This window comes from Tasmannia lanceolata, unplaced genomic scaffold (assembly GCF_043159265.1).
Source record: "Tasmannia lanceolata isolate RefF3 unplaced genomic scaffold, GAP_Taslan_0.1 ptg000004l, whole genome shotgun sequence".
In the NCBI taxonomy this organism is placed as follows: Eukaryota; Viridiplantae; Streptophyta; class Magnoliopsida; order Canellales; family Winteraceae; genus Tasmannia; species Tasmannia lanceolata.
In genome coordinates, this window is record NW_027518681.1 from 9866606 (window position 1) to 9988501 (window position 121896).

The 121896-nt window shown below is 37.8% G+C and overlaps 5 protein-coding genes and 2 pseudogenes across 10 annotated transcripts; 5 read left to right on the top strand and 2 right to left on the bottom strand.

The window, feature by feature from the left end:
* Positions 1-32250: 32250 nt before the first annotated feature.
* On the top strand, positions 32251-37767 carry LOC143876274 (nicotinamidase 1-like). Its single transcript, XM_077378008.1, has 5 exons — positions 32251-32507; positions 32884-33067; positions 34649-34782; positions 34996-35181; positions 37484-37767. The coding sequence occupies exons 1-5, from the start codon at positions 32361-32363 to the stop codon at positions 37574-37576; spliced, it is 744 nt and encodes a 247-aa protein (XP_077234123.1). The 5' UTR covers positions 32251-32360; the 3' UTR covers positions 37577-37767.
* A 1792-nt stretch (positions 37768-39559) lies between these two features.
* On the top strand, positions 39560-46059 carry LOC143876275 (nicotinamidase 1-like). Its single transcript, XM_077378009.1, has 5 exons — positions 39560-39785; positions 40755-40938; positions 41078-41211; positions 41445-41630; positions 45746-46059. The coding sequence occupies exons 1-5, from the start codon at positions 39639-39641 to the stop codon at positions 45824-45826; spliced, it is 732 nt and encodes a 243-aa protein (XP_077234124.1). The 5' UTR covers positions 39560-39638; the 3' UTR covers positions 45827-46059.
* A 2170-nt stretch (positions 46060-48229) lies between these two features.
* Positions 48230-52662, bottom strand: LOC143876276 (uncharacterized). The gene is made up of 3 exons (XM_077378010.1): positions 52383-52662; positions 51115-51665; positions 48230-48745 (listed from the first exon to the last, which is right to left on the bottom strand). The coding sequence occupies exons 2-3, from the start codon at positions 51587-51589 to the stop codon at positions 48711-48713; spliced, it is 510 nt and encodes a 169-aa protein (XP_077234125.1). The 5' UTR covers positions 51590-51665; positions 52383-52662; the 3' UTR covers positions 48230-48710.
* Positions 52663-63425: 10763 nt separating this feature from the next.
* Positions 63426-92446, bottom strand: EX1 (UvrB/UvrC domain protein (DUF3506)). The gene is made up of 12 exons (XM_077378011.1): positions 91964-92446; positions 86984-87100; positions 86840-86905; positions 84489-84595; positions 75557-75638; positions 68949-69662; positions 66748-66871; positions 66373-66542; positions 65925-65999; positions 65730-65822; positions 65454-65602; positions 63426-63835 (listed from the first exon to the last, which is right to left on the bottom strand). Exons 1-11 carry the CDS (start codon positions 92366-92368, stop codon positions 65510-65512), a joined length of 2046 nt encoding a protein of 681 aa, XP_077234126.1. The 5' UTR covers positions 92369-92446; the 3' UTR covers positions 63426-63835; positions 65454-65509.
* Positions 92447-96825: 4379 nt separating this feature from the next.
* On the top strand, positions 96826-110808 carry LOC143876279 (uncharacterized protein At4g38062-like). 4 transcript variants are annotated; one of them, XM_077378014.1, is made up of 4 exons: positions 96826-97413; positions 104525-104576; positions 104660-104822; positions 108787-110808. In XM_077378014.1, the coding sequence occupies exon 4, from the start codon at positions 108820-108822 to the stop codon at positions 110506-110508; it is 1689 nt and encodes a 562-aa protein (XP_077234129.1). In that variant the 5' UTR covers positions 96826-97413; positions 104525-104576; positions 104660-104822; positions 108787-108819; the 3' UTR covers positions 110509-110808. The 4 variants fall into 4 exon arrangements, with proteins under 4 accessions (XP_077234129.1, XP_077234128.1, XP_077234127.1 ...); XM_077378012.1 differs by lacking the exon at positions 96826-97413 and adding an exon at positions 103073-104432; XM_077378013.1 differs by lacking the exons at positions 104525-104576; positions 104660-104822.
* Positions 110808-119576, top strand: LOC143876280 (ARM REPEAT PROTEIN INTERACTING WITH ABF2 pseudogene; annotated as a pseudogene). The gene is made up of 7 exons (XR_013250345.1): positions 110808-111386; positions 114579-116550; positions 116820-117303; positions 117453-117558; positions 118514-118608; positions 118709-118971; positions 119367-119576. The product of XR_013250345.1 is annotated as an ARM REPEAT PROTEIN INTERACTING WITH ABF2 pseudogene (transcript).
* On the top strand, positions 116607-121506 carry LOC143875632 (ARM REPEAT PROTEIN INTERACTING WITH ABF2-like; annotated as a pseudogene). Its single transcript, XR_013250160.1, has 7 exons — positions 116607-116624; positions 116820-116971; positions 117453-117494; positions 118260-118400; positions 118514-118608; positions 119367-119431; positions 119568-121506. The product of XR_013250160.1 is annotated as an ARM REPEAT PROTEIN INTERACTING WITH ABF2-like (transcript).
* Positions 121507-121896: the final 390 nt, after the last annotated feature.

Below are 121896 nucleotides of genomic sequence, written 5' to 3' on the forward strand. Positions count from 1 at the left end.
ATACCTCGGCTTTAATTTTGAAGAAAAAGGAAACCTCAAATTTGGTTTCTCTCCATTTACTTGTTTTCTCTTGCCACTGTGGCATTCACCACCTGTTTTTTATTCTGTTCTTGGGGAATTAACATCAGGATTGTTAATTGTCTTCTCATTCTATAAAAAAAATACTATGTACTTCTCCTTTGCAATCAATATGTGAGATTCCCTCAGCAAATAAATTATTTGTGCTCCAATGCGGTTTTCATTTTATTATTTTCATTCTCGCAGCTTTACGGGCAGATTTCATTATGAAATATCTGCAAATAATTGCCAAGCACAATTCGTGCTTGAAGTCAGCTTCATTGGTGGAGGAGTTTTGTGGGTGTATTCCCTTATTTTCTACCAAATTATTTCACTCTTACTAGCATGAAACCATAATCATTGAGTTATGAACAAACATTTTAAGATTTTGAAGTCGATGGGCTTAAACTATGTTGATAATTCTGCAAACATGAACAGGTTCCTGGTTGAGCTGTTTGTTAGAAAATCAGATAAGCAAGAAATTTACCTATCTGATATGAGAAATTATATGGTGGCCTACCATCAAGTCCCTTGTAGATGGTAAGATGGAAGTACCATCCTTGAAATTTGATCCAACAGCAACCTCTTAAAAAGTGGTCTGCACCATATAAAAACTCAACTTATATATTTGATTTGCAAATAATATTGTAAATTTGACTCCAAATATAGACTTTTTTTTTCAAGAATTCCTTCACCAATAGATTATAAATCTATTGCCCTTCTTAAACTATTTAAACCATTTTACTCTCAATTAACTTGTATGTATTAGATTACCATATTTATCTCTTGAGTGTGTTATTTTACTTCCTTTTTTGGATTTTTCCTAATATGACAAAACCTACAACTCCTATGCCATGTGCCATGTAGGGATTTAACCAATTCCACTCTCGGTTAGGCTGTGGTACTTCGCGGGGATACTCCCTTTTTAATAGATTTTTAAAAATACATTTCACTGCAATGAATATACGAAAGATGCAAAATATTCTACACATGAGTATGACTAGACAAATAATCTGACAATCTAAATGATAAATTTTGGCAGTTTCATTCACCCTCTTTGCTCCTCAACCTCTCCCCTCATGTAGAAAGTACCTCTTTCCCTCTCTGTCTTCCGCAACATGAGCTGGCGGATCTATTCATTTTCTATTCAAAACTCAATTCCAAATCCAAATACAAAATATGAGGTATCCAAACCGGCCAAAGTTGTTTGAAGTATGAAAATGTGACAAATTCCAAGGAAGACACGAATGCCGACTTGAAGAAAAGAACAGCACCTTCACTATATAGATTTGTTCAGTTCAAAGCAGTTTGTTCTTAGTGAATTGACATCAGGATTGTTAATTGTCTTCTCATTCTATAAAAAAAATATTCCGTACTACTCCTTCGCTATCAATATGTGAGATGCCCTCAGCTAATTCATCATTTGTGCTCCAATGTTGTTTTCTTTTTCTTATTTTCATTCTTGCAACTTTTATGAGCAAATATCATAATGAAATGTTTGCAAAAGATTACCAAACCAACTCCTTTGCTATCAGTATGTGAGATGCCCTCAGCTAATTCATTATTTGTGCTCCAATGTGGTTTTCTTTTTCTTATTTTCATTCTTCCGAATTTTATGAGCAGATATCATTATGCAATGTTTACAGAAGATTACCAAACCAATTTTTTTTATTCTTACGGGCTTGAAACTATAACTATGAGTTACGCACAATAATTTTAAGATGGACAGTCGCCTTTAAGATCAATCCAAATGATCAATTTTTATTCACGAAAGTACATTAGAGGCTCCTTGTTAAAATGGATGTAACAAAAGGAAACATGTTGTGTATTTGTTATTGGATTTATGGTGCTTTCCAAGGGGCACTATGTAAAACAATATAGCAAAACTAACTTTAAAATGAAAACTTTTAAGAAGACACACCCATTTTAGGATGTCCCTAACTGTCTTTGTTTTTTGTGCCCTGTTAAAATGGAATAAGAAAAACTTTTTTCATTACGGCTCTGTTCACTTGTTTTCTCGGGAAAGGAAAAGAAAAGGTTTCCCGAGAATCTGATGTGGCGTTAGGAAAAGAAATCCAGGGAAACTGTGTAGGAAAAGGTTTCCCGCGCCTGTTCACGTGCACAGGAACTGTGCAGGAAAAGGTTTCCCGAGAAACTGCTTGCCCACCTTTTTTCACTAGTTTTCCCAAGAAAGCAAATCCGACCAAAATAGTGGGATTTGGTTTTCCACCCTTGTGAGAAAAGAGACATTTCCACATCATTTTTGGCAATTTCCATGTCATTATTTGACATTTTCCACCTAGGCTTGTTACTTTCTCAGGAAAGCAAGTGAACACCAGAATTCTGTCTTGTCAAAGTCTTGTCAAGGAAAAAAGAGGCGGTTTTCTAAGGATTTGCTTTCCCAGGAACACAAGTGAACAGAGCCTACCAGAAAGATACTGTTATCAGGGACACCCTATAGTCATGTGTAATCTAGACTCTTGATCTCATCAGCCATCAAGGGACAACCGGGAGACAACGGAGCCCAGGAATTTGTTCTTGGGGTGCAAAGATTGGTATAGTACTTACATTTATAATCAATAAATTATTAGCAAGTGAAAAAATCAAAAGCTGTCACAAATTTTAGTTCAAATTTCTTTTGATTTAAAGAATTAAAGTTGTACAGAAAAGGCCATATTTTGAAAAAAAAAAATATCATTTTCAGCCAAGTAAAAAAAAAATTATGTTTTGACTTGGGGCGCAACTTGGGTCGAGTCAGGTTGAGCTTTTGCGAAAATAATGAATTGGAATCAACCGAACGGCCGAACCCAACCTAATTTATTGTAAAAGCTCAACCCGAATTCCAAAAAATCGACCTAGTTTTGATTATGGCACCTTGCTGCACTGTCGAAAATCTCCATCAAACCAATGCATCGGGTGAGCCCACTATTTTACCTCGTGTTTAGGGTGGATCAAAAGATCTCCACCAAAACCCTGCATGGGGTGGGGCCCACCATTTTAAACCTTATGTTTTGATGGGATGGGCACCATTTTACACCGCAAAGCTTGTTGGGTCCCAACATTTTACACTTCATGTTTTGATAGGTGGGACCCTCCATCTGTCCCACATTCATGCATAAGGTGGAGCCTATAATTTACCGCTCATATTTTGATTCAGTGGGACCACCATCTCGCAAATGGTGGTGGTTTAATAAATTCCAATCCCAAAAGAGGATCTCTTTCTGCTTTGATAATTCCAATAATTCCCAGGATTTGGTGATGCGTGCATGAAGCCTAGTATTTTTCAAAATGTACAATGGGCCCACTTCATAGGATGATCCAAATCGTTCATTTGGAGGGCTGCAAAGTAAATAGGCTGGACCCTATAATTATCTCCATAGGATGATCCTAAGCCTCTATCTATAGATGTTTCCATAACTGGGAGTCCTCATAGAAACGGAGGGTTAGTATCATCGTTCTATTAAAGATCGAAGGGTTAGGATCATGTCGCAAATGGTAGTGATTCACGGACTGCAGCCTATCTACGTTGTGGCCCAACAAATGAACGGTTTGGATCACACTATGAAGTGGGTCGATGTAGTGAGTGAGAGTAAGAGAGAGCACTTATATAGGTTTTGCTTGTGGGAGAAGGACTTAGGAAAAGGGCTCTAATATGGGAACTTTCATGGAAAAAAATGATAACTATACGGGAAAAAATTGGGCAAATATAAGGACTTTGCGGAGTAAAAAATAACCACTATAACTCATTCTACTTTCGGAAAAAAAAAATACTATTTTCAGGTGGGGCAATTGCCCACTGTCACCATCCCTGCCCCTAGGGTGACCCACATGATCCTTGTCCAAGCCTGAATGAACATCTACCTAGGGGTCTAAATGGATATTCGAAAATTCGATTACCATCCGCATCCGAATCCGTTTAAAGTTAATATTATCCGAGTCCATTTCAAGCAGATATTATTCGAGTCCGTTTATGAGATATCCAGCTCTTAGTGGATGCGAATCTGGTAAATGGTATATCTGATCCGTTTAACATCCGAATCCGAGAAATAAATCATTTTTATTTATTATTAATAATATCATTAATATTTATTTTTAGTAATGACACACTATCTTTTGTTTCTAAAATAAAAGTGAATTTTCTTTTTAGAAAAAACAAAAACAAAAAGTGTTTTTTGTAGGAAATGAAGTAATCTCTCATTTTAAGGGCATTCTTGGAGTTTGACATGGCTTCTTTATGAAGCAACAAATGTGGGTTGTAGGATGAAAGAGACAAATGGATGATGGTGATTGAAAGAAGATGTCATAGCTTCTAGAGAATTCTAAAGCAAAAAGGCTCTCTATGTCATTGATGGTAAATGTACGGCTCAGATCAATTTTCCAACTTAGGGTTACATAAAACCCAAAATGCAATTAAAAGAGGGGACTTCTAAGGTTTGTCAAGACAAGCAAGAAAGAGGAGAAAGGAGGAGGCTGAGACACCATCTCCAGCATTCCTTGGTGCCTCCAACCACCACCAAAATCCACTGCCGCCCCTCTCCACCTTCTCACAGCCACCTCCATCACCGCCAGTCACTTCCATCTCTAACCCAATCTCCATCTCCATCCCCATTTCTCTTCATCTTCCACCATCAGCACTCCCACTTCGCATGTTCAGAACAACCCAAACCCATTCCATCATATACAAAAAAAAAAAAAAAAAAAACACCCAAAGACCACTACCAACACCATCATCTATCCCCACCGCCTCTCTCTCTCTCTCTCTGCCTTTGTTTTAAAAGGAAGAAAAGGATCTCATATATTTTAAGGTTTGAGAGTCAATTTTGTGAAGAGAAGGTAGAGGTCTGGTTTTAGGGTTTGGAAAATTCATTCGAGGAGTAAGAAGGAGAAGAAAGATAAAGTGGTGCAGTAAAATGTTCAAATTTACAGGATAAACGGATACGGATAATATCCGAATTCGAACAATATTCAGCGGATACGAATTCGGTAATAGATATTAAATATATGTCGAATTCGAATACTGTATACAGTAATCGAATTCGAATATAGCCATATTTGCTTCGAATTCGATCCGTTTACACCCCTACATCTACCCGTAAGATGAAGGCATGAAAGCGATCTTCTTGGTGGAACCCTAAACAAGGCTAGATGGCTTTAGATCATCCGAGCAAGTTTGCCAAAAAGCGAAGTGCGACTTGAAAGACATGAGTGGTTGTGGATTCTTGCATCCACCATTTTATATATCAATGAAGATGCCCTTGGCTCGGCAAAGTTTGCTCGATGGCTATGGGTTGATTTTGTGTTCTTTGGTTAGATCAACATGTCCTGTCACATCCACATGTACCACATACTCCCAAAAGGTGATTATTGGATAATGACTAAGAAAAATGATGCCGAAACTCAAATGGGAACCAAGTATGGAAGCAACAATAGATTATGGTGCCCTTGCAAATCCCAGGTACAAGGGCGCTCCCATTGGTCTAACTACACAAAGTGGGTAAAGAAAAAGAAAATTACGTAGTGGCTCAGACAAATATAAAGTTAACGGAGCAATGTATGCACTTTATTGAGATGGACCAATGGGAGGGCCCTTGTAGCTGGTTTTATTCAAGGGCGTCCTTCACTTTATCATACCTCTTCTTCTATTATGCTTTTTCTCTTAAAATGACAAAATCACCCCTTCCTATGCCATGTTAGAATATATTCAATTTTCACAAATCAGTGGTCGCCATCTATAAGTGTCGATTGGGGTTTCTCTTCCTGGCCATTACAACGTCCGGATAATCCGGCGGGTAAAAGGCGTTATGGCGGCTATCGAAAAACTTATCCAATAGCATATTAGAAATCTAGATCTATTTTATGGCAGCAAGTAGGGAAAGCTCGTCTTCTTGATTCAAGTTGAACATGAGGAAAACAGTGAAGAGGAGACCCCAAAACTTAGAGAGTCAAATTGGCAGGAAGTTCCCAAGAAAATCTGGCCAAAGCGCTCACAAAGACCCCATCACACCCCTTCAAAATTAGTTGATTATGTAATTCAGAAGTATTGATCATTTTGTTCTCTTAGGCTTAGTGCTTGATGCTCATATCTGAAAAGCCTTGGTTCCCCTTCTCGCTTGTTCCGAGTTAGGGTTGGTTTTCGTTCTAAATGTATCATCTTTTCTATTTCTAATAAATCGGTAGGGGTTCCATTAAACCTCAGCTTACCCATCAAAAAAAAAAATAGGGAAAGCTCGGCAATTAAAAGACGGTTGGTCGACTATCAGAAAATATGTGTGTTAGAATATATTAGATTCATTAATATCGGACCATTGGATCATTTATATGTTAAAATATATTAGATCCATTAATATCTGACCATTGGATCTTTGTATGCTAGATTAGTTAATTGTTTAGATTAGGCAACTTAGCATATTAGGAAAGTCTCCCACCTCTTCTTATCCATATTACTTACCATACATCTCTCTCAAATGCACTATATAGGAACTCCTTATTGCTTATGAAAATCAAACAAGATTACCCAAAATCTCTACGCATCAATTTTTATTGCAGTCGGTGGAAGGGTGCCTTGTGAAAAACGTTTTGGTTAGCGCTAGGTATCTATTTATAGCCTTCGTTTTCCCTCTTTGCGCTAGCATAAACAATCCATTTCTCACTCTTTTCGATCTGGGAGAAGCAATGAGAGAGCTTAAGAAAAAAGTAAATCACACCAGGAAGCCAAAGAAGGTACAGAGTATTTGCTTGTGTTATTTTACTTCCAACCCACCTTTGTTTTCTCATGAGATCGAACATAGGCTGAATAGCATTCGGGAGAGATTGATGAATCCTCGAGAGGTATCTGTGTTTTCCCCCGTATTTGGTATTTGGGTCTATGGAATGATAACCCTTTGCTCAACTTGTTTACAACCAGAAGTAGATAGAGTAAGTGATAGAATGATCCAGAAATTAGGATTTACAAATTATCAAGTCATTCAAATTGATACTTTGTAAATTCTATAATTGGTTATCATCACTTACCCCCAAACTTGATTTGCCGGTCTTTATTTCGACATTCTCAAGGCAAATCAACATCTAATTGTTAAGAGAGCACCGACTCTCTCTCTCTCTTTCTAGATTTCTCTCTAGATTTCTAGAATCCTCCATCTAGAATTCTCTTCTTCTTTTTAGACAATCCTCTTTCTAGAGATTTCCCTCTTTCTAGAGATCTCCCCACTCTTCCTTTTTCCTTCTTTTAAAACATTGTTCTAGATGTTTCTTTCTAGAAATATCTAATGCTAGAAGAGTGTAGCCACCATTCTAGAGTAATCGGGAAGCATCTCTAGCAAGTATAGAAAGGAGGCATCCCCTTCCATTTGGGCATGTAGAGTTCAAAGCTTCTCCTTAGAGTGTGCAAAAGAGTAATTGAGTGTGTGTGATGAGAGCAAAGTGATTGTGGGTGAGAAACTCTTGAGTGCATTTGAGTGTATACAAGTTGTGTACTTTTGAGCTTTTACATTCAATAAAATTTGTTCTTCCACCACTCAAATTTCAACACTAATAACACCCTACAAGATGAGTTTGAGAAAATTCAGATCCTCAAATGACACTCTAGAAGATGAATTTGAGAGACGCCACACATTACGCATTTTTGTTATTCTCAGAAGAGAATTTACCAATGAGTCCTCAATCTCACAGATTTTTTTTATTCTATTGAGAATCTAAACATTTGAGGTACCTTAACCTTTATTCAACTATTATTACATAATATAGAACCAAGTTATCAGATTTGTATGCCAGCACTTCCCTAAGTTTGTTTATGGCAAAGAAAATGGTTGTGGGATAAGAGAGTAAACAAAAAAAAATGATCTAGGAGAGTTAACAAACTTGGTAGACTTAATTGGAGAATGTGACAAATACAAAGGAAGAGACGAATGCCGACTTGAAGGAAAAACAGCACCGACTAAAGGGTTGATATTGCCCAAGTTAGAGGAGTTGATGAGCAGGTACTATTCACATTTCAAGTTCGAGAATGTGACAGATGCCGACTTGAAGAAAAAACTGCACCGTCACGATGTAAATTTGTTCTGTTCGGCTAAGAAATTTATTTGTGCTCCAATGTGATTTTGTTTTTCTTATTTTCTTACCTTCAACTTTTATGAGCATATATCATTATGAAATGTTTGCAAAAGATTAGCAAAGCAATTTTTTTTATTCGAGCTTGAAACTATAACTTTGAGTTATGAACAAGCATTTCAAGTTGGACAGTCTCCTTTAAGATCAATTTTTATTCACGAAAGTACATTAGAGGCTCCTTGTTGAAATGGATGTAACAAAAGGAAGCATGTTATGTATTTGTTATTGGATTTATGATGCTTTCCAAGAGGCACTATGTAAAAACACAATAACAACAAGGGAGATGATATTTTCACTCCCCCTGCATTACTTGCACGCTCCCCTTATAACTTGATTTGATGAAAAATCGGAGGGTAAAAGGCATCCATCGCATTTTGCAGCTGGTCCGTCGCATGTCAGACCAGCCACAGCGTGAATGGGGACAATTTTGTCTCCATTCACAAGGTGGCTGGTCGGACATTGACAAACCAGCTGCGAAATGATGGACCCTAGCAATTCCCTTTTAATAAATATATTTTTCTTCAGTAAAGATAAGAAGTATTCTTCACATGGATTTTTCTGGGGAATTTCGCAGCTGACTTTTGCATTAGAGAGCAGCCACCCGACATGAATTAAATGAAATAGACAAAATCTGTTACAAAAGTGAGCCTGTGTGGCTGTTCTCTCATGCAAAAGTCAGCTGCAAAATGGCTTTCCGCAAAATTCTCTAGCAACTCCCTTCTTCACATGAGTATGACTAGACTAATAATTGATCAATTTTAGTCCCACAATTGTGTGTATGTCTAATTAAGACCGTTGATCTTTTAGAGACCGTTAGCAAAAACTGAAATCAGTTTTATTAAGAGGACAGAATCCTCTGTCGTTACACATGCCCAAGAAGACAAGTGAACACGAATCTCCACCTAACGCTAATAACACTTGAAATGACCAAATCGTGGGTCATTTTATTAAAAGGACAGGATCCTCAGTCGTGACCATGGTTTTAAATTTAGGCCGAAATCCGAAATTTCGGATTTTGGTGGGGACTGAAACCGAAATTTGCTGAAATTCCGGATTTCGCCCTTTACCAAATTTCGGTCCGAAATTTCTATTTTATGTAATTATTTTTTATAAAAAAAACAAAACAAAAACTGTTACAAAATTTCTGTCCGAAATTTCAAAATTTATTAAATAATGTTTTTTAATTATTACAGAATTTTGGCCCAAAATTTTGGATTTTGCCGAAATTTCAGATTTCGGTGGGGTCCGAAATAGGTACCGAAACCGAAATTTAAAACCTTGGTTGTGACACATGCCCAAGAACACAAGTGAACTCAAATCCCCACTAAATGCTAAAAAAACTTGAAATTACCAAATCGTCAATCATTTTCACTTTCATCTTTATTTTTAAAACGAAATTTCAATTTTGGAAGTGTTCTCCGGCTGTTTATGGGATGACCTAATTTTTCCTAATCCCAAGCCACACAAACCCCATATCCATACGATAAAAGCCTACAAAAACAAATGATGTAGTTTTTATTAGTATAAAATTAAAAGACGCTTCATGGGGCAAGCAGATAAAATCATCCGATCAAGTTGTGATCATCAGATAGATCAACATTATTGATTGCATCCACAAGGCACATGTGGGGCGAAAAAGTGGTCCTTAGCAAATATTCATTTACTAATTTCAGGGCGGGGCAATTGCCCCCTACGCCTTGTCTCCGTCCCTGTCCCTAGGGCAACCCACATAATCCTTGTCCAAGGCTGAATGGACATCTACCCACAAGATAAAGGAATTTCGTAGGTGACTTTTGCATGAGAGAGCAGCCACTTCACATGAATTAAATGAATAAGACAAAATATGTTAAAAACTGAGCTTGTGTGGCTGTTCTCTTGTGCAAAAGTCAGGTGCAAAATGGCTAAAAACAGGATCCTCTGCCGTTACACATGCCCAAGAAGACAAGTGAACTCGATTCCCCACCAAATGCTAAAAACACTTGAAATTACTAAATCGTGGGTCATTTTATTAAAAAGACCGGATCCGCTGTCGTGACACATGCCCAAGAAGATAAGTGAACTCGAATCCCCACCAAATGCTAAAACACTTGAAATGACCAAATCATCGGTCATTTTCACTTCGGAAGTGTTCTCCGGCTGTTTATGAGATGACCTAATTGTTCCTAATCCCACACCACACGAACCGCATATTCATACGATAGAAGCCTACAAAAATCAATAATGTAGCTTTAATTAGTATCACATTAAAAGACGCTTCATGGGTCAACAGGATAAAATCATCCCACCAAGTTGTGATCATCAGATTGATCAACATTATTAATTACATCGACATGGCACGTGTAGGGCGAAAAAGTGGTCCTTAGAAAAGATTCATTTATGAACAAGATAATAAGGTTGTGTTCCGCAACTATCCTTCGCCCGTTATCTCGGGCGTGGAGAATTAGATATCTCAAAAATTACAATTTCATCAAGTTCAGTAAACCAACCCATCAAGCCCGTTTCTTGTGATTCTTAATTTTTTGCCACTTTAGTCTACCGAATAATGAGTTATTCCGAAGCGACTACGATCCGCTTCCAAAGATTCTCATTATTCCGCCCGTTCCGCTGAAAGATCAAAGAATTAGTTACCGAACACACCTTAAATGTGTCTCATTGTTGCACGAGGGATGCTCATCCATAGTGATCAGTTCGGGGAATAAAGATGATATCAAATTGATTAATATGCCCTTTTCTGCAGTTAAATTTTCAAATAAATGTCATTTTAACTAACACTAATACATGTTAGAATATATTAAATTTTCACATATCGGTGGTCGCCTTCTATAAATGTGGACCGGGGTCTCTCTACCTAGCCATTACTACGTCCGGATAATCCGGCGGGTAAAAGGCGTTATGGCGGCTATCGAAAAACTTATCCAATAGCATATTAGAAATCTAGATCTATTTTATGGCAGCAGGTAGGGAAAGCTCGGCAATTAAAAGACGGTCGGTCGACTATCAGAAAATCTGTGTGTTAGAATATATTAGATTCATTAATATCGGACCATTGGATCATTTATATGTTAAAATATATTAGATCCATTAATATCTGACCATTGGATCTTTGTATGCTAGATTAGTTAATTGTTTAGATTAGGCAACTTAGTATATTAGGAAAGTCTCCCACCTCTTCTTATCCTTATTACTTACCATCTGTATCTCTCAAATGCACTATATAAGCATCCCTTACTGCTTATGAAAATCAAACAAGATTACCCAAAATCCTTGTGAATCAATCTTCTATTCTTTTATTACGGTCAGTGGAAAGGTGCCTCGTGAGAAACGGGGCTAACATCATCAAAAAGCATTTTGGTTAGGGTTTGGTATCTATTTATAGGCTTCGCTTTCTCTCTTTGTATTAGCATAAACATGTCCATTTCTCACTCTTTTCGATGCAGGGAGAAGCCATGAGAGAGCTCCATAAAAGAGCAAATCACACCAGGAAGCCAAAGAAGGTACAAAGTATTTGCTTGTGTTATTTTACTTCCAACCCACCTCGGTTTTTTCATGAGATTGAACATAGGCTGAATACCATTCGGGAGAGATTGGTGAAGGTTGATGAATCCTCTAGAGGTATCTGTGTTTTCCCCCGTATTTGGTATGTGGGTCTACGTAATGGTAACCCTTTGCTCAACTTGTTTACAACGAGAAGTAGATAGAGTAAGTGATAGAATGATCCAGGAATTAAGATTTACAAATTATCTAGTCATTCCAATTGATATTTTGTAAATTCTATAATTGGTTATCATCACTTGCCCACAAACTTGATTTACCGGTCTTTATTTTCAACATTCTCAAGGTAAATCGGGTATACCCATCAAAAAAAAAATCGGGTATGTTGCCATATAAAATTGATATGGAGGTCTTTGTTTCAACATCCTCTAATGACACACTTGAAGATGAATTTGAGAGACGCCACACATTTTTATATTTCTCAGAAGAGAAAATGAGTCCACAATTGTTTCTCATGTTTCCAATGGCATGTCATAGATTTGTTTGATTCTATTGAGAATCTAAACATTTGAGGTACCTTAACTTTTCTTCAACTACTATTACATAATGTAGAACCGGGTTATCTGATTAGTATGCCAGGATGGCTCTCGGAGAGTTAAGAAACTTGGTAGACTTAATTGGAGAATGTGACAAATACCAAGGAAGAGACGAATGCCGACTTGAAGAAAAAACAGCACCGAAGAAAGTATTGATGATGCCCAAGTTAGAGGAGTTGATGAGCAGGTACTATTCACAATTCAAGTTGGAGAATGTGACAAATGCAAAGGCACTGATGCTGACTTGAAGAAAAAATAGCCTTCAGAGTTAAATTTGGATTGGAGCGATGAAAGTAATGATAATTCCTGTCATGGGGGAGTTGTTGTGGAGGTGATTGTAGGCCTCGAGCCTCACACCAACCTCAAATTCTAAAGCTATGATCCAAATTGGGTCACTTTACCTTGTATTTAATTTTAAAGAAAAAGGAAACCTCAAATATGTTTTCTCTCCATTTACTTGTTCTCTCTTACCACCTTATTTGTTCCATTCAGATCAGTTTGTTCTTACTGAATTAAGCAAGGAGGATAGAAATCCGCATATTCTTTAACTTAAATTGTTTGCAAACAATAGTATGATTTTCACACCAAATTTAGACCCTTTTTTGAGAATTCGCCAACCATTTGATTACAAATCTATGGTTCCTGTTAAAGTATTTAAACCATTTATTTTCTATTAGCCCATGTTAAATATATTGCAACAAAGTCTGTGTAACTAATTATGGTTAAAGTGAGCCAAGAAATCTTATTATTCCAATTCTTTATATAAATGCCTACCATCCTAGGGCTGGCAATTTCACCCGTAAAAATGGGGATCCCCCGACTTGAACGGGGGGGCGGGGACAACAAGATTCCCCGGACCAGGGACGGGGATGAAGGTGGCCCCGCCCCGCCTCAATATACAAGTACCATTTATTTTTATGCCCAAACATCCATTTCAGTGTTTCTACTTTTTAGGCATTAGAATCCTTTTTAATCATTTGACTCCTATAATCTGTTTTGGACACCCATCGGTTCTCAAAATGACAAAAACCAAAATAAACGGAGCCTTATTAAAGATGTAATAATTTGATTCCAATAATATGTTTGCGGGTATGGGGCGGGGATGGGGATTAGATATTCCCCACGGGGACGGGGACGGGGAATGCAACATCCGGCCCCAACCCGCCCCATTGCCAGCCCTTAACCATCCATACATTCTCAAAATGCCATTCTAATAAAAATGTAAATTTGCCACCAATTTAGTCTATTTCTTTTCAGAAATCCCTTAGCCATTAGATTACAAATGTGTGGATCCTGTTAAAATACTTCAACCATTTATTCTTTAAATGACTCGATTTAACTAAATTATATTTATTCTAGGATGACATATCCTTGGAAATCAATCCTCATATATGATGTGAATGTCTATCACTGGTTCAATGGACTAAGCTAATTTCATCCTTTCACTTTATATTTAGGGTTGAGCCAAAAACAAATTGTATCCCAATGCCGAACAAGGATCTTGTTCTCAAGATTGAAGTGTGTAAAAATCAATGGCTTGAAAAGGTTTGCATATTCTAAACAAATGTTCAATAGGAACATGTGAAACACAAGCAGAATGTTCTTTGTAGAATTTAAACCTTCCTATTTAGGCCCTGTTTGTTTTGGATTTTGAGAATGATTTTGAGTCCAAAACTGATTATTGATAAATGATGGAAGAAAACCTCATTCCCATATTTATTTGGTACTTGGTCTAAGCTCCGTGGTGTAAGTGCTTCTTGTCGCATGAAAAGCCAACAGTGTGTGCTTCTTGTGCTTGGGCTTCGGTGTCTTCTGCTGTATTAGCTATGGTCCAGGACTATGCTTTGTATGTAATAGCTTTTCTATATTAATAGGGAAACTATGCTTTTCCATCAAAAAGCCACATTTGCAAATTAAGGCTGCACCAAGAAACCATTCATTCCTCCCGGGCTGGGCTCTCACTGTAGGGTGTCAAAACATATTTCTTATTGAGATGGTCAAAGACCCTAAGCGACTGTATGTGAAGTGTCAAAACATATTTCTTAGTGGGGATTTCCTAGCGTCAATTGCAGGAGGCATTTTGCGGATGGGCTGTTACATGTGAGAGCAGCCACACCGGATCCCCCTCTGAGTGAGATGGTCTGAGCCCCTTCGCAACTAACTTTTTTGCATTAATATCAGCCTTTACTGTTTCTTTGAAGCTAGCCATAACTTCTTATCTTTGTTAAAAGTACTGAAAGTCGGAGGCACATAGAGCATGAGGGGGGCCATGGCCTCCCCAATGACTTGCAAAATCTCTTTTATGGTTTCTGGCTGTATTTGCATTCTAAGCTAGTTTAGTGGCCATGGCCCCCCCCAATGACCAATGAGGGCAAGTGTAAATTAGTTTGCCCCCCCCAGAGTGTAAATTCCTGGCTCCGTCCCTGCTGGAAGAGATATATTCGGCCTCTTTTCTTGCCTGAGCCAGACCCCTCTAGTGTTTTACGACTACCCTTTTACACTACTAGTGGATGGCCAGCCTAAGGAAAAGAGGCGAATGTATCCTTTCCCTAAGAGAAGAAAATGTGTGAATTTAGGTGGAATCGCACTACCAACTAAGGGCCAAGGACAATCTTTTGGGGAAGTGAATGTGTTAATTTGGGTGGAATCGAATAAAGAGAGAACAATCCACTTTTGAGTTTAAAAAAAGAGATTCTTCTTAGCAAAGCTCATATCCATCATCAGACACCCCAAGCCTAAAGAGGAGGGCACTTAGACAATTCACTTCTAGTCAAAAAAGAAAAAGAGAATTTTTCATGTCCATCATCACTCACCCTAGAGTGAATTTGACCTAAAGCAGAGAGAATATGATTCTGTCCTTTTTCCAGACATGGTTTTATTGTTCTTCAAGTGAGATTAACACACATTTGCAAAGATGGATTCAGTGTTTGATCATTTGAGATCATCCACGTAGTGGGACCTACCTTAATCTAACTTTACCAAAAATCACAATTGATCAAATAAAGTGTATTTTAATTGAATACCCTTTATCTGTGGGACCTACCTTAATCTACCTATACCAAATATCATGATTTTAAAATTGATTAGAGGTAAAGGACATTTTGGTCAAAATTTGTTCAATACACTATTTAGGGACCTTTTGAAAATACTTTCCAAAAAATTATAAATCTTTGTCAATTTCAAAATTTCCAATGACTAATTAAGAAATAGCTTGCAAATTAGAATTTATAGGCAAAACCCCCCATAATAATGTGGGTGTTTAAACAGGTCCCAATACTCTCCCCTAACTAATCTTTGGTTTCATAATTCAAACAAGAGTAAATCACAATACTTATTTTACTTTATAGTCTAATTGAATGCACTATAAAGTTACCTGGTGATAAAATTTTGGAGGATTGCTAAGTTGTTTGGCAAGGTTTGCAGATGCACATCAAACACAAAACACAATGACCAAGTGTGAAAAATTAATTCTATAATGTTCAGATGAATCAGATGATTCTTACTATTTCTTTAGATGTGGCAAAAAACCTTGTGACCCAAATGGTAAATACAAAGTAGGAAGGAAAAGGAAGAAGAAGAAAAGCTACATCAAGAAGCCAAAACCCTTAAAGAGGGAGAAAATCAAAGATCTCCAAAGATGCCCTCTCCACACCCGCCCGGGCTAGCCTATTCGCCCCACTCTTTGTCGATCCTTAATATGCTGAAAACACACTGGGAAATTTGCACTTATTCCTGAATCTCGTCAATCACGGGCGCAAATCTCTAAGGAAAAGGATAGCTCTCATCCATCCACCAAATGACATTAAGAGAGTCTCCCTCAACTATCAACCTTCCCAGGATACTGCTATAAAAAATCATAATGCCATAGCGAGAACTCAAACTGCCCTCAATTCCGCCTCATTAGAATCTGTGATCCCAATAAGGTCAGAGAAAGATGGGCCCATCTGTCCTTAAGCACTCCTTCAACTCCAACAGGCTCTAGGTTACTAAGATTCAAGCTTCAGCAACCCGGAACCAAGAGGGATCCTATGAAGAGTAAGAATATACCGCCTTTCGCCACTACAACAGTTTTTTCTCTAGCACCATCTTAGATCTAAGCTTGAAACAAGCCTCAAGCAAGGAAGAATCTTCACCTAGAAATGATGAGCGAAATAACCTTCATAAAGATGAAGATCAGACTTTGAGCCGAGACTTGTGGGAATTGAACTTCACCATCTAAAACCACCTCAAATTTTGCAATTATTTTACAAGAAACTTCTTTTATTTGCTTCTATTATTTTTATAGATCACTCACACCCTACAAAGAACTCGTAGTTGAATCCAGTAATCTAGTTACCCATCCCATTATCTTGCTAGTTCATATATTTGGTTAAGGTCGAAATCTGACTTGGGTGTCGAAGTGGTTGTCCTGGACCAAGCCCAGACCCCCTTCATATGTGATTGTAGGTATCAAGCGGAGATTCTCTATTGGCCGCACGATCGTAGATCTGGATTTTAGCATCATCAGTTTGTCTCTCGCTAAAAATACTTCATTTCCACCTTGAAAAGACAAACAAAAGGGGTGGAAATGGAATCGTATTTAGCAACAGACAGAAGAGAGGGTGAAAGTGTCATTTCCGTATGAACACGATAGGCGATAGCAATCTCCTTGTGGTACGTTTCTTATAGATAAGAGTGGGACCCAGTTTGTTGACTCCTAGAAACAGTCCATGTTTTTTTTCCTGCCTAAAGACAATACATAGACTGTTGGAAGGTAGTGAACTAGTGATTAGAAAATACATAGACTGCCAAAAAAATGCTGAATGCGGTTTGCAGAAGGGGTGCCACATGGCATACCCTCAGTGTACCACATCCAGCTTTATATAGATAGTATAGATTTTCTATATAAAGACTCTTAATTTACATTCTAACTGTTGGAATAAAACGTTTGTGACGTTTTGAAATAAAACGTTTTGGATTTGTGATATGTTTGTGTTGTTTGAAATCGGTAACCAAATAAAACGGTTATTAAAAACTTGGTTGAATGCGTAAAAAAAAAAGGCCTCAATGCGGTTGCAAATGAATAGATGCGTCAAAAACAAAAAAGGCCGAATGCGGTTTGCAGAGGGGTTGCCACGTGGTAGACCCCCAGTGTACCACATCCAGCTTTATATAGATAGTATAGATTTGTGATATGTTTGTGCCGTTTGAAATCGGTAACCGAATAAAACGGTTATTAGAAACTTGGTTGAATGCGTAAAAAAAAAAAAAGGCTGAATGCAGTTGCAAATGAATAGATGCGTCAAAAACAAAAAAGGCTGAATGTGGTTTGCAGAGGGGGTGTCACGTGGCATACCCTCAGTACCACATCTAGCTTTATATAGACTAGTAAAAAAGGAAGAACTGTACGGACCACGTCATAGGTTGATCCAAACCGTCCATGTGATGGAATCGCACGACAGAAAGAACACCCAACATAAAGATGCCGCCAGCAGGATTGTACTATATATATATACATACTAGTAAAAAACAATGCACGGGCCGACAAAGAACTGTACGGACCACGTCATAGGTTGATCCAAACCGTCCATGTGATGGAACACAACATAAATAGGTTGTGCCCCAAAAATCATTTTCATAGGCCGATCCTAGCCCTCCAATCTATAGATGTTTCCATAATTCCTCTTATCTTAAATCGGATAGTCAAGATCACCCTATAGTTTTTTAATTAAAAAATCATAAAGGAGGGGGGTAAGATTGAAATATAGGGCTTTAATGGGTGCCTTTGTTAAAAGCATAAAGGAGGGGGTAGGATTGAAATTATATGATTCAATGGGTCCCTTTGTTAAAAGCATAAAGGGGGGGGGGGGTAGGATTGAAATTATATGAGTTGAATGGATGCATTTGTTCAAAAAAGTCAAAAAATGTGACGTGTAATTCTCACGTGATTTTCAAAAAAATGGAAAAAAAACTCTCTTCTTTTCATTTGTTCAAAAAAGTCAAAAAATGTGACGTGCAATTCTCACGTGATTATCAAAACAATGGAAAAAAACTCTCTTCTTTTCATCACAGCTTATTGTATTAGATAGTATAGATTTTTCTTCAAACAAGACAAGAAGTATTCTTCACAGGGATTTTCTAGGGAATTCCGGAGTTGACTTTTGAATGAGAGAGAAGCCACCTCACGAGAGTTACATGAATAAGACAAAGTCTGTTGAAAAGTGAGCCTGTGTGGCTGTTCTGGCATGCAAAAGTCAGTTGCAAAATGACTTTCCCCAAAATTGCCTAGCAACTCCCTTCTTCAATTGAGTATGACTAGACTATAATCCGACAATCCAATTGATCCAAGTTTTGTCCATCAATTGGTGTGTATGTCAAATTAAGACTGTTGATCTTTCAGAGGACCGTTAGCAAAACTGAAAGGACAAGTGAACTTGAATCCCCACCAAATGCTAAAAACACTTGAAATGACTAAATCGCGGGTCACTTTCACTTTCATTTTTATTTTTCCAAAGAAATTTCCATTTTGGAAGTGTTCTCCGGCTGTTTATGAGATGACCTAATTGTTCGTAATCCCACGCCACACAAACCTCTTATCCATACGGTAAAAGCCTACAAAAATCAATGATATAGTATTTATTAGTATAACATTAGAGGACGCGTAATGGGTCAAGAGGATAAAATCATCATATCAAAGTTGTGATCATCAGGTCGATCAACATTATTGATTACATCCACAAGGCACATGTGGGGGCGAAAAAGTGGTCCTTAGCAAAGATTCATTCATGAACGAGATAATAAGGTTGCGTTCAGCAACTATTCTCCGCCCGTATTCTTGGGCGTGGAGAATGAGATATCTCAAAAATCACAATTTCATGAAGTTCATTAAACTGAACCATCAAGCCCGTTTCTTATAATTCTTAATTTTTTTGCCACTTTAGTCTACTGAATAATGAGATATTCTGAAGCGACTAAGATCCATTTCGAAGATTCTCATTATCCTGTTTTTTGCCCGTTCCGCGGAAAGATCTTAGAAATAGTTACCGAACACACCTTAAATGTGTCTCATCGTTGCACGGGAGATGCTCATCCATAGTGATCAGTTTGGGGAATAAAGATGATATCATATTGATTAATATGCCCTTTCGTACCGTTAAATTTTCAAATAAATGTCATTTTAACTAACACTAATACATGTTAGAATATATTCAATTTTCACATATCAGCGGTCGCCATCTACAAAAATATCGATTGGGGTTTCTCTTCCTGGCCATTACAACGTCCGGATAATCCGGCAGGTAAAAGGCGTTCTGGCGGCTATCGAAAAACTTATCCAATAGCATATTAGAAATCTAGATTTATTTTATGGCAGCAGGTAGGGAAAGCTCGGCAATTAAAAGACGGTCGGTCGACTATCAGAAAATCTGTGTGTTAGAATATATTAGATTCATTAATATCGGACCATTGGATCATTATATGTTAAAATATATTAGATCCATTAATATCTGACCATTGAATCTTTGTATGCTAGATTAGTTAATTGTTTAGATTAGGCAACTTAATATATTAGGAAAGTTTCCCACCTCTTCTTATCCTTATTACTTACCATATATCTCTCTCAAATGCACTATATAGGCACTCCTTATTGCTTATGAAAATCAAACAAGATTACCCAAAATCTCTACGAATCAATTTTTATTGCGGTAGGTGGAAGGGTGCCTTGTGAAAAACGTTTTGGTTAGCGATAGGTATCTATTTATAGCCTTCGTTTTCCCTCTTTGCGCTAGCATAAACAATCCATTTCTCACTCTTTTCGATCTGGGAGAATCGATGAAGATTGATGAATCCTCGAGAGGTATCTATGTTTTCCCCCGTATTTGATATTTGGGTCTATGGAATGATAACCCTTTGCTCAACTTGGATTTGGATTTGGAGGTGAATTTGGATTTTTAAATCCAAATTCGGCGTTTGGCAAGCCTTTATGAGTGAAATCCACAAGATTTACAAATTCCTCATGTTAGTGTAATTTTTTGGATTTATAAATCATTTCTGCGAGAGGTTATTTATAAATCTAAATGTGACCCGTAAGGGGTTAAAATGACCAAAATATACCAAAGAAGTGTTAAATGACTAAAGTACTCATATGACATTAAAAAATGATCAAAATAAGTCGTATTAGGTAAAATGACTAGAAACCCCGAGTCGTGGTCAGGCAAAATGACCGAAATACCCCTATACCAAGTAAAAATGAAAAAAAATGCCCCGAGTCGTGCAAAATGACTAAAATACTCTTATGACATTAAAATGATCAAAATAACCTCATATAGGGTAAAATGACTAGAATACCCTAAGATTATGAAAAATTACTGAAATACCCCTATATCAAGTAAAAATGATCCATGGCTCATAAAAAATGACTAAAATAACTAAAAATACTCTCATGAGATAAAAATGATAAAAATATGCTATATTAGGTAAAATGACTAGAATACCCCCTGGTCAGGCAAAGTGACTGAAATACCCCTATACTAGGTAAAAATGAATAAATACCCCCATGTCGTGCAAAATGACTAAAATACCCTTATGACATAAAAATGATCAAAATAACCTCATATAGGGTAAAATGATTAGAATACCCCAAGATCATGAAAAATTACTGAAATACCCCTATATCAAGTAAAAATGACCCATGGCTCATGAAAAATGACTAAAAATACCCTCATGAGATAAAAATAATAAAAATACGTCATATTAAATAAAATGACTAGAATACCCCCAGGTCATGCAAAATGACCGAAATACACCTATACAAGGTGAAAATGACCAAATACCCTGAGTCATGAAAAATGACTAAAACACCCTTATGACATAAAAAATGATCAAAACAGCCCCATATAGGGTAAAATGACTAGAATGCCCCTGGATCATGGAAAATGGCTGAAATGCCCCTATATCAAGTATTTTAGGGCATTTTGGTTTTGTTAGATTTCAAATTCAAATCCAAAGAGCATCCAAACAAAAAAATAATAATTTAGATTTGAAATTCAAATCTATACGTGGTCATCCAAACGGCATTATTTATAAATTTGTGAATTTTAAAATTCTGAATTTTGAATCCATGGATTTTGGAAATTCAAATTCACCTCCAAATCCAAATCCAAGGGGTATCCAAACGGGCCCTAATTGGTTATCATCACTTACTCCCAAACTTGATATGCCGGTCTCTATTTCAACATTCTCAAGGCAAATCAACTTCTTCTAATAACACCCTAGAAGATGAGTTTGAGAAAATTCATATCCTCAAATGAAACTCTAGAAGATGAATTTGAGAGACGCCACGCATTACGCATTTTTGTTATTGTCAGAATAGAATTTACCAATGAGTCCTCAATTATTTCTTGGGTCTTCAGTGACACCCCATATCCATACGAAAGTGTTGATAATGCCCAAGTTAGAGGAGTTGAAGAGCAGGCCGACTTGAAGAAAAAATGCACCGTCAAGATGTAAATTTGTTCTGTTCACAGCATTTTGTTATTAGTGAATTGTCTTTTCATTCTATAAAAAAAATATAGTCCGTACTTCTCCTTTGCTGTCAATATGTGAGATGCCCTCGGCTAATACATTATCTGTGCTCCAATGTGATTTTCTTTTTCTTATTTTCTTACCTTCAACTTTTATGAGCATATGTCATTATGAAATGTTTGCAAAAGATTAGCAAAGCAATTTTTTTATTCGAGCTTGAAACTATAACTTTGAGTTATGAACAAGCATTTCAAGTTGGACAGTCTCCTTTAAGATCAATTTTTATTCACGAAAGTACATTAGAGGCTCCTTGTTGAAATGGATGTAACAAAAGGAAGCATGTTATGTATTTGTTATTGGATTTATGATGCTTTCAAAGAGGCACTATGTAAAAACACAACAACAATAGAGGAGATGATATTTTCTCTCCCCTGAATTACTTGCACGCTCCCTTTATAACTTGATTTGACGAAAAATCGGAGGGTAAAAGGCGTCCATCGCAAAAGGCATTTCTCAGCTGGTCCGTCGCATGTTAGACCAGCCACCTCATGAATTGAGACAAAATGTCAGACCAGCCACCTCGTGAATGGGGACAATTTTGTCTCCATTCACAAAGTGGTTGGTCTGACATGGACAAACCAGCTGCGAAATGCCTTTTGTGATGGACCCTAGCAATTCCCTTTTAATAAATATATTTTTCTTCAATAAAGATAAGAAGTATTCTTCACAGGGATTTTTCTGGGGAATTTCGCAGCTGACTTTTGCATTAGAGAGCAGCCACCCGACATGAATTAGATGAAATAGACAGAATCTGTTACAAAAGTGAGCCTGTGTGGCTGAACCTCTCATGCAAAAGTCAGCTGCAAAATCGCTTTCCGCAAAATTCCATAGCAACTCCCTTCTTCACATGAGTATGACTAGACTAATAATTGATCAATTTTAGTCCCACAATTGTGTGTCTGTCTAATTAAGACCGTTGATCTTTTAGAGACCGTTAGCAAAAACTGAAATCAGTTTTATTAAAAGGACAGAATCCTCTGTCGTTACACATGCCCAAGAAGACAAGTGAACACGAATCCCCACCTAACGCTAATAACACTTGAAATGACCAAATCGTGGGTCATTTTATTAAAAGGACAGGATCCTCAGTCGTGACCATGGTTTTAAATTTAGGCCGAAATCCGAAATTTCAGATTTTGGTGGGGACTGAAACCGAAATTTGCCGAAATTCCGGATTTCGCCCTTTACCAAATTTTGGTCCGAAATTTCTATTTTATGTAATTATTTTTTAAAAAAACAAAAAAACAAAAACTGTTACAAAATTTCTGTCCGAAATTTCAAAATTTATTAAATAATGTTTTTTAATTATTACAGAATTTTGGCCCAAAATTTTGGATTTTGCCGAAATTTCAGATTTCGGTGGGGTCCGAAATAGGTACCGAAACCGAAATTTAAAACCTTGGTCGTGACACATGCCCAAGAACACAAGTGAACTCGAATCCCCACTAAATGCTAAAAAAACTTGAAATTACCAAATCGTCAATCATTTTCACTTTCATCTTTATTTTTAAAACGAAATTTCAATTTTGGAAGTGTTCTCCGGCTGTTTATGGGATGACCTAATTTTTCCTAATCCCAAGCCACACAAACCCCATATCCATACGATAAAAGCCTACAAAAACAAATGATGTAGTTCTTATTAGTATAAAATTAAAAGACGCTTCATGGGGCAAGCAGATAAAATCATCCGATCAAGTTGTGATCATCAGATAGATCAACATTATTGATTGCATCCACAAGGCACATGTGGGGCGAAAAAGTGGTCCTTAGCAAATATTCATTTACTAATTTCAGAGTGGGGCAATTGCCCCCTACGCCTTGTCTCCGTCCCTGTCCCTAGGGCAACCCACATAATCCTTGTCCAAGGCTGAATGGACATCTACCCACAAGATAAAGGAATTTCGTAGCTGACTTTTGCATGAGAGAGCAGCCACTTCACATGAATTAAATGAATAAGACAAAATATGTTAAAAAATGAGCTTGTGTGGCTGTTCTCTTGTGCAAAAGTCAGGTGCAAAATGGCTAAAAACAGGATCCTCTGCCGTTACACATGCCCAAGAAGACAAGTGAACTCGATTCCCCAATAAATGCTAAAAACACTTGAAATTACTAAATCGTGGGTCATTTTATTAAAAAGACCGGATCCGCTGTCGTGACATGCCCAAGAAGATAAGTGAACTCGAATCCCCACCAAATGCTAAAACACTTGAAATGACCAAATCATCGGTCATTTTCACTTCAGAAGTGTTCTCCGGCTGTTTATGAGATGACCTAATTGTTCCTAATCCCACACCACACGAACCGCATATTCATACGATAAAAGCCTACAAAAATCAATAATGTAGCTTTAATTAGTATCACATTAAAAGACGCTTCATGGGTCAACAGGATAAAATCATCCCACCAAGTTGTGATCATCAGATTGATTAACATTATTAATTACATCGACATGGCACGTGTAGGGCGAAAAAGTGGTCCTTAGAAAAGAATCATTTATGAACAAGATAATAAGGTTGTGTTCCGCAACTATCCTTCGCCCGTTGTCTCGGGCGTGGAGAATTAGATATCTCAAAAATTACAATTTCATCAAGTTCAGTAAACCAACCCATCAAGCCCGTTTCTTGTGATTCTTAATTTTTTGCCACTTTAGTCTACGGAATAATGAGTTATTCCGAAGCGACTACGATCCGCTTCCAAAGATTCTCATTATTCCGCCCGTTCCGCTGAAAGATCAAAGAATTAGTTACCGAACACACCTTAAATGTGTCTCATTGTTGCACGAGGGATGCTCATCCATAGTGATCAGTTCGGGGAATAAAGATGATATCATATTGATTAATATGCCCTTTTCTGCCGTTAAATTTTCAAATAAATGTCATTTTAACTAACACTAATACATGTTAGAATATATTAAATTTTCACATATCAGTGGTCGCCTTCTATAAATGTGGACCGGGGTCTCTCTACCTAGCCATTACTACGTCCGGATAATCCGGCGGGTAAAAGGCGTTCTGGCGGCTATCGAAAAACTTATCCAATAGCATATTAGAAATCTAGATCTATTTTATGGCAGCAGGTAGGGAAAGCTCGGCAATTAAAAGAGGGTCGGTCGACTATCAGAAAATCTGTGTGTTAGAATATATTAGATTCATTAATATCGGACCATTGGATCATTTATATGTTAAAATATATTAGATCCATTAATATCTGACCATTGGATCTTTGTATGCTAGATTAGTTAATTGTTTAGATTAGGCAACTTAGTATATTAGGAAAGTCTCCCACCTCTTCTTATCCTTATTACTTACCATCTGTATCTCTCAAATGCACTATATAAGCATCCCTTACTGCTTATGAAAATCAAACAAGATTACCCAAAATCCTTGTGAATCAATCTTTTATTCTTTTATTACGGTCAGTGGAAAGGTGCCTCGTGAGAAACGGGGCTTACATCATCAAAAAGCATTTTGGTTAGGGTTTGGTATCTATTTATAGGCTTCGCTTTCTCTCTTTGTATTAGCATAAACACGTCCATTTCTCACTCTTTTCGATGCAGGGAGAAGCCATGAGAGAGCTCCATAAAAGAGCAAATCACACCAGGAAGCCAAAGAAGGTACAAAGTATTTGCTTGTGTTATTTTACTTCCAACCCACCTCTGTTTTTTCATGAGATTGAACATAGGCTGAATACCATTCGGGAGAGATTGGTGGAGATTGATGAATCCTCTAGAGGTATCTGTGTTTTCCCCCGTATTGGTATCTGGGTCTACGGAATGGTAACCCTTTGCTCAACTTGTTTACAACGAGAAGTAGATAGAGTAAGTGATAGAATGATCCAGGAATTAAGATTTACAAATTATCTAGTCATTCCAATTGATATTTTGTAAATTCTATAATTGGTTATCATCACTTGCCCACAAACTTGATTTACCGGTCTTTATTTTCAACATTCTCAAGGTAAATCGGGTATACCCATCAAAAAAAAAATCGGGTATGTTGCCATATAAAATTGATATGGAGGTCTTTGTTTCAACATCCTCTAATGACACACTTGAAGATGAATTTGAGAGACGCCACACATTTTTATATTTCTCAGAAGAGAAAATGAGTCCACAATTGTTTCTCATGTTTCCAATGGCATGTCATAGATTTGTTTGATTCTATTGAGAATCTAAACATTTGAGGTACCTTAACTTTTCTTCAACTACTATTACATAATGTAGAACCGGGTTATCTGATTAGTATGCCAGGATGGCTCTCGGAGAGTTAAGAAACTTGGTAGACTTAATTGGAGAGTGTGACAAATACCAAGGAAGAGACGAATGCCGACTTGAAGAAAAAACAGCACCGAAGAAAGTATTGATGATGCCCAAGTTAGAGGAGTTGATGAGCAGGTACTATTCACATTTCAAGTTGGAGAATGTGACAAATGCAAAGGCACTGATGCTGACTTGAAGAAAAAATAGCCTTCAGAGTTAAATTTGGATTGGAGCGATGAAAGTAATGATAATTCCTGTCATGGGGGAGTTGTTGTGGAGGTGATTGTAGGCCTCGAGCCTCACACCAACCTCAAATTCTAAAGCTATGATCCAAATTGGGTCACTTTACCTTGTATTTAATTTTAAAGAAAAAGGAAACCTCAAATATGTTTTCTCTCCATTTACTTGTTCTCTCTTACCACCTTATTTGTTCCATTCAGATCAGTTTGTTCTTACTGAATTAAGCAAGGAGGATAGAAATCCGCATATTCTTTAACTTATATTGTTTGCAAACAATAGTATGATTTTCACACCAAATTTAGACCCTTTTTTGAGAATTCGCCAACCATTTGATTACAAATCTATGGTTCCTGTTAAAGTATTTAAACCATTTATTTTCTATTAGCCCATGTTAAATATATTGCAACAAAGTCTGTGTAACTAATTATGGTTAAAGTGAGCCAAGAAATCTTATTATTCCAATTCTTTATATAAATGCCTACCATCCTAGGGCTGGCAATTTCACCCGTAAAAATGGGGATCCACCCCGCCCCGTGCGGGGCGGGGATCCACCCCGCCCCGTGCGGGGCGGGGATCCCCCGACTTGAACGGGGGACGGGGACAACAAGATTCCCCGGACCAGGGACGGGGATGAAGGTGGCCCCACCCCGCCTCAATATACAAGTACCATTTATTTTTATGCCCAAACATCCATTTCAGTGTTTCTACTTTTTAGGCATTAGAATCCTTTTTAATCATTTGACTCCTATAATCTGTTTTGGACACCCATCGGTTCTCAAAATGACAAAAACCAAAATAAACGGAGCCTTATTAAAGATGTAATAATTTGATTCCAATAATATGTTTGCTGGTATGGGGCGGGGATGGGGATTAGATATTCCCCACGGGGACGGGGACGGGGAATGCAACATCCGGCCCCAACCCGCCCCATTGCCAGCCCTTAACCATCCATACATTCTCAAAATGCCATTCTAATAAAAATGTAAATTTGCCACCAATTTAGTCTATTTCTTTTCAGAAATCCCTTAGCCATTAGATTACAAATGTGTGGATCCTGTTAAAATACTTCAACCATTTATTCTTTAAATGACTCTATTTAACTAAATTATATTTATTCTAGGATGACATATCCTTGGAAATCAATCCTCATATATGATGTGAATGTCTATCACTGGTTCAATGGACTAAGCTAATTTCATCCTTTCACTTTATATTTAGGGTTGAGCCAAAAACAAATTGTATCCCAATGCCGAACAAGGATCTTGTTCTCAAGATTGAAGTGTGTAAAAATCAATGGCTTGAAAAGGTTTGCATATTCTAAACAAATGTTCAATAGGAACATGTGAAACACAAGCAGAATGTTCTTTGTAGAATTTAAACCTTCCTATTTAGGCCCTGTTTGTTTTGGATTTTGAGAATGATTTTGAGTCCAAAACTGATTATTGATAACTGATGGAAGAAAACCTCATGCACATATTTATTTGGGACTTGGTCTAAGCTCCGTGGTGTAAGTGCTTCTTGTCGCATGAAAAGCCAACAGTGTGTGCTTCTTGTGCTTGGGCTTCGGTGTCTTCTGCTGTATTAGCTATGGCCCAGGACTATGCTTTGTATGTAATAGCTTTTCTATATTAATAGAGAAACTCTGCTTTTCCATCAAAAAGCCACATTTGCAAACTAAGGCTGCACCAAGAAACCATTCATTCCTCCCGGGCTGGGCTCTCACTGTAGGGTGTCAAAACATATTTCTTATTGAGATGGTCAAAGACCCTAAGCGACTGTATGTGAAGTGTCAAAACATATTTCTTAGTGGGGATTTCCTAGCGTCAATTCCAGGAGGCATTTTGCGGATGGGCTGTTAGATGTGAGAGCAGCCACACCGGATCCCCTTCTGAGTGAGATGGTCTAAGCCCCTTCGCAACTAACTTTTTTGCATTAATATCAGCCTTTACTGTTTCTTTGAAGCTAGCCATAACTTCTTATCTTTGTTAAGAGTACTGGAAGAGATATATTCGGCCTCTTTTCTTGCCTGAGCCAGACCCCTCTAGTGTTTTACGAATACCCTTTTACACTACTAGTGGATGGCCAGCCTAAGGAAAAGGGGAAGAAAATGTGTGAATTTGGGTGGAATCGCACTACCAACTAAGGGCCAAGGACAATCTTTTGGGGAAGTGAATGTGTTAATTTGGGTGGAATCGAATAAAGAGAGAACAATCCACTTTTGAGTTTAAAAAAAAGAGATTCTTCTTAGCAAAGCTCATATCCATCATCAGACACCCCAAGCCTAAAGAGGAGGGCACTTAGACAATTCACTTCTAGTCAAAAAAGAAAAAGAGAATTTTTCATGTCCATCATCACTCACCCTAGAGTGAATTTGACCTAAAGCAGAGAGAATATGATTCTGTCCTTTTCCCAGACATGGTTTTATTGTTCTTCAAGTGAGATTAACACACATTTGCAAAGATGGATTCAGTGTTTGATCATTTGAGATCATCCACGTAGTGGGACCTACCTTAATCCACCTTTACCAAAAATCACAATTGATCAAATAAAGTGTATTTTAATTGAATACCCTTTATCTGTGGGACCTACCTTAATCTACCTATACCAAAAATCATGATTTTAAAATTGATTAGAGAGGTAAAGGACATTTTGGTCAAAATTTGTTCAATACACTATTTAGGGACCTTTTGAAAATACTTTCCAAAAAATTATAAATCTTTGTCAATTTCAAAATTTCCAATGACTAATTAAGAAATAGCTTGCAAATTAGAATTTATAGGCAAAACCCCCCATAATAATGTGGGTGTTTAAACAGGTCCCAGTACTCTCCCCTAACTAATCTTTGGTTTCATAATTCAAACAAGAGTAAATCACAATACTTATTTCACTTTATAGTCTAATTGGATGCACTATAAAGCTACCTGGTGATAAAATTTTGGAGGATTGCTAAGTTGTTTGGCAAGATGCACATCAAACACAAAACACAATGACCAAGGGTGAAAAATTAGTTCTATAATGTTCAGATGAATCAGATGATTCTTACTATTTCTTTAGATGTGGCTAAAAACCTTGTGACCCAAATGGTAAATACGAAGGAGGAAGGAAAAAGAAGAAGAAGAAAAGCTACACCAAGAAGCCAAAACCCTTAGGGGCCGTTTGGGTACGTGGATTTTAGAATCCAGGTTTTTAGTTTGAAAACAGTGTAAAAGAGGGTTCATGATCAAGCTGTTGTATGCTGTCCTGACAGCGTTTCTTGGATTTTAAGTGAGAATTCAGGTTCTAAAAATCTCTCCCGCATCTTGAGATTTCTAAAACCTGGAAGTATGGGAGGATCTGCTACTCTCTTGCTGACGAAAAGAAGGGCAAGAAGTCAAAAATGACAGCTGGTCCTCTTCTTCTCTTGTCTCTTAGCTACAATTTTGAAGAAATCCCGGATTCTAAAATCCGCGTATCCAAACGGCCCCTTAAAGAGGGAGAAAATCAAAGATCTCCAAAGATGCCCTCTCCACACCCGCCCAGGCTAGCCTATTCGCACCACTCTTTGTCTATCCTTAATATGCTGAAAACACACTGGGAAATTCGCACTTATTCCTAAATCTCGTCAATCATGGGCGCAAATCTCTAAGGAAAAGGATAGCTCTCATCCATCCACCAAATGACATTAAGAGAGTCTCCCTCAACTATCAACCTTCCCAGGATGCTGCTATAAAAAATCATAATGCCATAGCGAACTCAAACTGCCCTCAATTCCGCCTCATTAGAATCTGTGATCCTAATAAGGTCAGAGAAAGAGGGGCCCATCTGTCCTTGAGCACTCCTTCAACTCCAACAGGCTCTAGGTTACTAAGATTCAAGCTATCAAAGTTGAGCTTCAGCAACCCGGAACCAAGAGGGATCCTATGAAGAGTAAGCCACTACAACAGTTTTTTCTCTAGCACCATCTTAGATCTAAGCTCGAAACAAGCCTCAAGCAAGGAAGAATCTTCACCTAGAAATGATGAGCGAAATAACCTTCATAAAGATGAAGATCAGACTTTGAGCCGAGACTTGTGGGAATTGAACTTCACCATCTAAAACCACCTTAAATTTTGCAATTATTTTACAAGAAACTTCTTTTATTTGCTTCTATTATTTGTATAGGGAAATGATGTCAGCACAATCATGTTTTGATAATTGCACTAATCATCTTGTCTTTTATTCCTTAAAGAGTCCGTCGGTGTTATTGAAGTTCCCAAATTGCTCTTACAAACCCACTAAAAATTAAAAGACGAACTGGGTTTGTGCAATTATCAAAATGTGGTTGTGCTTATATCATTTCCCTTTGTATATGTTGAGTTCCTATGTTTCTCTATTAGCTAGCCTTTCATAATTATTTTCTTTTTTCTATTTCTAACTGACCAAATAGTAAAGAAATATGAAAAATTAATAACAAAAACCTCCAAAAGGCCATCATAACCACCCCCTTACGTTTGTGATAGGGTAAAATACGGTATAACCGTAGGATCATGCCACATGTCCATAATTATCCCTAAAAGATCTCTCATCATTACTTATCATGACCATTCTCTATTATCTATAAAAGGGAATAATCAAGCGGCGTACGTTATTAACTTTCTATGACGGCCAACATTGTACCTAATCCAAGAAACTGAAACTTTTTTCCTCAAATGATGAGGAGAGTCCACGTGGCACACGACAAAAGAGGTTGCATGTACGAGAGACAAGCTTATATACGGAGAAACAACAACAAGAAAGGGACTGGAATCGACAAAGAGATCCCCATCTCCAAAAACTAGGAAAAAACCAGAGGAACATTCCCCACCATTAAAGAATGGCCTTAATTGCCAATTAAAACTAGGATAACTACTAGAAAGGAAGTGTAAGAGGTGTCAGGCGCCATTACTCTCCTTCCCCCGGACCCTACTCCCTCCTTAGATCACTCACACCCTATAAAGAACTCGTAGTTGAATCTAGTAATCTAGTTACCCATCCCATTATCTTGCTAGTTCATTTATTTGGTTAAGGCTGAAATCTGACTTGGGTGTCGAAGTGGTTGTCCTGGACCAAGCCCAGACCCTCTTCATCTGTGATTGTAGGTATCAAGCGGAAATTCACTATCGGCCGCACGATCACAGATCCGGATTTTGGCATCATCAGTTTGTCTCTTGCTAAAAATACTTCATTTCCACCTTGAAAAGACAAACAAGAGGGGTGGAAATGGAATCATATTTAGCAACAGCCAAAAGAGAGGGTGAAAGTGTCATTTCCGTATGAACACGATAGGCGATAGCAATCTCTTTGTGGTACGTTTCTTATAGATAAGAGTGGGCCGCTGGGCCCCAGGTTGTTGACTCCCAGAAGCAGTCCATGTTTTTATCCTGCCTGAAGACCATGGTTTAAAATTTCGACCGTGGGGACCGAAACCGAAACTTTCCGAAATTCAATTTTTCGCCATATTTCGATAATTTCGGTCCGAAATTTCGATTTAAGTACATTATTTATTAAAAAATAAAAGTGTCACAAAATTTCGGCCGAAATTGAAATTCCGAAATTTCAAAATTTGGGTCCAGAATTTGGAACCAAATTACCAAATTTCGGTTTTTGGTGGGTCCGAAACGGTTACCCGAAACCGAAATTTTAAACCATGCTGAAGACAATACATAGACTGTTGGAAAGTAGTGATTAGAAAAGAATCTGAGAAAGAAATTTGTATATGGTGGGCTGTGATTTGATGCATAGCGGCCCATCTCTATCGATATGGACCGTCCATTTAGTGGGCCCTTTGTTGAATGATTAGGATTGCCTGATCATTTCTAAATATCTTCTACAGCTTTCCTGATTTGGTCAAGGTGGGACCCACCAAAATGCAGTACAGGTGTATTGCATCATAATATGATGGGACACGGCACATTAGAGATCTGTTTTATACTTTTATACCTTCAATTCAATACTCACTAGCAAAAAGAAGAAAAGGTGAACAAAAAGGGTGAAAATATAATATCCAACCCAATTGGTTTTTGTTGTTGTTGATTAAATTTGGGTGTGGAAAAATGGTAGCATCTGGGTTAGTTGAACTGGTGAAGGATGAGCTTCCTTTTCAGGAAGATGAAGCTTTTATTCTGTCTGAAGATGTGAGAGCTGGTCTTGTTCTTGTGGACATTATTAATGGTTTCTGCTCTGTTGGAGCTGGCAATCTGGTAATTATAACTGCACTCTACAACCCCTGTTGCATTTTTCTATTTTCAAGATTTGTTGGTTCTGATTTTGATGTTAGATGTTTCTTTCATGATGAAAAATTAAGCTGGCTTTGGTTTTGGAAAAATGATATTGTTAATGGCTTCCAAATAAAGCCTTAGTGCCCCATGTTCAATTAAATTTACATAAACAATACCTTTTCATGGCATCCAAAGAGGCCTTTAGTCTACTTTGCACAAGGATGATAAACATTAAGTTTGGATTTATGAAATTCTTGTCTTAATTTTTTTTGGCAGGGGGATTTATGAGCTTATATTTTAATTTTGTGATAAATAGCTGGATTTATTTATTTTACTACTGGGTTTTGCTTATTTTCAGGCTCCAACAGAACCCAATAAACAGATCTCTGGGATGATAGAGGAGTCTGCAAGATTGGCCAGGGAGTTCTGTAAGAGGAATTGGCCTGTTATTGCTTTCCTTGATTCTCATCATCCTCATAAACCTGAGCCTCCATACCCACCTCACTGTATAAATGGATCTGGTGAAGATAATCTAGTTCCAGGTACTTGGTTTTCTTTTTTCTTTTTCTTTTTCTCTATATTTTTTTCTGTTTCATAGCTATGTTTTTTATGGTTGAGAATTGGCAGCTAATTTGGGAGTCAATGACTGGATATGTATGGGGAATGATACTATGATATGATTGCAATATGAGATTATTTAAGCATGATATGCATTGTTCATCTGGTAGCTCCCCTGTTTGACTTTAACCATATTCCCAAAAAAAAAAAAAAACACGGCCTTCAAATTAATCTCAAACTCATACCCTTTGAAAAAGACATGGACTCAAACATGACTCACCCTTCTCAAGAGCATGCAATTCTGCTTATTGTCACACTTGGCATGGGGTAGATCAGTTGTTTGGGTCATTCAATGTATAAATATCTACCTTGACCAATTTAGCACTGATTTTGAGTCCTAGTTAGTAGAGAACTTTGAGCAAAATTGAGCCTACGAATCAGCTGATCACAGATTTTACTACTTGGTGAAACTCACTGAGACAAACTTTTAATTTCGATTAGTATGAACATTGTGATAATTGCATTGCATATGCCATGAAATACATTGGGTAAATCTACAAATTTATAACTGTACTTTTGATGTAATAAATGTAAAAAACAAAGAGTGATGTATCCTACAGTTCGATCAACTTCAGAGTGGACAGAGCCCTGTAATTCTCAACTCTGATCATCATTTCTCAGAGTCAAAATCGGACTCATTAGGAATTGAGTTAACCAGGCTCTCAAACCATGGAGGGATGATCTTAACAATCAGAATGAAACAACCAATTACTCCAAAAGCTTAAGCTGTTGGAGATGGCGCTATTTAATATTTTATACTTTAACATTCCCCCTCACGTGTGGCCCCTCTCTTTAGGGTTGGCCTACACGTGGCACATGTGGCCCCTCTTTTGGGTTGGCCATTACATGTGGATTTTTAACATATGGAGTTTTGAACTCAGGACCTTTTGCTTTGATGCCATATGAAACAACCAATTACTCCCAAAGCTTAAGCTGTTGGAGATGGCGTTATTTAATCTTTTGGTGTGACTTTTGGCTTAAAAGTAAATCTACTGTGAGGCCTACCAAATGAGCAGTCCAGCTTATGCTAATGTCATCTCATATCCCTATCATGTGGCTTAAAGGTAAATCTACTTTGAAGAACAAAGTTAATCCTTCCTCCCTAACCTGCAATGACATTATCTCGTTCTATATGCTTTTTGTTCGCTTCTAATGAGGCCTATTATATGCTTGACTTTCTGTGATGTTTCGCATACATTTCCTCTTTACTCTCCTTGCCCTTGGTGTTTTTCGCTTCCCATATTTTCTCTTTTCTAGACCCTCGCCTCCCACTTCTGCTTCTGCTTCCCACATCGCTTCTCCACAAGCTTCCCTCTCCGGAAACTATGGTCTTGTCTATGGCTCTTATTCCTCTCATCACCGTGCTGAGTCAAACGCAGCATCTGGGACTTAAAGCCTACCGTTTAAAGCCTACCGTCTAACTGAAACCATGACTGCTGAGCCTACTGTCCAGCTTCTAGGATCTAGTCTCAAACTTCTACATTTTAGCTCTTTGTAATTTGCAGCTCTGCAGTGGCTGGAGCAGGAACCGAATGTAACAATTAATCGCAAAGATTGCTTTGACGGGTTCATCGGTTCAATGCAGAAAGATGGCTCTAATACTTTTATCGATTGGGTGAAAACCAATGAAGTCAAAGCTGTAAGTATTTCTTGCATTCTGATCAAAGTTCCACTCTATGTTCCATTTGGAAAAGATCAAAGATTTCCATTTTGTGAGTTCCTTTTAAGTGTGAATCCAATATTTGGAAGATCTTCAGTTGCATTAAATGATGAAATTTCCTCAGTTTATCAGTCCATGTGGTTGCCGGTGGATATGCCAATTACTGGTTCTGACTTACATTATATTCTGAAGATTTTGGTGGTAGGTGTATGCACAGATATCTGTGTGTTGGACTTCGTGTGTAGCACATTATCTGCGAGAAATGCTGGTTTGCTGCCCCCTTTGGAAGATGTTGTTGTGTATTCGCTAGGTTGCGCTACATTTGATTTCCCAGTTCATGTTACCAGGAATACTAAAGGAGCTTTGGCCCATCCCCAGGTACTCTAAATTAATCTGAGTATGCATGTGTAACTGTTTCTTTCATATTACTCTGTCATGTGTTATGCATCTCCATTTTCAAAGTAACTACAGATAGATACAGCTAATAAGTAACTTCAGATAGATGCAGCTAATAAGTTTTTTTACAATATCATGGTGAATATAATTCATTCAAGAGATATACACCATAAGCTAAGCCCTTGTTCATTTTGGTGGGCAAGCAAGGATGCGAAGTTCAGACTTTGGACTGATTTTTAGTCATGAGGTTAGTCGTCTGTGATAGGTTGGTTTTTTACAATTTCAAAGGAGATTTCTTGACGTGTTTTTAGTTGTGTCTGTATACTTCTTTGGAACAGAGAATTATGCCGTATCCTCTCCGTCTGCTAAATTCCATATTTGTGTTTCCTTTCATGTTGGTTATGGTGGTTTGTTGTCACCAAAAGGAACATACTAATTCTCTTTAAGGTAATGGGTGTATGAAACAAAAACAAAATATCTTAAATGTTTTTTTTTTATAGGTAAGATGGGGTTAGGCAAGACCCATACCAGTGTATTAATATTTAAAAAAAAAGATATTACAATCAAGGGCACAAAGCACCACCCCTATCCCTAGAGACCATAACTAAAAGAAAAGGGGGAACAAAGGATCTCAGGCGATCCAAAGTCTTGAACTAACCTTACAGACAATAACTAGGGGAAATGGAGAAAACAATGGGTTCCTAATGATCCAATATATGTTGTGGATGGAAGCTCAACACTCAATGGGCTAGCTTGATGGATACATATTGGGATCTTTGGAAGCGTCTTCGGTAGGGAGTGCAGGGATACTTCTTCTTTGGAAACTCCTGCCATGGCCACCTTCAGGGTCGTTGTGATCCATCAACAATTCATCTTATGAGGCATCTTGGGCTTTGGTGGGACTGGTCCTGATCTCATTATCCTTGTCATCAGCCTCTATCTCATCCTCTTCAGAGGATTGTGAGTTTTCAATTTCCCCTGGGCAGACTTCTCATCCCTTGGACTTTCTTTTATCTCCATTCTTGTTTTTTAACGTTATCTCTTGTATCTTTTTGTTTTTAACAACAGGGTGTAGAATAAAATGTGTACTAATTCAAAGAAATTAGATAATATGAATGTACATGTATGTTCATATGTCACTGCAAGCACCCTTGAAGCCTTGAAGGTGAGCTATGTTGACTGCAACAGCTCCATAAGTCTTGGCTTCGGGAGACATATTACTCAAACTACCCTCAAGCAGAGTCACATATATTTTGGACATTTTCGAAACTATCACACCATTTTGCTATTTTTTGATAAAATGATGTAATCCCGAATTTTTTCAGACTTCTAAAAATCATCAAGATTTTAAAACTGAATTTTGTTAAATTCATATTTAATTCTTTTTATTTATGGTCCTGATTTTGTTCTTAATTTTTATATTTTAAAAATATTTTTTCTACTGTTTTCCGATATGAAATTAACAAAAAATTTTGAAATATCCCTAGATACACCCTTCCTAAGAAATTCCAGAGACAAATATTTGTGCCTATGCTCACAAGCATATAACATAACCAAAGACATCCAGAAAGGATTGTGGAACTTCAGTAACCATCATATATTTTCTGTCTTGCTGGTTTATGAGTATGCACGATATCTACTTCTGAGACCTTGAATACTGACCTGTCAGCGCACTACAGATGCCACTTCTTAATGGTAGTTGGAGCCTCACAATCGTGCAGGGACTTGGGCAACCCTTTCTCTGGGATTCAACCAAGCCAAACTCAATTTGAACTCTTGATATAGTTTTGCCTACCCATCAGAGTCTGTATACCACATGCCAACTGATGGGGTCCAAGTGCAGTTGGAACCTAGGAGGTGCTGGTGGAAGTCCCTGATTGGTCCAGACAGCATACCTAGCACCAACCTAAGAAGAAAATTTGAAGCTTTATCTATTTTACCCCACCTTTTGTTAGTTTTCGAAAAAGAAGGAAAATCTTAAGAGGAATTTGATGGCATTTCCAATCTTCCTCCATTCTTGACTCTAAATCTGACCCGGGCGGTCCTCAGAGGTATGTGGGGGTGCGATTGAAAGCCTCATCAGCCACATCGGATTATCGGCCATATAAATTCTGCAATTACATATTAATATCCAAAAATATGATTCTGGAGCAAAATCCGATTAACCCATGAGCCTATTTGTTTATCATGATCTGTTTAACCGATGCAATGTATTGTACAAGTGATAGATGACAGGTATATGTAAACATGTGCCTTCTCCTAATTGTTTCTTGTTTCACTTCAGGCATTGATGCATCACATAGGGCTTTATATGGCCAAGGGAAGGGGAGCCAAGATAGTTGGAGAGGTGTTGATTGATCCACTGAAGGAGCTGTGATTTACATGCCAAACATGACTACCAGTGTTTACTGTTTAATCTGTTGATATGGGTTTGTTGTCTTTTAGCTATTCAACTGCATTATTATAAATTAAGGAACATGTAAAACATCTACAAACAATGGGAGCTCTAGAAAAGCACAGTTTGAAAATTATCATAAAAAAATAAAAAGTTAGCAGTGTTCACTGTTTTATTTGTTGTTATGGAATGTTACCCTACCCGGTATTCTTTCCTTTGCACGGAAAAAAGAAGCAATATTATAAGAAAAGAATGGGAGGAATCAGCCCTTTGCTTATGGTGAACCAGAAACCCATAACACCATTGTGGTAATTCATCTTGCCACCCCTTTTTTTGTCTTTAGTGGCTGGGGGGTTCAGTGAGGAAGCTTTTGTGATGACAATGGATTGGTGGGAGAAGTTGATACAGTGGGAAGGGTCTGGATCAATGTAGCTGTGTTTCTTGGGATTCGGAAAAGTAGTAAGTAGATGTAAAGACCTAAATTTAATTGTTGTATATTTTAATTATTTGATGAATCCTTGACTCTCTGGTTGGAGAGTAGGATGAAGAAAAATCGAGAAATACCTTCTCAACAAGGATCGAACAAGAGGAGCATAAAAATGTAATGCAAAGAACACAAACACACAAGAAATAAATAAGTTTTGCGTAGTCCGACAGTGCCTATGTCTACAGGAGAAGAGCTTCACTATTTCTATCTAGGGTTACAAACTCTCTTCTTCATGGCAAAGAAAACACAGGAAAAAAATAAACCTTAATACCAATAACTCCAAATGTGGCTCATATATCAACGCCACTGCATAGAAGATATTAACGAAATACCCTTTAGCGGAAATCCGAAAATTAAATTTTCCTTTTGAGGTGCTGTCCCTGGGAACTTTGGCAGGGACAGCTCGACTTGTGTGTGCAGTGCACATTAGTTCGTTCAGCGTCCTCTATAATGCTAGAGTACAAGACAAATAATTACCTAACCAAGTCATTCCTTATTTCGTTACTATGAATCATCGATCAAATGATTTTTTGATTTGAAAACAAAATTATTATTGAAGCAGAGCAAGAGCCTCTAGCTCAATGGTCAAGGCTTTGTTCTTCAACCCGGAAGTTCAATGCTTCAATCCCAAGCTTACCTGCCAAAAAATAGAACCTTATCTTTCTGGAGGAGCTCAGAGAATATTTTGAGTGTCTTTCTTATTTTATTTTATTATCTTAACATTTATAGGGTCAATTGTGAGAGATGAGCAAAAGAGGGAGAAGCTTGAGGGATGGGACCCACCTTAGGGTGTATTACTTTTTTCACTATTTTTTAGGAATTTCTGAAGCTACCTCCAATCACACTAACTCAAGCCTCTCTGGCTCTCCATCTCCCTCCTAGAGGCCCACAAATATTCCATGGAATAGCTTTTCATGGTTGCCAAATATTGGCTACATGAATGTAAATAAAATGGAAGGGTATTTTTGTATTTTGCCACTATCGAATATGACATGAGACACTTAAGAGGACCCACAACTTGTGTCTATGTCTCATCTTCCGATGGTGCAACTCAGGTCGGGTTCGACCCGGAAAAAAAAAAGTTGTGTCGGGTTTAGGTTGAGTTTTCCCAACCCAGGTTGAGTTCGGGTTGAGGGCTTGGGCAACCCGACCTGAGTGAAACCTGATCTTTTTTAACAAAAAAATTTTGTAAGCTTAAAATGTCGGGTCGCATTGGGTTGAACTCGAGTTCGGGTTGGAAAAAAGGGTTCCTCTCGTCGGGTTGGAATTCGGGTATGGTAGGGAAGAAAAAAGGTTCCTCGGGTCAGGTCCGGTTGGACCCAACGTGTTTGACTTACGTATTCAGAAATAGGGTTTTTCCAGTAACTTACACATAAAAAAAAGTAAAAAATCCACCGTTGAATATTCGGAAAAGTTGGAGCGGGGCCCACGTGTTTGACTTACGTATCCCACTTATTTCCATACAAAGACTTTGAGAATGAATGAAGGGCGCCCATGAATGAATGAAAGAAAAATGCAAAAGAAATAAGACCCATCTGATTTTTAGATGTGTTGATTATGATGGCAGCAGAGCTGATTAAACTGTTGAAGTTAGAATTACCCTTTGTTGAAGAAGAAGCTTTTGTTCTACAAGAAGATGTGAAAGTTGGGCTTGTTCTTGTGGACGTTGTCAATGGCTTCTGTACTCTTGGATATGGAAATCTGGTAATTATAATAACACACCCTACTTATCTGTGTAATAGGATTCTTGTTGGGTGTTTTTATAGATATCATTTTGATTGGCTTTACCTTCATTATGATGAGAATCAAAGAAAATGCTTGTTGTTTATGTCTCATGTTTTGTGAAGTTCAGATAGAAATTTTCCTTGGGGTCTATTTTTGTATAAGATGTGAATTTTATTGTTGGGTTTTTTAGATTTCATTTTGATGGGCTTTATTTTTATCATGATGAGAATCAAATAAAACGATTTTGGGCTTGTTGTTTATGTATCATGTTTTGTGAATCTTAGGGAGTAGTTTTCCTTGGGGTCTAGTTTTGGATAAGATATGAATTTTCTTGTTGGTTTTTTTTAAGGTTTCAATTTGGTTTGGTTCTCTTTCCTTTCATCATGATGAGAATCAAAGAAAATGATTCTGGGCTTGTTGTTTATGTCCCATGTTTTGTGAGTTCAGATTGGGGTCTAGTTTTGGATAAGATATTAACTTTTGATTTCCTGATTTTTTTTTTCAAAGCTTTGTTTTTGGGTGTCCTTTTTATTTGCTGGTAGAAAATGAGGGATTGATTATTTATGTATTTTTTATTTTTATTTTTTTTTCATTTATTTATTTATGAGGTCATGGGTTTGGTAGATTGCAGCCTTCAACACAAGCGAACGCTTTAGTTTTGGATTTTGTTGATGTTGCTTTTGCTTTTTGGTTGATACAATTTGGGTATTGGTTTCCCAGTTTTGTAAACTTACTTGCTCTTAACAGAGCCCAGGTTTTGGCTTTTTGTTTATTTGGATAATCTTGTCTTCTCTTTGGGTGATTGTAATTGTTTCCTTTTATGTTTCAACCAAACAGTCACAGAGGAAACAATGTTTGGTTTTGGTTTGGGTGTTCTGAATTTTTTTCTTATTGGAGGTAGAAATCGGTTCTGTCTCAGTTTTATCTCTGTGTTTCTCCTAATTGCAGGCTCCAACAGAGCCCAATAAACAGATATCTATGATGGTCAAGGAGTCTGTAAGGATTGCCAAGGGATTCTGTGAGAGAAAATTGCCTGTTTTTGCTTTCCTCGATACCCATCATCCCGATAAACCTGAACCCCCATATCCACCACATTGTATAATTGGAACAGGAGAAGAAAATCTAGTTCCAGGTACTTATCATTTTTTGTTGTTCTATTCTACTGTTCCTTACAAACTTGTTTTGAGTGAATCACTCTGAATCTACAAGATGATGAGTGTCCGATTTGTTCTGAGCTTTCCTTATTACCTTTTTATTGTAATCTGCTGCAGCACTCGAATGGCTGGAGAAGGAACCAAATGTAACAATTAGACGCAAAGATTGCATTAATGGGCTTGTGGGTTCAATGGAGGAAGATGGCTCTAACACTTTCATAGATTGGGTGAAAACTAAAGAGATCAAAGTTGTAAGTATTTCACTTTTGACTGCATGCCGAAAAAAACCAAAATGTTTCCAAGTTGTAAATTTTTAAAATGTAAATTCAAAGTTGATACCTTTTTAGGTGATCTTGAATTTGGTTTCATGATTTGGCATTTCTTAGATTAGGCATTTCTGTCTAAATGGTTGTTGCTTCCAGTAAATCAATATTAGTTTTACAGGCCATGGCTCTATTGTTCTAATTAACATCAAATTGTGAAGATTTTGGTGCTAGGTGTATGTACAGATATCTGTGTCTTAGACTTTGTGTCTGCCGCACTATCTGCAAGAAATCGTGGTATCTTGTCCCCTTTGGAAGACGTGGTGGTGTATTCGAATGGATGTGCTACGTATAATCTCCCAGTTCAAGTTGCAAGGAATATCAAAGGAGCTTTAGCCCATCCCCAGGTACTGTAAATTGATCTCAATGTATGCTTTTATAACGATAGACCATAAGATAAATGCTATGTTAGCACACTTTAGAACAAATGCAAGGTAACAGTACAATTTTACATTTTTGTAGAGATGGCTTGGAAGTGTCATATGGGATTTGCTTTGATCTTCAATTACCCTTCAAATGAGAAAATTTTGCTTCTTTGAATATTTGTTGTCATGGAAGTCTTCTCTAAAAGTGACCTTTGGTAGCATGTTGGAACAGTTCCCGTCTCTTCTTTATCCTTTTGTTTTTAATTTACTGATTTTTAATAGTAGAACAAAGTTCTCCTCTTGTTCGAGATTCCAGCAGTTTTGTTTTCTCGAGGTTGTGTGGCAACAACCTACTTCAACTTATATTTATATGTAATTGTTATCTTGTTAGACCATTTGGCTTTGTATTGTAAATTCATTTGCAGCTATTGGTCAAAATTGGATTTAAACTGTTTATTTATTCTTTTGTCTGGTTCTTGGCATGGGAATATACACGGGTTATAAGAAAGGATTTAGTTTATAAACTTTTTAAGCTGAGTATGTGCTTATGATTATTTATGTCCGCTGATTATCTTCATTTTAAAGCCAAGCCTCTCAGTTTGGAACTTTGTGATTCTAATGCACATCTTGCAATTTATATCCTTGTTATTGTCCCTTTCCGTTGCCAAGTATAATATTATCATATAGAAAGGATCTTCATCAGTGGTCTTTGTGGTCCAAGGAAACTTTATCTGACTAATTACGTAGAGTAAACTATCGATTTATGGGAGTTACTAGTAAGTTTTTCAAGTGACCATCTGTATGATCAAACTCGTCATCCATGGAAGATATGCTCACCAGAGTCCCAACAATGTTTTGAGTTGCTTCAGAATAACTATGAAAAGTTACCTCTATTTTTCCATAGAAATGTGTTCGCTCAAGAAAGGTTCCAGAAGATATAGATCGTAAATGAGAGGATTGTTTACGGAGAAAAACAAATAAGGAGTCGCATTCATATACATGAGAATTATATACGAACAAGAAGAATCTTTGATTCTCTTTTTTAAAAAATGGAAATGGATTTCCTTGGAGTAATGAGACTTCGAATTATGAGACTTAGTAAGAAAGAATCTCAATAAATGCAAAGAGGGAGCATCTTGTATCCAGTAGCGAAGGGTTTGAACCAAGATTTCCAGATGGATAGGGTGGGGTATTAGTATATCTGAGACATGATTTAAATGTGAGAATTTGTCCTCAAAAAAGGGAAATATTGAATGAATAGATAGTATGTATATGCTATTTTGCTATTATTTTTTCTTCCAGGGAAGATACTAATCGCGACGAGAATGGAATTTCCACAATAAAGTAATTGTCCCAATGTAATTGGTATGGGTCACATAAATATAAATTACACAGATGAAGCATTTGTAGCCCTTTTTCTGGTCCCAACTTGAATTCATAGTGGCTAGTTAAACTGAAAAAGGGCTTGGACATTTGGGGGTGTGGGTTACAAGTATTAAAGCCGTCCATGCATTTATCAATCCGTACTGACTGCAAACTATAATTATATAATTAGAGTGTTAAATGGTGCTGAAAAAACTGTTACTTTTGATAGATGGAAGAAGTACGCTGGATAGAGTGCAGTGGATAACTGGAAATCTGCATTGTGTGCACAAAGAATGAATGCATTCTTCTAAAGACAATAAAGCTCCCAAAACTATTATTTTATGCCATCTATGCTAAGTTATATTCAGGGGACACATTTATTGGACAGTGCATACAATGAACTTGATGAAATCTCACTAAGTGTTGTCCTTTAGATGAGATTAAAATTGCCGACCCAGTCCTCTGCTAAATCTCTTCTGCACTAGCATTATGGGGATCCACAACGTTGTATGTCTTGTATACAACATATTTAATTCACCTTCACTAGCCCATATTAGAAATGAGATGAATTTTCTAATGGAAAGATTAAAAGTGTCATGTAAACTAGCTTTTCTTTGAATGGTAAAGCATTTTATTACTAGAAAAAAGGAGGGGAAATTACCCTGACAACTGCATTGGTTAGTACAAGGATAAAGGGACAAAACAAAGAGAAGAAAAACATTAGAGAGCTCTCGAGGGGCGAGAAAATCAAACAACTCAAGGCCTTCCCTTGTGACTCCGGCCCTTAGTAACCTATGGGCTTCACCATTCGTTCATCTCCGTACGTCCTATGGAGTCCCCTCTACTGTCAGTCTATCTAGGATAGAACTCTATGATCCTCATGCCCTGGAGAACCGCTCTCACCTCAGCCTCGTTGGAGTCCGCAATTCCAATAGGACCTGAGAAGGACCACCTCGTTGCTCCCTGCTCATCTCTCAATAGCCCTCCTATTCCTGCTGGCCCTGGTGGCCCTGGGTTACCACCAGACCTTGGAAAGCTACAATGCAAACTAGCTTTACAGTGCTTTAAACTTTATGACTCCTTGTTCCCATCTTTCTCTTATTCATCTTGCAGGGTAATATGGTCACTCACATCTTCTCCCTTATTGATAAGATCGTTCAGTCAAATTTCCCTCAATCTCCTGCTATATTCAATATTGAGGCATTTTCTGATTAATGGTGTCATTCTCTGCACACTATTCTAGATGGCACGTTGTGGAATTTATGGATACCTCTTCCTATGGGGCTGTCTACACAGCCTCTGTTGTGTCTCTATCACATAAATAGCCAGTTCTAATGTGTAATCTAACATGAAACATGTGTTCTGTTTGACTGGTTCTGTTACCCGCGTGAATTTGTGAATCTCCAGGCTAGATAATGACATCCATAGTCTCCGTTGCTGGTAAAAGTTTGTATCGGTGGAATCATGGTAATTTACATGGACAATTGAAGTGGTGTCTCTCATTTCTTAGTGTTAAATGTTAAATTCTAAGTAAATCCATACATGTGCCACCCCTTGGTGACAATTTATTGTGGTTAGGGTTGGAGATTATTCATGTCACCGTGTTCAATCTTCTTTAGGAGTGCAGATGTGTGCCAACAAATATATAAAGGTTTTTGGAGTTACAGACTTGCACACTTCTTGAAAATTTTCACACTTGTCAGGGGGCTAAATAGGCTGTAAAATTCGGATTGGTTATTAGGCTGGTTTAAATTGGTGAGATTGTAGCTGTCTTGAGGTGTTTTCAGAAATGTCTAGACATTTTTAGCTCGAGAAGAGGAGAATTCGACCATAATCTTATTTCATATGTTAAAAGTTAAAACATAATCCTAACATTTTGCTTTTGCATGTCGCACAACTAGTCGTACTGGTTCACTTGAGCTAAGTCATGCATAAAATAAAAACTTGAGCGCTTGCCATCTCGTGAATAATGGGTTGGATTTATAACATTTCCCTACTGAAAATAATGATGTTTTCTATTGCACTGGAAGCAACCACTAAGGTGACAGCTCAGCAACCACTTTAAATATATGTTTGTGATGACACCTAACCAGAACTGATCACTGATGTTTCTACTTGGCTTTCAAATGCACAAATATCATAAATAAAGAGTTTTAGCTAGGATTGTGCATGCAGAAGCGTGGTTGGCTGCTTGTTTTGTGACTAAAATTGCCCATGAAGGTATGGATGTCTATCCTTAGATGTTATCACCAACCATTATAGACCTCTGACCTCATTATGGCTTCCAAATCTATGAAGATCTCACAGTTAAGAAACTATCTTTATATTAGCATTTGAGTTAGTCCATGTCCATAAACTAACAAAAAGGGTAGACCTTGGTAACCATTTTGTTTATAGTAGAGAAACATGGAATTAATACATTATAGATTTATATCATAGATTTCTCAGTGTGCATTTTATCTTTCATAAACTTCTTTCCTTCCCTACAGTTTCATTATAATTTTATGCATATAACCTTGCTATGATTTTATATTCAATATATTAGCATATTTGGTAGCTTTAGATTGAAAATGAATCTGAATGGGATTACTCATCTGTTCAGTTTGCTATCTAAACTGTATCAGACGGAGAACCCATTTGTTTTTCACATGACCAACTCCCTTTGGTAATAGTAATTACTATTGTGTGTACATGACACTTTTTTTCATTCTTTCTTGCATGTTTCCCTGTAGGAAGTGATGCATCACGTTGGCCTTTACATGGCCAAGGGAAGGGGAGCCAAGATAGTACGAGAAGTGTTGATAGATACATAGTTGCGGTTGTGACGTACAGGGTCACTGCAACTGCCAGTGCTTGATGTTCTGATTATTGGGTTATCCTCTTCAGTAGGTTGGAATCTATTGAAACAGAAATAACTAAAGGAAATGTGTACATAGTTATAATGAAGGTTCGTTTTCACTTTCGTTACTAGTGTTTTATATTCTGATATTTGGGTTCTGTTTAGTGAATTGGAACTTGGTAAGAGAAGGAAAGAAATTTAAGAAAATGTGTACAAGTTTATTCTAATAGGGGGATGATCTGCTGTGAAACACCCATATTATCAGGAATACTCTGTAACATTGGAAGATGAACAATTGATGGAATGCTGGAATTCCCGTCCACCTCATTAGTACCACCCTCTTGCCTCTTGCCATCCTTCAATTTCAAGAATTTAGCTTGTAGATCTTGGATTGCCATCTGGATTTTCTGTATCTGATGAAACGACATGCTGAATCTCAACCAGAACTCCAAGTTCTTCTCTAGCAATTCGTCCATGTCCATTCTAAGTTTCTCTTCTGTTTTTGAAGGAGCATTTGATTCATCAATAAGTGCTAGCTTTATCTCTTCTTCTGTAGAGGGAATTTCCATGACTGCAACTGTAATTGATTCATCTTTACTTTCATCAATACTCGCATTTAGATGTTCTTAGAATTCATAATGAGGCTTGCCTGCTATGATGTGAATTTTTAGTTTCTGGTAAATGGCTACCAAAATGTTCATCCGGACTCATTTGTAAAGCAACACTTTTCTTCCGTAGAGAACAAATCTCCACATCCTTCAGAGCATTGTCACTCTCTTTAACTCCCTCACCTGAGCCATTGTTTCAAAGAGGCTGTCTGGGTTTCTCATTTCTGCTTCAGAAATCTTCCTCTGTGTCCATATAATTCCGAAGAATTGGCATGTATTCTGCCATTAAAATCTTCTCTCTGCCATTCAACCCAATTAGGAATAACTTATCTCAGTTTGGAGAATATCTTGTGTGATTCGTCGCAGTGAGAGACTAATCAGAATTCATCTCAAAATATGCCTTCACTTTATCACATTTAGACTGCAAGTCTAGGTTATCTAGTTTGAGACTACAAACATCTTCTTCCATCGTTAACTGAAAGGCATGCCCAATCACCAAACTACTACATTCTTTACCAACAGATTAACACGAATGTTGTTAGTTGGACTGGGAGATGTTTCATGAAAAGACTGCAGGGAATGAGAGTTGGAACACATCTTCCATGTGCATCCAAATGATCAATAAATAAATGAGGGAGAGAAGATATAAGCTCATCTATTTTTTGCCACAAGGAAAAGAGGCCATAGGACATGTAACAAAGGAAAAAATGGTTTATATTGACATTCATCAAACATGGTCTAAGAGCTTGATTGTTGAGAATGTGGTGGTAAAGAAATTGGATTTTCTAATCATGGTCATTTCTCTCTTCCTCTCTATTCATCCTTCTGTTTTTTTATGTTTTTTAATCACTTTTTCTTGCGCCCTCTCCATTTTTCCCTAGAAACAATGTGTAGTTATTATTATAGATTAGATTGTTTCGCCACATATCACGACAAATTAGAAACTTAGGCATTTTACAAAAGAAAAATGTGGAGATACTTATTGTAGGAAAATCTCAATTTGTCCATATCCCCCATCTATTTGGGAAATTGGGATAAAAAAACACCCTTAATATTTGATCCAACAGCAGCCCACTTTTTTAGAGGCTGCTGCTGGATCAAATATCAAGGGCTGTACTTTTGTCATACCACCTACATTGGACTTGGCACTCACCCTATAATTTCTCCCGGATTAAGAACCATAGCTAAATTTCTTTGCTAAAGATGGATGCTAAATTTTTGGCTTAAAATGGATGGTTTGAAAGTGGGCAAGTTGTGGAGTGGACCCAAAAAAAACAGAAAATAGTGTCATGGGCTACTTGCCTAAAATGCCGGCCGTGAAATGCCTTCTGCGATGGTCCCTAGCAAATCCCAAAAGTACACTTTAAGACTCCTCATATTGCATAACTGGCTTAATTTTTGGACCGAACAATCAAGATAGCACCCACTATGTCGTATTAGGTATTGAAAATAAGAAACATAGAGCGTAGTATGAAATGTCATCATCACCATAATAACTCTGCTAAATGGGGACCCAAAAGCTTTCATGAAGAACAGAAGAGTTTTTATCACAATAAATAGATGTTGTGGTTGAAGAGACAGATCCAACAGTAGAAAACTTTCTTAAGGAGGAGTCTCCTCCTCACATATTTTTACCAACTAATAGTTCTAAGTTCTAACAGCAGGTGTTCATTACCATTTGAGAATCTCACATAAATGTTTTGTATGAAATAAGAGCTGTGCAAAATTAAGCAAAAATGCCAGAGTACAGAGAGAACACAGACGAGGAATAACAAACAGGTTGGTCCTTCTAAGAAAGATGAAAAGGTATTTACAATAAAATTAACTAAAAGATGGTTTAATTTGTACAATGCTATTTACATAAAGAATATCATTTAAATTATATTACTCACCAATCCAACACCTTACTACTGGAGAGAAAAGCAAGGGAAAAGAAAAAGAATAAACCAAATTGGGCTCTCCAGTCCCTCCACAAACTTCTCAATTTACACCCCCATACACCTCCCCAACTCCTGCTGCTTCCTCTCCTTACTCAAGCACTTCTACTTGAAGCAAATAATTTGCTTCCAAACCTTCTTGTCAAATGTAATCAGCTTCGAGGCCACTACAAGCTGCACCTTCTTTACTATTTAGTCTCCAATTTAACTGAGATTTAACAGCTTTCGATGTCACCACACTTGTTTTTCCATTTTTTTTCCTTTTTTTTCCTCTTTTTTTCTTTCTTTTTTTTCTCTTCCTTTCTTCCTTTCATTAAGAAAGCCACTCTTCCATAAGCTTCTTGCTGTCTGCACAGGAAACAAAATGCAGGTACTATCTCAGCATGGGTAAGAAAACCGAAAGTAGCCACTTTGAGAATTAGTACTAATTTTTTGCTTCTCTTAACCAAAATTATGTTTCTATAACTGAACAGGAAGACATAGGAGATCAGCGAGAAAGAACTTTCTCTACTAAATAGCAAATTTCTATTTATTCGTATCCTTTTTCAGATCAATCTCATGCATTGTATAAATGCCCAAAGTTTTACCAGCAAGAAAAAAAGGTCTTAGCAAGAATGAAGTCAGTCAAAACAATGTATAGGAAAAAAGCTCCAAAAGTATGTTGTTGATCATGAGATGGGAAGGGATAGCTCAAAAACCTGGCCAGTTGAACAAGTTGGTTGGCAGATTAATCAAGAGGAGAGGATAGTCTCACAAAGGATAAGACCAACACCCTGTCCGTACCATTCCTTAAAATAAAAAAAAAAACCCTAACGCCCTTTTCTTTTTGGATTTTGAGAATTGATTTCGAGCCCAAAACTGATTACTGGACTCAATTGATGATTATTGTAGGAGTCTAGCCACTTCCGCACCCTCCAAATATTGCAGGGTGCATTTGCACATGGTAACCACCACATCACGGCAACCATAAATGTGGTACAACAAAACTTACTGAAAGGAAGTGAGGCCTGTGCCAACTGCAAAATGATGAGGATGCGCATTTTGTGACACCAAGGAACTTTATCCAAGAAGTTAAGATTGTTCACAAAAGTAGAATGAAATCAATAAAAAATAATTTCTTAATAATACAAGACCAAAAGTGAAACGTTTAGTTTTTGGAGCAAGGAAAGAACTAGACTAGAGATGGGATCCTTTGGCCAGGAAATTGCCAAAACACCCAAGTAGAGAAAACCTTCTTTCCTACACAAACAGGTAAATCATCTGCAACAAACTACATATATCTTCCGTGATCAGGTAGTACAATAACCTTATAAGAAACTATAATATTTCTCAGCAAAATCTATTTAAATTTTTACCATCACTAAGTTTCTTTCTTTCAGAAGCCACAAACCAGTAGAATGCTATGAGAGTCGAGGAAAGTAAGCATGATCAATCTACCAAAATTTCTCAAAAAAAAAAAATCAATCTACCAAAAAACTAAGCATAATCAGACTGGCACGTTAAATAACATAGTATAACTCTTAATCGAGCAATCAAGAATTGAGAGTAACTTGGAGGACAAACTTGCCCCAACAAGAAGATAAGTACTATGGCTACAGTGGCTAACCAAATAGATCAAATTCCTAGACGCTAGTTTCTTGTACTTTGCACTTCTTGCAAGGAAACCTCTCTTTTTTTCGTTTCTCTTTTTTCCTCTTTTGAATGGTAGAAACCTCTCCTTTTATTGTTCTTTGGTTTTACAGAATGGGGATATATTTATTCACAAAGCTCAATCAATGGTTGACTTCACACAGGACAAGCAAAGAAATTTAAGCTAAAACCTTGATTTAGAAGAAATCATCCCTGAATCCTGCTTATCTAGAATTTTTTGAGAAGTCCCATATCTCCAGGGTTATTTACTAATTTGATGAATAGTTTTAATTGATTTGCTTAACTTACATCAATATTTATTCTACTATATTGATTATCTCTGAACTTTTAGTCCCTGATTGATTTCAATTTTGAGGACTGATTTTGAGTCCAAAACTGATTATTGCACTCAAAATTAAATACAATTTTGAGTCCAATAATCAGTTTTGGACTCAATGAGTTCTCAAAATCCAAAACGAACAGGGCCTTAATGGTTTTTAACTGTCACTTAATTTTATGCCACTTCACCCCTCTTTTTTTAACTCAAAAATTTAGCTTTCTTCTCCCCATAAACTTGTTCGGTGGACCATGCATTTCAGACCATGAACTCAATGGTGTGATCATACCAGCCATCTCATTACTGGCCTGGAATCCACTCTGGTTCACATAATTGCAACCGATATCCATCAAGGGAGGTTTTTTTTTTTTAAAAAAAAAAAACAGTACTGTTTTGTTTATCCTTTAAAATAACGAAAAAACTGAGGAATTGGGATGCCTATAAAAAGAAATTTCAATAGCCAAAATGTTAGCCAGTATCAATTTTAATGTAGAAGCACAGTAGCATATCTTACTTTAAACTTTATGCAATCTGTTTTGTTTATCCTTTAAAATAACGAAAAAACTGAGGAATTGGGATGCCTATAAAAAGAAATTTCAATAGCCAAAATGTTAGCCAGTATCAATTTTAATGTAGAAGCACAGTAGCATATCTTACTTTAAACTTTATGCAATCCATTAACTTTTACAAGTAAAACAAAAGTAACAAAAAAAAATCAAAAAGAAAGATAAATTGCATATACAATACTTACCAGCAGAATAGCCATTCGGTAGATTTGCTGTGACAATGGCACCCAAAAGCTGGTTCTTCGAATTCTCCAAGAGCTCGCTACGACCGCGTCTGTAGCACGGAACCAGCACGGCAAAACTGCTCTCTGTTTCATCATCGCTCAGGAAATCAGGAGCATGAGGTTCCAACCACCCAATCGACCAATCTGAATCATCAGACTCCGACCCTGACAAACAACCACCATCAGAGGGCACCAAAACTGAATCATACTCCCTATCAACTCTCCGTTCTTCACGACTCTGCCATTTCCTCTTAATTTTTCTCGATGTAGAGGGCATCTTTGCTCCCTTAACTGAAGGAAACTTTACAGAATCTGGCTCCCTCAGGCCTAAACCAAAATCAGATGAGGAATTTATAGGGGAACCAGAGGAAACAGTAGATTCATTATCTTTTCCACCCCACAACCACCACGAAAGACGGGTAAAGGCTACAGCCATCTTGCCCAAAATAAAGAATTTCCACGCAATAAAAGGTATAATTCGCAAAGAAATGCAGAATGTAGGAAAAGACCACCTGCAGATGATTCAAACCACAACAATTCCCAAAAACAATAGCAATCAGTTTCAATATAAAGACCCCAAAAAAATAGACTTTGCAGCAATTTCTGTCTACAGAAAAAAAGCATGAAATTAGAAATATCCAACAAGAAAAGCAGAGTACAAGAATATGAAAAATAAAGACTAGTTCAAACTTCAAAAAAAAAAAAAAAAAAAAAAAAAAAAAAAAAAAAAAACCAAATCTTAAATACAATTCAAGCAGCAGAATCGATACTCAGAAGCTTCAATATCCTAAAATTAAGAATATCTATAAATTTCTCGACCGACCCAAAGCAAAATCTCCACCCAAATGAGAACGAAAACTACTTAAAAATAACTCTCTTTTTCTAAAACAGATAAACACGACTTTTACCGAAATTAACAATAACAAAAAGCTTCAAGCACAACGGAAAGAGACACAGAAAAAAAAAACACCTATCCCGAAACCCTAGGATAACTGATCTTCAAATCAAAACTAAGTAAATCAAACAAAAAAATCCATACACAAACCCTATGCGTCACGTTTAGTTTGAAGAAAAAAAAAAAAAGGAAGGAAGAAACATCATTAATTCTAAAAACAACACAAATCACGTAAACATCAAGAAAAGATAAGATAAAAATATAAAAAAAATAAGAAAGAAATGTTGATTTTTTTTTTCTTGTGAATGATTAGAAAGAAAGGAAGATATCCTACCCGTTTTCTAATTCGTAAGAAGAACAAAACCTCCTCAGATCACCAAAAACCCTTGGAATTACAGTCAAACCCTAGTTCTTGCTCCAAGAACGGAAAAAAAAGGCCTCAAAACCCTCGTTTTTCAGCCCAAATTAACCACAAACAAAAAAATTCTACAAACTCAAACAATTTTCTACTCTTCTACGAAAAGATCCTGAAGAAACAGGAAATTTCGTACTTCCAAACCCTAGGTTTTCGAAACCCTAGCTCTAGTCTCTCTCTCTCTCTCTCTGAGAAAAAACCGGTTCTAACGTTCTTAGGCTTCTCTATTTATAGGCTTTGTTGCTTTTAGAATCTGGCTCAGGCAATCGGACGGTTGAGATAGAGTGAAACTTCATTGGCTACTATTGGCCGTACGATTAACCTGGCTCTCCTCCAATCATTGAGGGTTGGGAATCTTTAAAAACGAAACAATAAAAAACTGGGAAAATATCTTGCCACGTCGGAAACGGAGAGAGCAGAGAGCATCAATGGACAGATTTGCTGACGTCAGCTTCTTTCAACAATTGCGTGTGTATGTGGTGCAATGTAGTCCACGTGGACTCCATGTCAACCATTGTTTTTAATCTTTTTTATTAGTTTTGAGACTTGAGGAGCAATCTAGGGCTGCAACTCGAGCCGAGTTTTACCCGACCCGCATCGACCGACCCGACCCGACCCGAAAATAGCCTGGGTTGGCTTCAGGTTTCATAGGTTTCGGGTCGAGCCGGGTTGAGCATTCAAAAGCCCACATGAATCTCGGGTCGAGCCGGGTTTGAAGGGGTCCGACCCGACCCGACCCGAGTTACAAAAGTTATAGTATGTACATTTTTTTTCTATTGTTAGTGAAAAGTTAAAAGTGAAACCCACGCACCCACTGTTACTGTATGTGAGTGTAATTTCTCCTTCTATGAGTTGAGTTGAGTCAAGTGTTTGATTCAGCATTGTTTGATTGTAATTACAACATTGTTTAATTACAACATTGTTTGATTCAAGTGTGATGTGAGTGTAATTACATCATTGTTTGATTCAAGTGTAATGTCAGTGTAATTTCTGCTTCTATGAGTTGAGTTGCCTTGCCAAATAAGAATTTTCCTTAAAAAATTGTGTCAACGTGAAAAAACCCGAACCGACCATTTGGACAGTTCATCTTAAGGGACCCCCTTCAACAGCATAAGATTATAGTCAGAGTAAAATTAAGTCGACTAGAGAGCGAGTCAATGATAGAATGTGGGCTAAATTTTCATTAATTTAATCTAAGTCATAGGCGGTAATTATTGACTTGGTAGAGTCAGAGTCTTGTCTTAAATGAGAACTTGGACAAAGTAAAACCGAGTCAACTCGAGCATGACTCGGTGAGTAAAAAGAAAAAATCAGCTTTAAGGGCACCCTTATTTGTTGATTTATGTAAAGCCAACACGGTTTCCACTTTTTAATTTAGGGCCATCCACTATTTTCGGCGCCAAACTCTGCAGAAATTAACCAATAGGGGCGCCCTTCAAGCTGATTTTTGAAAGGCTCCCTTCATTATATTATTTCTCACATATATATTATTAAAAATCATCCCCTTTGTTTGGTATATGCCACCCTAATTGCATTTTCTATGAAATTTGCGTTTTTAGATTGAACTTTACTAACAATATTTTACCCATTAATAGCATGGCCCACAATTTGGCTTATCTGAGTACCAGTAAACATTTGCCAGATATACAGTAGAGATGGCCTCACCATCAATCTCAAATCTACTTAAGGGCACTAAGTAATAAGTATAGTCAGATTTAGTACACTTTACAATGGCAAAATGGTCCATGTGTATCTTGCCAATTGGACGATAAGGGGTAATTCAGTCATTTCAAACAAACATACATACAAGGTTCAGTGGGTAAGAGAATGACCTTTCTTCCCAACAGCTGGAAAGGACCAACCGACTCTTTATATATGTTTTCTGGTTTTGTCATCACTACCAAATCAGAAGGTACTTTGGTCGCATGAGCAAATTAAAGAAAGGGTATTTTAGTCATTTCACTTGCACAGAAGAGCCCCATGCATCTTCTTAGGGCTGCAACTCGGGTCGGGCGGGTCGGGTTTTGGAGAACCCAACCCTACCCGAGAAATATCTCGGGTCGGGTCGGGTCGGGTTTTTTTTCGGAAAACCCACGATTCCCAAACCCGGCCCTACCCATGATAAATCTCGGGTCGGGTCGGGTTTTTTCACGTTGACGCAAATTTTTAAGGAAAATTCTTGTTTGGCAAGGCAACTCAACTCATAGAAGCAGAAATTACACTCACATTACACTTGAATCAAACAATGATGTAATTACACTCACATCACACTTGAATCAAACAATGCTGTAATCAAACAATGTTGTAATTACAATCAAACAATGCTGAATCAAATACTTGAATCAACTCAACTCATAGAAGCAGAAATTACACTCACATACAGTAACAGTGGGTGCGTGGGTTTTCACTTTAACTTTGGGATAATTACATTTACACCCCCTCTAGTTTCTGACACATCCACTTCCACCCCTATAGTTTAAAACCTGACAAATACACCCCTGTAGTTTCAATTTGTTTAAGGTTTGCCCCCTCAGCTGAAGGTTCGTCCGTAGATTGAAGGGTTAGGATGATCCGATGGAGCTGATTTTTTGGGCACACCATATCTATGTCAGGACTCATCAAATGAACGCTTTGGATCATCCAAATAATGTGGACCCTACCCGAATCCAAACACTACCAAAAAATCACCCAAATAATGTGGGCCCACATTGTTTGGATGATCCAAAGCGTTCATTTGATGGGTCCTGACATAGTTAGGGTGTGCCCAAAAAATCAGCTCCATCGGATCATCCTAACCCTTCAATCTATGGACGAACCTTCAGCTGAGGGGGCCTACCTTAAACAAATTGAAACTACAAGGGTGTATTTGTCACGTTTTAAACTATAGGGGTGGAAGTGGATGTGTCAGAAACTAGAGGGGGTGTAAATGTAATTATCCCTTTAACTTTTAACTAACAATAGAAAAAAATGTACATACTATAACTTATGTAACTCGGGTCGGGTCGGGTCGGGTCGGGCCCCTTCAAACCCGGCTCGACCCGAGATTCATGCGGGCTTTTGAATGCTGAACCCGGCTCGACCCGAAACCCATGAAACCTGAACCCGACCCAGGCTATTTTCGGGTCGGGTCGATGCGGGTCGGGTTTTACCCGGCTCGAGTTGCAGCCCTACATCTTCTATAAAGAAGAACTACGGCAGTTTCTTCTACAAAACATTATTACACTTCTTCTGACTTTTAAAACCTAAAACACACAGGAAACTTTTGAGCCAGCTTATATTCCTCTTATCATTTCTTTGAAATAAAATAATCATTTAGATAAGTTGGGTTGTGACTTGTCAAGCTCAATCTGTTTCACATGAGGAGCACTCAATAGCATGATTGATGGGGGGGAAAAGTGAGTGATAGATAGAGCCATTAGAGGATTTATCAGATGGGGATGTCATTGATATTGCATGATTGAAGGATTCTTTTCATATGGGTACAAACCCTAAAACATGGAGATGTTGGCTCTCATGGATCTATGCTATGCTAACAAGAAGCCTCCATAGCGTAGTTCTCAAGAATCTCTACAAATTTTCTATCTTTGTATCCTTCCTTTTTTTTATTAGGGTTCATTGATATTGCATGATTCAAGGATAATTTTCATATGGGTCCAAACCCTAAAACCCAGATATTTTGGCTCTATGCTGTAGTATAAACAAAACCTCCATCGCTTAGTTCTCAACAAGAATCACCACAAATTTTCTATCTTTGCAACTTCTTTTTATTTTTTAGTAGGGTTCATTGATATTGCATGTTGGAGGGTCATTTTCATATGGGTCCAAACCCTAAAACTATGAGATTTTGGCTCTCATGGTTCAATGCTATGGTATAAAAAAGGGACAAAGTAATAAATGCTCCTACGTACATCAGAACTTTTCTACCATAATCCCCTAAAAAATTTCTTAATTACAATACCACCGTCATCTACCTTTAATAACTTTTAATTTATTTTTTGAGGCATGATAGATGCGACGGCCCTCTTTATGCAAGGGCCGGAGAAGGGCCCATCATCTATCATTGCTCTTATTTTTTTTTGCTTTACCAAATTTACTTAAGATAAAGTTACTTTTGATGAGGTGGGGCCATCAACTGCATTGACATCGGGCCCACCATTTTACACCATGTTCTGATGGGTCGTGTCTCATTTACACTTCCCAAATCCATGAATCAAGTGGGGCCCACGGTATATTATATTTCATGTTTTAATGTGATGGGTTTCGTGATCTCCACCCAAGTCCATGCACAGAGTTGGGCATACCCAGCCATTTTACAGCTCCTGTTTTGATGGGTGGGGCCTACCATCTGCATCAAACTTATGAATAGGGCAGGGCGCACGATTTACACCTAATATATTAGGGAAGTGATATTTACGCCCCTTTTGATCACCAGGGACACCCAACGTCAGTGTATCAATGGCAAAAGGGGAGATGATGTACTTTATGTCAAAAAAATCCAGTGGCTTTGATTGCAAAGTACACCTGCAAATGGGTGTCCCTAGTGATGAAAGGGGCTTAAATATCATTTCCCAATATATTAATGTGGTGGGGTCGCTATCTTATGTTGGGTGTATAGTATAACCTTGCTTGACATAATATTTTATACCTCATTTTGACAGGGTGGCGCCTTCTATTTGTTCCAACTGGCGATTACAAGTCTTGCCAAATGCCAGTGAATGAGAACACCTCTCCTATGATTCCAAATTTCCAATCATTTAAGAGAGAGAGAGAGAGAGAGTTACTTCTATGTACAGTATGGGCCCAGAATGCTTAGTAAGCTTAAGCATTATTCAATCATTTAAGAGAGAGGGAGAGAGAGTTATTTCTGTACCAAAAATAGAGGAGATTCCAAATGGTCGTATGAAGATAGGATTCTATTTGGTTGAGACTTGAGAGAGAGAGAGAGAGTTTTCAAAGATTAGTGTTTTTAATGTGGAGAAATTATATGGTGGAAGGCTCTCCATGCAAGTGCAGCCCAAAAATGCAGTAGGGCCCACATTGTTTGGGTGATCCAAACCATTCATTTGTTGGGCCTTAACATGGATAGGATGTGCCCAGAATGATCTTAACCCTCCAATTTGTAGATGTTCAATATGGATGGCACAATATAGAAACATCTACGGATCGGATGATTAGGACCATCATTGGGGACCACAAGTCATGCATTGTTCATTCACATAACGATAACTATGCTTATTGAACACAAAAAAAATCCTTAATTTTCTTCTACTTTATGGCCATGTTTGACAACCATGAAATTTCCTTGGAGAGGGTAAGAGTGAGGAGAAAGTCCAAAGTGGCTGAAAATTGGGGAAAAAATCTATTTTGACTAGAGCTATTTTTCCCTATTTTTCAGTCACTTCTCACACTCCCCACTCAATTCTCTTCCTCTCCCACCCTCCTGGCCACTCCCCTAATTCTGGATAGACTAATATTCTATGAAAAAAATTCATGGCTGCCAAACATGGCTATGTACGACATCAACGTCGCAAAATGCCACATGACATGTGGAGGGAGTGTCTTGAAAAGAGTGCTTGCCACTTGTAAGGCAAGTGGCTTTGGCTATGTGTTGTTATTCACTAAGGATGTTTAGCCTACGGAGGCAAATCCAAGAAAGAAGTGTAGAAGTTTCTGGCTTTGGGTTACAATGGTTATGTCTCTGTCTTTGAGTTGTTGCTTTCTCCTTAGGGGTAAGGAAAAAGAACTCTATTATTATTTTATTTTATTTTTATTTGTGTGTGTGTGGGGGGGGGGGGGGGGGGGGGGGGGGGGGGGGATGGTGTAGCATTAAAACATTTCTCAATTAAATAAACTGAGAACATGCTTTTGAAGAAATGGATTGAGACATGTGAAGCTTATAGCGATGGGAATTAAAGCATATGGAGTAAAAGAAAACAAAGATATATTCTTAAGAGCCCTCAAACCACTTGAATGATTGTGTGTGCTCTTTTCTTGAGGGATCACAACCCCTCAATTGAGTAGATAGAGTGCCACATGTCAAAATTCAATTGGGTATGACATCACAGTTTTATCAGGAAAAAAAAAAAAAAAAGTTGAGATTTATCCCTATAAATCCTTAATTTGTAAAATATTTCCTGATTAGTCACAGAGAATCATGATTAAGTCAAAAAGCTTAACTTTTTAAAAAATATTCCCAATAAATCCCTTAATACTCCTTTATTAACATATACTACAAAGATTCCTTTCTACTAATACAAGAAAAACATCTTTGAATTTTTCATGATCCATGATTTGGGGGGAAATGATATATGATTAATTTAGAGGTATATCTTCATAACTTGAAGGTCACTCTAAATAAAAATTAAACAGGGTTTGTTCATGTTATCTTTTTTTCATGTATAAAAAAGTAGAAAGTTCTAGGAATATTTTCCCTTTCCAAACTTTTCTAAAACAAATCATGCAATCCAATGCTGAGAAATGTACGTCTCTACTTTTCTCCAGAAAGGAGGGGGTACCTTTAGAATTACAACTGCTTAGCTTTTGATTCACACCATCAAATGAAATGTGAATAACCCGTCCTCTGTTTTATACAAGAAGTGTTTTTATGTTCTTATGAAAACTTCAATCTGCAGTACAAAGAGACAATAATAAAGGGTATTTTTTCTAAACAAAGTACAGAGTATTATTGAGGGATTTTTTTTAGAAAATTTTCTTACATTGCTGTAGCAATTGGGAAACTCCGTTTTTTTCTAATTAATTGTGTGGTAAAGATTAGGGATCATGATCGTGTGATAAGATGATGCGAATTTTGTTATAAATGAAAATAAGCCCAAGCAATTATATGCTACAAGTTTGAGAGATCACCATCGATTGGGCCCCATTTTATGAATGAGCCATCATTCAAAAATTGTTGTGGAAGGGGATTCCTTAAATGTTAATAGATGGATTGCTGGTAAAGCTCCTCCCCTTGGAGATTTCTCAACCTTATTGAGGAGAATTTGGACTGGGTGGTAGGGTCGGAGATTTCGTTTGCCCTTGTTAGAAGATCAGCCAATGAAGTCTGGGGTCATTAGGCAGGGTTTAGAGTGGTTCGATTATCTACCACCTTAATTATATTGTGTCTCGCTGATGTGTGTTTCTCTTCTTTCTGTTTTCCCTTTATATTATGAGGACCAACTCGGTTCCATTTAATCAATATATCTCGCCATTTCAAAAAAAAAAAGCCATCATTCAAAAATTGCACCAACCAGACAATCTCAACCATCCAGATGGAGATTAACAAATTTTGTCACAATCCACTCTTTGAACGACTAGGATCGTTCGGGATAGATCAATTTTTCGGCCTAGGTGGAACCACAAGATGGAAGGCCAATCAACATGCCCAGTACATGGGAATCGCACCTCTAGGCTCTAACATAGTACAATGGATTGCACCCTTTTTATCTATTTTGGGTCTGTTTTAACAATAATTAGGAATGCTATAATAACACAGGAAGTTGTCTTATCTGGTAGGGCTAATAAAACACATTATTAGTGAAAGCACTCATGCTCTGATTTGATTAAATAAACAGTAAACTTTTTTTCTTTGTTTTTTCCCCTTCTTGTCACAGAGTCATACATGTGGCATTCTCTTTTATCGCTCATTTTAGAGGTTTTGAATGATAATTTGGCATCTTCTTCCTTTCTCTTTCGTAATCATTTCTACTGGAATTTTAAAGTAGAAAGAAGTACCTATGAAGAGGTTAGGTGGGCAGTGATTAGAATAATAAATGGCGTGGGACACATGAAATGTAAGAGAAGACAGGATTTACTTTGCTCTCTTCCTTTAAATAACCCATGAGAAGTGCTAGTTTTGGTCTACATCCCCCTTTCAAGTTGCATTTGAACATTTTTTACTCATTCTCCCTCTTACAATAACCCCTTTTAGTAAATGAGAAAAGCAAGTTGCATTTATAAAGCATGTTGGTGTTGGGACTCTCAAAACACATTAGTCAAATATGCAAATTTTGTCATGTCAGATGTCTAGAAATACTTGAGGTGCGTATGTATCTGGAATTCCTCTAATAATAGTTGTTAAGAGTGTGAGAGATCTCACCCTTGAATCATCAAGGTTTAGATTAGAAGTAGTCGGATTAGATTTGGTAACCATTTAGTTAGGCTAAATTAGGATTATCTTTTCAATATGTTGATCTTATCTTCCCATGTTTCTCCTGTAAGTGATAAGCACTGTTTAGGGCTGATTGTTATCACTGAACATTAATAGAAGATCTGCTATTTACAGCAAATTTATTAACTGTGAGAGAGAGGGGGGGGCATGATTAACCTTTTCGTATTATGGATATAGACCAAAACACTAACTAATAAGAACCCATTTAGAGAAGATAACGTGGGCAAAACACCCGGTAAGAGGGAGAGAGAGAGAAGGATGACTACAAAACATCAGATGAGAGAGAGAGAGAGAGAGAGAATGGAAAGCTTCATTAGTATTAGATTAGTTGCCTAGTCTAATCCAAATACGTAAGATACGCATGTTATTCGAAGAGAGGGAGAGATAAATGGATGTGTACAAAGCATCGGATGGAGAGAGGGTGTGATAGAGACCATAGAACTAGATAAATAGTACCCAAATATATAGAGAAGATAAACGTCTACAAAACACCCAATAAGAGAGAGGGAGAAAGAATGAGATGTCTATAAAACACCTAAGAGAGAGGGAGACGTAATTATGCCCGAACATGAAAAAAAAAAAAAAAAAACCTCGGGTAAAAATATTATTCAATCCAAACGTTCATTGTTAAGGCCATGTTTGGTAACCATGAAAAATTATTCCATGGAATATTTGTGGGTCTAGCCATGGCATTAAGACATAACATGATGTTGGTCCAATACGATAACATGCACGTGATAAACTAATATTTCATGGGGAAAAACAGTCATGGTTACTAAAACACCTTATTCGATCATACTTCTAGGGTGTATAACAGGTGAATGGGTTCGATTATGTACACATTAAATTCATGGGCCTCTCTGATAGGAAGACAGTAGTATCAACAACTTCCTACCAGCCTTCCTTTTTTTATTAAATGAAGAAGATATCCTTACTTAGTAAACGTGGCACTTTTAGGAGGGCTGTTGGGGACGCTCCTAACAAGCTCCTGTCAGAGAGAGAGAGAGAGAGAGAGAGAGAGAGAGAGACCCATCAAGAGATGTTAACCAGATGGGGCCAAAAAGACCCCATCAAGAGATGGAGAGAGATGAAAAAGGTGTAAAAACAGCTAATGGTGGTCAACTTATGAGGGCGGAAGATAGAAGACCACAAGTACATATGAGCAATTGGAAGAACCATTAGGCTAGTAAAAGAAGAATATGACAAATCCGCCGCATACCTTAATGAAGACAAGAGAGCAGAATATGTTGACATGTGACTGCCATTTTGAAAAATCAACAGGCACATTAGAGAAGCTTCAAATACAGGGAAGTGCCAATATCAAAATAGAGAGGACCATATGATGGTCACCAAGATCAACATTCTTGATTGTGTATGCATCAGGATCGGGAGCCATTGATCCAAACCATTCATCTGTTGATCCCCAGGTTAGATAAGTTGTGCCCCAATAATCTTCCCTAAGACACCCCTATTTAGGAAGTAGAAGGGCAATGGAATGAAAATTCAATAAATCAACTGCTTAGGATTTTTGGAATATGGCTCACTCGTTGTAAGGCCCACCAGATAAATGGTTTGGATCCTCAAAGACCTAAATTAGTGGATCCCACCCTGCACTTTTTAAGCCAGAAAAAAAAAATAGCAAACACCATGTAATTCTTTGAACATGATAAATGCCAAGACTTCACATTCAGCTCGGAATCACCATCAAAGACCTGACCATCCCCAGTGGGAGCCGGAGAAAGAATGGAAAGAATTATTGAAAAAAAGGTTGGCCTCACACATGAGAGAGATTCATCGACTGTGACATTCCAACCACTAGTTTATATCACTTGGAGAGAGTAGAAATGGTAGGAGATTCTGAAAGAAAATACTAACAGGAAATAGGATAGGATTCAGCGATGGCAAAAAAATTGAGGTAGACGAAGTGGGAAATTTTACATAACAACCGACATTTTGCATTAAGTTTCAAACAAGCTATCTTTTTTGCTTGTGAGAAAAGACAATAGAAACCTGAGACATGGGGAAACAAGGAAAAACAGCTTTAAAAGGGGAATCTTTATTGGTCCACAGGCCTGGAACGTGAATGAATGGTCTAAACCGTTCACCTTTTCGGCCCTGTAACGCTGTATGGTACTGGCCCTTCTATATTAATGGCCACCCAAATTTTGGTCAGCACTGTAATGAAAATCGCAAGGTTTACGATTATCCATCCGGGAGGAATCAAAGGCAGGGGGAGAAAATAGAAGAGATTTCACCAACTAAAACATATGATCTTCAGACAAACTACTAATCAACCTAAACCGTCACCCTTACCAAAACCTAACAAGAATAACCAGCAAGAGATGCTCTTTTAGCTGAATGGCTAAAACAGTGGCTTCACCCTTTGCAGAGCTTGTGGAGAGAAGACAATACCCTAGTAGATTTGGAGTGATTTTCGACCCTTGGTACATCCTCTAGGAGCCCACAAGATAGACGGTTCGGATCATCTAGTGTAAGCTAGAAACTTGGGTGGAAAGTAGGCTGGCTAGACTTCTGGGTGGTCGGGGCGGACAAACTGGTCCTTCTCTATAGGAAAGGCTGCAAACAGAAAATCTGTCTAAAACTGAAGACAGTAGTCAGCTAGCATAATCCCCTAGAACTCTTAGGCCATGTTTGTTTCGGATTTTGAGAACTGATTGTGAGTCCAAAACTGATTATTGGACTCAAGGATTCATATTATATGTAATATTCACATGTGGTCCCAACAAAATCAAAATGCATTCATTTGAGTTGTGTTAAGACAATAAGAGACTCTCTAGGAGAACCAATGCTAAATTAGACTCTGAAGCAAGTTTTGATATTGTTTTCGACATAAAAGCAAAAGACGCTTTACCAAAAAAAAAAAAAACTGCACATTCTATACTTCTCATGATAACCATAATAAAACAAAGATTAAAAAAAAAATCCTTCAACGAAAAAAAAAAAGCTCTCACTGGTTAGGAGTTGCTTGACACTATATACAGTAGAATTCAGTGAGAATGAAAGAAGGGGAACGGAATACCCCAAGCAATGACAAATGCAAGGTGGCAGTGTGTTCCGCCCAAGGTCCAGTTCTCTCTGTGGTTGCAAGTATTTCCGTTAGGGCTAGTCAGCACTGAATGCCCATACTACCAGGCACTATGCTGTTGTATAGACAACCTGCCTGGATGTATTTATCAATGTACAACTGCAAAACCGTGTCAAATAAACCCTATTAGAGACCAATAAAACCGTGTCAAATAATAATTAGTATTATTATTTGACTTTATTTTTGGCTCGTCGAATATTGATATGAGCTAGTTATATGGAAATGGTGACCTCAATGATTACCAGCCAGAATCATCTGAATTCAACAATCATAGAAAAAAAATACCCTCAAATAAACAAAGCAAGTAATAGACCACCCTATCAAGCTACCTATTTTTCAAAAGAAAAGGGGGGAAAATGTGCTGGATACAACTGTCGAAATTGCAGTTGGGGAAAGGCGGAAAGCCCACTCGAATATTTTTCTCCAAGTGTCAAACATCCTCTAATCTATTTTTAAAACACTTTCTGTATATGCATGTTAATGGTGATCATGCCCATGTCCATGTTACATGTGTGGCACTCATATGAAAACTCAAATTACCTCTCAAGAATTGGTTCACTTGCCAAAAACAAGCGTGACTTTAAGCTTTAGATAATTCATAGGCATCACAATTGATGCTTCTTTGGTAAGAATAAATGTACTTTTCAGGTTTGGAAGAGAGGTGAAGAATAGATCCAGGTTTGGTGTGGCGTGGGTCTTCTCGGCCAAATTAGTGGAATTGCTAGAAAATTGGGAAGAGGTTCCCTGGAAAGGAAAAGGAAAAATCCTATGTAAGGAATCCTTCCTCGCAACAATATGGGTTCTGTGGAAGGAAAGAAATGCAAGCGTCTTTAAAGGCTTTTCAAAGAGACACATGTTCCTATTCAATAAAATAATAGCAATCACTATTTCGTGGGTGAGAACCATTCCTAGCTTTGCACTTGTGTCTTGCTTATGACTTATGGTATGGTTGGCAAGTGATTTGCAATGGAGTTGGGGAAGATCCAAAAGTGGACCAAGTTTGGGAACGACCTACTCAAGGTTTTTTGAAGTTTAACTTTGACGAATTTAGCATGGGAAATCCGGGCCCTTCAGGAATTAGGGGTGTTTTAAGAGATGATCAAGGGAATGTCATTTGGGCCTACTTCGGTCCAATAGGAGTTTATGATGCAAACGAGGTGGAAGTGCGGTCCATCCACCATGGTATTAAGCTTCTAACCAATGTTGAATTGGAAAAGGTTGAGATAGAAGGAGATTCAAAGAATGTGATAAGCTGGCTTAATGGGACACACTCAATGCCTTGGAGATTTGCAGCTTTTTTTATGAAATCCAAGATAGAGTAGGAGGGGTACATTTAAATGCTTATCACGTGAAACGGTTTGCAAATGGCGTGGCGGATAAGCTAGCAAAAGATGGGGTATTCAGGGAAAGTATGGAGCAGTTTGATTATCTTCCACCTTAAATGCTTATCATGTGAAACGGTCTGCAAATGGCGTGGCAGATAAGCTAGCTACAGATGGGGTATTCAGGGAAAGTATAGAGCAGTTTGATTATCTTCCATCTTGATTTTTTCCTTTTCGTTTTTTTTGTGGCTCTTCTTGTATTATCTGTTCAGACCTCCTTTGTCTTTGAATGCTTATATTAATACACTATTCATCATTCAAAAAACAAATGTACTTCTCACATTATAAAAGAAATTCCGAATATTCACATACCTCCCAAAGAAAGAATGATTTACCTTGCAACATCTGAACTGAATACAAACATTTTCAAAATTCTGTGTCAGATGATAATTTAATCTTGAAGCCTCAGCCGATTGAAGAATACCAAGAAATGATATTCAGGCGCCCAATAAACAAATCCAACAACAGGGCCTCCTTTAATGTACTGCACATAACCAATTTAGTTTAAGCATTCAATAAACAATGCAATCAGAGCCAACAAGAAAAGGATCAAAATCCATACTACATACAGCAAATAGTGGTAGGAACAAGAAAATATAGAAGAATAATACCTTTCCATCGAGAATTACAAGTTCACCATCAACCCATCGAGGATTTTGGAACCCAGGCTCAGCAAGCCTGCCTTGCCCTCTATATCGAGCAACCTGAGTCGCCAATAAAAATTTAAGTCAGTTCCCTACATCATTAAAATAATAATAATAATAATAATAATAATAATAATAATAATTCCTTCACATGTACAATACCACTCCAAATTCTTCAGGGATGATCCCTTTATGGGGCAGCTGATTTTGCTTGCCAACCTTTGCACGGAATGCGACCTGGGGAAAGCCAGTAACAAATAGTTATACTTTAAATTACAGAGAAACACAACAGTCCATCAGTTGAAAGCATAAGAACTGAAAAGTGGGAGAATGTTATGGAAAAGATATGACTTGTTGCGATGAACCAACGAGATGGAAAAATATGCCGTTACTTTACTTACAGTAAATTTTCAAACATGATGTGAATAACCAAGGGCACCAAATATCCTTCAAACTGTCTATGAAACAAAAATCATGCTACAGTGCACTTTGGAAAAACATTGACATTTACTCAAATATTGCAAAATCACAATTATTAGGTTCGTACGTTACATCAAGTTTACATATCTTCCAACTAAGCATTAGTGATACAGGACTCAGAAAGAGATACCTGACCAGCTGGTACATAAGGATCCCCCGTCAGTTTTAAAGCCTCAACGTACTCATAAAATTCCAAATTTGGGGGATTCTGAGCTCCACCATCTTCTTGCCACTGACCAAATTTGTGTCTCAGATGAATGATTTCTGAGGTGTAAAGCCCATGTGCACCAATGTAAAGTCCTGGCACAAATGAGCAGCTATGAAGTAAATTCACAGTAAAATTTGCTCTCATAGTGTGGCCCGAATATAAGTACTGAAATGATGGAATTCAAAAGCCAAAAAAAAAGGACACTGAATACTGTATGCAATAGAAGCCACACAAGGTGTCACTCAAACAAATTTAAAAATATATATATATATCAATGGTGTTAGGTAATTCAATCACCGTTTAGAGGATCTGATGTTGCTGGTAACTGAATGCGACTAAAAATTGTTGATCCGGATAAAGGTTGACGGTTTTGAGCCTGACTAAGCGTGAGATTTATCAAGTCTCCAACTTCTTTAAGCACCTGCCATGATAGAATATAATATAAATATGCATGGGAGCCTGTAGAAGAGCAATTGATGTTTCAATAGCAGTATTCAAGGTCATGACAGATTTACAGCTTCAACTAGCAAGAAAAATATAGAGAAACTGCTAGAATAAACTGAGATTCTGCAATGGATGTTTTAATTTTCAGAGAAGCCTCAAGATACATGGTTTTAAATTTTGGCCGGATTTCGGTTGAAACTGAAATTTCACGAAATCGGAAATTTCGGTGGAAATTTAAGTCGAAATTTTCCGGGTTTACCAAATTTCAGTTTCTGTCAAGGCCGAAATTGGGACTTAAACAGAAATTTAAAACCATGTTGAGATAGTCCCATTTCCACACTAGGAATGTCCAGAAATTCTTCAGATTCACAGAATACTCTTGCAATAGAAAACAAGCTTAGCCAAAATTTCACACAATACTGTCGCATCAAAATGCTAAAAGTTTGTCTGAGGCTCCATTCAGTCGATCCATTTGTCGTGGAAAAGAGAAGGAAAATGCATTATTTCATCAAAACATGTTGACTGTATGCTCAGTTGTGTTCATTAGTCGAGAGGGAAGTGATAGGTCTGACACTCCAAGCTCCTACCAAGAAACAGAGCTCCATTCGGAAGATCCTTTTCTTCTCCGGCTTGGTGTCGGATTTCCTGCCGGTGTGGAAGATTTTGAGCCAGAAGATCCTTCTCTCCCGCTATCCTCTGTTTCTTTCCTTCTCTTGGCAACCGAGCTTTCCACTTTTTCTTTTCTTTTTGCCATGTCAGTTCCTCGGGCTTGAAAACCCGACGAACACAACATAATAGAGCCATCTAAGGCCACGCCTTGCAACCATGAATTCTATTTCATGGAAAATTAGTTTCCCTGAGTTGTGAGAAAGGGGTAGTGCAGAGGTTGCAGGAGAGACTTGGGAGTGCACGGATGAGTAGAGGTTGAGATCTAAGGCCACGCCTTGCAACCATGAATTCTATTTCATGGAAAATTAGTTTCCCTGAGTTGTGAGAAAGGGGTAGTGCAGAGGTTGCAGGAGAGACTTGGGAGTGCACGGATGAGTAGAGGTTGAGACGTGGCTAAAAAAATGGGAAAAGTCGATCATATTTGGGGTAGAGTTTTTTATTTTCTTGTTTTTCAAGCTTTTCTTACCCTCTCCTCACTCAGTTCCTCTTGTGTCTATCCCTTTCCCAGCCTCCCTCACCATTGGTAAGCTAATATTCCAGGGAAAACAAAATCACTGTAGCCAAACGTGTGGCTGGGCCCATGTCTGCCCATGTGGCATGACTTTTGCCCCCCATCAAACTACTTGAAAAATGGTAATTTTTTTTTCTAGTAGAGTCATGGAATATAGCACTTTTCTCTCTATATATTGGTAATGACACCCCTACTGCCCCTTATTTTGCTAATGACACTCTGTACCAGGAAACTACTTCATTTGACAACCAAACACCACTTACCACTACTGTGCCAGGAGACTACTTTGCTGCTATCACACTTAATGACTATTCAGTTCTAATTCACCATTACTCTAAGGGAGATAATATCTGCATTCCCTGTTTTGATAACTGAATCCTCTTCTAATTTTACACATTCCTAATTGGGTGCCATAGGCTGATACAATTCCCAAAAATCTGTCAACAGTCAATCAGAAAAGTGCTTAATAAAGTGGAAAATGCCACCATCAAAACAATGGGTGCAGATATCATTTCCTTCTGCTTAATTAACAAAATTGACATCAGTGTTGCCAGTGGATAGGATAAAAAAGGCAAGTGGCATAGACTTTTGGAAATTAAACAGACTACAACTCAAAAGACATAAAAAAGAAGGATAAAGAATTGGAAAAAAATGCGCCATAGCAGCTCACATCTTACTAGAGTTCAGGAACGCTTGGTATATACGGATTATTTCAGTCACACAAATGGTTCTTTACTGATAATACTATTAAAAAATCAACATGCGTGTTTGTCGTCTTTTAAAACTCGTGAACCACTTAATAAATTTCAAAGAAAAAGGAAATATGCCAATTTTTTCAGGAATAGAAAAAAGAAAAGGAGAAAAAAAAACTAACCTTCCTTGGAATTTTCTTTCTACTAATGAGAACCTTAGCAAGATCGGACATAACATGCTCCATACTGCGTTGACCTGGAAGTGTAGCAGTTTTGTCCAGGGAACCCGGTCCTTTCCTGCCAGTTTCCTGCCGATTGACATCATTCTTTATAGAAAATGAAAACGATAAGCGGCCCCTTTTCTCAAGCCTAGCAGGCACTCGGAGCAAGTTTTTAGGAGGCATGTCGCTTGAGAATTTTTTTACAAGACCACCAATCACAACTTTCACTGCCATTTGACTTTGCTCTTCACTAGTATCACCAACCACACCTCCATCATCCATTTCAATCACATCTCTATCACTCTCAGCTTTAACTTCGTCTTCAGACTCCACGCTCTCTAACTCTTCGTCTCTTTCTTCATCTTCTTCGTCAGAGTCTTGTTCAAGTGCTTTAAAGATCAAATCCCTATCTGGTGCTATCACTTCCACGACTTTGACCTTGGCACCAGGAATCATATCTCGCAGTATACTCTGAATACCAGACAGACCTTCAGCCACGTCAGAATCATCATCCCTCTCTTCACCCTCTTCTATATTGTCAGCATTTATAGCAGAGAAATCATTGTTTCCTTCAGTTGAATCAGTTATTGGGTTCAAGCTGGTAACACCCAGCGGTTTAGAGGACTTAGTTAGAAAGTCTCCAGAATTACCCCTGTTCCGTTTAAGGTAGACTGCCTGAAAAAAGATGCAGCTTCTGCCGGTTAATAAAAGAAAATGCAAGATATTACCTAGGGTTTTGCTAACGAGTGCCCTAAGGGAACTTGTTAAGCATCATTTAATTGCCATTGGGAACTTGATTTTGCACATACTTTTAGACTTTTACACATGTTTTGAGATTTTTTCCTCAAAGTATGTGCAAAATCAAGTTCCCAATGGCAATTAAATGATCCTTAACAAGTGCCCTTAGGGCACTCGTTAGCCAAACCCTATTACCTAATAGTACAAATTACAACCATGATAAAGACACTTTAAAACAGGAAAATACATAGGTTGGGCCGTTGGACAGTTTATAGAACCAAGAAAAAGAACTGTTGTCTTCTGAGATTCCCACACACGCAGACAACATGCCGACGCCCACATATAGAACAGAGCAAATTCTAAATAAGCTTTATGAAATTAAATTACATAATTAGAATGATGGGAAAACCAAATAATCTCCAAGAGAAGAAATAAAGAATAGTCAAAGCATCATTGAATTAGCAAAAATCAATTGAACAAGCTCAAAAAATAAATGAAGTAACAGAAACTCAGAAAAAAAATTACTATCAGTAACGATCAATAGAACAAGGCATTCTTCTTGACTAAAAAGATAGCATATTGAAATGATCATCCGAAAACAGTAACATGTCAGCATAGCTGTCAACCCATGACTTGATTTCTTAATTTTATGACTCGTGACTCGACTCGTCTCATTACTCATAAGAGTTTTTGACAAGAACAGAAATTTAGTTGAAAAAAAGATATAATTATATATCAAAAGATGAAACATATAAAAAAAATAACTCAATAGCACATAGATAAAGCACTGAGCCAAAAATATCTATCTATCCATCTATCTATAAAATATATTAAACATGTAACTTTCCAAATGTCATTCGCCTTTTCCAGAAAAAAAATTTCCTAGAAAGTATTTTCATCCACACCATGTTTTGAACTTTTGATGGGGTGGGGCCCATATTCTATACCCAAGAATAGCATGGGCAGGGTCCACTATTTTACACTTGATCCAGTGAGCCCACCAACTCTATCCAAACCCATGCATATATCGTGGGACCAACTATTTTACAAATCATGCTATGATGGGGTGGCACCCAATATTTAATGACCATGCCTAGGATGGGTGGGGCCCATCGTCTATACCCAAACCAATGCAGAAGGTGGGGCCCACCATTTTACCCCTAATGTTATTAACGAGGTTGGGTCAACCGTCCCTACCCAAACCTATGCATTTGATTGGAGCGCACCATTTTACATCTCATGTTTTAATGGCGTGGGACCCACCATTTTACACTCATGCATAGCATGGGACTAAATACTAGTAAGTAACTATATGCTGTAACTTACATGCACAAAATGATTAAGTTCTAAGTTCCAACTTCCAAGTTTTCAACCATCAAAACAAGAAAGCCCAGGCCCAGCGACTGGACTCGTATGAGTCTTATTTTTTCAAGTCGACTTGCAGCGACTCGTAAGAGTCTTCAACAGAGGCGAGTCACCCATGCGACTCGCCTCAAAAGCCCAGTGACCCGACTCGACTCGAGAGTTGACTCATACGACTCGTGAGTTTGACAACTATGCATGTCATGGTTAAGTTACATGCAAACAAGAAAATATCAGGCAGGCATTCAAAACCCTTGTCAAACTTCGTAACCTGCCATGTGATGCAAGTAAAGTTCATGAACAAGCTCACAATTCAGCAAATATGATTCGAGAGAAGAGGAAGGTCCACATAGATCCCAACATAGGCCGGAGGGACACGGAAACATCATGCCAATGTCAATAATGTGCCCTCCAGAGTTTCGTTCATCACAAAAATTAGCTAACATAAATATGACAATTTATGGTATTGTTTTTTTTTCAGACAAATTTAAGAAGGTTTGGTGGATGTTATGCAATGAAAACAGGAAAAGTGTTTTTATGAATGGTAACACGAATAGTGTTTATAGGACACCAACTTGTAATACACTTTCTATTTTATTTTAGGCTGCTCTAAGATAGAAATTAGGCATTTTTAATGATATTCTTTTATCAATGGAGAACTTAGCCTTTATTTTAGCTTTGATGTAAAGACTGAAATTGATCTTATAAATATCGTTAGGAATAAACCAGGTTTTAATGTATTATGGGTAAAAGGCCAAAGATGTAGTTCGACAGGATCAACTGCCAAATGACAGATCACTCAATTGTTTGGTAAGGAATGTAGAAAATTTTGGTTCTCTTTCAATTGTTCCTCTCGATTTTATTAGAATTCTTATGTTATCCTTCAGTTATCTATGTAGAATTAAACATATTAAGTATGATTAAATGTAGTTATTAGAAGTAAAGACCGACCGTAGGTCGGGCAAGATTGGTTCATATCCCCTTCTAATCTAGTAACAAGAGAATGTACTCTACCTCGGAGATGTATGGTTTTACAGAGCCAGGGTTTTACCCTTATTTGATCATGTTTTGATCAAATCTATTGTTGTTTCCTCCAACATTTTTTTTAGTTAAGTTGGGATTGAACCCACCCAACCTCGAGGTTGTAGGACAAAGCTTTAGACCAATTAAGCTAGAAGCTCAATCTCTATAGCATTGTTTGTGAAAATCTATTGGATTTTTGTGCGATTATTCAATTATCTAGCAATTTTTTTAATGTATGGTGGATTCCCAAAGGTTTACTTGCATTAAGACATAAGAGAAAGTTTGATTCAAGACATAGTTTGAGGATACAAGATGGCATCAAAGAAGGCTATAGATCCACATGAAAGGCTGGATCAATTGGAGAAAATTTTCCAAAGGTATCACCAAGGCTAGATTGACTCTTGTCGATTGTAGATTCACCACGTGAAGGGAAACTTGAGGATGAAGATGATGCTAATAGATTTGAATGATGGGCATACTGATATCAACCCTTTTTCATCTATGTGAGGCTCCGATAAGTGAAGTTCAAGGTCGAGATCATGATGATGGAGATCGACGACAAAGCTATGGTGAGGATCAATTTGTTCGAACGCAAGAACGGAAGCGTGAGTTATGACTTGAAAATAAATTTATAAATACCCAAATTCAATGCTAAGTTGCATGTAGAGGATTTTCTACTCAAATCATAGACGAGATGATTCTCTTACTAAATACCAAAAAGGAGAGGCCTTAATAATTCAAACGACATTGTTATCACCTTCAAAGATCATCAATGAAGAGGCATGGGAGTGATAAAATATATTTATTTTGGACAAGAGGTATCTCAGGAGAAGTATGTAATTTTATTATTTATGAAGCATCTTCAACAAAACATCGTTTCAAGGGAGATGAAAGTATGATCAGAATTACCACTTATTTTCTATGAAGAATGGAGGAAAAAAGAACACTTTTTTCAAATGAAGATTTTAAAGTTAAACCCAAGCTTTGTAAGGAGAAGATTTTTTATCATAATCTGCAAAAAAAAAAAAAAAAATCAATGATGGGTATTGTAGACGCCCGGCACCACAGGTATGTTCAAGCAAGACCCCTTCGTAAACCTCTAGTATTATTCTAGAAAGCTAATTTCAAGCTTTCCAAGAATTTTGATTCTTGAGAACAAGGAGTTTGATCCGATCTCAAAAATCAGTAAATTAAATTCGAAAATTTTAAACTTTTTTCAAGAATGATGGGAGGCATTTAAAATGGTCAGAAAGAAGAAAACAAGAAATTTGACTTTTTTGGTATCAATGTCAAGCTTGAAGGAAAATTAAATATTGATAACTTCCTAATGCTTGATTGATGCTAGCTTTGAGAAATTAACGTTACAACTTTCATGAATCGAGAGGTAAATATAGAAGAGCAAGGCTACAATCAAAGGCATATCCGCATATGGTTTTCAAAAGATCACTTGTGAAACTTGTACTATAAGCTGTTGGCAATTGAAGATGCAGACTTGAGGGTAAGTTTCCCCATCCTAAAGAGAACTGATGCAAACAAAGTTAATGAAGCCAGCTCATAATTCAGCAAAGATGATTCAAGAGAAGTGGGCCGACAAAGATCCAAAGTAGCTCGAGAAGAATGGAAGCAACATTCAGACATTAGTAGCAGCCCCACAAAGCTCTGTTCATCACGAGAATCAGCAAAAATAGATATGATAATTTGTGATGCTTTATAGTGATTTTTATTTCTTTTGTGCAAAGTTTAAGAAGGTTTTGGTGCGTCCTGTCACCTGTGTAATGAAAATGTGACCAATGCTTTAGGATTGCAACATATAATTTACATTGATTTTAGTGATTTTTATTTATCTTTTCTGTGAAGTTCAAGAAGATTTTGGTGGGCCCTATGTAATGAAAACACGAGCAGTGCTTTTAGGATTGCAACATGTAGTACTCTTACAAGACCTAATATTACTAATGCAATAGATCAAGTTTGTCAGTTCATATATGATCCTAGGGAAGAAAATTTACAAGCAACAAAGAGGATCGTGAGGTACACCATGAGAATTCTTGACCATGGTTTCATATTCTGCAGAAACCAACATGAAGCGACCGAAATGTTGTTGTTTCCATCCCCACGAAAACGATACCGAAACTGAAATGAATATCGAAACCAATTTCGTAAATGCATTAGTGGTACTATATCATTGTCTGTTATATAATTATATTTATATGAATTGCATGTGAAAATGTGATTTAAGTACTATGTATAAATATTTATATGAATTCCATGTGAAATGCGGGATGTGCTGAATTATTAGACATGCGTTGTCGCACATGTCACTAGGTGTTCGATGCTATTAAATCATTATGGAAGGTTGCCCTGCTTAAGTGAGGGTTTTTAAGCCTGTATTTATGCTTATTCAAGCAAGTCCTGAAGTTTAATCTTAAAATTCTATCATTTGAATATGTTTCCATACATTTCTGTGATTTTACAGGATTTCCACCAAATTTTCCAACTGAAACGAAACAATTCTGTTTCAGTGTCGATCAAAACTGAAATTGAAATCGATATTTAAAACCTTGTTCTTGCCTATGGATTGTTTGATGGAACTAGTGGGAATATAGGGGCAAAAGTAGGTTCGGACTTCTGACTTCTTATTGTTATTGTTTGTTGATTAGTTTTGAATGAAGGAAAGGAAAATTGGATGAGATAGAAATGATGAAGCAAAGGTAATTGAGATTTGAAAGAAGAGAGAAGGTAGGGTTTTCAAAGAGGAGATAAAGGAGAAATATATCTAGGGTATGAAGGAGAAAGAGAAAGAGAGATTCAAAAGTACCTTTTGATGGCTTAAATGCTAATGTTTGACTTGGACCTTGTTAGCTCTGACACCATGTAAAATGTGATTCAATCATTGCCATTCAAAAAAATGTGATTCAATCATAGAGCTCATCACTTAAGTAGAAGATTAGATAGAAGATGGGGAAAAAAACAAGTCGTCGGAGACAGAAGTTAAATCTATTCTCATTATATTCATATTGTAGTTTAGACTATTTTTTGTACAACTAAACAAAAGACTCGTATACACGTACAGTCACTTAGCTTGCAAGAATGCTTATAAACCTTATTTTTAACATAGTGAAACACAAGTTAATCAAAATTAGTGTAGTCCACTACTCCGATATGGAAATCTGAAAAATAAGTCAATTTTTTCCTAAATCATAGGTTATTACTGTTAACCAAATATTGATGAGAAGCAATCAAAAATTGTGCAAAAACACTAGATGAAACTTTACTAATATGCCATTAAATTAAGTGGTTTACCATGATGAAACTTATAAAGCAGCAAATTTTGATCATCTCGGCCTAACTCAAGGCAATCTAATGCAACTTCCACAGTTGACAAGTAGTTCAAGCTCAAATAAATATAGCATGGTAACCAACAGATATGTGATGATTTAAAAATATACCTGCTGCTTGTATTCTCCTTCACCATTTAAGGTAAAAAATATCTCAAACAGTGGAACACCAGGTGAAGCTGTAGCAAGCTGCCTGAGAAGAGTAGAAGTAAGTACAAGGACATACAATTTAAACAAATGTGTCCCACAAACATTAGCATCATATGGAGCACAGAGGCTCACTGGACAACTTGTAAACTGATAAATACCAATCGCTTCTATGCAGCAGAAATTTCAGAAACTCAAATTTGGACCAGCAATTAGAAGTTCTAAGTAGGGTGATGATAAATTTCCACCCCCCCTAAGGATGATTCGCACCCCTTTTCACGTTAACTGTGGCAGACTTTAACGCTTTTTGATGTGTAAAAGGGTTGCGAATCATCCTACATGGGGTGCGAATTTATCATTTCCATTTAAGTATCCATAAGCAAGAAATTGAACTAGAAATTTGTGCTTACAAGCAAGAAATTGAACAAACAATTTGTGCTTACAACGAGATGTCATCTGTTATAAGCAAAACAAAAGTAAGAGACAATAAATTAAAATATTTAAATTCAGAATTGAAATTAAATATGGTAAGGCTAAAAATTAGAAGGACAAAAGGTAAGAAAAGTATGCATTACTCATTAGATAGTTCGTGTATATCGGAAAAGCTTAGCCTTACTGATGCAGCAAAGCAGAGCAACAGATCTGGTCTCAAAGATAAATAGAACACCCAGAGAGAGAGAGAGAGAGAGAGAAGTTGAAATCACGGTGTTGATACTATTCATACAGCTTCTTCGGGCAGAAAAAAAAAATTTTGATAAGCCTTCTTGGAGCAGAAAATCCCCCTCACAAATTTCAATTAGGTCAGAAACTGTCCTCTTTACAGCACAGTCCCCCTTTAAATAATTAACAAACCCTAAAAAACAATCTAAACCCTTGAACCTGTAAGCACAAAGGTTCAACCCTTCGAATTTCCATCTTGTTTTTATGATTCCAAACACAAGTAATTTAGTGTTACTAATAGGGGTGAGCATTATTCGGTTAAAACCGAATAACCGAACCAAACCGAACTGAATTGGTCGGTTTGGTTTTTTTCTTTTCGGTTCGGTTTCGGGTTTTTTTTTCTGGAAATTCAGTTATTCGGTTTCGGTTTTCTCAACAACAAAAAAATTTGGTTAACCGAATAACCGAAATTATGGAGGAAAACCTTTTTTTTCCAAAAAAAAGTGCTATATGTGCACTCCGTAGGATGATCAAAACCGTCCATTTGATTGATCACAACTTAATTAGGTTGTGCTCAAAAAATCATTTCGATCAGATGATCCTAGCCCTCCGATCCAAACCGAGATTTTGATTTTTTTCCTTCTTTTTCTCCCACAATTCGGTTATTAGGTTATAATCGAATAACCGAATTTTTATTCGGTTCGGTTTCGGTTTGGTTTCGGATAATTTCGGTTACCAAATTTCGGTCTATTCGGTTCAGTTTAAACCGAATAACCACCCCTAGTTACTAATGATTTCAATTGTCCAAAGTGAAGGGAGCTTAGATCAAGGTATTGGATCAATCAATGGAGTATCAATCAAGCCTGTAAGAAGTCAAGAAGATCCAAGGGCTCAAAGACTTGAAGTATAAAAGATAAAATTGAAGATCATTGAAGTTTCAAGTTAAATTAGAATATAAATGTCGAATCATAGCTTAGGTGCTTTAGAGGCTCAAAGGGAAGTAAAATAAGGTTCCTAATAATGTAATAGTATAAGGCAAAGACCATGGACCAATAGCTCAAAAGAAAGGAAAGAATGGAAAAACAAAGTGTTGGAAAAATGTGCCGGGCGGTCGACCATGGGTAGGCCGGTAGACCGAGGTGCGGTTGACCGAGAACCCACAGAAAAAAGTGTGCCGCCATTGACCGGGAGCGGAGGTCAACCGAGAGCGACAAAAGTGCTATTTTTAATAGAATAGCGGTAAGTTTAAACTAGCCGTTGGGGGAGCCCAAAATGAGCCTCGGGGGAAGCAGAGTGTGTGTTGCGGTCAACCGTGAGCTGCAGTCTACCGAGAGCGATAGAAGTGATATTTTTAAGAGCATAATGGCTAGTTTATACTTTATAGCCGTTGGTGGAGCCCAAAATGGCTAGTTTTGTCCCCCAAGCCTATATAAGGGCTCCCTAACCCTTTAATCTCAATGTTATTCCCTAACCCTTGTAAAGGCATTTGTTTTCTTCTTTCTTCATTAATACTTTGTAATTGGCGAGTGCTCAAAGATGCGTAGCCATCTCCAAAGGCAAGTGTTGGGAGACACGGCAACCTTCTCCGTCGACAAGTGGTGAGGCGGGTTGGGTGCAACTCGGGTCGGGTTGAGGCCAACCGAAACCCAACCCGAGTTACAATTTGACCAGCCCTAACCAGACCCGAGTCTCAACCCGACCCAGCCCATGTAAAAGAATTCCCAACCCGACCCGAGTTACAAAAAATAAAATAGAAAATCAAAAAAACAGACAAAAAAAGGGGTCTAGGGGGCTAGGCTGCCTCGGCCAGGCATTAGGCGTGAGCAGGGGTACTGTTCCCGGCCGAAGGCATTGCCGTTGGTTAGAACGGGCTCATTGTGGAAGGGATCCTAGCACACCTCTCTTATATGTCCGCATGGAGAACAGGAAGGTCCTCTTTTATTGGGATATCTCGTCAAGCCGATACTTTTCTGCTGGAAAATCCTAGCTCCAGACAAAATCTCGATCACTCAATGAAAAAACACAACCCTAAGTCACATGAACTTGTAAAGGAGAGAAGAACCTCATCCAAATCGCTGCTTCCAATGAAATAATCCATCAAAATCCCCTGCCGGAAATCACAACTGCTCGATCTTTTAACTGCTTTGTTGCTGAAAATAAGCAAAACAAAGTTCCAGAGGGTGAGAAGAAGATGACGATGAGCATTTGCGCAAGAAAGCTTTTGGATCTATAACGACCCAATTTCTGCATCAGGTCGCTAAGGCTCTGTTCACTTGTTTTCCTGGGAAAGGAAAAGAAAATGTTTCCCGGGAATCTGACGTGGCATTAGGAAAAGAAATCCAGGGAATCTGTGCAGGAAAAGGTTTCCCTGAACTGTTTCTGAACTGTTCACTTGCGAAGGAAAAGGTTTCCAGGGAAACTGCTTGCCCTTCTTTTTGCACTAGTTTTCCAGGGAAACGAAATCCGTGTGTTTTTGGTCGGAAATGAAATCCCTAAAGGGGGGGGGAATGGGCTTTTCCATGTCATTTTTTGACTTATTGCAGAAATTCCACATGTGTAATTCTATTTTCCCTGGAAAGCGAGTGAACACCAGAATTCTGTCTTGTCAAGGTCTTGTCAAGGAAAAAAGAGGTTGTTTTCCAGGGATTTGCTTTCCAGGGAACACAAGTGAACAGAGCCTAAGGGAAAAAAACAAATAAAATACAAGGGAAAAAAAATTATTCATAATACATGAGAAGCATTCAAATAAAAGAACTAACATGAGTAATCTTATTCCATAAAGTTTAAAGGTCCATTACATCTATTCACCCACCCTAAACAAAATGTCTAAATCCATAATTAAATGTCCAACTCAACTCAAATAATTAAATTTTCAAACTCATGGCATGACGACATTGTCGTTCCCAAAACCTATTGCTCACTCCCCGTCCTACTGCGGTTAAAAGTTATTCATCTGCAAAGGCACCGTCTTCTTCCTCTTCTACGTTACTTGGGAGAGGCAATGGAGTCAGAAAACTGAACAAGATCCTATAATAGCTCGTAAAATAATTAGCAGTTTAATAAGATTGTATTATAAGCAGGTCTATACACAGACAGATACGAAATCAAGCATGAACATGGATATGAGAATCGCTAAGAGAAACATATACGATATTCAAAAGACATAAAAAAATAAGAAAGGATATCATCCAGAACATGAAAAATGATATAACTAAGCATAACAAAAGAATTGTAAATCCAAAGATCTCATCTCATGAATTATTTCAAAGAAAATCAACATATGTATATATAGTGTTATAATTTTTTCTCTTGTATCTCACATACTGCTGCATGTGAAAAGTTTACTATATATATACTATGTATTTATATAGGCCGTAGTATTACCGAAGTAATCTGTCACACTGATATACATATGGCAATGAATCAACACAAATCAATTTCAAATTTTACTTGTGAGATGGAAACATGTACTAAGAAGAATATGCATATCACAGAACTATAATATCAAACCATTAAAATGTTTTTTATAAAATGAGTCAACTATCACTTGCCTTGAGTCCCTTCGTGATTGTAAGGACGAGGAGAAAAAGTTTCTACGACTAAATCGGGAAGATACATGTTCAAATTACATATCAATAGTTTCATTCACTCAAGTAATAGAAATTCTTTTTTTAACTACCTTATTTAACCTATTAAATTATTGAGTAAAGTCCATTTTAATCGTGGCGTCGTTTGGGGGATTTTCGATTTCATAGGTTTTTGCGCGATTTGGTTATTAAAGGAACTAATATTTATCACCCTTATACACTCCTATAATTTCAATAATAAACATACATAAGTGATGATAGCACTACCATGTTTTCATAATCTCTCTAAAGCACCCCGTCTTTTAATTGGTTGTGGGTTAATGAGGACCTTTGGTCGGATATTTTTTGAATTGGTTAAATGGTTGATGTAAATATCAAAACTACCATGGTGTGGATATTATTTCCCTAAACCATAAGTGATTAGCAAAACCATTAAAAAAAAGAGAAAGCCTCACACCATATTTTTAATAACTGCCCAAATCTAGGATTATCCTTCCTTGGGAGCTTTTTTAGATTGGTAATATCTTTATTGTTGACACTTAATGTAGTTAAAAACAACATGGTTTAGTGTTATTATTAAAATCATACGAGTGTATAGGGATGATAAATATTAGTTCCTCTAATAACCAAATCGCGCAAAAACCTATGAAATCGAAAATCTCCCAAACGACGCCATGATTAAAATGGGATTTACCTAATTAATTTAATAGGTTAAATAAGTTAGTTAAAACAAGAATTTCTATTACTTGAGTAAATGACACTATTGATGTGTAATTTGAACAGAAAATCTTCATGATTCAGTCGTAGAGATTTTTTCTCCTTGTCCTTACAATCACGAAGGGACTCAAGGCAAGTAATAGTTCACTCATTTTATAAAAGCATTTTTATGGTTTGATATTACAGTTCAGTGACATGCATATTCTTCGTAGTACATGTTTCTATCTCACGAGTAAAATTTGAAACTGATTTCTGTTGATTCATGGCCATATGTATATTAGTGTCTTACAGTATTACTAATATTACGGCCTATATATATGCATAGTATATATATAGTAAACTTTCTACATGCGGCAGTATATGAGATAAAAGAAATATATATATAACACTATATATACATGAGAAATGATATATCCGCCCCTTTTGATAACCAGGAACACCCCCTGTCAGTGTATCAATGACTAAAGAGGGGCAATTGTACTTATGTCAGAAGAATTCAATTCCCCTGATTGCCACAAACACTGACAGGGGGTGTTCATGGTGATCAAAAGGGGCGAATATATCACTTCCTTATATACATATGTTGATTTTCTTTGAAATAATTCATGAGATGAGATCTTCGAATTCACAATTCTTTTGCCATGTTGTCTTTCATCCATGGGATGTTCGCTTTATTAGTTATATCATTTGCCATGTTCTGGATGATATCCTTTCTTATTTTTTTATGTCTTTCGATTATCGTATATGTTTCTCTTAGCGATTCCCATATCCATGTTCATCCTTGATTTCATGGTTGTCTGTGCATGAACCTGATTATAATACAATCTCATTAAACTACTAATTATTTTTATAAGGCTATTATAGGATCATGTTCAGTTTTCAGACTCTTTTGCCTCTCCCAGGTAACGTAGAACAGGAAGAAGACGGAGTCTTTGCAAATGAACAACTTTGAACCACAGTAGGACGGGGAGTGAGCAAAAAGTTTTGGGAACGACAATGTCGTCATCCCACAAGTTTGAAAATTTTAGTTATTTGAATTTAGTTTGACATTTAGTTATGGATTTAGGCATTTTGTTTAAGGCGGTTGAACAGATGTAATAGACCTTTAAATTTTATGTAATAATATTGCTCATTTTAATTCTTTTATTTGAATGCTTCTCATGTGTTATGAATAAAAAAAAATTCCTTGTATTTTTATTTGTCTTTTTCACGTAGTGATCCGATGCAAAAATTGGGTCATTGCAGATCTGTTTGTGTAAAATGAGAAAATATGGTCATGTATTGGGTTCAAAAGAGTCGTCATTCAAGGGAGAAAACCAGTGGTATTCTCTTTTGAGTTGTAAGTGCTTTTAGCCTTTTATGAGTAGCTTTTATTACATTATTAACTGGCCACTCCCTGCCCAAGGAAGCGCATGTCTCGAGGTGTATGTCAGCTACAAGAAAAGATAGTTTAAGTAAGAAAAATAATAACTTTAAATAAAAAACAAAAAAGGCTAAATTTCGGGTTCTGCCTCGGGTTCGGGTGGTGCGTCAATCGTAACCCGATCCTAGCGTTTTCCAACCCAACCCGAGTTAAAATCGAGTTGAACCCAACCCAAGTTGCACCCCTAAAGATTGGGTATTAGTGTAGCCATCAAGAAGACAAACTTGGTGGAGTGGAGTAGCTCCGGGTTTTGACCGAACTATAAATCCCGGTCCACTCTATTCTCTCTATCTATCTTTTAATTGTGCATCTTGGTTTGTCTTTATTTGCATTTCATGCTTATTTTGTTCTTTGGATTAAGTTGATTAATCAATCTATTGAAAAGAGAGAGAAAAATTAAACCCAATTCACCCCCCCCCCCCCCTCTTCTCGGGTTGCCAAACGAGGGCCACATAGTATTTTCAGAACCCTTTCTAATCTCATCCGTACAAACCTTCTTAAATGATTAACAAAACTAAAATAAACTTAAAAAGAATAGACCTCACCAACTTATAACTCAAAAGTTCACTTAAGTTACAAGGTGATGGTCCCCACCAATTTAAGTCACTTAAAACCACGGTTTTGAATTTCGGTTTCGGCTAAAATTTCGAAGTTATTCGAAACCGAAATTTCGGCCGAAATTAGGTACTGGCGGACGAAATCCCAGATTTTTAGGACGAAATTTTGCGATTTCGGTAATTTCGTTCGAAATTTATTAACGTAATAAAAAATTGTTATTTTATTATAGATTTCGATGAAATTAATGAGATTTCTGAAATTTCGGTACCTTTTCGTTTCGGTCCCCACCGAAATCCGAAATTTCAGTCGAAATTTAAAACCATGCTTAAAACCTATGAACTAAAATGAAACCTAATCTCCCATACAGAAATTAAACGAAACTACTACTACTACTTCATGAGTATCATATCCGCTACGACATCACTTGTTGATGGTACCTCGCTCCTTCATCCAACGGGGGGGGTGTCGGGTCAGTTGCCCCTTATCCCAGTCTCCCCTTCATCTTGTTTCTTCCTAATCTCTCTATCAACCTTGTGTCAGTAGGCAGCACTACTAAAGCGTTAAAGTGTTAAACTACGTAACCATATTTTTCCCATAGCCATATTTTTCCGTTCACATTGTGTTTTCTACGACCTCCAAATAAAGAGGACAAATTAGTCGAGGTTATGAGCAAGTGAAGATAGCCTCCATGACCAACAGTTGAGGCATACAACAGACTTTCACCTACATCGAGATAAAGATGTGACACATTAGTATCAGTGGCATTCTCATTTCAAGTCTTTGTTCCAACTATACCTGGTTCTTTTAGAATGTCCAACTTTTTTCTGAAGGTAATAAAAAAACATAACATTGAACCCCAAAAGAAGTCTCAGGCATCATTAAGTTGCTATTCATTCCAATTCTAATAAGGGATGCGACACTTCTGTTTTCTCTTATTCTCTCTAGCATGCATGTGTGGCATGTGTTAGTTTGACTTGACCCATTTACATCTCCTCTTGGGTACGGGCATCTTGTTTCATCCACAGATGACTTTTCATGTACAGCATGGGCAGCTGAAACTCTGAGATTTGATAGAAAACAAAGACAAGATTTCTAGTACCTTCAAACTGCTCCATTTGTGCACAAGAAAATCAATTAAGGACTAATATTAAAGTCTTGAAATCTGAAAATAGAGGAGATTCAATCACCAATGATCTTTGGAATTGCTAGCAGGAACATGAGATTAACTGCCAAGTCCCCTCCCTCCGAATCCTAAATAGAATGGGGCAGAATAAAAGGAGGAATTTCCACGTAACTCTGGCCTCTTGACAGAAATGAAGGTAAAAAGATTTTTTGGTTTTGAGTAAATCCCTCCTGATACTTATACATTGCATGCCTACTTGGATCCTTGGAGGAGATCTGCTATTTAGGTTTCGAAACAAATTTCAATGATGTGTTCGAATCTTTTAAAACATTTTTGGCTGCTTCCCTATTACTCAAGCAGATTAATAACATAACCACTTCCCTATCACTCGAGACAACATACAAAAGTCTTTAACTATTTTTAGTTACAAAGTTGAAGTATATATATTCAAAATGTGTAAAAATAAAAAATCAAATGATGCGAAGAAGAGACACATAAAACGCTATTGCATTTGTAACCCGGGATGTACTCAATCAGTTACTATATCCTCGAGAAATTCTCCCTCGCTGTTTTCTTCAAAACCATTAAGTTTATCACACCTGCATCCCTGCCAATGTGAAGTACAACCTCAGTGGTTCTTTTGAAATGGAGAACCACTGAGGTTATATTTCATTGATTCTGATACAAGTTACAAGAAGCCTACTTCTTCATTCTTAAGAATCGTTTATGCAAAGGGTCACCTCATAAAAAACGCAAACTAGCTCCAAAAGCAACACTGAAGCATGTGATTGTGATCATTCTAAAAAAAACATCTGATTGTGAACTTACCGGGAATTATAACTTCTTGCCACATATCTTCCATGCTCTGCACTTATATGGATAAGTCGACCATAAGGATCAGTTGAATCTTCTGATATGCCAGCCCACCATCCTACCTGCAAGCATATCAAAAAGGTTCAGGAAAGAAAGGTGGTGGTCTGGTCACCATAATTAAAGATCAAATTACATTCACAAAAGTCAAATTATCTTCGAAAAAAATGGAAAAAACAACTATAAAGTAAGAACATTATGCAGTATTTCAGTTTTACAAAAGAAGACATGCCGATTACGGACAGAAACAATACCCAATACATAGTACATGAACATAGTTTATGGTGCCAGCTCCAATCAAGACATTATAACAGTATTCCTACAACGACTATTAGCTTTGTAAACTTTTTTTCTAAAGATCTGATCACACTTTTGAATGCTAAAAGCAGCTGCCTTGCTTGGATTGGAAGTGTCACCCATCATAACTCACCAAAATACATCTTATGCATACTAAACTGGAAAACAGAGCAAATGTGAACCGTCACGTGCACATCGTATTGGAAGACTGAAACAACAAGCAGATGAAATAAAAAAAATGAAATATCCAATGCATCCATTCCAATGAAACTGTCGTACACAAACTGCTGACATGCACTTTCTACACTAGAGAGCAGGTGACATGCCAATCATTTTAGGGTGAATTAAAATTAGAATATATGATGGGGGCCATCCATGCAAGAAATCCAACAGGAAGATCATTTTTAATTGCAATGGAATTTTCATCGATAAAAGAGGATGAAACAACAAAGCAAGGCCCAATCGAGATGATCAGCCCAAGCAAAGGAAAAATACAGCTACAAAAGAAGTAAACTACTACAAACAACCTAGTACACAGCATGGATAACAGGCATAAAGTCTCTAATTGTAAGATTATCACTAGAAACTCCCTCAGGCCTGTCCCACCTGCATTGGCTTCCTCTTGACATGACAAAAGAGAATGTGGTGCCCGTTGAGCCTCTCACGCAACTCTTCAAATATGTCTGGAAGCTTCCAATGAAAGCATGTGCCTTCTCTCATCCATCTGATTACATTAAGGGGGTCTTTTTTGATATATTATTCATCACCCAAGAATGACATTATGAGTCTCACTCCTTGCTTAAGAGTCAAGGCTTCCAGTTGATACCATACCAGCAAAGGTGAGGCAAACTACTCCATTTCCAATTCTAAGTATACCACCAATACCTGCTTGAAGTTCCCCCCAATTTGACCCATCCAAGTTCAGTTTTATACTTTCCAACATGGTGGTTTCCATCTAGGAACTATTCTCCCTTTCGGAACAGAACAATGCAGTAAGTGTCTCCACTTCCTTCTATCCTCCTATGCTTCTACCCTCTTAAACAGGTTTAACATCGTGGCCCATTCCACAGTTCTACTAATCACTCCCTTCTTTAACCGTTCCACACTTGTGGCTTTTCTACAGAAAGCTTGCTAATTCCTGTCTGTCCATATCGGTCATAGGACTACTGGAACGCATAAACTCCATAATAGTCTACACCTAGCTGGGCAAGCCCCGACCTTCCAAGCATCAATGAGCATGTCAACAGATTTAGGCTTCACCCATTGGCAATCGAACAGCAAAAAAATGATATTCCAAACTTCTTATGCAAATGGACGGTTAAGAAGCAGATGACTTACAAGTTCTTCCAAGGCTGGGGCACTGAGCAGCCCAGGGACAAGGCCAGCAGATTGGCTGCCAACTCCAATGAGGTGTTTCATAGTTTACTACTTCAATGCAACATACTTCTTCCAAAAAACTACACATACTCTGCTTTCCCAGTAGTAAATTAATGCAGTCAAAAGAGTTAAATTTAGAAGAGCCAGTTACCCATGTGTGCAGCCTTCCAGGCATAAAACATAGAAATTTCTGAAAGGCCTTCCACAAAGTGATTAAAATGAAAAGATGTTTGAAAATACCGCTTGAAAAGTTCACAAGAAAACAAAAAAAATTGAAGGATAAGTTCAGAAACATTAGAGTGCATTTTGTTCTCATGCATATTCAGCTAGACAAATTACGGTTCAGTGCACTTTATATCCAAGGAATAGATGGCATTGGGCTCAGATTATCGATTTTTATCCTCCAAAGATGTGTCCCTACCTACTAATGAAATCTCATCCTCAACACAAGTGAAATTCAATGAACAGCGAGTTTAGCAATTGACAGATTACAACAATTAGTCAGGGCATTTAAAGCAATATGGGAGGGGTACAAACAAGAAAAGGTATCATTAAGAAGATTTCCAAGCATGTACATATATTTCCATAGATACATTCTGATAAGAAAAACCATGAGTGTATCAAGGTCAACTCACCAATCCAGCACCAGCATGATCACGAATAAATGCAGCATCCTTATAACGCTCTTCTTCTACAGCTCTCTGCAATAAAACAAGATTTTAGCCCTTTATGCTTATGTACGTGTACATGGAAAATGGAGACACAGAAACACGTGTTACATTAAGATGATAAATTGCTCTGCCCACGGTGTCATTTCTTGCCGCAGCAGCAACCGCAACTTTGAGCTTCGCCGCATCTTCATAATCCTCTCGATGTACAGCAACACCTAACTGTGACTGTTGAGATACATTGATTAGGTGCATTGCAGAGTGTTTAGCTTAAACAGAATCTATTTAGTATTATTTAGTATCCCATTCAAAAAAAGAATATATTTAGTATTATTTATTTTTTTTATTTTTAGTCCAGACTATGATTAGCGATGAATAACTATTTAACAAATACCAAAGCTCAAAAAATTTAAACTCTAACGATCATCATGAGAAGTTATACATACAGACCATAATTTTGAGAAGCCTGCATAGAAGAGTGTAAGCAGGTAAACGTACATACAACAATGCAAACATTTCAAAGTGTTATTATCTTCACGAGTCAAGCATGTCAGTGAGATAATCTAACTAAGGTAAAATGCATGGGTGAAAGCTATCCAGAATTCAATTGTGAACAAAATCCATCCAGCGTGCACTGTAAAGTCCGGGCCTACAGAGTGTGTATGGCCAGTAACTACCTCCCTTGGGCTGCTCTTTTAGAGGTTGGCACTCAAATGCAAGATTTGGAAATTACGCATGAATAAGAGGGGGTGCCATTTCCTAGAGCATCATCATTTGCTCTTTTCCATGACATTATGGGCCTATTCATGACTGCATGGATAGATTGGGATTCTTTTTTAGCTATGAAGACCCAAACCATCCAGTAACCTAACAAAATGGATCAGAGGGAAGCTACTTGGCTCCCGGCCATGCCTCTACCTCTCTCAGTATATGGCAATAGGCTTGGAAATCCTTTGCTCCGACGAAAAGAAGAAACAGGCCAGTTTTCAAACAGTTGAGGTCCCTAGACCAGGTGACTTTCACCTTTGCCTTCTTCAAGGAAGTCAGGAAGCAATCAGAAAGGAATATTTATGCACTTAGTGTGAAAATTTTCCTCTCAAAAGTTGTTCGACACCTTTGATGCTTCATTTATTGCTGCCATTCTAGTCATTCTTAAGAATGAGAATGACTAGAATCTTTCAAAAATTAATTAAACAGGGGTGTTTAATTAAAATGGGCCATCATGACATGCCTAATTGAGGTGGGTTTATTAGGGCTGAAATTTTTTTGATGCGGCAGTAACTACTAATCAGGTTATTGACAAAACCCATGGATTAGTTATTAAGGTTAATCTTGAATGGGCTTTCATTACAACGAATGGCCTTTTCTCATTATATAGTTTCAAATCTATGTGGAAGAAGTATATATGGTGAAAAGTGTCCGTCTGGCATTTACTGTTATGACTTGACTAAATTTTCACCGAAACTGACACGAAACGACCAAAATATTTTTGTTTCCATCCCCACCGAAACACAAACCAAAACCAAAATTTATGGAGAAACCAAATTGTAAGTGTATTAGTGGTATAATATATTGCTATGTGTTATATAATTATATTTATATACATTGCATGTTTTTTTTTTAATGGTAAATGTGGTGCATTTATATAAATTGCATGTTAAATGCGGTGCATGCATGGTTTTAAATTTCGGTTTCGGTAAAATTTCAGTCTGGCCGAAACTGAAATTTTGGCCGAGAACTACCGAATTTCGGCCAAAATTCGGTTGAAAGTCCCGAAATTTGGTAAATTTTTTGAATTTCGGTTTCGGACTTGACCGAAATCCGAAATTTAAAACCATGGATGCATGTACTATGTATAAATATTTATATGACTTACATGTGAAATGTGATATGACATGCAGCGCATGTCGTAGGCGTTCGATGTAGTTAAACCATTATGGGTAGTTTTTTGCTTATGTGATGTTTTTTTTTAGTTTGTATTTGTGCTAATTCCACCACATCGTAAAGTTTTCTCTTAAACGTCCATCATTTGCATATATTTCCATACGTTTCCATAATTTTAATGGATTTTCACAGAAATTTCCAACTGAAACTGACATGTTTTCATTTTCATCGCGACTGAAACGCATACTGTCGTACTGAAACTGAAACATGAAACCTTGTAATCAATAAGCAAGTAGCATACATTGGAATCACCCAAGGTCTACGTGAACATGATCCTCTCTCCTTTCGATTTCAATCTAGCAATTGAAACTGACGGCATTACAGTTTTATAGCAGTAGTTTAAGGCTTTAAGGTATTGATGTGGGTCATCGTGGTCTAATGCTAAACATGGGTATAAATTTCCACCGAAACTGACACCAAATGACCGAAATGTTTCTATTTTCATCCCGACTGAAAAATGCCGAAACCGAAACCGAAACACACATCGAAACCAAAATCGGAAGTGCATTAGTTGTTTACTATATCAGTGTGTATTACATAATTATATTTATATGAATTGATTGAGAAAGGTGGTGTATGTATTATATATAAATATTTCTATGAACTACGTGTGAAATGAGATATGTATTACATTCTCAGATATGTGTGACAGTGTATGTCAATAGGTGTTCGATGTTATTAAAAGAGTATGGGTGGGTTTCTTGCTTATGTGATGGTTTATACATAGGGGTGCAACTCGGGTTGGGCAGGTCGGGTTTTCCAAAAACCCTACCCTACCTGAGAATTATCTCGGGTCAAGTCTAATTTTTTACAGGAAAATCCGAGATTCGTAAACCCAACCCTACCCAAGATAGTTTCTCGGGTTGGCTTGGGTCAGGTTTTCATTTTTTTTAGCGTATGGTAGTGAGTCTAGTGACTAATTTTAAAGATTGTAGAAGGAAAAAAACAAATCTTCTCACCAAAAATCTCTAAATTTATGTCATTGAGGTGTATAAATTTAAGGAGAACACTATTTTCACATAACAGACAAGATCACCTTAATGAAAACAATTGTATCGATCTATTGGAAAATAATTTGCTATGTTATTCAAGAGATATTTAAGAAAGTCACAGTACACCCATATGAGTCGGGTTGGGTTTCAGGTTTTTTTTCCTTTAAACCCGGCCCTACCCAAGATTGAGTCAAGTTTTCCAATTTAAAACCCGACCCTACCAAGATCCATGATTTCTAAACCCGATCCATGTTACTTTCGAGCCGGGTCGATGCGAATCGGGTAAAAGCCGACCCAAGTTGCAGCCCTATTAATACATGTGTATTTGTGCTTATTCAGCATTTTCTGAAGTTTCATCATAATATTCTATCATTTGCATATGTTTCCATATGTTTCTGTGATTTTACAGGAATTCTACCAAAACTTCAAACCATGATGTTTCCCTTTCCATGGCAACTGAAACCTAAAAAAAATAAAAATAAAACCTTGATGCTAACTCACCTCCACTATATAAATGATACGACAATCTTTTTTGGCCTTGGCTTTGTGGCCCTTCAAGTAGGATTTCAATTCCTCGAGCTTGGTTTACTAAGTTTAGTTCAATGATCATTACCACATATCGATTTCAACAAAGCCATGTGGACCACTCAGTGTTCGTATGAAGACAGCCAGGTAAAATTGTTGTTTTAGTTGTCTACGTGGACGATATTATACATAGCAGCATGAAATGAACAAGTGAAAACTTATGCAGTTGAAAGATATCTACAAGGACGACAACCGAAATGAATAGGGCCCAGTGGTCAAACTAATTGAGTCTCGTCTTGAATCTTGGAAAGGAAAGTCTCTCTCTCCCTCCTGTAGGATTAGCCTTCTCTTGACCATTATCTCTAATGTTATGAGTTATTATCTATCCCTCTATAGGATTAGTCCAACAGTGACGTTCTTGTCAATGAGTTACATAAGTGAAAGCCAAATGACTACAAATATACGGACTTCTGTACTGTGTAAAGTAACAGTTCTCTCTCTCTCAGGTTGACACAGATATCTGGAAATTATTGACATTTCCTCCACTAGCTCATTTGTTTGAGTCATGGAACACGTAGTGTCAGTGAGCGGCATATGTGAAAGCCAAATGGCTATGAAAATACAGTCATATGCTGTGTAAAGTAACAGTTTTCTCTCTCAAGCTGGCACGGTAATCGAACTAGGAACAAGAAGATGGACTAATTATTACCGCGTACAGATTTCAAGGAAGTCATCGCCATTTATGTATCTAAGAGGGCTTTCCTTCAACTATGCTTTAGCAGGGCGACATGGTTCATTACCTTACATGGTAAACAAGAATCAACCAGAACTCTTACCTTCGATTGGTTCATTGGACTAAGACGTTCTGCTTAGTGCTTACACCCTCGACTGGTTGGTCAATATTGGATTATGACGAAATCAAATAAACAAAATCTTATGCCAGTTTTGGAGGTATACTTTTATTTCTCATGCCTGAATCACCATCCTACCTTTTGCTTGATTGATTGCATTATTACGTTTCTTTTATTATCAAAAAAAATTATTTTTACTAGAATAAAGCAAAATCGCTAAAAAAACGATCTTACCCCTCCATAGAATGTCCAACAACATTAAAAACCCTAAATTACATGCGATAATTTAAAAAATCGACGACAAAACCCTAAAAATCCAAATTACCTTGACAACCAAGACGATCCTCTCCTGCTTATCCGTAAAGTGTCATCCTACCTTTTGCTAGCGATTGATTGCATTATTACGCTTCTTTTATTACCCAAAAAAAAACTAATTTTACTTGGATAAAGTAAAATCTCTATCTAAAAAAACGATCAAACCCGTCGATACAACATTTAAAACCCTAAATTACATCGGACAGTTTAAAAACAGGTAAAAAACCCCAAATTACCATGAGAATTGAGACGTTCCTCTTTTTCTCATGCGTGAATTATCATCCTACCATTTTCTAGATTGATTGCATTATTACGCTTCTTTTATTACCAAAGAAACTACTTTTACTTGAATAAAGTAAAATCGCTAGCTAAAAAACGATCTACAAAATTAAAAACCCTAAATTACATCGGACAATTTAAAAACTAACAAGAAACCCTAAAAAGTAAAAAAATCGAATTTTTACCTTGAGAACAGAGACGATCCTCTCCTGATCTTCAACCTCTTCAAAATGCCGCCTCCATCGATCCCAATCCCAATCCCCTCGTTCTTCTCTTTTCTCCTCTTTCTCTTCAACACGAGCTAAATTCTTCTTCAAAGGGCTTCTGTACGAGTTAACGTAATCATTCCACCTCTGAACAGCGTTATTGACAACTCCTTGGATCATAGAATCCCATTTCGGATGAATGAAATCATCATAAGGAGAGGTGGAATCGGATCTGTTTTGGCAACGGCATGTTGTAGAGTCTGGAGGTCTGGATGAAGGTCTTGAAGTAGGGAAAGAGATGTAGGATTTCTTCTTTAATGGAGGAAATCTAGGGTTTTTTGAGAGGAGTTTGGGAGGGTTTGGGGGAGCTGAGATGGAAGCCATGAGAGAGAGACGGAGAAGGAGAGAGTGAAATCGAGATTTATTCTAAATAGATAAGATACTTTTACCGGTAGATAGAGGTTTAGATTCCGCTGGGTGCGGACAGAGCTTAAGTTGCGCAGCCTAAGGCTCTGTTCACTTACGTTCCCGGGAAAGCAAATCCCTAGGAAACAGCCACTTTTTTCCTTGACAAGACAGAATTCTTGTGTTCACTTGCTTTCCTGATAAAGTAATAAGCCTAGGTGGAAAATGTCAAATAATGACATGGAAATTGCCAAAAAATGTCTCTTTTCTCACAAGTGTGGGAAACCAAATCCCACTATTTTGTTCAGATTTGCTTTCCCGGGAAAACTAGTCAAAGAGGTGGGCAAGCAGTTTCTCGAGAAACATTTTTCCTGCGCACGTGAATAGGCGCGGGAAATCTTTTCCTACACAGTTTTCCTAGATTTCTTTTCCTAATGCCACGTCAGATTCCCGGAAAACCTTTTCTTTTCCTTTCCCGGGGAAACAAGTGAACAGATTAGAGTTTATCCACTTCCACCGGGAAGAAAATCCGATGGGAAATGGTTGGATAGGACGAATTTGATGAGTAGAAATCTATTCTGCGGGTGCGGTTTGGATTCTGATTCCATATACGCCTAATTCCATCATTTGGTTAATAAAGAGAACATAATCAAGGGGTTGGAATCCACCCCAAGAGGTAGTGTTCTTATTCTATCCCTATTGGAATGGAATATTTTTATTAATTACAATTTTAATTTTAATTGTTCTCATTCCCTTTAGGGTGCGTTTGGATTACAGGAATCAGGAATCAGTATTGGTAACAAATTCCAATCCCATTCCAATTCCCTTGGTAAAGAATTCCAATTCTAGTGTTTGGGTAAACATTAGAATCAGGAATTAGTATTGACATCAATACATCTCTGTTCATAGATGAAAATGGAGAGAATGTAGTAGCTAGTAGGTAATCGTAGGTGAAGGGTAGGGCGTGCTGGTTGGGAAATGATGTATTCTCACATAGGACGGTTTAAACCATTCATTTCTTGGACCCACCACAAATAGACAATGCCACAAAAATCATCTCAATAGGATGATCAAATCCTCCGATCTATAAAGATCTATTGATCGGAGGGTTAGATCCTTCTATGATGATTTTTTTAGCACGACCAATCTAGATGGGGGCCACAAATAAATGGTGGAGCCAAATCTCGAACAATGATCTAATTCAAGCCATGGCTTTCCTTAATGAGATGAGAATTCTCTGTTCAAGGATAGAGACGAAGATCAGCCATCCACTCCTCGCTTCTCTTAGCTCCATCACCTGTGGTTGCTCAACGAAAATGTTCGTTTCTACTTTACACGAAAATAATAGGTGAAAGAGATCCATCATCCCTCCCGTTTCATAACAAGATAATTGGTGAAAGAAGGATATTCTCGTGAGAGATCACGGATAGAATTTTTTTCCTCAAATAGAGAGAGAGAGAGAGAGAGAGAGATGGAGAGAAATTTTCTCCTCAAATTTCTCAGCCAAATTGGGCTTTTTTCTTCGTGGGAATCAGACTACCACCTACCTTGGGTGGTAACATAATCCACCCGAGATTCCGCTCGAATTTCCCCTTCGTGATTCCCATTACACCTTTTAAGAACAACCAAACGTTAGAATTGGTCGGGACATAATCGAATTCTGATTATTGTTTCCGATTCCAGCAATCCAAACGCACCCTTAAGGGAGAAATGGAATAGGTATCAGAATATGATATCGATTCCAAATCCTGACTTAGGCAATCGAAAGCCGCCTGTCTGTTGAGGGACTCTTGATCTCGTTGGCCAAGATGAGATTGCTAATGCCTTATTAGATTTCGAAAGCAAGCAACATACCTCGGTTCGTGAGTAGCAGGTTGATGATTGCGGTATGAATGTTTTTGAATTGTGAACCAATTCGATCAAGTCCGTGTTCACCTTTGAGTTCAATGGAGTTCTCTTCCAATTCTATAGTTTTTGAATTGTACAACCATGAAAGTGGAAGGGAGTGGGATCTATTTGGCTTTATAGAAGGTCTCTAAAACACTGGAGCAAAGGCTAAGTATGTAAATTCTCAACTTCAGAGAAGCAAATTGCTCTATCTTTTAACAATATTTCAATCACCAACATGATTAGCCATCGTCGATGAGTGCTCCTATAAAGCCACAATGTGCACAACCTCTACTACTTTCTCAATCAATTACATCTATTAAACCCCAATTTTGAATTGAGTCGACCAAAGGGGATTCATATGTTTTCATACTTCCCCAATTTAAAATTGTTCATCGACTTGATCAACCAAAAAGTTAAACTAATCTGTAAATTTGGTGACGTAATTTTTTAGAAAAAATATACTAATTTTATAAAAAATACATCGTTTTTTTTTCATAAAAATATTTTGATAAAAAATTCAATTTTAACTGATCAGTGATCGAGTATAATTAGGATAATTATATTTAATTATCACGAATATGTTGGGTGTTGTAAACGCACTCAAGTTAACTAGAAAATAATTGAGAATTCCATAATTAATTCCTTAAATTCAATCATCACACTGCCATGAGTTATGGCACGTGCATTCGTCACTTTGTCCTGTGCAGTGTCCTGTTTCTCATGGCAAAGAATTCACCACAACGACTTCTTCTAACCAGGTGTGCTGCATATATAGTATCGTATTATAGTACATGTAATTCAAATGCATTTCATAAAGATGTAGAGATCTCAATTCCGTTGAATCAATATATCAGATCCCACGCATATATATATATATATATATATATATATATATATATATATATACATTTGCGTGTATTTCCACATGTTGTGAATAAGTGCACTCCAATTTGAGACGCACCATACACGTCATCTTCAGGAGTCGATCCCTTTAGGTATTCGCTAGTGAAATGTCTAAGTACCACGTTCTCCGACTTGAATATTCCATTTGCGGGTTTCATGATCTTATCTCCGGTGCTATGTGTTCCCTGATATTGTCTTGACGCTAATTAGGGTAGTTCCCACTCTTGAGATCCCACTCAACGTACAAATATAGGTCCAACTTGACTAAGGGGTTTTTCTAATATTTCATCAATCACATGGTGTAGTTAGAGTGAGAGAAAATTGGATTATTTGCAATGAAATGGTCTTGCAAGGTCACATAAAATGCCATATATCCTAACAAGCCTCACATTAAATTGAAGAATGCTAAGATTGCATTTGGCAACCAATCTTTAAAACGATTCCTCGTATCTGTAGCTCTGGGGAATTATAGAAGGTGGAGAACAATGTTTGGTACAGCGGCTCACTCTGCTCGCTTCTGCTTTTGGCCGCTCCCGAACACAAGTTTTAGGTGAAAATCACGAATCACTTCAGAGATATAGCACCGCTAAAACTTATAGAACGACTGTCAAAGGTGGCCTAAGTTGCTAGTTCTTTCTCAAAAGAGAGGCCTTTAGTAGCTATATCAAAAAATATTTGGCGATTTTGATACTTGTAGGACTTGATCAAATGGATTAGATGTCCATTTTTCTTAATATATTGTATCCTATTATGATCTTGAGTTTGTGAACCATTTACTCAACCCGACCTGAGTTCCAATCCGATGAGGTTCAACCCGACCCAAACCAACCCAACCCAACTTGAGGAACCCTTTTTTTCCAACCCGAACCCGACTCGACACGAGTTTCAACCCGACCCAACCCAAGTTTTTAAGCTTACTAAAAACTAAAAAAATGATAAATAAAATGTCGGGTTTCACTCGGGTCAGGTTGCCCAAGCCCTCAACCGGGGTTGAGAAAACACAACCCGGACCCGACCCCAACTTGAAACACACCCAACCAGACCCGACTTTTTTTTGGGGTTGAACTCGACCCGAGTTGCACCCCTAGGCCTACTTTGTTCGGGGTAATGCAAACCATTTATTTGATGGCCCTTGAGATAGAAAGGGTGTGCCCAAAAAATCATCTCCCTAGGATCATCCTAACCCCCAATTGTGGAAATTTAAAAGGGACGGGTTTGCATTTTCTCAGCACGCGTGTGTGTAAGGGATTTGCTAGCATCCATCGCAAGAAAGGATTCCGCGGTGGGCTGTTGCATGTGAGAGCAGCCACCCAGACTCACTTTTCAGCAGATTCTGTCTTCATTCATGAGGTGATGCTCTCACATGCAACAGCCCATCCGCGAAAGGCCTTTTGGGATGGACTCTAGTAAATAATATATAAGAATAATTATGCAAGGACGATGATATTTTCACTCCCCCTTCATTACGTATGCGCCCCCCTTATAACGTGAACAGTTGGCAACTTTAACGCTTTTTGACGTCAAATCACGTCAAAAGAGGCGCATAACGTACTGTAGGGGGGGTGAAAATCCAGTTACAGCCTTGAGATCACTCTTTTTTTTCTTCCTTTGAATATGAACTCAAATGCTTGAAGCAAGGATTCTTACACAGTTACACCAGTAGAGAGACTTTCTTCTTCCTAGCTTGGAGCTGCCATTGCAAGTTGTAACAGCAGGGAGAAGGGGTGCAAATATCAATTAAAAGGCTTAGGAAACGGTTTCTTCCTCTTAAAATCTGTCAAATATAATTTTTGGGTTTTAAGGGAGAAAAGAGAGGCTTTCTGATCAGGGTTTTTTTTGGGGAGATAGATGGAGCTCTCTCTTGGAGATTTTTGGGCGTAGAATAGAAGAAGAAGAAGAAGAAGAAGAAGAAGAAGAAGAAGAGAGCCCCATCTCCCAACAGCCTCCATTCTCTCCAACATCCCAACACCACACCCATCTGTTTCCTTAACATCTTTCCCATCCAAGACCGATAGACTTCATTTCCATCCTCTTCTTCATTACCCATCTCACCCAATTGCAGCCCAACATCCATTTTCATCTCCAATCCGATCCCCTACACAAGGAAATCACACTCTCTCTTCCCATTAGGGGTTTTTGGAGGAAGAGTGATTTTGGAAAAGAGGGAGCTCTAGGCTCAGATCTCATCTCTATTTCCCTCCCACAGCTCCTCCTCCATCAGCTACCCCTCGGTAAATCCTAATTCCCCTCTCTTTAATTTGAATGAAAATCATGTTCATCTTGCTAACTGAGGGATTTAAATTACTTCTGTTGCTTACCATTGCTAACCATGTTAGTTTAGGGTTTTAAATTGTTTTTATTGCTTACTGTTATCATTCATGCTAATTTAGGGCTTTAAATTTTGGGGTCTTGGTTGCTGTTTTGATGAATTTGGGAGCTTGAGGGACTATTCCTTCTGTCCATCTTCTTGTGTTGGGTGTTCCTGTGATCCGCTGCTGTATTGTGGTTGCCTTTTTCTTTTGCTTTTGCTTTGTCTGTTGATTTGTTTTTTTAGTTGCATTTCGCTCTCTTTGCTAGAGCTTGTTCTCCCCATCAAATGTGATAGGGGTTGTCTTTTATTCTTCATGTTGTATCTTTTCCTTTATATTAATATATCTGGTAGGGGTCCTGCCTAACCCCAGCTTACCCATAAAAAAAAAAAAAAATTTTAGGGCTTTAAATTGTTTTTGCCATTTACTATTCAAATTTCTTCACATCATCTGCTTTTAAATAATTCCATGGAAAGTTGGAGAGTTGGATCAAAATTCCATCCGTAAATAAGAAAAGAAGTCCCCTGCTTGTTTCCTTTTGGGAAATGGTAGTAGCACAATCACGTTTTAGCATTTGCACCATTGTAGCTTGTCTTTTCTTCTTCATTTGACTTGTGAGAGCTTTTTATAGGAACTGTTAAAATCTTTTGACAGATCTTTGAATACTAAAGGACAAGATAGGTTAGTGCAAATATGAAAACACGGTGGTGCTGATATCATTTCTATTCCTTTCTTTTCGGCCTTGACTGATAATAACGAGGGAAAGACGAGGGAATGTTTATGGCTTGCGATCACAAGCTTCACGATTTCCGAGGCTTGCGGTCGCAAGACACAGACAGTCCTTTGTCATTTCCATCTTGGACTCCTAGATTAAAAAACCAATCAAGGCAGGATCGATTAATGTCTAAAATAAATAAGGCTCAAGTACATGAGACCGGGCTTAACCGGGCGGGGACGGTGCCTAACACCTTCCGTCCCCGTAACCAGGCAGCGAATCCAATCTATGGCAACGTGGACGCATTTGAAGAGTCACTAGTGCGTCCTAGGCACTATCATAAGTGTCGACTCTAGTCAATCCTCATAAAACCCGGGTTCATGCCTAGGTTTTCTTGGAGGATAACAATAATGAGAGGGAGGGAAGGACGCTCACAGGTACTCTACGCCGTCTAGGATCCAAGCGCTAACACTCCCTAGTTGCCCTTGCTTCTTCACCTTCTTCACAAAGACAGAGCCAAAACCACACCCTTTACACGAGTGCCAAAACTATCCACAAAGCTTCTACTTTGTTCTTTAAAATACTCACCTTGAAGACGGTTTTCCTTTTATTTTTCTGTTGAAGTCGTATGCCAGCCAACCTTTTTTGTCGTTAAGGTAAGTCCTCAAAGCCGATTGCATGTTTGCCCATATAAATAGGGAACTTCTATTTATAAAACCTGCTAACTATAGGCTCTAAATATAAGAGTCTTATTAAAACCATAACTACGTTAAATAATTGAAGGCAACCACAACATTCTCCACCTTGGCTTGAATTTGATTCATCCATCACCTGTAAATATCTTTCATAACATAGTCTTTTCCATCTCACCCTGAAGGCTGCTAGTTCGACCCAACCTGTTAAATGTTAATTAAGTTCAAGCAATGCTTGAACTTCTCCACTCCTTGTGTGCACGGCCCTTTGGCACCAAGCATGCTTTATGCTTTTCTCTACGATTTTCCGAGCTTCTTTCGTTTTTCTTGTAAAGTCACTTGCACTGAATCACTTTTTTGCCTTTAGGTAACTCCAAAAAATCCCAAGTCAGATTTTTCTGAAGAGATTTCATTTCTTTGTCCATTGTATCCTACCAATGCTTGGAATTTCCACATGATACTGCTTCTTGAAATGTGGATGGATACCACTCTCAGTTACCAATGCAAAAACCATCATATCCTCATAACCATATATTGCACAGGTGGCGTATGAGTTCTTTGAGATCATCTAACTTGCGATTCTGGATGGTGCACCTGCTACTAATCCTGCTCTGTAGTCTATCTTTAAGAATGTCAACTTGAATATTTTCCTTTGGTACACCTCTTGGATTGTCAATCTCCACTTCAATAGTCTCACCTGTGTCCCGTGTTCCTTCTCCAATCTACTTATGTGACTTCAACATAGAAGACTGATCGAAAACAACATCTCGACTGATGGTTAGTTTGTTAGAAGAAGGATCCCACACTCTATGTCCCTTGGCCCCACTAGCATATCCAAGAAAAATACATTTTTTTTTTTTGGATTTTGGGTCAAGTTTAGAGTGTTGATAATTCTTAATATGAATATATGCAGGACAACCAGATACTCTTAAAATAGAATAATTACTAACTTTACCAGACCATTCTTCTTATGGAGTTTTGCATGAAATTGCTATTGAAGGCGATTTGTTGTACCAAGTAACAAGCTGTATTAACTACTTATGGTCAGATGTCCTTCTCCAATCCAGCATTGGTCAACACACCGTGAGCTCTCTCTAATAGAGTTCTGTTAAGCCGTTCTGCAACTTCATTTTGTTGTGGAGTTTCTGGGGTAGTAAAATGATGAACTATGCCTTCGCCCTTGAAGAACACAATAAACTGAAAAGACTTATATTCGTCCGAATTGTCTATCCTTAGACACTTCACCTTCTTGGCAGTTTACTTATCAATCATGGTTTTCCATTGTTTGAATGTAAAAAACACCTCAGATTTTCTGTGCAGAAAGTAAACCCATACTTTTCTAGAGAGATCATCGACGAATGTCACAAAATAAAGAACACTGGCCTTTAAAGTAATTGGGGCTGGTCCCCATATATATGAGTGCACATAATTTAAAATGCCCATGCTTCAATGAAGTGAATTTTTAAAACTCACCTTACATTGCTTGCCGAAGACACAATGCTCACAGATATCTTACTTGCAACTCTTGACACCCTTGAGTAGTTTTCGATTATGGAGCTCTCTCAAACCATGCTGACTCATATGCCCCAACCGCATATGCCATAGCTATGTCAAATCAATCATACCATCTTCTTCGGTAGAAATGGCTGCTCTACCTGCATTGTATTTCCCATAAACTCATATAGATGATTTTTAACCATCTTTGCCTTCATGATCACAAGAGAACCTTTAAAACCTTAAGAGTTCCAAAATCTCCGGTAAACCGACATCCAGTGGTCAAAAGTTCCCAAAGAAATCAAAATTTTCTTTACCTGTCAAATCAGGGAGGGTTCGGTGTTGATCTTTACAATGTCTCCTTTGGGTGGGTCCCAGCTGCACGTGTTGGATGCTTTGTGGAAATAGGGAAGGCCGAGGTTATCAGCAATTCTTTTGTTTCTACCACCCGGGGTGTTATCCAGACGTAGGTGAATTGCTCGAATTTTGATGCAGGCGAGGATGGATTTGAGGATTTGCTGGTTGTGGTTCGGGGCTCGATCATGAATTCTGACATTTCTTTCGAGCCAAAGGTGATATATTACAGCTCCGTAGGCCATCTGGATAGCGATGGAGGATTGGCCTTGATATTTGAAGGTGGCTCGGATCCACTCTTCTTCCTCTCTCAGAGTTTTCGATGGCTTTCGTCTGTGAGTGAAGTGGCACAGGACAGAATGCCAGAACCAGGAGGAGTACGAGCAGGCGAAGAATAGATGGTCTGTGTTTTCGGGTGTGGAGTTTCATAGGGGGCATATGGTTTCCCGGGAGGAGCCTGGGAAGGTGAGTCCGTCCCTCATGCTTAGCTTGTGTTGGACAGTTTGCCGCAAAGTGAAGCTGTGTTTGGGGATGTGCGCTGCAAACCGGATTGTAGAGCACCATTGAACTTTCGGCTTGTGGGGTCTAATTTGATTCTAAGCATTGCGAGTTCTGAAGGTGCCATCTGATGAAGGCTTCCAAATTGCTCGGTTTGGTTTCCGAGGAACGATAATAGCAGTGGTAAGGAGTCTGAAGGTCAGTGGGATGTTGGCTTGTTGGATTAGTGTCTCGTCTTCCATTATTAATGAGTTGATCAATTGTAGCCCGAGGTGGAATGGAGGTTATCAAGGTTCCATTGGAGATCAGGGTGTTTATTGGTCTTTTGGGGTGCCAAGGTTGAGACCAAAAGTCGATTCGAACTCCATTTCCCACTTGGTAACAGACATGCTGTTTTGCTATGTCCCTGGCTTTTAGGATGCTTCGGGCGCCACATGAAGGACCGGTGGGGATGTTGATGAGCCAGAGGTTGTGTCCTTGACATATTTGTGATTGAACCAATCTGACCAGGGAGACTTTCACCCACTAAGGAGGAGCCAAAGCTGTTTGAGTTGAGCTACTGTGTTTATGTCCTGTAGCCTCTGTAGGCCTACTCCACCCTCAGACCTTGGGGATCACAAGGTAGCCCATGAGACTGGATGGTAGGTTTTCTTGAGGCCACTCTCTGCCCAGATGAAGTTTCTGAGGATGCTTTGAATTGTTTAAAGAACTCCGTGAGGATGCTTTGAATTGTTTAAAGAACTCCGGTTAGGATGTTGAAGGAAGCAGACCATTAGATCTGAAAGGAGTTATGGATTTACTTTTTCAGCTCGATTCGTCCGGCTCTTGAGGGAAATCTGTTTGTCCATGAGGCAATTTTATTCTTGATCTTGCTGAAAAGAGGTTAACAGTCTTTTGCAGATTATCTGGAGTTGGTGAGGGGTAACCCAAGGTATTTGATGGTTAGTCTTCCTTCTTCGATGCTTAGGATTTTGCTGATAGAATCCTTGTGGGGATTGTTGTCTTCACTCTTCTTGATGTTGGCTTCGAGCCCAGAGCAAGAGATTACCTTGAGAGAATAGGGTGGAAATTCGTCTTTGTTGATGGACTTCTTCCATGATTGAGGATAGCATTTCCATGGTGATGCAGAACAGGAGAGGGGATAAAGGGTCCCCTGTCTTAGGTCATTCGAGGAGTGGATGGAACCACTAGGGGAGCCATTGACTAAGAGTGAGAATGAGGAGTGTCAGATGCATTGCTCCACCCATCCGCACCAAACATCATTGGATCCAATCTTTGCCATGAAGGAAAGAAGAGTCCCATGCCTTACACTATCAAAATATCTTCCTCAAGTGCATTGTGATACACATCTTTTATTTCTTTTATGGAAGTTGTGGACTAAGTCATGGTTAAGCAAAATATTGTCTTGCATTACCCTTCCTTTAATGAAAGCTGATTGCGATGGGCTAATGATCTTGTTGATAACCAATTTGAGTCTATTAGCCGTGACTTTGGTGATTGTCTGGTAAATGAAATTGCAAAGTGAGATGGGTCTAACCCTTAGAAGCAGGAATCTTCCCTCGGGGTGCCGCTCCCGACTCGGAACCTCGATTTGGCACTCCTTAGGAAGGAGCTTCCAGGGAGCGCGATCCCGAAGAGATGGAAACCTCTCCCATGAGCTCCCAACCCGCTCTTATCACTCCATTAGTAACCCTTTCACCAACTTACTTGCATCAAACTCCTCCAACTATTCAAAGTACTTCATTGGAGCAAGCACAGAGGCAAATCTTCAGAAGGCATGAGAAAAGAGGGCATGAAAATGAAGACGGCTAGAAATTACTACTTTTGATGTACTTATAATTTGAAAGATTTATTAGAAGATAGTTAAAAATTAGTATTTTTTATGTACTTGAATTTTGAAAGACATGTGATGAAAATATTCTATGATTTGTGGACACGGAAACGAAGTGTCGGACATGGCGAACTCCCAAAATTTAGAAACGGGGACACGCCTAAAATAGAAAGTACCTATAACATGATTTGTGGACACGGATTTGTGTGCCGAGTTTCGACACGGATATGAGGTATCTAACATGGCAACCCCTAAAAATCTACAAATAGTGTCACACTCATACACACACACATATAAAGTCACTGACACTTCTAGCAGTACACTTAAAAGTGTCTAAAGGAGTGTCGACACAACATAAAGGAGTGTCGACACAACACGACACGACACACGTGTCGGTAATAAATTCAAAGTGTCGGCCAAATCATAGAAAATATTACATTAACGCTCCCACGATGCTCCCAACCTTAGACTCTTCTAGACCCCCCCGACACCCGCTTCATGCTTCTATGCTCTAAACATGTTAGGAGAGGAGGCATCATTGGTTTTAGGGATCAAGGCAATAAAGGTGGCGTTTATCTCAGGGAGAAGCCGACCCTTGCAAAAGAAATGAAGAATGACAGCTATGACATCCTCCCTTATCAACTACCAGACGTGCTGGAAGAATTTGCCATTGAAACTGTCCGGAAAGAATTTTCCGGTGAAAGAACATTAAATGCACATCGGTGACGTGCAACCAATTGGTCATTTGATTTTTGCAAGGGTGCCCCTGAGTTTTGTACTATATATAGCTTTACAGACTACTGATACTTACACTACAATAATTTTTTTGACAATGACACAAACTCACCTTCTCTTTTATTATATAACTGGCTGTCAAAAACTATTACAACTCCCAAAAAGCTCTCACTAGCCAATCAAAAAGGAAAAGACATTGACAGTTTGTCTCTTTATCAAAACATTGTAGTTAAAATATCAGTACGCTATATATATATGAGGAAAAAGAGTATGCGGTTAAGCGCACCATGCATATGTGCGGTCGAGGTGGGTTCTGCTCTCCCATTGGCTGTTTGAAAGGTGGGACCTAATCGTTGCTTTTTCTAACGATAGTTGAAAAAAGGGAGAAAACCCTCTGTGATTGACGCAAGACCCAAGCTTCTTCCGTACCTACCCGTATCTGTCTTTCTCTCTTTTTTGAAACCTTCATTTCTTTGCAAAGAAAAAAAACAAAAAAAAATTCTGCTTCTTGCAAGACCCAAGCTATGTGATTGACGCAAGACCCAACCCTTCATTTCTTTGCAAAGAAAAAAACAAAAAAGAACAGTGAAGGAAAAAAAGAGTTCTGCTTCTTCCAAACCAGGTTCGTGCATGGTGCTTCTTCAGCTCTCTTTTTTCTTTTTTTTTTTTTCCATTTTGGGTTTAAGTCACTGATTAGGGTTTCTTTGCTTGTAGATTTCAATTTGAACGGAAATCCGACGATCCTCCGACGGGAAAACTCCACCAGGTTAGTACCTTCCTTCCTCAACTGTTTTTTTATTTTTTATTTTTTCTCCAACCAGGGTCTTACTGTTTATCTCCATTGATTAGGGTTTCCAACTAGGAAAAACCCTCAGGCCTTATCTCTAGTTTAGCAAGAAAAAAAAATGGGGGAAACCCCCTCTTCTTAAACCCCCACCAACAGTTCCAAATGAAGAAGAGAGCTTTACCTTATTGAGAAGACACCCTTAAGCGGTTAAGCCTTTATCTTGAGGTGCTTTCTCTCTCTCTCTCTCTCTCCTCCATTGATTATATGTTCATATCTGTTTTGTTTATGAATCCTTTTTTTCTGTTAAAATGATATCAGATTTTAGGGTTTCGTTTTTTAATCCCTTATTTCTGGAATAATGAGGAAGTTTTATGAGAGTTCATAAGAAGTGGGTTTCATTTTTTTGAGTGTTCTGTTAACCGCATATCCATCACTCAGCTTTTACAAAGCCTCATGACAGTGACTATTAGAAGAAGACATACTCTTTTCATTATAGTTTTTTAGATAATTGTCATATCTTAATACACCCTATTGGTATTTTTAGGGTAATTTTCCAACTTTAGCTCCATTTGTAGGTAATTTTTCATTTAAAACTTACCACATCTGTCACAAATCACAAAAAATCGTAATGATTACTTTTTTTTTCGATTTTCTGCTTTTGCTAGCCACCTTTGCACTTCTGCCAATCTTTGCAATAATGGATGGCCACAGGCCGAGAAGTGGCCTTGGAGAAAGTGGCTAGCAAATCCCAATACAAAAAAAAGAAAAGAAAGGGGATTTTGCAAAATAAGTCCTCTACTTTGCTCTATTTGCAAAAACAGTCTTCTCGTTTGACAATTTGCAAATAGGGTCATCACGTTTTATAAAAATTTGCAAATCAGGTCATGCGAACAATTAGTGACCAAACTTCCTCATTATTCCAGAAATAAGGGATTAAAAAACGAAACCCTAAAATCTGATATCATTTTAACAGAAAAAAAGGATTCATAAACAAAACAGATATGAACATATAATCAATGGAGGAGAGAGAGAGAGAGAGAGAAAGCACCTGAAGATAAAGGCTTAACCGCTTAAGGGTGTCTTCTCAATAAGGTAAGGCTCTCTTCTTCGTTTGGAACTGTTGGTGGGGGTTTAAGAAGAGGGGGTTTCCCCCATTTTTTTTTCTTGCTAAACTAGAGATAAGGCCTGAGGGTTTTTCCTAGTTGGAAACCCTAATCAATGGAGATAAACAGTAAGACCCTGGTTGGAGAAAAAATAAAAAATAAAAAAACAGTTGAGGAAGGAAGGTACTAACGTGGTGGAGTTTTCCCGTCGGATTTCCGTTCAAATTGAAATCTACAAGCAAAGAAACCCTAATCAGTGACTTAAACCCAAAATGGAAAAAAAAATAAGAAAAAAAAGAGCTGAAGAAGCACCATGCACGAACCTGGTTTGGAAGAAGCAGAACTCTTTTTTTCCTTCACTGTTCTTTTTTGTTTTTTTCTTTGCAAAGAAATGAAGGGTTGGGTCTTGCGTCAATCACATAGCTTGGGTCTTGCAAGAAGCATAATTTTTTTTTGTTTTTTTCTTTGCAAAGAAATGAAGGTTTCAAAAAAGAGAGAAAGACAGATACGGGTAGGTACGGAAGAAGCTTGGGTCTTGCGTCAATCACAGAGGGTTTTCTCCCTTTTTTCAATTATCGTTAGAAAAAGCAACGATTGGGTCCCACCTTTCAAACAGCCAATGGGAGAGCAGAACCCACCTCGACCGCACATATGCATGGTGCGCTTAACCGCATACTCTTTTTCCGTTGATCTTGTAGAGCATCATGACCTGCATGATCTTGTAGAACATCAATAGCTTTTCTTGGCAGAACCGATTCAATTCTAAAGGCCAAAGGGACATAAATTTCTTTTACGATGAATGGTTTAGATCATCAGAAGAGGTGGGCACCACCATTTTATAAAATGAATCATCAAGATTAATCGAAAATGGGACCCGCATTGTGGCTTGTGCCTCACTGTATTACAATTTGGTCAAAACATACTAAAGCATTCCTCTTGTTAACATTCTGCTTAGTTTCAAATTGTAAGGCTTACATTTTGTAAGCATCTTGTGATACATGTGTATTGTGATCAGGGCTGTTGATCAGGTAGGGACCATCAACCTTATGCCCAGGAGTACAATCAGATAATCTGCTCAATCAAAACCCACGCTTAGACTGCCCAAAAGGAACTTTCAAACGTTTTTCTCATTTCACCTCTCTTTAACTTTTGTCTTCTATCCCAAGAGCAATTTAAGAAAAATTAGATCTCGCAGATCTGGGAAAGCTCTATCAGCGACCTTGAATGGCGTATATCTACTCTCTTTAAGAGGTATTTCTTGTTTCCCCTCATTTCTTAGAGTTTGTAGGTGTTTTTCTTCTCCTTTTCTCCCGATTTCTAGGTCTGCGGTTTTTTATCATGTGTCATATCCATTGTCTCCTTTTGCATTTTTCTTTTTCAGATCATTTGTTCCAACACTATATTCATTGTACCATATTGGTCTCCCTTTCTCGCTGTATATTGGAGACAGAAGAGAACTAGATTAAATTGACGAATGCGTTGTTATTTGATTATCTCATGTTTATTTTAGATTATAGTCGATTAATTCTAAGATTTATTAGCCCGTTAAATGAGTACCATATTTATTGTTACAAATTATGATCGTAATCAATAATTTTAAAAGTATGTGCGTATCACTATTTCTAGATTTTTAGATGTTGACATGTCAGACAACTCGTATCCGTGTCAAAACTCGACACACGAATCCATATGTACAAATTATGATCATGTACTTTTCATATGATTTTTCTTTTAAAAAAAATAAAATAGATAAACTGTTTCAAATTAGTTTAACAGTTTCCGTCGGAGCGCTTTTTCCCATCAAAATTTAGTTTTTACCCATTCTTGAAGAGAAGAGCATCTAGGTGTCGGTTTTAAACTAAGCATTTTCTCTGAAATATACTTTAGGATCACTCCCCATAATTTGCGTGCAAGGAAGCAATGAATCATGATATGGTAAATTATTTCATCTGCGTTCAAGCAAAATACATCAACTAGCTAATTATATTCTTTTCGTTTTGAATCTCCCACGTGTTGATTTTCTTGTTGCAGTTCATCAAAATGACACAAACTTTAGGAGGTGCATCGAAGCGCCACACATTTGCTAGATACAATGTACTTTTTTGTTCCTTTCTATGATTCTGTTTATTTGTGCACGATCGGATCTAATGTTGCCGGGTGGATTTCTTAAAACTATTGATAAAATGTCCTCTGCTTTGGATGCTTAGGATTGCTCAATTTATGATGGACCAACATTTGTACTTGATTAAATCGTGACGAGTGGTTGGACTTGATGTGAAAATCGCACCACCAGATAATTGAACTTACGATTTCACAGTAGAATAATGATGCACGAGACCCACACATAACCTGGGGCCTGCTTGGACACACCTGAAAATTATATGCATATCTATCTATCATAAAGAGGGAAGAGAGTTCCACTGTTGACACCCACGTGTTGGTATTTCACTATTTCCTCCTTCCTTGGCCATTTTTATCATTTCTTTATGCCTTTCCTAAACTCCCAAAAAACTAAGTAAATCAATGAAAAAGGGAAAAATACCTAAAAAACATATGAAAAAAAAAAGAAGGAAAAAAAAAACCTAAATCTGCTATCTTTCTCGGACATATCGCGATACGCACAAAATGATGTCACTTTCCTTCTTTTATTCGCTGTCTAACTCTTGGGTCCTATTTAAGTTGTCCCTTTCCTTCTTTTATTTGTTGTCTAACTCTCGGGTCCTATTTAAGTTGTGATTTAGCATATGATAATTTTACTTCATATAGGTACTTCAATATCATGTTAACTGCCAATTATCTTTTGAATATTTTTTCTTTCTTCTCTGCTCATGTTTTGTTGTTCAGTCAAATTTCAATTTCTCACCTTTAACATCCACCCGTGCGATGCACGGGTTGTCCCACTAGTAATCTTATATGCATAGAATAATGGATTTTCGTATGATTTTTCCTTTAAAAAAAAAATTAGATAAACAGTTCCCTATTGAAGCTCTATTCCCAGCATTAGCAGCTTCTGGTAACTATGTTTTTTGTGCACTAAAGATTCAATTTGATTTCTATTCTGATTTGTTGCCTTAATCTGTGAGCAGCTTATTTCAAATCCACATTGATAAGCCTTGGAAATGGATGAAATCTGTAAGGAGCTGGATGAAGTTAAAGCTGCTATGGAGAAGCTTACGGCAACGTATCATGCAAAAGCACAACTGTCTGAGAGTTTAACGAAAGCTCATAATGAACAACTCACTAAGGTCAAGGAGGCAAAAATGGAGATTGAGAAGTTGACCCAAGAACTAAATGCAAAGAGAGAAGAAATTTCTCTTGCGAGTCAAATGTATGAAGATCTCAAATCTAATTTGCAGCAAAAAGAATCGATTCTAAGACATTTGAGCTCCACAAATGATCAGCTCCAGAACAGTTGTGAAGAGAAAGTGCAGAGACTTGAAAGGGAAAAAATAGAATTGGTCTCTGCTTTGGATGAAGCAAATGCTAAGATAGAGGACCAGGAGAAAAATATTTGTGCGTACAGGGAAGAGATTGAAGATCTGAAGGGACTTTTGCCTGTCTCACAGAAGAAGTGTTCTGATGCGGAAGAAAGAGCTAAAGCAACTAAAGAACTTAGCCAGAGGGATGATTTGTTGCTGCAATTGAAGGAGGTGATCGATAAAGCTCTGGAGAAGCTAATAAAGTGGAGGAATGAGAAGTTTAAACATCCCGAAGAAGCACAAGAGAAGCCTCAAGACCAATTTCGGGCTGGTATGAATGGGTGGCACTTGGAGAAATCCAAATTGCTCGACGACATTTCGTCTTTCCAGGCAAATTTGGAAGCCCAAACTACAGTTTCGGAAGGTCTTCGCTCCCAGTTACATATTTGCAACCAAGCTCTAGCTCACGAAGAAAGCCGAAGGATATTGCTAGGGCTTCAACTGTCCGGAGCAAAAATATGCGATGACAATGTTGCTGCAGAGCATGAAGAAGCAATATCAATGATAGAAAGCTTGACAGTCCAGAGGGATGAAAAAATTGCAGCCCTGAGAGACTCGTTGGCAATGAAAGAGACACTTTTCAAGGAGATGGAATTCGTAAGAGCGTTCCTTCAGCGTGAGAAGCAAGAGGCGAATCTTCGAAACGTTGTTGTTGAATCTTTGAAAAAAGACAAACAAATTCTGAAAGAATCAGAAAACTTGGTGAATCTTCGAAACGTTCATCAGGAGGATTTTAATGAATATAGTGATGTTGAGGAGCTTCACAGCTCTTTACCCCTAGACAAGGAATCACTCGAAGATCTGGTCGTGATTGGTTCTCCTGTTGTTAAGGTTGCTTTCACAAATGATGTAATGGGTTCTTCAGTTCCATCATCTTCATCTGCCATTGGTTGTTCTGGGACACCAACAGGGAAGAATATGGCCGCCGCTGCTGGCAACATATCTGGACATAGCTTGGTTGGTCGTGGTTCAACTGGGGTACAATGGAGACCTCACATCGCGAGTTCATTTCAGAATCTGAATGAAATAAAAGATGGATCAAAAATTGCAAGTGCTCAGCGGGAAAAAATAACCACTGTTTATCAGCTACGGGAATCAATTCTTCAGCAATACTTTGAATTTTTCAATTGTGCTGGCAAAGAGGATCTTAGGAAATTGAATGGAATACGTGATGATCGGCTTGGTTCTATTCTTTATCATCGCGAGTTAACTGAATCCCCATTTCAATGTTTCGATGATATAGGAAAACTTGGTCTTTCCAAGAAGCAGAGCAATAGACTGATGCGCGATGCATCAACTGGGCTTTTTAAGGATCAGAGATTTTCTTAAGGGCAAATCTCGCAAAGAGAGAAAAACCCAGAGATTTTGGCTGGGTTTTCGGGGTAAAAAAAAGGCATAAAATAAGCGCCAATATGTGTTTTTTTTTGAGATTTTGTGTGGGTTTTCAGTAAATCTCGCCTCCACCTTCTCCATCTCTCTTGTGAAAAGTCTCTGCCGATATGTGCTTTTTGAGATTTTGGGTGGATTTTAGGACTAAAAACCTGCGAAAACCCATATCTAGACCTTCTCCATCGCGAGAGGCCATACCTTCTCCCGCTTTTTCCGCCGGCACCATACCTCTCTCCCTCTCTCCCTCTCTCCCTGATCACCAGTACCATACCATGCCTTAACTCCCTCTTCCTGCAAAAAGGAGCAAAACCCTCCCATCACTCTCATTCTCCTCCTGTCCCAACACTGCCCCATTCTTTATCAGTTCATGGGGACTCTGAATTACGAATTACTGCACTGCAATTTTTTGAGTCGATAAATCTGACTCTCACGAGAGAGAGAGAGAGAGAGAGAGAGAGAGAGAGAGAGAGAGAGAGAGAGAGGAACGGATTAATGTTGACCAACACTGCCATGGCTCGGGATATTGCTAACATCATGGCGTGCGAGGGTGCCTAAAGAATGGAACACGATGAGTTTCTCGGGAAATGGAGTGAGTTTATTAATCTGCAGAGGGTTCATTTGAGCAAGGAATCCATGGAAGCTGTCGATATGTATCAACTATTTGTCAGAGAGGGAAATGGCGAGTTTGGGGCTGTCATTCCATTTGTAGCCATGGTGATGGTGATGTTGCAGTTCCTGAAAGTCATGAAAGTCACTTCAGCTTCATCTTCTACAGAAATACACTCGCCACAATCATCCACTTCCCTTCTTCCTTCAAGGTCTCTCTCTCTCTTTCTCTATTTCATCTTATGACCCTCATATTCATTTACATATTAAATGGATCGCATTTCAGTGGTGATTTTAACAAAGGATGCATCATGGTTTTAATAGTGATGTTGATTGGATGGATGATGATTTCATGATAAATTTTAAAACCTGTCACCAAATTACTCTTTAGGTGTATGCTTACTGATTTCTTCAGTTCTCTCTTCCGTTTGCATTTGGTTTTCTTTTGTTCTTTGATTCCTGATCATTCTTGGGAAATTGCAGGGTGACAGATTCGTCCCAGTCAGATCTATAATGGACTTTAGCATAGCCTATTGCTTGTTAATGAAACCAAGGAAAGAGAAGGTGAACAAAGCATTAGTTCTCCTTCGAAAGAGGCTTACAGAAACTTTAAAGATGAATAGAACAAAGCATTGGTTCTCCGAAACTTTTAAGATAAATAGAACCAGAGAGGACTTTAGATGCCCCAAAATTGTAAATAACTACTATTTGAACTTCCTGGATTCAAGCAGTATCCATATCTTAGCAATGGCCCTTGGAAATATGGTGTACTTGTGTGATGCTTCAGAGGGGTCTACGTCGGAGCTTCTGTCCGTGAATGATGAGAATGGTCCTGTTTAGACAGAAATCTTATATACCAAATGAGGTTGAAACGAGATTTATCATTGATAGAACACCATGGGCAATATTTCCCTCAGCCCAAAAGGCACTACAATAGCTTCATCCCCCGAGACCTAGCCTACAAGGTCAGATTGCCCATACTTAAACTAGAGATTGTAGTTGAGTAATGTTCCTTCGATTTTTGTTGACTTCTCATCTTTAGATCCCCAGTAAGCATGTTGCTCTGTTTCTGAGACTAATACTTGATGCTCTGTTTTTGAGACACTAATGCTTCCTTGTTGCAGGTTTGGATTATGTGGCCAATGAGCAGAGATGAACTATGCAATGTAAATACACTTCAAACTTACCTTGCATATGAGAGGTCTAACTAGAATTGAGAATTGGATGGTTTTCAAAGGTTGAAAGATTCTATTTCATGGGGGAGGCTTGCGTCATTGCGTAAATATAGTTCACACTTACCTTGCACATGAGAAGTCTAACTAGAATTGGATGGTTTTCGAAGGTGGAAAGATTCTATTTCATGGGGGAGGCTTGCGTCATTTGACCTTTAACTGTTTGAAAGAAAAACTAAATGTTGATGTCATTTTCGTACTTAAATCGAACCCACCTTATTTAATAATTGTTAAAGTATAAAAGATAAATACTACCTTTCTCCAACAGCTTAAGCTTTCGGAGAAGTTGGTAAGTTAACATGGTATCAAAGCAAAAAGGTCTCGAGTTCAAACCTCCCGGATAGCAAAAATGCACATGTGATGGTCGGCCCAAAGTGGGACCACATGTGCCATGTGTTTGCCAAGTGGGCCACACGTGCGGGGGAGTGTCATAGTATAAAAGATAAATACTACCTTTCTCCAACAGCTTAAGCTTTCGGAGAAGTTGGTAAGTTAACAATAATCATACATCCATTTGTTCCTCACATGGATAGCTTTGTTTTGTGTGTTTTTATTGCCTTTTGTCAGAATCATTTATCACCATGTTGTACATTATAATACACATCCCGAACTTTTTGACAAAAAGAATAATCTTGGTCCTAATTTTCATGGACAGATGCTCAACTTCACAAACGGCAATTTAAATGAGGGAAGGATCCAAACTGTTCTTGACTAGGTTGAGGAGTTGCAAGCTTCAGAGCATGTGTTCTTTCATCTCATTAGTAAGCTAGGGTAAACCCATGGCATGGCAGTTTTACCATGAGGTTGAAGTTGCAGAAGTGTCTCTTATATCATTATTTATCCAATACTTGGAAGTTAATTCGAGGGGGTCTGATCTTGTCAATGCATGGATCTTGACCATTGATTTTATAGAAAACTTGACCTTTGGATTGGTATGTGGTAGATTAGGCAATTTAGGTAGATTAAGCGATTAACAACTAAGCTAGATTAGTAATTAGAATTTCTATTATTATCACTTTCCATGATTATGTATATCTTTGCTATGTTTATCTCTTTTGAGTGTTCTATATAAACATAGCAAGAAGAAACTTGACCAAAATTTGGGTAGAGTAGCCATTAAGCTAGATTTAGTAATTAGGACCTGTTCAACTCATAATGCATTGGATCATCACTGATGCCAATGGGAAAACTGAGATTATGTGGTTGGTTTTGTTATCATTTTCACTACCGTTGCTTGGTTATCATTCGTAATTCTGATGTGCAAATTTTTCCCATTGGAACTTACATTTTCTTCTTCTTTACTTTTTGCACGGGAGAGTTGGTATTATTGGAGAACAACCTTTTATACCTCTAAAATGGGTTTCGAGTACTCTTCTGCTTGCCCATTATGCATTCCTAATGGAAAGAGGTAAGTTGAGAAAATTTAATTAATTCATTATTCTTCCTAAAAAGACAAAAATCAGCCTCAGGTTGTTTAGTTTACTAAAAAATATTCTTTGGATATAGGACTATTGCTCCATGGGAGATACAGAAATTGTCTGGCTGAGAAAACACATAAAATAAAAACTCAAATTCGTCGAAAAAGTCATGGCTTTGATTTAGTAAAACACTGGAAAACTGTGAACAGAAATTATCTAGCTGAGAAGAGAAGCAAAGAGCACCTCAAATTCATCAAAAAAAATCATGGCTTCGATTTAGTAAAAGGGAAGAAAATTATGAACAGAAATTGTCTAGCTGAGAAGAGAAAAAACCATGGCTTTGATTTGGTAAAGCCTCTTTATAAGCAATTTTCTTTGGTTTTTTGATGTGGGAACTGTTGTTGTTGTTCTTCTTCCTTTCTTTTGTTTTTGTTCTTGTTCTTGTTGTTATTTATTCACTGTTGTTATTGTTGTTGTTTTACAAGGATAAAGAGTCTCTGTAACATATATAGTTTAATTGTTCTGTTCGTTGTACATTTACATGTACAATCGTACATTGGTAACAGAATTTCATGAAGCCATCTCTTCCATGAGTGAGTTCTTATGCGTAATATTCTGAACAATTGAAAATAAGATCTTCAGATTCAATTTCTGCTGATAATATGAGGGGTATCCATTACAGAGCTGACTGAGCAACTTCCATTTTTCCTTATTTCTAATCTTTTTTCCACACTTTTGTTTTCTATTTATGCAGGATTGGCAATAACATTTTCAGGCCTTGGCAATAACAAGGTGTCACAGACCTTTCAGAAGAGCTTTGTTCAAAGTCTAGAACATCTTAGATGATCAATAAGATTAACCAGAACCACGAGTCAAATGTCAGATATCCTTGACAATCTTTACCGAAACATAGGGCTGATTTGGGAGCTCAACAACAACATAAGGAGGGCTCTAGCTCCTTTACAAAGTCGAAGAGAATCAGATAGCGGAATGCAATGCTCTCCCCACCCTGATCCTAATGCTTCGTTCTGAGGATGCTGCTATACATTATGAGGCGGTTGGTGTGATAGGGAATCTGGTCCATTCATCCCCCAACATAAAGAAAGAAGTTCTCCTTGCTGGAGCTTTGCAGCCTGTTATTGGTTTACTGAGTTCCTGCTGTTCAGAGAGCCAAAGGGAGGCGGCTTTGTTACTTGGGCAATTCTCTGCTACAGATTCAGATTGCAAGGTTCATATTGTACAGAGAGGTGCAATCCGACCTCTGATTCAGATGCTTGAATCCCCGATATACAGCTTAAGGAGATGTCAGCCTTTGCACTTGGGAGGTTGGCACAGGACATGCACAACCAAGCTGGTATAGCTCACAATGGTGGTCTAGTTCCACTGCTAAAGCTTCTTTACTCCAAAAATGGTTCTCTACAACACAATGCTGCATTTGCTCTTTATGGTCTTGCAGACAATGAGGACAATGTGTTCGATTTTATCAAGGTTGGAGGTGTTCAGAAGCTTCCAGATGGAGAGTTCATTGTTCAGGCGACCAAGGATTGTGCAGTCAAGACATTGAAAAGACTGGAGGAGAAGATCCATGGGAGAGTATTGAAGCATTTGTTGTATCTGTTGGACGTTGGAGAGAAGGTTCCAAAGCGATTTGCTTGGCTCTTGCTCAACTTTGTTCACCTGATGACTGGAGAACTATATTCATTGATAACAATGGACTTGAGTTGCTTTTAAATCTTCTTGTGTCCAAAGATCCGAAGCTCCAGCATGATGCTTCTGTAGCCCTGTACAAGATGGCTAACAAGGTGATGTCCCTCTCTTCTATGGATGGAGCTCTACCATCACCAGCACCACAGGTATATTTGGGTGAGCAATATGTAAACAACGCCACACTGTCCGATGTTAGATTCCTAGTTGAAGGTAGAAGGTTCTATGCCCACAGAATTGCTTTGCTTGCTTCTTCGGACACATTTCGTGCAATGTTTGATGGTGGTTATAGGAAGAAGGATGCCAGGGACATTGAGATTCCCAATATAAGATGGGAGGTATTTGAGTTAATGATGAGATTCATCTACGCAGGCTTAGTTGATGTTACAATAGACATTGCACAAGATCTCCTCAGAGCTGCTGATCAGTATCTCTTAGAGGGTCTTAAGCGTCTATGCCAGTATGCCATTGCACAGAATATATCTCTGGAAAATGTTTCGAGCATGTGTGAATTGTCGAAGGCCTTCCATGCCATGTCGTTAAGGCACACCTGTGTCCTGTTTATTTTGGAGCAGTTTGATAAGATGAGCACTAAGCCTGGGTTCTCTCATCTGATTCAGCGTATAGTCCCTGAAATCCAAAGCTATGTCTCTAAAGCATTTAAACCTAACCAACGGGGTTCTCGCCTGTAGATTGCAAACTGGTGACCTGGTTGTAGCTGACACATCTGTTGAACATTGTACAGTGGCGATTTTGCCATTATTGGCATCGCTGATGTTATTTTGAACAAATGAGGAGCAAAATGATTGTAGTCCGCAATCTCACTTGAAGTGCCTGCTTCTTTCAAAATAAAAAAAAATCAGAAGGAAGCTTTGTCCGAGGGGATTCTGCGAGGGCATTGAAAACGCCTCTCTTTGCTTATGGAAAAATAACCAGCAGTCAGATATAATAGTAGGATATAATGTTATTTCTTCTACAGAAATCCGCTCGCCACGATCATCCACTTCCCTTCTTCCTTCAAGGTCTCTCTCTCTCTGTCGGTTTCATCTTATGACCCTCATATTCATTTACATATTAAATGAATCGCATTTCAGTGGTGATTTTAATAAAGGACGCATCATGGTTTTAATAGTGATATTGATTGGATGGATGATGATTTCGTGATAAATTTTAAAACCTGTTACCAAATTACTCTTTCGGTGTATGCTTACTGATTTCTTCAGTTCTCTCTTCCATTTGCATTTGGTTTTCTTTAATTCTATGATTTCTGATGATTCTTTGGAAATTGCAGGGTGATAGATTCATCCCAGACAGATCTGCAATGGATTTTGACATAGCCAATTGCTTGTCAATGAAAGCAAGGAAAGAGAAGGAGAACAAAGCATTGGTTCTCATTCGAAAGAGGCTTACAGAAACTTTAAAGATGAATAGAACAAAGCATTGGTTCTCCGAAACTTTAATGATAAATAGAACCAGAGAGGACTTTAGATGCCCCAAAAATTGTAGATAACTACTATTTGAACTTCCTGGATTCAAGTAGTATCAATATCTTAGCAATGGCCCTTGGAAATACGGTGTACTTGTGGGATGCTTCAGAGGGGGTCTACATAGGAGCTTCTGTCCGTGAATGATGAGAATGGTCCTGTCTAAACAGAAATCTTATATACCAAATGAGGTTGAAACGGGATTTATCTTTGATAGAACACAATGGGGAATATTTCCCTTGGCCCAAAAGGCACTACAATTGCATGATCTCCCGAGACCTAGCCTGCAAGGTGAGATTGCTCCTACTTAAACTAGAGATTGTAATTGAGAAAAGTTCCTTTGATTTTTGTTGACTTCTCATCTTTAGATCCCCAGTAAGCATGACTGAGACTAATACTTCATGCTCTGTTTCTGAGACACTAATGCTTCCTTGTTGCAGGTTTGGATTATGTGGCCAAAGAGCAGACATGAACTTTCGAATGTAAATATACTTCACACTTACCTTGTATATGAGAATTCTAACCAGACTTGGATGGTTTTCAAAGGTGGGAAGATTCTATTTCATGGCGGAGGCTTGCGTCATTTGCCCTTTAACTGTTTGAAAGAAAAAATAAATGTTGATGTCATTTTCGTACTTAAATTGAACCCACCTTATTTAATAATCATACATCCATTTCTTCCACACATGGATAGTTTTGTTTTGTGTGTTTTTATTGCCTTTTGTCAGAATCATTTATCCCCATGTTGTACATTATAATACACTTCCCGAACTTTTTTATGAAAAGAATAATCTTGGTCCTAATTTACATGGACAGATGCTCAACTTCACAAACAGCAATTTAAATGAGGGAAGGATCCAAACTGTTCTTGATTAGGTTGTGGAGTTGCAAGCTTCAGTGCATGTGTTCTTTCATCTCAGATCATAGCAAAAATCAATCAGAGTTCATAAATCAAAATTATTAGCCATGAAGTTCTATAAGTAAGATAGGGTAAACCCATGGCATGGCAGTTTTACCATGAGGTTGAAGTCGCAGAAGTGTCTCTTATATCATTATTTATCCAATACTTGGAAGTTAATTCGAGGGGGTATCCATTGATTTTATGGAAAACTTGACCTTTGGATTGATATGTGGTAGATTAGGCAATTTAGGTAGATTAACAACCAAGCTATATTTAGTAATTAGAATTTCTATTATTATCACTTCCCATGATTATGTATATCTCTTGCTATGTTTATCACTTTCAGTGTTCTATATAAACATAGCAAGAAGAAACTTGACCACAATTTGGGTAGATTAGCCATTAAGCTAGATTTAGTAATTAGGACTGTTCAACTCATAATGCATTGGATCATCATTGATGCTAATGGGAAAACTGAGATTATGTGGTTGGTTTTGTTATCATTTTCACTTCACCGTTGCTTGGTTATCATTCATAATTCTGATGTGCAAATTTTTCCCATTGGAACTTACATTTTTTTTCCTCTTTTCTTTTGCACAGGAGAGTTGGTATTATTGGAGAACAACCTCTCATACCTCTAAAATGGGTTTCGAGTACTCTTCTGCTTGCCCATTATGCACTCATAATGGAAAGAGGTAAGTTGAGAAAATTTAATTAATTCATTATTCTTTCCTAAAAAGACAAAAAATCAGCCTCAGGTTGTTTAGTTTACTAAAAAATGTTCTTTGGATATAGGACTATTGCCCCATCATGGGAGATACGGAAATTGTCTGGCTGAGAAAACACATAAAATAAAAACTCAAATTCGTCGAAAAAGTCATGGCTTTGATTTAGTAAAACAGTGGAAAACTGTGAACAGAAATTATCTAGCTGAGAAGAGAAGCAAAGAGCACCTCAAATTCATCAAAAAAAATCATGGCTTCGATTTAGTACAAGGGAAGAAAATTATGAACAGAAATTGTCTAGCTGAGAAGAGAAAAAACCAAGGCTTTGATTTGGTAAAGCCCCTTTATAAGCAATTTTCTTTGGTTTTTTGATGTGGGACTGTTGTTGTTCTTATTCCTTATTTTTTTGTTCTTGTTCTTGTTGTTATTTATTTACTGTTGTTATTGTTGTTGTTTTACAAGGATAAAGAGTCTCTGTAACTTATATAGTTTAATTGTTCTGTTCATTGTACATTTACACGTGCAATCGTACACTGGTAACGGGATTTCATGAAGCCATCTCTTCCATGAGTGAATTCATATGTATAATATTCTGCACAATTGAAAATAAATTCAGATTCAATTTCTGCTGATAATATGAGGGGTATCCATTACAGAGCTGACTCGGCAACTTCCATTTTTCCTTATTTCTAACCTTTTTTCCACTCTTTTGTTTTCTATTTCTGCAGGATTGGCAATAACATTTTCTGGCCTTGGCATTAACAAGGTGTCACAGATCTTTCAGAAGAGCTTTGTTCAAAGTCCAGAACATCTTAGATGATCAATGAGATTAACCAGAACCACGAGTCAAATTTCAAATATCCTTGACAATCTATGCTGAAATGTAGGGCTGATTAGGGAGCTCAACAACAACATAAGGAGGGCTCTAGCTCCTTTACAAAGTCGAAGAGAATCAGATAGTGGAATGCAATGCTCTCCCCACCCTGATCCTAATGCTTCGTTCTGAGGATGCTGCTATACATTATGACGCTGTTGGTGTGATAGGGAATCTGGTCCATTCATCCCCCAACATAAAGAAAGAAGTTCTCCTTGCTGGAGCTTTGCAGCCTGTTATTGGTTTACTGAGTTCCTGCTGTTCAGAGAGCCAAAGGGAGGCGGCTTTGTTACTTGGGCAATTCTCTGCTACAGATTCAGATTTCAAGGTTCATATTGTACAGAGAGGTGCAATCCGACCTCTGATTCAGATGCTTGAATCCCCGATATACCGCTTAAGGAGATGTCAGCCTTTGCACTTGGGAGGTTGGCACAGGACATGCACAACCAAGCTGGTATAGCTCACAATGGTGGTCTAGTTCCACTGCTAAAGCTTCTTGACTCCAAAAATGGTTCTCTACAACTCAATGCCGCATCTGCTCTTTATGATCTTGCGGACAATGAGGAGAATGTGTTCGATTTTATCAAGGTGGGAGGTGTTCAGAAGCTTCAAGATGGAGAGTTTTGTTCAGGCGACCAAGGATTGTGTAGCCAAGACATTGAAAAGACTGGAGGAGAAGATCCATGGGAGAGTTTTGAAGCATTTGTTGTATCTGATGCACGTTGGAGAGAAGGTTCCAAAGCGAGTTGCTTTGGCTCTTCCTCACCTTTGTTCAGCCGATGACCAGAGAACTATATTCATTGATAACAATGGACTTGAGTTGCTCTTAAATCTTCTTGTGTCCAAAGATCCAAAGCTCCAGCATGATGCTTCTGTGGCCCTGTACAAGATGGCTAACAAGGCGATGTCACTCTCTCCTATGGATGGAGCTTCACCATCGCCAACACCAGAGGTATATTTGGGTGAGCAATATGTAAACAACGCCACACTGTCCAATGTTATGTTCCTAGTTGCAGGTAGAATGTTCTATGCCCACAGAATTGCTTTGCTTGCTTCTTTGGACACATCTCGTGCAATGTTTGATGGCGGTTATAAGGAGAAGGATGCAAGGGACATTTGAGATTCCCAATATAAGATGGGTGGTATTTGAGTTAATGATGAGATTAATCTACACAGGTTTAGTTGATGTTACAATAGACATTGCACAAGATCTCCTCAGAGCTTCTGATCAGTATCTCTTAGAGGGTCTTAAGCATCTATGCGAGTATGCCATTGCACAGGATATATCTCTGGACAATGTTTCGAGCTTGTATGAATTGTCGGAGGCCTTCCATGCCATGTCGTTGAGGCACACACGTGTCCTGTTTATTTTGGAGTAGTTCGATAAGATGAGCACTAAGCCTGGGTTCTCTCATCTGATTCAACGTATTGTCCCTGAAATTCGGAGCTATTTCTCTAAAGCATTTAAACCTAACCAACGGGGTTCTCTCCTGTAGATTGCAAACTGCTGACCTGGTTGTAGCTAACACATCTGTTGAACATTGTACAGTGGCGATTTTGCCATTATTGCCATCACTGATGTTATTTTGAACAAATGAGGAGCAAAATGATTATAGTCCGCAATCTCATTTGAAGTCAAGTGCCTGTTTCTTTCAAAAAAAAAAAAAAAAGTCGAAGGAAGCTTCATTCAAGACGATTCTGTCGGGGCATTGAAAACACCACTCTCTTTGCTTTATCGAAAAGATATAATAGTAGGATATATTGTTACGGCTATGCACAACTTTCTCATCTCATTGAAATGAAGCTTCTTTGTGCGATCTCTTTCTTTGATGGTGCTTGAATTAAAGATTAGTTCTACAAGTTCTGTTTGCTGTAATTTAGTTCTATTGTAATTCTTTGTTGGGCATTCTCATGATTGGGTATTGGGATTTCTTCCCCCCAAAACCTAACTTAATTTTTCGATCAGTAATAAATTTATTGTCTCCCCCATGCAACCAATACTTTTCTCTTCACTGAAGGATTCTTTCCCTCTTTCTTCTTATTAAGATATCCTCTGGTGACTTCAGTTAAGTACTTAAGTCACATGAATTAGTTTATATAGTAGTTGTCATTTTAACTGGTTAATAAAATGATGATTTTCAGAAAAAAAGTGTCTTCCGTAGGTATACTAAACCACGCAAAATACCTTAGTCGCACATACATTTGCACGTGCATTTCTTACTAGATATTAGTAGCTAATGAAATCAAAATCAGAAAACTGTTTCTGATTTATCAGACCAAACAAACCCAGGACATATATATCTATTGTGTAACAGCAATAAGCCTGGTAAATGCCGTGGCATTCTTCCCTTCCATCAAATCCTACGTGGCATTAAGTCTTTAAT

Excerpts from the sequence above, each read along its gene's own strand:
- LOC143876274 (XM_077378008.1), top strand. The coding sequence starts at position 32,361 with ATGGTAGCATCTGGGTTAGTTGAACTGGTGAAGGATGAGCTTCCTTTT. Across the intron at positions 32,508-32,883 it reads CTGTTGGAGCTGGCAATCTG|GCTCCAACAGAACCCAATAA; the intron begins GTAATTATAACT and ends GCTTATTTTCAG. Across the intron at positions 35,182-37,483 it reads GAGCTTTGGCCCATCCCCAG|GCATTGATGCATCACATAGG; the intron begins GTACTCTAAATT and ends GTTTCACTTCAG.
- LOC143876275 (XM_077378009.1), top strand. The coding sequence starts at position 39,639 with ATGATGGCAGCAGAGCTGATTAAACTGTTGAAGTTAGAATTACCCTTT. Across the intron at positions 41,212-41,444 it reads AAACTAAAGAGATCAAAGTT|ATTTTGGTGCTAGGTGTATG; the intron begins GTAAGTATTTCA and ends CAAATTGTGAAG. Across the intron at positions 41,631-45,745 it reads GAGCTTTAGCCCATCCCCAG|GAAGTGATGCATCACGTTGG; the intron begins GTACTGTAAATT and ends GTTTCCCTGTAG.
- LOC143876276 (XM_077378010.1), bottom strand. The coding sequence starts at position 51,589 with ATGGCTGTAGCCTTTACCCGTCTTTCGTGGTGGTTGTGGGGTGGAAAA. Across the intron at positions 48,746-51,114 it reads ACCGAATGGCTATTCTGCTG|ACAGCAAGAAGCTTATGGAA; the intron begins GTAAGTATTGTA and ends TTTCCTGTGCAG.
- EX1 (XM_077378011.1), bottom strand. The coding sequence starts at position 92,368 with ATGGCTTCCATCTCAGCTCCCCCAAACCCTCCCAAACTCCTCTCAAAA. Across the intron at positions 84,596-86,839 it reads ATCATGCTGGTGCTGGATTG|GTAGGATGGTGGGCTGGCAT; the intron begins GTGAGTTGACCT and ends ATATGCTTGCAG. Across the intron at positions 66,000-66,372 it reads CTTATGTACCAGCTGGTCAG|GTCGCATTCCGTGCAAAGGT; the intron begins GTATCTCTTTCT and ends GGCTTTCCCCAG.
- LOC143876279 (XM_077378014.1), top strand. The coding sequence starts at position 108,820 with ATGGATGAAATCTGTAAGGAGCTGGATGAAGTTAAAGCTGCTATGGAG.